The 121,896-nt window shown below is 43.2% G+C and overlaps 1 protein-coding gene across 20 annotated transcripts; it reads left to right on the forward strand.

Moving 5' to 3' along the window:
• The first annotated feature begins 8,697 nt into the window (after nucleotides 1–8,697).
• Nucleotides 8,698–121,633, forward strand: PRICKLE1 (prickle planar cell polarity protein 1). Of its 20 annotated transcripts, none has more exons than XM_072765520.1 (10): nucleotides 9,605–9,675; nucleotides 60,353–60,413; nucleotides 107,204–107,295; nucleotides 110,533–110,719; nucleotides 112,407–112,520; nucleotides 113,413–113,550; nucleotides 114,169–114,372; nucleotides 115,978–116,164; nucleotides 117,080–117,943; nucleotides 119,791–121,633. In XM_072765520.1, the coding sequence occupies exons 4-10, from the start codon at nucleotides 110,588–110,590 to the stop codon at nucleotides 120,648–120,650; spliced, it is 2,499 nt and encodes an 832-aa protein (XP_072621621.1). In that variant the 5' UTR covers nucleotides 9,605–9,675; nucleotides 60,353–60,413; nucleotides 107,204–107,295; nucleotides 110,533–110,587; the 3' UTR covers nucleotides 120,651–121,633. The 20 variants fall into 20 exon arrangements, with proteins under 20 accessions (XP_072621623.1, XP_072621612.1, XP_072621626.1 ...); XM_072765516.1 differs by lacking the exon at nucleotides 9,605–9,675 and adding an exon at nucleotides 46,377–46,724; XM_072765519.1 differs by lacking the exon at nucleotides 9,605–9,675 and adding an exon at nucleotides 46,381–46,724 and having other exon boundaries at nucleotides 110,536–110,719.
• Nucleotides 121,634–121,896: the final 263 nt, after the last annotated feature.

A 121,896-nucleotide genomic window follows, 5' to 3' on the forward strand; every position in this document is an offset into this window, starting at 1 on the left:
ATGCCTCTAATTCATTTTACCGACCAGCCCCTCATCTCTTAATTTTACGGAATGACACCAGTTTCTCCAACTGGGAACAAAGGGAAAAAGAAGTCTGACAGCTGAGTTCTAACCCCCACTGTGCCATGTGAGGGTGAGCACATTGTTTTTTTTTCTCTTTCGTCTCAGTTTCTTCCTCTATTAAATGAGCCGTTTGGACTAACAGCCTGTCCTAGGTCTAAAAACTATGATTGTGCATCAGGGTATATTGAGGATGTGGAACTTCATAGTTAATAAATATGAGTAACTGACCCATATTTTTTGAATTTAGAGAGCACAGGCCCAGTCTCAAGCACATAGGCATATCTGAAGGATGCAAAGTGATATCGGGAATGACCCCTGCCCTCAAAGGGCCAACAATCTAATCAGAATTTTAAAACACACAGGGCAAAAAATAAATAAATAAATAAAACACACAGGGCATGCCAAATATTATAAAAGCAGACGTGCAGAGTACCAGATAAGGGGGAGAGATGATAAAAACCTTGACACCACGTAGTCCATATGTTAGCAAACCTCACTCATAGCAGACACGGGAGAGGATGAACCACAGAAATACTGACAATAATACAGCTAGCTTCCCCGGCTTATGATGCTCATAAATCAGTGAGTCATCTGTGGTTTTCTGTTGGACATTTTAAATCCATTTCAGCATCAAATTTTAAGAGGGAAAAGAAAAAAAAATGCAGTCCTCCACTATGAACCCTCAAGACCTTAGTCAAAATGATGTCAACAGCAGTGACAATAGCAACAGGTTGCCAAACGCCAGTCGCAGAGTCTGCGGATGGGCACCTGCACTGTGAAAAGTCAGGTGACTTAGCTCCATCGCCAATGACTTTGCTCCCACGAAGAGCCTTTCCCTGACACTCCTCCACCTCAATTGCTGGGAGGAAACAGTGTCAACGTGTTCCTGCCATGACTGGGACAAGATCTTCTTTTCCTTTGGCTGTGTTTTCAGAGGTAGCCCTCCATGCTCCTCTTTAAACGTGTCACCACACACTTGTCCTGACTCTAGCGGTGAATGGATGAACAAAGCAGGAAACACCGTCCTGTGGTCACACCTGTCTCGGGCTCCAGTGACTGGATTGCCTGCCTATCCTAACCCATGTACAGGCACTTACAGGCCGACTCTAACTTCAGATTAGACAAGATTGCATCCGACTTACAAATGCAGAAGTTCAAGTGCCACTCAGAAGCCTGGGCTGGGATCTCACCATCCTCGGTCGTTCACGCCTGATTCTTTGACTTCATTTTCAGCTCCTTTCTCTGTGGAGCATTTCTTCTTCTTCTTCTTCTTTTTTTTTTTTCCTTTTCCCCATATTGAATTATTCTGCTTCGGTGGCTGAAATAGTACTTTTTAGCAAGAGTGGGTTGTAACTCTGAAACTCTATAAAAAGGATTAAGTGCGTTGATTTGCTTGGCACCCTGATTTCCTCCGTTTCTCTATAAGCCTCCTTAAACTTCATTATTACACAATGCAGAAAGCTAAATTAAAAGAGAAACTCCCTGTCAGTTAACTAACCCTGAACATTAAAATATTACCCTTTGATTATTGGTTTAGTCTCCCACTTGCCTTTTAACCTAATGGAGTTAGTAAACTAATTTCCTTTATACATTTCACTCAATCTCATCATGAGTGACACATTATTCTGCTAATGCTTTAGGACAGTAATGTAGAGGAGAGTGTGCTCCAGTCACAAGGTAAGCACGCTAACATAAAAAGCTAATTTCTAGGCCCATCAGTGGGTCTCACTCACCAGAAAACCACATCCTGGTGCAGGGCGCTGGTGGGGGAGTCAGTTCCCAGGAGATCAGGAATGCTGCTCCAGGCTGCTCCCAACACCTTCCCACCATGTGACTCCCTATCTGGATGTTCAGAGTGGGTGAGCACAGGGCAGTAGTTTCGCTTTGTTTTTGTTTTTTCTGCTCATGAAATGACACGTAGGCACAGTTACACAATTGCCCATCTTATTAATCCCCAGAAGACGATGGACTGTAAGTTTAGCAATCTCTATTTGAAAGTTGTTCCTTTTTTTATACTTACAGCCCATAACCACACTATCGAGCATGTAATTTTTTTTTCTTATGCTTGCTTGAGTTTTGTTTTATTTTTAATGCCCCCACAAATCCTGGGCTCAGGGTGGGAGCCGGGGGTTGGGTTGGGGGTTGTGGAATTATTTAAACTCTGACATCTGGAAACTCCTGCCCCAGACAAAGCATGAGGGAGGGGGAAAGCTAATTCAGACACCGCAGGTCATTCTGGAAGATATTTATGGAACGCCATGTGCTATCTATAGGAAATCTTCAAGCCTACTGCCAAGAGAATAGGCAACATTCTGAAGCAGGAATTGCTACTTTTTATAAAAAAGGAGAGAATATGTAGTGAAGCCTGAGATCTAGAGTCTGAGAAGCCGAGGACTGATTTTAATCCTCCTTCAGTGATTCAAGTGAAAGCTCCAAAGTTCTTTTTAGATGAAAAAAAGAGAAAATAAGTCACCATTGAACTCAAGATATTTCCAGAAAGGTCATTAGAAGCCATCATGTCACTCTCTTTAGTTTTCATAAGCTGTCCAAGTGAAGACATGAGTTGGGAGTGTCTCTATCTTGCACAAAGAAGATTTGAAAGAAACTAGGGTTAAAAGCCATGAGCAAGAAGCACATTTATCTTTCTTCTTTTTCCCTCTCGAACTCACAGGTATGTAAAATTGATAATGTCTGGTTCGAAGTATAAACAAGGAAGACAGAATCAGAGAGCCGAAACACGCAAATCCCAATCTCTTCTCCAGTCCCAGCCTCTCCATTTTGGCGGTGGAGGTCCAATTAATCTTGTTCCCCAAAGCTGGGGATTTGCTATGGGGCTCCCCCAAGCAGCAGCTATGCTCCCGACCATGTGTAGACACCACTGGATTTCACCCTGCCTTCTAATCTGGCCACTGGGACTCTGGTCCACACTTGAACTCCAGCTCCCTCTTCCTGGAAGGTTAGGCCTTGCCCCCAAATCCTAACTGCCACTTCAACATGGCCCGCTGCCTTCCCATTACCATTGTCTCTACGGCCTAGATATCTGTTCCTCAGTTCCTTCAGACTGTGGGCCACACTAGCTTGGGGGATGTGCTGACCAGCCCTATCCACCCCCACCTCATTCCTTCCTTCACCCCCTCTCCTGAGGTCCACGTAATCGCTTGTCATTTCATGTATACTGCACCTATTCTGTTCCAGTCACTGTGCAAGGCGCTGCAGTCACAACATTAGATTAGGCAGGACTCTGCCCTCAAGGAGCAGACTAGTAGAAGAGACAACAGGGTGCCTGGGTGGCTCAGTCAGTTGGGCGTCTGACACTTAATTTCAGCTCAGGTGATGATCTCGGGGTCATGGGATAGAGCCCCTGCATCGGGCTCTGTCCTGGGTACGGAGCCTGCTTGGGATTCTCTCTCTCTCTCTCCCTCTGACCCCCCCCCCCCCGCTCTCTCCCTCTCGAAGAAGAAGAAGAAGAAGAAGAAGAAGAAGAAGAAGAAGAAGAAGAAGAAGAAGAAGAAGAAAATCAGGGGATCCCTGGGTGGCGTGATCCTGGAGACCGGGGATCGAGTCCCACATCGGGCTCCCTGCATGGAGCCTGCTTCTCCCTCTGCCTGTGTCTCTGCCTCTCTCTCTCTCTCTCTCTCTCTCTCTCTCTCTCTCTCTCTGTCTTTCATGAATAAATAAATAAAATCTTAAAAAAAAAAAAAAGAAACAAATCAAAGATTACCAGGATTGCTGTGATAAGGAAGTGGACCCTAGTAACCCCACATTCTCCTCCTCTCGCTGACCTTTGAAGTGGTCTTCAATTCTTGCACAGGTTCTGGGCCAGTTTTCACAAGAGATGACCCGTTGGGCTCAGTGGACTGTTAAAACATATAATTCCTTTTTAAATGAGCAACATAGAATGGTCAAGTATTATCAAGGAATAATAATTTCAAGATCACTACTGGCCAAACTCCCAAAAGCCTCGTGCATATTTACGGAGGATTGTTGGAGGGACAAGCAGATTAGCACTTCATAGAACTACTATGAACCGTGGAACCTTCTTGAGGTCCCTGAGGCCTATCCCTCAGGACATCTGAGGAACTCCAGCAAACCTATAATTTAGGTGTTTGATAGAACTTTGAGGGGTCCATGGAACACAGTTTGTTCTGGGCAGGCTAAAATTTAGCAGAATTTAGCAGAAGAGGGTAGATAGATGCTACTCTGTTCTTGAAATGCCCTCTTCTTTTGAATTCGTCCAAACTGTTCTCTCCTGAGCTCCTTTCTGTATCCTTGACTGCTTCTTAGTCACTTCTGAAAGTACTTTCTCTTGGCACCCAAAACTGAACCCACCAACGTCCCCCACCAAAGCTTAGTCACGCCCCAGCCTCTGCCCATCTCTCCAGGCTCATCCAGGCCTCCACCCTCGCTCTCCCCTGGCACCCCGAACTGCAGCCAGCCTGGACGTCTTTCGGTTTCTTAGATTCACCATACCTGCACTCACATCCTCACCTTTACACACCATGTCCCCTCTCCCTAAATTGCTTGAACATGGACGGGGGTGCATACACACGCGTGCGCACGTGCGCACACACACACACCTTTCCTTAGGTGTGTTCATGTTTCAGGTGCCTCTTGTCCCAGGAGGACTTCACTGACCCTACATCTGCTTGTGGCTTGCCCCTGTTGTGCACTACCAGGACGCCCTGGACGACTAATTTTGCTGTAATGTTCATACAACTCTGGGAAGTGCCCGCCACCAAGTAAAATGAATTAAATCTCCCTTTCTGAAAAGTGAGTGTGTTCTCAAAGTGAATTGAGGGATGCGCTCAGAAACAGCGCCAAGAAACGCACTGCTGTGTACTCTGTGAGGATGCTGGTGAGGATGTTGCGCATCATTGGTCTAGAACCTTCTTCCTGATGACCTCGGGTGGGTGTTTCATTCCACCGATTCAGCAATCGTTGTGCTTCTCCTGGAAGGGGTGTTTTATCTTAGAGATGTTTTCAATTGTGTAAAGAATCATGTTACCCCTGTTCTCTTGGCTGCTAGAAACCTAAAAGCTAAATTGGGTCCCACTCTTTATGGAATTAATTTGACGACTCTGTCTCCTTTCTGTTTCTCGTTTCACACTTTCAAATTAAAATTTCAAGTTAACTTGGTATATGTTTTTGTTGCTGGATTTTAAGTGGCCTTAAATGTTTTTGGAATAGGGTCAGGAATAATTAATCAAATAAACAAACGATGTGATAAAATGGTAGACAGTTGAACAAAGAAAAGTAGCATCTAAATGGTGAAGGGATGTACACTTAATATTCTTTAATTTGCAAGTCACTTAAACCCCAAACTGGCTAAAAAGACAACAGCAAAATATCAATTTAATCTGAAACATTCACTGGAAGTTTGTCTTCAGGCATGGTTTGATCCAGGGGCTCAAAGAAGATCCATAGGGATAGAGACTTTGGTTTACTGTTGAATTTCCAGCAAAGAGGACATTGGTATATAAATGTTTAATAGACATTTGTTTGAATTTCTTGTTGCGAAATTCCTAAAAGTTCCTCCTGCAAAATCCCAGGATCTGACCTGGATCACATGCCCATCCCCGGACCAATCATTTAATCAGGAGCAACCAGACCTCTAATTTTCCAGGTCTGCGTCATCTGGTCCAGGAGTAAGTCTCCAAGGAAACCAACGGGCACTGACAATGAGGGAAAGTGGTTCCCCAAAGAAAATCTGGGGCATTGCGAAGGAGAAATGGATGCTAGGAAGACAAAACAACCATATGCATATCAATGGACCATCAAAAAGGTGATGCCTAAATTGAATTGTAAAGGATAAACAGGAATTAGCTAAGAAAGAGGGCAGTTATCAGAGGGTAACATTCTAGGTCTTTTCAAAGCACAGAGGCAACAAATAGCTCGATGCTTTCCAAGAACTGTAGACAGTTTAACGTGGTTAGAGCAAACAAGGGTGGGGACTGGTAGGAAAATAAGCTAGAAAATAAGCTAGATAGAGTGCAAATATGAGGGACCTTTTAGGTTAATCCACGGAGGATGTGCTCAACCTAGAAGGCCCTGGGGAACCTCTGTAGGATTTCTAGCAGGGGAACATGCCTTACAGTTAAGCCTATGACCCTCATTATAGGGTCAAAACTGAATTTCCCTGGGTGCCTTAAACAACAGAAATTTATCGTAGCACAGTACTGGGGGCTAGAAGTTTGAGATCCCAGTGTTCTGCACACCTAGCATTCAATCCTCCCCATATCTATCTTTCTGAGGTAGATATTACTCTTCCCATTTCTAAATGAAGAATCTAAGGATCACAAGATTAGCTGCATTATCCTGAGCTGCATTTGGTGAGCAGTGGGGCTGAGATTTGAATTCAGAATTCTCTGACTGCAAATCATCACATGCACCACCCAAAGTGATGTTATGAGGGTCCTGGTTGAAGACCAAGCATTCACACTCACATTGGATCCAAAAGACGCTGCCCAGCGCACTTTTTTCCCTCCTTGGTGAACACATTTACTTAATATGGGGGGGGGGGGATGTTGCTGTCTCTGTCAGTGTGTATAGGGTGGTAGGGAGACAACCAGAGGGACTTCTGCCCTGGAGTAAGAGACTGTTCTAGCCCCAGGATGGGGGGTGGGGAGCAGACTGAGGGGACTGGGCAGGTGTGTAAGGGATGGAGGATAGGGTGAATCTCTGCACACATCCTTGGGACCACAGTCCAGGCCCACCCAGTCCAGAGAGGAAATAAGTCTCTGGAGGGAACAACTGGATGTGTCCTACCATGCCCAACGTGTTTGATGCTTAGTAAACAAAACCTTTGTGACGTCACCATAAGTCCTCTGATAACAGATTCATTTCTTATCATAAGAAAGTATCATTTTCCCCAATTATCAGGGAGGTCCAACTGCAGGCACTGTAAATATTCTCTCCACCAATCCGGCCTGCTACAAATGCCTGCTGGTCCACTGAAGAGGACTCTCTCATGAAGACGCTGCTCTATGGGTGATGCCATTCTCTGCTCCACCCTCCTCGGAGTCTCTCCCACTACATCATTCAGTTTGTTGGGAGACTGCTTCCATTGGAAGGTCTTGATTGAGACAACAGACAGATGGACACCCACCTATACTAACGGAGAGAGTGGACTCTCTGCCCCCTTAAAAGTACTAATCTTACCCTCTCCATGGGTGGAAATAAGTCACCGTTGTCCACCTTCTTGGGCCCTTCTGGAGGTTAGATGGGAGCTAAAGGCTCACAGCTTCACAGAAACATTTGTAACCATGGCAAGATAAACAGACACAACCTAAAGGGCTAACTCCAATAAAATGCTGAGGAGCAAGACAGCCGAGGTTGCTTCCCCTCAGATTGCCATCGGTTCCAAACACCACCAGCCAGGGGAGTTATTTCAGAAGCAACAGCCTTGTTTCCTGAGTGATCTCGTGCTCAGAGAATGAGAAACTCAGCCTGTGTGTCTAGAAGGGAGAGAGTTTCTGTTAGCGCCGGGGATGTGAGTCAGACTTGGAATCACGCAGCACCGCGCCAAGGCGAAACATTTCCCTAGATTTGTTCTGTTTCCTCTTCGCTTTGCCTTGAGATGTTATTTCCTTACATCCTCTCTTTCGTCCACCCTGTGTTTTGCTGGGGGCTCCCTTGCTTTTACTTCCAGCGAAAATCGAGGAGACTCGGTGCTCTGAAAAATCCTGAGATTGGAAATTCTGATTTGTCTTAAAGGAATAAAAATGGTCCTTACAACTCCCCCACACACCACACACACACACACACACACACACACACACACACACACATCCTCATCTTCCTGGGGGGATGATACAGTATCCTAGAGGGTTGTTGAAATCGGTGGACACATGGGGGGATGATACAGTATCCAAGAGGGTTGTTGAAATCGGTGGACACATGGGGGGATGATACAGTATCCTAGAGGGTTGTTGAAATCGGTGGACACATGGGGGGATGATACAGTATCCTAGAGGGTTGCTGAAAGCGCTGGACACACCGACAGGCTCCAGCTTTGCAGAGACACCTGTCGCTTTGGGGTTAGCAGCTGCCGCCGGGCCTGCCCTCTGCAACCTCGGAGGAAATCGTACCCCCACACAAAGAAATCGAACTCCACTGATCTGGAACTGGACGCGGTGAGGGGTTCTAAGGCAACACAAATGTCTGGGGGAGAACTAACTCCCCAGTCCATCCTGGGAGAACGTGCCCGAGAGCCCGGCCCTGGGAATCGGGCAGAGAGAAAACCTGGAGAGGGTTCGCTGGCCGATGGGGGAAAAAAAAAAAAAAAAAGGATCATCGCGACCAAATTCATACCCATGAACACGACTTTAAGTAGTCTCCTAACTCTGGGAAACGAATTAGGGGGAGGGGGGTGGAAGGGGAGGTGGGCGGGGGGTGGGGGTGACTGGGTGGCGGGCACTGAGGGGGGCACTTGACGGGATGAGCACTGGGTGTTATTCTGTATGTTGGCAAATTGAACACCGATAAAAAATAAATTTGTATATAAAAAATAAACAAATAAAATACTTAAGATTAAAAAAAAAGAAGTGAGCCCTGCTAGCTTGGGTCGGGCTCCGGACACCGGCGTGGGCTGAGGTCCTTGCACGCACCCCCCACCCTGGGGCCGCTAGGGCCGTCGGGGAGAGGAAGGGAGGGGAGGGGAAGGCACTGGACCCTGAACCTTCAGCTCCCTCTCGCTCGCGGGCGCAGGCAGCCGGGCCTGTAGGTCTACCCGAGATAGGATCGAGTCCAGGTGGGTCCCTAACGAGGCGAGGCGCGCCGGAAGGAATCTAAGAGTTTCATTAACTCCCCCTTCCCCCTGCACACACACACACACACACACACACACACACACACACGCACACACACACCGAGGGCAAAGACGCCCAAAGAGGCAATCCCCCAACCGTTTGATCGAAGGAAATTGGGTTTGTCTTTCCTCCCCCATCACCCCCATCATCACCCCCATCACCACCCTTCACCTTTCCTGCCTTTCCATCCACCAGGATCGCTGCTTTCAAAAAGGGGGAGGGAGCATAACATCGGGGGCGGGGCGGCGGGGCCGAGCCAGCCGCACTCGGGGACCCGCGCGGCGCCGGGGCGAGCTCCGTGCCGCAGACCCCGCGCCCCCGCAGCGCCCCAGCCCGGCCGCGACCTCGCCGATCGGGACCCCCGCCCGGGTGCGCGCGCGCGCGGAGAGCGTCCCGGAGAGCGTCCCGGAGAGCGTCCGGGAGAGCGTCCGGGAGAGCGTCCCGGATCCCGTCCCGGATCCCGTCCCGGATCCCGCGGCGGCTCCGCGCTCCGCGTTTTGGCTGCCGCCGGGCGGCCGCGGCCGAGGGCGGGGTGCGCGGCGGCGCGGGCGCGGGGCGCGGGGCGCGGGGAGCCGGAGCGCACTCCGCCTGCAGCCCGCTGTGCGCGCCGCCTCCCGCGGCCGCCGCCGCCGCCGCCGCCGCCCGACAGCGCGCCCCGGAGCGAGCCCACCTCCGCGAGGGGCGCCCCGCGGGCTGCCCCTGCGGCGCTCGCCGCCCGCCCCCGGCCGCCGCTGAGCCGCAGCCCGCAGCCCGCAGCCCGCCGCGGTGCGGAGCGCCGTCCAGCCGCCTCGGTCCCCGTCGCGCGGTGAGTGGCAGCCGGGCTCCGGCCGGCTCTGCAGGGGGGCTGCGGCGCGGAGGGGGGCGAGCGCCGCAGGGCAGGGCGGGCGCCCGGGGTGCCCCTGCAGGTGGGGGGGGGGGCTGTGACACCCAGACGGGGTCTGCGGAGCAGAGGACGGGGAGGAAGGGCGCAGCCGGGCTTTGGGGGGCTGCGTAGACGGGGAAAGCGGGTCCTGGGCTGCAGCACCCAGAGGGCTCCAGATCGGCCGCCCGCATGGCTCCCGTGTGCTGCATCACTACCAAGTCTGCCCTGATTCTCTCCTGCGTGGAACCCGGTTCAGCGGCCCCGGAGTCGGGGCGATGGGAAGGGGGGCGCGGGGAGGCGACGGTGCGCTGGCATGTGTCGGCCGCTTAGGATCGCCTGTCACCTACTGGCGTCTGGAGGGAGGGTGCTGATGCTCGCCCCAAGCGCTCTGCGCAAAGGGCCCATTGCTTTTTTTGGCAGGGGTGCTGCAGCAGCTCCCCCCACCACCACCACCCCCCGCCCCGACAAAGGTGTTTTTCTGAATGTAGCACGTATGTGGGAGAGAATGGGAGCATCTTCGTCCCTTCAGGCAGAAAAAGTTGGAGAAGCTGGGCATGTTCATAATTAGCAGGACCCGGGGCTCAGGGCTGCAGCAGAAAGCTGTTAAATTTTCATTGCCCTCTAAGAAAAGCCAAACGGCATCGCCTGTGAGGATCCGCAGGGCCGTATTATTTGGGGGACTTTGGGGGAAATTGTCCACCGATTGTCTTCGGGAGGCTGAAGAATGAAATGGGGGGCAGGGGTGGGGGGTGGAGGGAGGGAGCCGGGCTGGCACCGCGCTGAGGTCCAGCTTGCCTAAGGAGGATTCGGGATCACAACCCAAACGCATTTGGTGGCTGATGTTAAACAGAGAAAGGGAGGCCGGGCTGCGGCCGTGAACAAGGTGAAGAGCACACCCTGGGAACCTGCCTAAAGGAGAGGAAAAAAAAAAAAAAAAAAAAGCATGTAAAGCTGTTGCCTCTCCGGAGGGGTTCAGATGCATTTGTGCTATAAAAAAGCAGGCGTGTGTATGCGACTTTCCGATGGATTTTATGAAGGACCAGTGGATACTTAATGAAATTGTAGCTGAGCGTGCCTTACAGTTCTGGGTACCTCTTCGTTTTAATCCACGCTTCCGAAGGCTGTGTGTGCAGCTGGCGTTACATAATTGAGGGGGTTCACACCAGCAGATTGGCTTTTTTTTTTTTTTTTAAGGTACTTTCGGAGGAAAAGGAACTTCTATCTATCCTTTCAGACAGGCCCAAGGTGTAGACGGGCAAGGGTTGCTGAGTGTTTGCCCTGGTCTGGCTCCAGATGTGTGAGCTCAGCTGTTGCCTGTCACTTAGGTGACAACTGGCCTTTTCCCACTAAGCCTTTGCTGTCTCCATTCTCCTCAGTGAAGTGTCACTGTTCAGCCGCCTTCTATTATCAGGAGTGGACTTCCAGCCCCTCGGGAGGCGGCAGTCTTGTTTGACCATCCTCAACAATATGTGTTTTCAGACTCTAGGAGGGGTGGGGGGGGAGAATCCCACGACAGCAAGATAGATACATTTGGAATTGAGCACCAACTTAATCCAAAGATTCTGCTTTAATCAAGACAGCTCTGGAAGGATGACGCAATATTTGTCAAGCCTTTTTCCCTGGAACAATATTTACTCCCACCAAGGGATTTTAAACTTAAACAGCAGCCATTTATCTTGCTGTCTGGTGGGGCCCGGTTCAGTTTGCCTCCAATGTGGTCCTAGCCTAGGTGGTGGGGTTTGGCCTGGGACAGGAATCTGTCATTGTAGCCCAGCTGGAGCCTGAAGAAAGCAAAATACAGCACCTGCTGGTACCAGAGGGTTTCTAAATGCCATCAACTGGCGAGTCAGGAAACACAGAAGGAGATATTTTACAAGCCCTACCAGAAATGTTTATACAAAGGATTTAAAGGTTAACAATGCATGTGCTCCACACATTAAAACTAAAGATTCTGGAAATAAATGGACGTTACCCACAGTCAGGAGTTAGCACACTTGCTGATGAACTCAAAAATCTGTTTTAATAAGTCATGGCTAATGATAGTGACTCAGTCTTGTGGATAGACCTAGAAGGAAGGAGGGGTGGAAGGAAAGAAGGAAGGGAGGGGGGAGGAGAGGGAGAGGGAAGGAAGGAAGAAGAAAGGGGAAAAAACTGGATGGTACACAGAGGGTAGCCATGTTGATGTGAGCAAATAGGTTTGGTAAGTTAATCTTTCCATCTTTTTTTTTTTTTTTTCCTTTCCATCTTTAATTTGGTACTTACTGTTGATTTATCACTGAGTGGCCCTGTTGGTTTACAGGTTTTCTCAAAAGAAAAGTGATATGTTTTACTAAAATGACAGATTCAATCAGTTCTGCTAGCAATGCCAATGAAAATTTAAAAGTTTATCATGTTTTTATAATCAAGTTCCATGGAACCACCATTTGTCTCTGCAGTGAGACAGCTTTGGTCATGCAAATAAAATCTAATATCATCTGGGAAGGAAAAAAAAAACCCCTTAGAGGGTTAATAGCTAAACTATTAAGTTCAGAGTCAGATGTGGATAAAAGTCTGCTTGTTACTAATATCTTCTCCTTTGATAATAATGAGAAGACACAAAAGAAAAGAAAAAAGGTTAAAAGTTGAGGTTTCTCTAATGAAGGACTTTCCAAAGTAAGCTGTTTTAAAAAGTGGTATTGCAAGAGAATTTTTCCAAAAACCTTTATAATTTCTTGAAAGCAAAACACAGAAGTTGAATATTAGGAGCAACTGTTCATAGTACTCATGAAATGGACTAAAAATCCTTAAAAAATATTTGCCGGTAATTAAGTAATTCTTTTAATGGCCTCTACCTATAGTGTGTGTGTGTGTTTTCCAATAATACGAGAAATGATTTTCAGAAAACATTGTCATTATCAGTGTTCTAGTTAATTGCAGTTACTTTCCTGGCTAAAGTAGTTCATAAAAGTAAATTTTTCCTTTGGAAAAAAAGGGAAGTAATTTTAAAAGTCAAAGTGATTCTTGTCTGTGCATAGAAATGTGAAAGATGCCACTTGCCCAGGAGGGACTCCCTCCTCTTACCAAACTAGCTCTCTTTTCTCCTCGTTTTATGTAAAAACAATACCAGTTGTTTAACTCCTATGAGTGTGAGAATATTCAGTTTGCTTAAATCCATGTGCAATCATTCCATAATAGGAGTTAGGGACGAGAGGGGATTGCATTTCTTGGGTGGCTGGTTGGTTGGTTGGTGTTGTAGGGGGACCATGACTGCTTTTTCTTCTGGTCACAGAATAAAAGCATTTCCATACCGTGTGCTAGTATCTTTGGAAGGCTGGTGTGAGAGCAGACACGTTGGGAGAAGAAAGTGCAGTCCTCTGGGTGCCAAGTCGTGTATTGTTGCAGTTCCTCGAAACCTCAGGCGGCCTATGGAGCCAGCGCTCCAGGAGAGGTGCCAGGGACGGAGGTGGCACCGGGAGCCGCAGCAGCACCCCCCCACTTCCCCATCTCAGATGCACACAGGTGTACCCCTGCAGCCCCCCCCCCCCAGCAATGGTCAGGATGCCCCTTGACGGCTGTGCCCAATGGAAACCAAGGAGGGTAACTGCACACGGGTTGGGGATGGGACATTTGCAGCGGTGGAAGACATCTGGCCTGAAATTGCTTGGGGGGTCCATCTGAGCCTGGGCTCCCCTCATTCCCTCGCTCCTGAAGGAGGGATGGTGGGAAGAGACATGCTTTACAAGGTGCAGCAGGCTGATGTCATGACACTTCTGGCGCGGAGGTACGACAGGCTAATGGGATCCCTTTCCCGTGTGCCAGAATGACACGATTTTTCCAAGAACCAGTCCCGCGCCAGTGGTGCAGGGGCTCTACTTCCAGTTACTAAGTTGGGGGGTGGGGGGGGATCAGACGTCTCAGAGCAAATGTAATAATGCCTCTTGTGTCTCCGTTTCGTTCGCTTGTTTAGGCTAAACCCTCAATGCATCTTGGTCACTTTTGGAGGGACCTCTCCAAGAGCAAGAATGATTGCCCAGCCTGAACTGATTAGGCCTTTCCAGCTTCATTTCCCTGTAAAGAGAGATTTTAAATTTAAAATACAAATAAAAATGTCAGCAAAGCAGATGCCAGAGTAAACATTGGAAAACTTAAAGCTGTAAACTAGCAAGCAGCTGTCGTTTACCTTTACTTAACACTCCCCCCAACCACCACCACCCCAGTCCATAAGTTGGGCCCTAAGTGAGCCTAGTGACCAGTGAAATTGCGGTTGCATTTTTCTCCCTGGTTGATTTGGGGGTAAACTCTTGGAGGAGGTGCCTTTTATATCTAGCGGATTGCACTTTCAGGGGGGAAAAAAAAAAAAAGTCAAGGCTGTGTTATTTCAGTTGTTCCAGTCCTGAAGTCATATACTCCTAAGAGTTTTGTCCCAGTTGCTGATTTATAGCATCCACCAGCTTTTGGTCTGTGTATGCTTCTCTGTTTACTTCTTTTCTCATTGGGTCTCTGGAAGCAAAGATTTGTCAATAATACAGTGGAAATATTGCAGTCAGATGCAGACCCATAAGTAGACTCCTCGGTGCAGTGCGCTCTCACTCAGCTGCCCTTCTTTTATCTGAGACACAGATCCCACCGCTAGCAATTATGGTCTTTGACTTTGGTAACAATTCTGTTTGAAATGTTTCCAATTACACACAATATTGGCGGCATGTAGCAGCTGCATGCCAAAAAGCATTTCGAAGCATGTTCCAAGAATCAGGCTGTGATTGCTTTTAATTTAAATAAAGGCTATTTGGTTTCCTGTGAAGTTTTTTATAACCACCTCTTCCCCCCACCCCATTTTTGTTGCCTTAAAAAAAAAGTCTGATATAAAGTAGCCCCACTTAACGTGATACAATATTGACGGTGGTTTTCTAGGATGGCCCTTTGCTTTGAGCAAACATAACTGAGCTGTTCATTAAAGGAAATTTTAAAGAAACATTGTACAGTAGTTTGGATTTCCCCAAAGAGTAAGAGGGGAAAAGGTTATCTGATCCCATATTGTAAGCAGCTAACGTTTTCAAGTCCCCCCCCCCCTTCTTTAGCAATCTATCATTATCATTATGTTTTTCGGTCACTGGAGACTATGTGATACACCGTCTTTTCTTCAGATTCTTCTATTTTACTTTGTGAGCCCATGATCATGTGTTAAAAACACATTAGAAGAGTAGAGAGCGATCAATAAGAATATTCTCTAAAGGGGGGTAGGGGAGACCAGCTAATAATTCCACCATTCTGCAGCAACCAAACCCTCCAGCTCCGTCCCCTCTGTGGGCTTGAAATTTCTGAACACTGAAACCTTTTAAAACGGTAGTGGTTTAAATCTTTTAATAGCTACCAGATATACTTGACTTATTAAATCTGAAAATAAGAAAATATACACTCTCAGGATTTGGAGCGAAGGGATTGGTTACAGGACTGGGGGGTAGGGGGTTCTGTTTCCAGGATGGTTTGTTGGCCCATTTGAAACATAACACCTAGAGCTAGAGGGTATCCAATGACTGAGGTGCTAAGATGGTCCTAATTAAGGTGTTTTTACATAGGCTCTTTCAGTACTGGGCAAAAAACATCCTATAGAATATAGTGCTTCTTTGGGTTGAACAGTAGTTGACTTGCATAAATGCCAACATCTCTTCTGGCATTTTTGGAAATCTTCCATAGTGTAATAAATAGTGCTGTATAATCCAAATTTGTAAATGCCATGTTTCATGTAGCCCCTGTAGAGACAGCTGAAATTAGCCCAGGCTGCTAGGGATCATTGAGATCCTGGAGGTTAGGTTACTGGCTAAATCCAAGGTGCTACCATTAATGGGTGAAGGACTTTGATCCGGTGTAGGGGGTATGAGGTGGGCCTTGGGATAGCAGTATACTGGAAGAAGTGCCCACCAACTGATGCTCAGACTTCTCCTTTATCCTTGAAAACCGCCTTTCAGTTAAGGAAACCTTCTTAGAGAAATTTGCTCAGGTTGAGGTAAAATGAGGTTGATGTTGCTCTACCAGCTGAGCACCCCAGCCTGCCAGATATGCACCCCACCCAGCCCCATTGCTATAGTGACAAAACCCACAGTAACTACGGTTGAAATAGAAAGGCTATTAAAACCCTTTTCTATATTGGCCAGCTCCTCTGCCCTAGTTAAAATGCTGTCTTCTGGATGCGCAAGCACACACACGCACACACGCACACACACACACACGCAGGCACTCACAGTACAAATGTGTACACACCCCTCTTTCAGGCTAAAAATAGCAAACTGCTTTAAATCATGTTACAGTTTCACCAAAAGCATTTGCACTTCTTTTTTTCCCCTTTTATCTCACTGATAAGCAAATAATATGGTAATCTTCTGAAGACACTCATGACTTGTTAACCATAATTGATATTTCCAACTATGTTATTTACATGCTTGAATAATCTAAGCTCTTTAGTTAGGATGTGAAAAAGAGCTAGATAGTGTGGCATTTTGTTTTGTTTTAAAACATCACTTCCAAACAATTTAGGGAACTGTTAGATTTTTATGTGAGAAGACTGCTTAGTGCTCCAGTGTTGAGATACTTGTTATAGTGTGTGTCAAAAAAAAAAAAAAAGACGGCGTTTTAAATTCCTCTGTGACTATGTAATTAATAAGTATGTTTGGTGCTGGAAGTGTATGCATGTTACATAATTTTTAGAAAGAGATAAAGTTAGGTCTGAAGTACATTAGAGGATCACAGATGTTTCTTGTAAGAAAATACATATGCTTCAGAGGAATTTTGAACTGCTTTCTGACGCTTAGCTTTGTTCATTGCAAGGATCATCTGAATAATTTCATTGAGTTCCTTAGTTCTTATTTACACAGGCCTTGAGAAAAGAGCTGAAGTGATAAATAACTTGCTTTCCCTCACCTAGCTCTAAAACGTTTAGCCTTTTATGTTTTTGTGAATGTGAAGGGAGGGAATAAAATATACAGAGAAGATGTTTGTGTTTAACTAACTTAATCATATAAGTTCCCTTTGTGGGCCTTCTATAAGCTTAAACAGCTTGCCAGGCTAATAGCCAAAAACATGTCCTTAAGTACTGCCAAACGTGTTCAAAGCAGACCAGGCTTTCTTCATAGTGAGGTATTAGGGATGGTTGGGTTTGTTTGTGTTCCTTTTTAACTTTCTGAATTTTAAGGAATAAACCAGAAAAGTCCCTCTCTTCTTCACCTCCTTGCCCATGAAGACCACAATTATGATTCAGTGCAGTGCTGAAATGAGGAACCGACGGGAATAATGATATTTATTTGAGGGTGTTTTAAACTAGCTTGACTTGGCTGTTTAAGGAGGAAGCAACCAAGGTTACTATGGTGTATGATGGGTCTTTTGTTGTTTATATGTATGTGTTGTCCATAGACCCAGGCTTTTTACTTTGGTTCAGTAACTTTTAGCAAGTACTGGTCAGTTTATCCTGTTTCTTCTCAAGCAGAGCTTCCAGAATGGACAGTGGCATAATACTGCAGAAAAAGTTTATTCTACAGTCTTTTCCTGAAAAATCAGAAAAATTGGACTGTAATAGAGCTGTGTGATTTTGGGTCAGCCTCTTAACCTCTCTGAGCCTCAAATTCCACATATGTAAATGAGGGAATTAGGTTAGATCAGTATATATGAACTGAAGGTTTGAATCCTAAACACTCATGGAGCCTTTTCAGAATACAAATACACAGAGATTTTAAGGCAGTAGGTTTTAGGTGGGGTCTTGCACATTTAGCTTGAGAAAGCTTCACAGGTAATTCGATGCACAGTTGTGGTTAAGAGCCACCAAATTAGATGATCTCTAAGATTGCCTTCTAGTTCTAAAATGTTATGTTTCTAATCCTAGGAGGCTGAACTACTTTCCTTCCTTCTTCCTTTCTCCTTCCATCTTTCCCCTTCCTTCCTGTACCTCTCTGTTTATTCCTAATGTTGCTGTCAAAAATTTATAGATGTCATTCTCACCCACTTCCAGGAATATCTCTTTTGGGTAGATGGTAATTAATGTGAAGGAGAGCCATGTTTGTTCACCATTGTGAACCCAGTGCCCAATACAGTGCCTGGCACACGGTAGATTCTTGACAAATACAGAGAGCCCAAGAAGTCAGGAGACTTCTTGAAATTGTAGTATTATATATTTTATTAAGAGTGTATTTATTTATTCATGAGAGACAGAGAGAGAGGCAGTGACACAGGCAGATGGAGAAGCAGGCTTCTCACAGCCCGATGTGGGACTTGATCCTGGAACCCCAGGCTCACGCCCTGAGCTGAAGACAGACACTCAACCACTGAACCACTCAGGCATCCCTAGTATTATATTTTCAAATAACACGGTCAATATGTTTTTTGTCAGCTTTCAGATACCTTTCCAAATTTAAAACAATGGATATAATTGTTCATCCGGGAAACAACATAATACATTATTCTCCTTATGTTTCCAGACATTTGGGATACTCCACAGTGATTGATTGGTTTTTCTGGGTCCAGATTAACAGCTGATTTCATTGCTTTAAATTCAGAAGTATGGAAATAACAAGTCTTGGTAAAAATGTAGAGAAGAAGGAACTTTTGTGCACTGTTGGTGGTAAGTTGGTACAGCCACTGTGCAAACAGTAGGAGGGTCTTAAAAAAAATTAAAAATAGAAATAACATATAATCTAGTAACTATTTATTTACCCAAAGAAAATGAAAACACAAATTCAGAAAGATGGATGTGTGTACTTCTATGTTTATTGCAGCATTATTTACGATAGGCAAGATATGGAAGCAACCTAAGTGTCCATTGATCTATGAATGGATAAGCTTACTTATATGTGATGTGTGTGTGCATAATGTATTTAGATATATACACACATATATATATACACGTATGAATATTACTCAGCCATAATGGATCAGGAAGATGTGGTGTGTGTATATAATGTATAATATAAATAATGGAATAGTACTGAGCCATGAAAAAGGACAAGATCATGCCATTTCTGACAACATGGTTGGACCTACAGGGTATTATGCTAAGCAAAATAAATTAGACTGAGAAAGACAAATACCGTATGATTTTATTCCTATGTGGAATTTTAAAAAACAAAAAGCAGAATCAGAGCAATAAATAGAACAAACTAATGATTACAAAAATGGATAAGGGGGAGCACAGACTTACAATTTTGGAATGAATAAGTGACAGAAATAAAAGGCACAGCATAGGAAAAATACAGCCAGTGGTATGATAATAGCCTTGTATGGTGACAGATGGCAGCTACACTTGTGATGAGCACAGCACGACAAATATAGAATTTGAGTGACTAAGTTATACACCTGAAACTAATGTAACGTTGTGTGTCAGATATACCAGATTCAAAGAACAATTTAATAATAAACAACAAGGGGAAAATGAATAAATAAAAATTAATACAGAGGTACTAGTGAAAAAGGTACTGGAGGTTGGGAAAAAAAAAGAGTATATTATTTGAAAGTGTAATTAACATTCTGTTAAAAGAACAGTTTATCTTACAAAAAACATAGTTTTTCCTGTGTGTCCTTCCCTTTTGGCGCTTATGTGTATCGAAAGAATGAATGACTGTCCAGTTTTCTGTGATCATCTTAGTGTGTGTTAGTTTAAGAAATCTAACCCGGCCATTATCACCATAAAGATTTCAGAGCTTATCTAACAGATTTACAACTGCATTACAATTTTAAGTCTTATTTTTAAAATATTTTTAATTACAAAGGCTAAGCATTTTAGAAAGATTTTTATCAATACAAATTTCCTAATAAAAGCTGTGCCTGATTAAGCCTTTTGTCCTTTCCAACAACAAAAATGCCAATTCCTTTTTTTTTTTCAGTGAAGTAAGCCAGCTAATTATAACTATTATATTTTTGTGGCCAACAGTTATTTTGATCCTTTTATAGACATGATTCCATATCAGATACTTCATAACATTTGAAGTGCTTTAAAAGTGTCCAGATACATACTATACAGAGGTTTGTGACCAAAATGTATATATATATTTCATTCTAAGTAAGATAAATTAGAGACTCTCAATAAAATATGAGTATATATGTATACTCATAAAGTATATATATATTTCTAAGTAAGATAAATTAGAGACTCTTAATAAAATATGATAAGAATCAAATAACTGATGCATCTGAAAGTTTTATTACGAAGCATTGAAAAATTCTTAGTTGCATAGTTTTATAGAAGTTGATTAAAGGAATTTATTGTCCATTTTGTTTCTTTCCTTTTCTTCTTTGGTCTTTGAAAAGTTGGAGTATTTCCTATCATTATCTGTTAGTAGCATAGAGTAAATTTTTAAAAATTAATCCGTAGAGCATAGAGTAAATTAAAAAAATTTAAATCAGTCAGTATCTGTGGCTACGTCTATATAGTATAAACAAAATCAGAAATTTATACTTACCTAGCTTAGTTGATTTTTTTATTGTTACATGTTGCCATTCTTTATGGGTGGGGTTTTATTTTTAGTTAAAAGGAGGACTTTAAAAACTCACCATTCTAAAACCTGGATAACTAAAAAAAAATAAAAATAAAAATAAAAATAATAAAACCTGGATAACTGTCCAATTTGTTTTTGAACTTCCGCTGCACAGGCATGACCAGTGGCAAAATCAGCTAACCTCAGCTCACTTTTTTCTACTGTATGCCCATTGCCAAATCAAATAATCAGGACCTCAGAGTGGAAATTTCTACCTGCATTATCTACTTGGGGTGTTTGCACAATTTAACTGGAAAACTCTTTCTCTTAGTCATTATGTGAAGAGATACCATGATGCATTTTAGGAAAAAGATTAAGCTGTAGCTAAACAGGGTTTAAGGATCATTGGAGATAAATTGAGAGCTGGGTCAAAGTATTGTATAAAGCTTTATTATTTGTAGTTTTCACTTTCCTGACGCTTCACAGCTAATCTTGTTTGACTAGACTTGACAAGCTAATATAAAAGGACAAGTGCAGGTTTTTCCAGGTGGGATCACAGCTCACCCTATCCTTCAGGTCTCTGCTCAACAGGCATCTGGTATCAGGGAAGCCTTCCCTAATCACCCTGTATAAAATAGCGGCACCCTTGCCTGCCCCAGCCATCACCCAGCACTCCTGAGACCCCTCATCCTGCTTCCCTTTTCTCCGTAGCACTTAGCACTATCAGACAAACTTACTTATTATAGCCGTCTGTTCCATGAACAAATCTACGCTGGCTACTGCTTTACCATCAGTCTTAGAGGCACACAGAAGGTGCTTAATAAATTCCTGCAGAATGAATGACTGCAAAAGTATAAGGAGCTAGCTGTGCTTCAAATTAGGGCCCTCCCTCTCCAATCTGATAGTATGTATGGCTGAGCAAATTAGAGAGCTTTATGCTTATATTCTCATTTTTATAATAAAGTTAGGGAATGGCCACCCTTGTTTTACAGGATAGGCATGGGTGGATCGTGTTTTGATGGGGTTTTTTTGTTTGTTTTTTTGTGGACTGTTTTAATGTTATATATAAAATAAAGACAAGGGACGCCTGGGTGGCTCAGCAGTTGAGCGCCTGCCTTCGGCCCAGGGAGTGATCCTGGAGACCCAGGATCAAGTCCCACATTGGGCTCCCTGCATGGGGCCTGCTTCTCCCTCTGCCTGTGTCTTTGCCTCTTTGTGTGTGTGTGTCTCATGAATAAATAAATAAATAAGTAAGTAAGTAAATAAATAAATAAATAAAAGCTTTAAAAAAAATAAAGACAAATAGAACCCAGTATTTGGTTTTTGTCTGAGTGAAAAATTTCAGAACAAAGATTCTTCTGTGTGTTGTTTGAGTCTGTGTGGATTTTTTGTTTTGTTTTCTTTTTGCAGTTAAAGTAAAGTTTCCGAGCTGTTTCCTTCCTTATCTGAATAAAGCCAGGGGAATATGATAAGAGTGTGAGGAAAAAGACAGATAGATCGAATGCCCCCTCCTCCCCTCCCCTTCTCCCACAAAGTGATCAGTGAAATGTAACCAAATAGCAGGCAGATTCCATATTAATGGAAGATTGAATATTTGAAGCAGGGATGTTATGTGTCGTCCCTCTTCATAATGTATCCATGCTACTTGATAATCTTTACCAAAAATAGAGGCCATATCTTCGGACAGACTTGTGGTGTTGCCTTGTATGTTAAATTAAAACAAGGATAATGGGCCATCTTTCACTCAAGAAATCCTCTGACTTAAATTCCAGAGGTGCAAAGCTAATCCTCTAAGTGATTTCAACTGGCTTACTAGGAAACCTGGTTGCTTAAAATGATTATTTTAATGTCTTAGGTTCCAGGGCTAAATGGGCAGTGGGTCAACCCTCCAATTAATGAGCTAAACCCACTTATTTGTCCAGAAATTACATGTTTTAACTGAGGGGGGGGCGTCTTTACTAATAAAAAGACTAATACCTCCAACATACACAAAGCACTTGCAAATTCATCTTGTTTGCCTTTGCTGCATCTTTGGAGGTTTCACCAAGTTTTCCCAGAACCGTTGAAGAAGCTGCCTGTTAGGACAAGATACACCTTCCTAAGGAGTTCTGCTTGGCGGTTCCTGTATGAATGGACATCTGTAGTTGAATTTTTCAGAAAAAAAGAAAAGAGGGAAAATAAGCACTTGTGACTTATACAGAATTGTTTGACAATGTTTCATTGTTTTGTCGATATAGCTGTTTTCATATTCATTCTTTTTAAATTTTTTTTAGAGAAAGAGAGTACGTGAGCGAGTGTGTGCATGGCAGCGGGAGGGGCAGACGGCTCCACACTCAGTGTGAAGCCCAATGAGGGGGCTTGATCTCACAACCCTGAGATCACAACCTGAGCCCAAATTAAGAGTCAGTCCCTTAGCCAGCTGAGCCACCCGGTCGCCCATGTGTTCATTCTATATTAAGTGTTTTTAGATAATTATAGCCTCTCCTACTACTAACTTGCATATGATTTTGGATAAGTCACTTAATTACCTGGACTTCTTATCAACTCTCTGCCTTGGTTTCCTCAATCATAAAAGGGTCCTGATGACTTTTAGGCTCAAAATTTCCTAGTTCTAAAATACTGGACTTGGAAGCTGTAACTTCAAGGAGGATTGATAATAAATTGGAGCTGATTTTTTAAAAATCCTTAATTATCCCTACCTAAGTCCCCGGTTAGAGTTAGTTAACAGTCAACTCAAAAGTATTCATATTAGCCAGGTGACCCTTTAAAAAATGGTTTCCTTATTCATGATTCAGTGTGGCCAGTTCAAAATTCAACAATAGCCATATTTTAAAGACCTAAGAGAATATATACTTCCCCTTACCAAAAGTCTGGTTTACTAGGTTATATTACAGTTTAATATGAGGAACTTAAAAAATATAGTAATGTTAAGGGCAAATTATTAATCTAATATAGTTACAACAATGGCATACTTATATTCATACCAGGAATTAGAAATGTGAGCACTGTGTTGATGCATGGGAAATGTGGAAAACTTATAAAGTAGAACTCCAAGCAGTATGTTCACTTGCTTATGTAATCACATTATGATTGTAACTCTTTTAACATGTGTGTGTCCACTGACCAAATTGGAATTAATTTAGGGAGGTTTAGAGAGGGCTTATTAAAAATAGCCTAATACCCATTTTAGTTGCATTCCTACTCTTTTCTGAAACCGTAATACTATTTTTTTTTCTCCCCTCACTCCCCAAATAAAAGCTGGTGAAAATATGCAGCAAGTGGTGAAACCCTTTCTGTATTACTCTTAAACTCTACATGTTGGCATATGTCACCTCACCTACTGGCCTGGGTGTTCCATTTTTATAGCACTGTGATTAATTAACTCGGTAACTTTTAAGCAAATTCTTAGGGCCTTGGATCTCATTCACATTCTAATTAGGCTGAGCCTGAAGTTACAAATGGCCCACTGGGAAGCAGTGTACCATCTGTATTATATCTAAGAAGATGGAGTTTATGAATTGTTCAGATGAACATAGCAATGAGCCGTGGCACATCTCCTGGCAGGTTCATAAGTGACTATGAAGTGCTGTTCCAATAGGAAGGACTATCTATATAAATGTGACATTAATAATCACCAGTTTGAATCTGGGTCACTTCAGCCATGACTCCCAGATCAAACGCTATCAACTGGTAATGAGTGTGTGAAAGAGCTGCAGGAAGGCATTCCACTGCTTAATGACACCTTTGTGGGCCTTCTCAGCAGACTGTTAGAGGGCGGGCCAGGAATAAAGTCGCAGATGTCCTTGGTTGGGAGGCTGGCCCTCCAGGTCACAGTTGGCACACTTTTGCAGAGGTGTTTTGGGGATAGTTCACAGGGGTTTCTGTTGTTCTGGCTCCTGAAGGGGATACACAGAACCTTTCATCTTCTGCCTCTTCTGCTGACCATTTATTTGCTTTTAAGTGATGGTAGCTCTTTTGCATTTTCTGTGCCTTTTTTTTTTCATTTCTCAGCAAGTCAAGACACATGGCATTTACAAATACGCATTAACCGTTTAATGGTAAACTTTCCCATCTTTATTTCAATCTAGAGGCATCATTTTCATTTCAGCACACCTCCGTTGAGCCCTGTGGTCAAGCTGGGCGCCGTGTTGGGCTGCGGAAATACAGACCTTAGATAGGAGTGGCCCTTGTCTTACAGAGCTCATGGCTGTGTAGGGAAGGAAGACGTCAAAGCAACTCCTTGGGAAATATGGTAGAGGCAGGAAGAGTGAAATGTCACAGCAGCACAGAGGCAAAAGCAGAAGAAGTCACTTGTTCTGTGCAGATGATTAAGGAAGGCCTCGGAGAAGGGGAGGTGACCGAGCTGGATGTTAATGACCGCGCAGGAGTGGGCTGTGCCATCCCAATTGGAGAATGACTCATTCTGGGCAGGAGGAAATGTGGGGGGCAAAGGCAGGAAAGGTGAGACAACCAGGGTACTCAGAGAATTGCTAGGCTTTTTATGTGGCCTCACATTAATGATTGCTCCTGGTCATGCACTCATTTCCACCTTTATCAAACCTCCAGCAGAAGATAGGAATTTTGACAACTTGAATTGTGATCCTGTCTTTCTTCCCTGTGGTTGACTTTGAGCCTCTTTGAATGAAAGCTCTCCATTCTCCTCCTTAAATGGTGCATTTACCTGCCCAGGCTACCAGGTATTTACACTGTGCCGTGTCATTGTTATGTTGCCACAGTCTAAATTTATTTACTCTTCATTTTCACTGCGAGGCTTCAACTTCAGCCTCAAGTGTTTAGACAACATTATATAATGAGTGTTATACTCTTAGGACATTTGCTTTCAGTAACTGTAAGAGCTTTCCGTGAAAGCTAATGGTTGGGGGGAAAGAAAAGAACCCTGAATGCCACCAAGTGGCCTCCAGATGTGTTTTATTGTGTTGGTATCTCTGCTTTGTTTTCATAAGAACTTTTTTCAAGCTTAAAAAAACCTTACCAAGCAGAAATAGCAGACAATAGACTCATAGGAGGTGAACTATTTTCTTCATTTCCTGATTGTTTTCTTGAACTCCTATTTTAAAAACTGTGATTCAGCTGAAAAAAAAATCCATAACAATACACTGTAATTTTAAAAGCAAATCGTGTACGTTTGTTTTTCAAAGATAAACTCGCATCTTAGGTTAGAAGGTTCCACTGCGTTTCAATATGCGCGTCTTCAATATGGTGATATTAAAATTGTGATTTTACATCTTTTAGAATTTTGCCATCTTATTGTTAATCAGGATGTTTTCAGGCAGTCTGGCATGTGATAAATATTTTGTAGCATATGCAGCTGAACATGCCAATTTCAAAGGGCTTTACAAGCTTTAATTAATTTTCACAACAACCAGACGCACTCTGCTTTATTGATGGGAAATCCACAGACAGTGGAGTTCAGAGTGTTGCCTGGATTCCTCTAGCAAAATGGTTTTCAAACTTTTTTTTTGATAGGTGAACCCTTTTCTCAAGCACAAGATTATCTGGAACTCCAGCATGTAAAGTAGGATTGCTCTTGTTGGGAGGTAGGAAAAGGACTCATGATAGGACCGCCAGATTTTATCAAAATAAGAAAACACTTAAGATGCCCAGTTAATTTGAATTTCAGATAAATAATTAATAATTTTTAGTATAAGTGTGTCCCAAATATTGCATGTCCCTAAAGCAATTATTGGTGGTTTATCTGAAATGTAGATTTAACTGGGCATCGTGTATTTTACCTGGCAACTCACAGCTCCATACTCCCAGCGCCCCTGTCTCCTCCCCAGCCAGGTGGAGGGGACCCAGTTCCTGGACACAGTTTGAAAAAAATCTATACCAATGCTAAGAGAGAATTAATAATATGTTTTCCTTCTCAGCTGAAATTTAGAGGATAGTATCACCTTGAAGGCTATTTTAGGGGCACCTGGGTGACTCAGTCCGTTAAGCATCTGACTCTTAATCTCAGCTCAGGTCTTGATCTCAGAGTCAAGCCCCACGTTGGGCTTCACACTGGGTGTGGAACCTACTTAAAAATAAATAAATAAAATAAAATGAAGGCTGTCTTAAATTTTTTAGAGAGAGCACAAGCTTGAGCCAGGAGGGAGTGGTACAGAGGGATGGAGGGAGAGAGAGAGAATTTTAAGCAGGCTCCACATCCAGCAAGCTGTTGGTGGGGCTCCATCTCAGGACCCTGAGATCATGACCTGAGTCAAAATCAAGAGTCAGTCACTTAACAGGCTTAGCCACCCAGGCTCCCCAAATGAAGGCTATCTTAGAGAATCTCTGTGATCGTGCCTCTCCTGCTACACATGATAACTGTAAAGATCATTGCTTTTGCTTTGCTTTTCTTATTTTTTAGGATAAAATAATCACAATCTTTGACAGCAATGTTGGTTAAGTCACCAATTTGTAGAAGTCAAGAATTTGACTCCTGCGAGTACAGAGAGCTAATGATGTAATCAGAATCTCAGGGGCAGCCCGGGTGGCTCAGCGGTTTAGCGCCTGCCTTCAGCCCAGGGCCTGATCCTGGAGACCCAGGATCGAGTCCCACGTCGGGCTCCCTGCATGGAGCCTGCTTCTCCCTCTACCTGTGTCTCTGCCTCTCTCTCTCTCTCTCTCATGAATAAATAAATAAAATCTTAAAAAAAAAATCTCAGGTGGGCCAGATAGAATCCATAAAGAGAAAAATGGGTAGGAGTGTGATTCTAAAACAGCCCAGGGGAGAAGTATCTCGAATGGGCTTATCCTTGTCTTTTGACTGGTGTGGATGTTTTGGTGGTCCTGGATTGATGAAAGTACCCATGGAAGTAATTCAGTCATTTTGTTCAAATAGCAAATTACTCTTAAATAGTAACATTTAAGCAGTCCTTGGATATTGCTTTTATTTCTCAAGCTGACCACCCCACAGAATTTTCTTATTTTTTCAACTGTTATATTTCTCAGTGTAACTGGGTACAGTCTGATTAGTGATCAGAAACCATTAACTTTCTTTAGGGTGAAACAATCCTCTAATGGCCAAAGACTCCCTGGATGCCCCTCTCCTAGGTCTGTGGAACTTGGATGTTTTGGATTTGATGCAAAATATGGGTGTCCTCTTGACTCTATGTATGTGTTTTGTATTTGCAAAATGTTACTAGTGGTTAGATTAGGAATGGGTGTAATTTTTTTCTTTGTCCCACTTTGAATTTTTCTAAAATTTATGCTGTGTGCCTTTTAAAAATAAGAAAAACAAGTGTTAGTGATATAGTTTAACATTTCTCAAAGGAAAAAAAAAAAGCCCATAAACAGTGTTTCTGTGTCTAAACGTTCCAAAGTATAGATAACGATCATCTGGATTATGGATAATTTTTTTTTCAAGATTTATTTACTTAATTAAGAGTGAGAGCATGCATGCGAGCATGTGGTGGGGAGGAGCAAAGGGAGAGGGAAACTCAAGCACACTCCACATTGAGAGGGGAGCCCAACTCTGGGCTCGATTTCACAACTCTGAGATCACGACCTGAGAGTCAGACAAAGCAAGGGTCAGACGACACTCAGCTGACTGCACAACCCAGATGCCCCAGTATTTTAAGTTGCAAATGTTTACCTATTTTGAAAGTTAATTGTGACATAAAATCTACCCAGATTGTTTACACTTAAAATTTATCTCTTATCCATTAATTCAATCAATATTTACTAAAAAAACATGGTAATAGACATAATTCCTAAAAATCACAAGAAAGGGGGTGGTGGAAGGAAGGAAAAAGGGGTTTGAGGGATCCCAAGATAGGACCCCATGCTCTACGTCCTTTATTATGTAACTGAGCCGGCCTGGGGACCACACTCTTACAGGTATAGCTGAAATAGGGAGAAAAGACTTTCACCCTCAATTATCAAATGCGCCCTCTGATGCTCAGTGAAGGTGAGTGTGACACTCATGAAGCTCCGTGTCACCATCAGAGCCCAAAGGCCCAGGTCACCCAAGTGACTGTAAGGTGTTCATATTCTTGTTTTTTTTTTTTAATTTTTTAAAAGATTTTATTTATCTATTCATGAGAGACACAGAGACAGAGGCAGAGACACAGGCAGAAGGAGAAGCAGGCTCCCTACAGGGAACCCGATGTGGGATTCGATCTCAGGACCCCGGGATCACCACCTGAGCCAAAGGCAGGTGCTCAGTCACTGAGCCACCCAGGCAACCCTAGGTGTTCTTATTCTTGTACCGTAAACAAGAATAGGGATCTGGATCTGAGATCAGAAATCTGGGATTTGGATCAGAAAAGCCATCAGAATCCCTGCTTGTGGGACGCCTGGGTGGCTCAGTGGTTGAGCCTCTCCTTTGGTTCCGGGCGTGATTTGGGTCTGGGGATTGACTCCCTGCGAGGAGCCTGCTTCTCTCTGTCTCTGCCTCTTTCTCTCTGTATTTCTCATGAATAAATAAATAAAATCTTAAAAAAAAAAAAAAAAGGAATCCCTGCTTGTTTCCTAACACAAGGCCTGGGCCTAGGAAGTTCACCTGCTTCTCCCTACCAGTCTCAGACACAGCCTGGATTTGTGCTGCATGGCTCACTGTCCCATAGGCAGGGGATTTGTTTTTAAGTAGCTATATATCATGAGGTACAGGGGCATTTTCTTTTTTCTATTAGTTTCTTTTTTAATTCTCTTGGAGGAGGAAATGGCCTGTGTTTGTTTGTTTTGTTTTTCTCAGAATACCACTTCATAACATCTCTTTTGCTGGCCTTTCTTATTTTATTCATTTATTTTTTTACTTTCAAACTTACACTGAATCTATAATATGGAAAAGCCCCAAATATTCGTATTTTTTCTTTTATATTAACGCCTGCAAAAATGAAGCAATTCATTTTATTTACCCCCTATCGTGGTCAAATAGGCTACCGTTTTTCTCTACATTTCCTCAGGGCCAGATAAAGGTGGAATTTAAGAGGCTGTGTGACATGATTTGCATGATAAAGGCTAGGAAATGAAAAGATTTTGTGTTTGCTAAAACAACCTTGGGGGTCAAGGTTAAAATTCACACCAACTATTGCATATTAAATTAAGTTATTATTGATAATAGTGTGTAAATGCTTGTGAAAATAATCTCCCAACATACAAGATAGTTTAAAGTTAAATATTTTTCTTTATTTTGATCTATCTATATATTAAAGTTTCTATAATAATTTTCAAGACCTTACTGAACATGGAATTTTTTATTTAAGATGCACATTTGGATAAACATAAAACCCCTTTCTTAAATTTTCATTTTTCTTTTTTTTTTTTAATTTTCACTTTTCTTATGCATCAACTAGATGTCTTCTAGAAGAGATACATCAGGTGCCATTCAGAATTGCTTAATCAGAAGTCGGTGACTGGTTGAAATCGAATAAATATCTTGATCAGTTGAGCTGCCAGATGGAATTTTATCTAAAAGTAATCCAGCTTCTTTCATACGTTAGGACTCCTGTGAATTTTATCACAAAGTCATTTCATACCCCATTTGGAAGGCAGCCACTTATGCATGGAACATGACAATTGTTTAACAGTGCATAGTAAAAGTTAAATAATTTATGACTCATGGAAGGGGACTGAATCCAATTGAAACTTGCGTGGTAATTCAGGTAGGTGGACATAACCACCCAGGTGCCTTGGACCTGTTCCAAGGCTAATGAGCTCCTAGGGCTGAAGCCTCCTTTGCTGTGCCTCCCTGGTTACTTTCCTTGTCCATTAGCTCGGTGCCACCTAACATCTCGCTGGGACATTGATTTTACATGGATTCAGAGGAACGCCTTGGGTCACCCCGGGAGTAGCTAGTGTATCTGGCAGGTGGCTCTGCGGGACTCTGATTTCGGAATCTGTGCCGCTCAGCTGATGACACATCAGCCGTGCCAGCCAGAGCCGCATGTCCAGTGCCACACTGCTCATCTTAAACGTGATGAACCTTGGCGGACTGCTATGTCCCCATTATCCATCCATCTGTTCCAGGGATTACATCAGTACAAAGGGTTAATCTGTCTTGTTGGGGGGGGGGGGGTCAAGTTTAATTGCACAGGTCGGCAAAAGCATGATAAATGACTGCTTTTTAATTTCCAGTCTGTGCCTCCCTTCTTCTCGAAGACGGCTGCACAGTGCAGTCCATTTCCTTCATCGGCACAGCTGGTACCGCAGAATGACCTGGAGGCTGAAAAAGATCACCGCTGTTGAAAACCCAATTTAACCAGTTCCCAAAAGTTAACTGTAGAGTATCCTTAAACTGAAAGGCTCCCGCATCCAACAGGAAGGAAGGAGGCACTAGATGGCAGTCTTAAACTTGAAATGACCTTTCCTCTCTTCAAACCAATGCATTCCCTGAAAGCAGTTATTTCACCCTCAAAGGAACTTAGATTTGAACTCTGCTTTATAAAACTTGCAAATCTTGGGACGCCTGGGTGGCTCAGCGGTTGAGCATCTGCCTTTGGCTCAGGGTGTGATCCTGGAGTCCTGGGATCAAGTCCCACATCAGGCTCCCTGCATGGAACCTGCTTCTCCCTCTGTGTCTCTAATGAATAAATAAATAAAGTCTTTAAAAAATAAATAAAATAAAACTTGCAAATCTAAGGGCATTATGGAGTTTCGTGTCACATTACAGAATTTTGTTTTTGAAATTAGAAACGGTATATTAAAGGCTCTTTGCTGAACTGATTTACTGACTGAGTTATCTTAATGCCTGTTTCAACCTCACATTTTAAAACATGGCCAGAAAAGCTTTTTTAGACATTAAAGGCTAGGGGGAAAATGATCACATGTTCAGAGGGTGGAAAATTATGCAGCTGTTAAAAATGAAGGTACAAAGGTAAAGTTGTGTGAACAGATACTCAGGGTATTTTTAAGAGGAAGAGGCAGATGATAAAATTGTAGAGTAGGGTGTGCTCAGTCTTTGGGGGAGAAAAGTGAATATTCATCTGTGTTAGTGTTTGTATGTCTGGTTGGTCTCTGGAAGAAGTTGGTAGATTTTTTTTTTCCTTCTGCTTACTATTTTTCTGCTGAAAACTCTATTTTTTTTTTTCTGGAGTACAACACAGTTGTGAAAATGCACACAATAGAGCAAAATTGCCTTCCTGATCTAAGATGAACTTCTTGAGGATGCTTAGTTGTCACTTCATTTTTTCCATCAAGTATATTTGCCACCTTACTTTGGGTGCTTTTCCATGTTATACCATAGTATTTGCCTGTAGGATTTTTGTCATTTAAAACAATGCAAAAAATGTCCCTCATGTGCCATATAGTGAACATGATACTATATGTAGTAGCAAATTATATACAGATCTCGAGGATGATTTGTATGTTTATTTTTCTTTAGTTTCATCTCTAGGTGGTTGCTTACTAGACCAGATTCCATCCACAGTGAACATTTATTACACAGCAAAGATGTATAAATCACATATTATTAGAAGTTGTAAATAATGGGTTGTAAGGATGGGAAAGATGAAGGTTTGCAGAGGTTATAATGAATTTCTCTCTGTGCTATTCCTCATTAATGCGTGTCTATTTTTTTAAAAGATTTTATTTATTTATTCATGAGAGACACACAGAGAGGCAGAGACACAGGCAGAGGGAAAAGCAGGCTCCCTGTGGGGAGCCCGATGCGGGACTCGATCCCAGGACCCCAGGATCATGACCTAAACCAAAGGCAGACACTCAACTGCTGCGCCACCCAGGTGTCCCCCCTTTCTTAAAAGATCTTATTTGTTCCCTAATAACTTTTATAATGAAAGCTCAAGAAGTGTAGTTTCATTGGGAAGGGGTCAGTGTAGACTTCGGGGGGATATTGGAGATTGTGAAAGACTGCATCCTGCCCTTAATAGAATTCCTGGCACAGAATATAGGTATTCAGTACATATTTGTCCGTCAGTTGATTGCGTCCCTCAGGAGCATTTTTAGCGTGCAGTACATCATTTGGACTGATGATCTGTATATACTAAATGTAAAAGGCTTTAGAGAAGAGTGTTAGCAAGGTCTAAATCTACCAAGCACTTTGTTAAGGTATGTTGATCCCCCATGAGACCAGTTAGTTCCATTGCAAATAATGAGCACTGGGTGTTAGGGGCAACTGATAAATCGCTGAACTCTACCTCCGAAACTAGTAATACACTCTTTGTTAATAAAATGAACTTAAATAACATACCATTTTTTAAAGTAATATTTTGAGCAGCACGGTGGCCAGCAGTTTGGCGCTGCCTTCAGCCCGGGGCATGATCCTGGGGACCCGGGATCGAGTCCCACGTCGGGCTCCATACGTGGGGCCTGCTTCTCCCTCTGCCTGTGTCTCTGTCTCTCTCAAGAATAAATAAATAAAATCTAAATAAATAAATAAATAAATAAATAAATAAATAAATGTAATATTTTAAATGGTAATAATAATCTCTTTGCCCCTTACATACAGAACTGGACTAGGATGGAGATTAGCTAACCCTTTGGCAGAGAAGGCACGTGAGTCCATCCAGTCTGCTCAACCTCACTTCTCCATTACAGTGCTGAACACATAACTCCTCTCTTTATATTTTATGTTCTGCATCCTGAAATTTGAAGTCCTTAAAGAAAACAATTGTGTGTCACTCGTGTGTCTGCTTTTATTCTTTTTAAAATTTTTTAATATTTTATTTTATTTATTCATGAGAGACAGAGAGAGAGGCAGAGACACAGGCAGAGGGAGAAGCAGGCTCCATGCAGGGAGCCCGACGTGGGACTCGATCCCGAGTCTCCAGGATCACACCCTGGGCTGAAGGCAGGCGCTAAACCTCTGCGCCACCCAGGGATCCCCCAGTGTGTCTGCTTTTAAAATCAAGCATGTCATAGGGCTCAAAACTTTTTTTTACTTAATGAGTAAATAAGTGTTTTTCAAGTGAAAAGCCAAGTTTGGGACACCAGATGCTAATGGCTATAACAACCCCAGGGAGAGGCCCTGTCTGCTTCCTTCTTTTTTTTTTTTTTTTTTAAGATTTTATTTATCTATTTATGAGAGACAGAGAGAGAGAGAGGCAGAGACACAGGCAGAGGGAGAAGCAGGCTCCATGCGGGGAGCCCCATGTGGGACTCGATCCTGGGACTCCAGGATCACGCCCTGGGCTGCAGGTAGTGCTAAACCGCTGAGCCACCCAGGGATCCCTCCCTGTCTGCTTCTGTATCTTGGTGTCTGGCTGAAAACAATACAAAATGTTTGATGAATGGAGAGACAGGAGCAGAGAGGGAAGTTCTTAAGCCTCCATAACACTTCAGAGTTGAGGACTGCCTCTACACACATTCTCAGCTGAGCCTTGGTCACAAGCTGTGGGTTAGCTATCTAATTTCATGAAGAAGCAAATTCCAAATGGTTGAGAGACTCACCCACAGTCATACACATTAGCACCAGACTAGGATCCAGGTCATCCTACACAGGTCTGTACACTCAGTCCCAGTTTGCTTGAGATCAACACTTAGAGTACTCGGGCTGAGAAGCCTACTCTTGTAGGGCCACCTCCCCTTCCGGCTCTCTGTTGGCCACTGTCCACCCTCAAATCCTCTCTACCCTCTGGGTCTATCCTTCTAGGTTAATAGCTTAAAAACCACCTAGTCAATCAAACTGGAAACCTGGAAGTTACCCAGACTGCTTGTTTCTTTCACATTCATTCAGCTACAAGACCCATCTGATTTGCCTCCTGGACATTTCTGGGACCAGCCATCCTCTTGTCTCAAACGCTCTGTGTTTTGTCGTAGTCTACTAATCCACCATCCAGGCTTCTGGCCTCCAGTCTTGGCCCCCTTCACACTGCAGAGTGACCTGTCTAAAATGAAAATCTGATTATGCGACGCTTTGTTCAAACTGTGCTCCCCGCTGAACCTGTGGCCTGGTGGTCTCACGTCCTCTCCCGCATCTCCTCTGCTCTCTCTCCCTGCTCTCTCCCTTGCCTTCAACCATCCAGTAAGGGGGGCTGGGTTAGAGTGTCCCCATATCTTGCTTTAGTTGTCTCTTTCCAGAGTAGAGCTACATTTTTGCTTCCCCTCCCCCGATGCCCTGTTCCTTATTCTGGCCCATTTTTGGTGAACACAATCTTGGAATCAGCCTTCAGAGCCCAAGACTTGAGGGAAAAAGCTACCCAGAGCTTAGTTATAGCTCATCCATGAGTTCCCATAGCTCAGTCTTTCTCCAGCACCCTCCCCTAAACAGCTTCTGGGATCCTGAAGTCAGCACTGGTGTAAAAAGAAGAAAACAGCTAGAGAAACTGGCCATGGGTGAAAAGCACTTAGCAGAAGAAGCAGATGCAAACAGATGCACACAACAAATGGATAAAACCACAGGATTGGCCGGGCCCAGAGGATTTGCTGCTTTGGTTGCTGGGGGCAGCAAACCCCTAACAAAGGCTCCCTTTTGGTTTACCTCCTCTCTGCCCCTGTGATGCCATCATCCCATGCCCATCGTATATTCCATGCTGCTTTCTGTAGTCTCCCTTCACCATTGTCTTTATGACCTTTGGAAAAGCACCACTTTGGGATGGCAGAGGGTTGAGGTGGGACAGTTACTTCCCATGTCCTTGCTCTGTTCCCCAAAACATACCCTCTTCTAGATAGAAGTGACACTTCCTGAAGTGTCTTGGTTCTCAAGGTGACCCCAAACTTTTCCTTCCACCCACTGCTCTCCCCTCTCTTCAACTTGCCTGCCTGATAAGTTTGGAAGAACCCATTTTATTTTTCTTAAAGATTTTTGTTTATTTATTTGAGAGAGAAAGAGAGCACAGCAAGGAGGGGCAGATGGAGAGGCAGGCTCCCCGATGAGCAGGAACCCCGATCTCAGGACCCCCGGATCATGATTTGAGCTGAAGGCAGATGCTTAACCCACTGAGCCACCCATGTGCCCTGGAGGAACCCATTTTAAAACTTGCGTTGTTGATGGCCATCCCTCAGACGTCACCCATAGTCCTGGAGTGCTGGCCGAATGTTCTCTCCCCACAGCTGGAGCTGCTGATCCCAGAAATCTGGTGATAGCCACTGGCAATTCCCATTTCGGTGAATCTGGGAACCCCAATTAAGATATTAACCTTTGTATTTGCCCTTGACTGTACTGAGGCAGATGCTTGTGAATATTTTTAAGCATACGGATACCTATGTTAACTCCATTTTGGATTCTTTGTTCTCTTTCATTTGCTGGAGCTGGTGTTCTTGCCCCAAATAAAATGCATCTAAATAAATGCAAATTAAATTTAAGTTAATCCCCTTTGCAATAATCAAATTATTGTGCTTTATTACAGGTGACATTGAGCTCTACATCTGGATACATTACAGTAAATACAACCTTTTGCTTTTGTTCACATTCCAGTAGGACTTTGGACTCCCAATGTTTCTGAAATTGACCGCCCCACCCCCAAAATTTAAATCCTCTTCCAAGAACCCTTCCAAGGATATTTCTCTGAATACTGCAGTGAAGTTGGGGAACTATTGGTATTCCTAGGTTTAAAGTATGACCTCAAGAAAGATTTATTTCAATGGTGCTTTGGAAAAGGACATTTTTCATAGTGGGAGAGAGTTGACGCAATGAGTCCAATTTCCTTGATGTTATTTCACTTAAGATATTACTCTATATTTAGATTACATTCTGGTTTACGCCCATTGTCCCAACATAATTATTAATTGCATTCTAAAAGTGCCCTGGTTTGCACGATAAATTATGTGACTTCCTGTCTGTATTCGATTTATCAAACAATTGATTTGGGGAGGGGTCTGTAATTAAGTTTCATAAAGAAATACCAAAAAAAAAAAGAAATTACTGCACTTTTAAAAGCTCCAATATTTCTGTAGTGTGAGAAGGAAGCAGTTAGTATTCTTACTCATCCTGCTTGAACTTGGCTTGCCACAGGCAAGTTTCTATTTGTGGCAGTAAGTTAGCTCTATCTTCCAGAACCATGAAATTGTCCTGATCGCAATTTAAAATTTTTAATTAAATCTACTAAAATTTGGATGCGAGCTATGTCTTTGTTGGTGATCCAGTATTTCTGAGCAATAATCTCCAACCGTCTTGGCAGTAAAGTTTCTTCCACCTTTCTATGAGGCTTTTTTTTTTTTTTCCTCTTTTCCTTCTGCAACTTAGGGTATTGAAGCCACTTAGGAGGATGTTCACATCTCTTCTGCACATTATACAGTTGATATTTTGATTTTATCTCTGTGTATCTGCCTGCAGGTCTTTTGCCTTGCTTTGCTTCTTGTCTCTTTGTTATTGAACCCTTACATCTTTTGTTTTTCTTACATGTATTCGTTCATTTATTCATTTCTCATTTTTTCTTATTGATTTTTAAGATCTCTTCCAGAGGTTCTTTATTTCACAGCTCACTGCCATTAGTACTGTATCAAGCCGATTTCAAGTACAGTAGCAACTTCTCTTAACTTTCCTTAGTGTTAATATGTAAATAATATAATTTTGATCTGCCTTGTAAAAAAGGTTATCAGTATATTTTACATCCCTGGGGCACCTCTCTGGCTCAGTCGGTGGAGCATGCGGCTCTTGATCTTGGGGTTGTGAGTTCGAGCCCCACATGGGGTATACACATTACTTTAAAAAATGAAATATTTAAAAATAAAGTTAAAAATAGGTGTTTTTTTTTTTAAATTTATGATAGTCACACAGAGAGAGTGAGAGAGAGAGAGAGAGAGAGAGAGAGAGAGAGAGAGGCAGAGACACAGGGCAGAGGGAGAAGCAGGCTCCACGCACCAGGAGCCTGACATGGGATTCGATCCCGGGTCTCCAGGATCGAGCCCTGGGCCAAAGGCAGGCGCTAAACCACTGCGCCACCCAGGGATCCCCTGGTTTTTTTTTTTTTAACCTCCTCAAATTCTGCCGTCTTTCACATAATCTCTAGCGAGGTTTCCATCCCCTCTCTAAACTTTCCCTTTGTAATACTACCATGACAGCATATATTTGAATTTCCCAATACAACAAATGAGATAGCTTTGCCTGTGGTTGATTTGAAAATGAGTGAGACATTACATTTTCACCTTTTTGCCTTGCAGCAGCCACGGAGAGTGGTTCGATGACGGTGACAAATTCCCAGAATGATTTTGAATTAGCCATATATCTTGGCCATTCTTAGGGACGACTTTTCATACTTGCTGTACACAGTGAGTCCTTATCATTAAAAACAAACCTCTGAAATGGAAAATAAGATAAATTTCATCTTATGTCATGATAAAGCCCCTAGGGAGGATTTATAACATGGGTGTTAGCCTGCCATTGAAAACTACTGGGGGGCTTCTAAAAATATGACTTGTAAATCTAAACCAAATGAGCTCATTAATTCTTGGACAGAGTAGAGTTAACTTTCTACAGAAGATAATACTTTTGAGAACACATTCCCAGAAGGTAGATGCCATCAGGAAGCTATTCTATGACTGAGTGTTACAAAATCTGTAAGTTGAATGGAGGAGGAAAAAATACAACTCCGGAAAAACTTGGGTGGGGGTGATGGGAAAGTCCAGTAGAAGAAAGAAGGTCAGAGAAGTGACCGGGAGTGGTGAGAAAGGACCTTGTTAATGAAAAATGCCTTTGTCTGCCTAAGACTTTCCTATTGTGTTATAAATTTTTTAAATGGGTCTTTCCCTCACAAACACAAAAGGAAAACAGAATAAAGGTTATTACTAAATATATAGTCCCATTGTTGGCTCAGTGTCCACCACTTTGCTCTAGCAAGATGACAGTTTATTATCAGTGGTAGGCATTTGAAGGATGTTGGTTTGATAAAGTGTAACCCCTAAGCCACTTCCCTAACATGATCTTTCTAATATCTTCAAAAAAGTTTCTGAGGCTTATCTAGTTCTAATCTTGTCTGGCAATGTGACAAATGCCTCAGGGAAGTGGGAAGGATATAACCTGTCTTCAGAGATTTATAGCATTGCAGGCATCACAGATCCTGTAAGACATTTTTGTTCTTTTGGGGGATAGGATTCTATTAATAGGTTTTATATTATTAATTCAAGTTAGCAGTATTATTACTGGTTATCAGGACAGCCGATAGCACATGTGGTTTTTTTTTTAACATGAAGATGGTGCTTTTGACCTGCCCCGGTTAGGGGGTATATTTTCCAGAATCACATGCACATTCACTCACTGTAACCTAACCTTCCTTGTGAACGGTGGTGGCCTTATATAAGCTGCCTGGCCGGGGCTGGGGAACCTGGCTTCAGCCATGGTAAAGTACGAATGTAACTAAATAGCTGCCTCGTCCAGAATAAAATATAGAAATAAGAAATGCCTGCCTTCCATGGAAAATTGGATCGCATATTCTTTCTTTCGCACTCTGATGTTTTATTATCTACAACTTAAATAGTCCTGGACAATAAAAATGGTTAAAATAAGTTGGAATACTGAGTTTGAAGATTAGGAATATATAAATGTCAAAAGACTTCCCATATTATCTGTGGCATCCAAAAATTTAATTCTCCACCTTGATTTTGAGGAATTTATTCCTATTCATTCCTTTTCCAGTGTGTATAGAATGGTCGGTTTGCACATTAATTTTGTGAAGTACTGTTCAGGGAACAGGGATAAAATTGTTTTACTTGCCTGCCATTTGTGGATTGCATAAAGGCCTTGAGCACGGGCCCCAAATTTCACCCCTGGAATGGAGCTGCTGCCCCCTCTGTGGGCACATGATAAAGACTCATTACGGCCAGTCCATCAGTCCAATCAGGTAGGATCGGTACCAGAACCAAGGGCAGGGGGGTTGCCTATAGCCAAGGAAAGAGAGCCCAGGATGCTTCCATTCACGTGAAAAGTCGTAGGTAGGTTTTATTTTGGTACATTTTAATTAAGAGGGTGTGTTTAAGCATCTTGATATCGAAATAACTTTTCTGAGTATAAGATCTCAGACAGCAGGGGCCTGGCTGGCTCAGCCGGCAGCCAGTGTGTGGCTCTTGATCTTGGGGTGTGAGTTCGAGCCCCACCTTGGGTATTTACTTAAAAAAAAATCTTAAAAAAGAAAAAAGATCTCTTGCAGCTCAAATAGATTATGTAGGTTAACGTGGCTTTCTAGAAGCCACTAGATAACAGTTTGAAATGAGATATGATCCAATGACAAGGAAGAAAAAATGATTTCTTTGTAGGAGTTTCCGTGCTTGTCTCACACCTCGCGGAGGCCTGAACTCATTGTCCATTCATTGTTGCCTGGGCGGGGAGCGATGCTCCTTTTTCAAACTCCTTACTGTTCCCAACTTCTTAATTTTCTATGGAAATTGACCCTCTCCTATGGTAGCCCAGAAGCTAGGATTGCTTACAAGTGAGAAGTGTATACCGCCAATCATGCAATTTAGAAAACCTGGTTGAATGTCAGATTTAAAAAAAAAAAAGAAAAGAAAAAAATGTCCTGCCTGCTTGCTAGCTCTTTCACTAAGAAAATTAACTAATTCATATACTTGCACTTCCAGCAGTCTCCTGACTCCTCCGCACAGCTTCCCTTGGCTGCAGTTTATACCGTATCAACCGGGTATATCAGCTCTGGCTCTTGCATGAGAAAACGAAGTTCTTTAAAAGAAGATAAGGTCAGAAAGCCCAAGAAATAGCACTTTATTCCTTTCTGTAAGACGACTTCTAAAACAGAGAGTGTCTTTGTAGCTTTAGTGACCCAAAGGCAAAGGGGGTGCTGGTCCCCGCAAGCTTGTGATCCAGCGCCCACTCCTGGCTGGCATCTGCTGGCCCCGGGTGGAGACTCGGGGGGCCCAGACAAGCAGCGTCCTGTTGGAGAACTTCACTGCATTTTCCACAACAGCATCGGAATTGTCCTAAGGCAGTTTCACATCTGGAATTTTAAAGAAAGTTTTCCCTTCAATAAAATGGCAGTAAATCTTAGGAAACATTGTGCCTTTTTTTGTTTTAATTAACCTGGCATTTCTCTACTAAACTATTAACAAATTATGGGTTGTTCCCTCCCTTTTTTTCACCCTTAAGTAATAATGGACCAAGAGAAGACTAATGAAATGCTCTTTTGTGTGTTACTTTTGAATTAAGGTGGTATTAATATTTCACAGCGTATCTCCTACACTTCCATAAGAATGTGCATATACTAATCTAAGGCATAAATATTACATTTTATTTGTGCAAAAATAGGATTACTTTATTATGGAAATGTGGAGTTTGTAGGATTAAACAATATTGAAGCACATTTCTACTGAGTGGCTTGTGTGTGACATGCCTTTATCCAGTCTTTATGAAAACCTGACTGGGAGGCTGTCATCAGTACAATATGCCAATTACTAAGCATGTGAACTGTCTCTCTAACAGCCAATTTTAATGACTTCAGCCTGCTATTAGAGTAGTCTAATCAAATTCTGAAAGCGACAGTTTCTTATTTTAAAATGTCAAAGCTGTTCACTTTTTGATTGAAAAAAACTGTGATGATTTTGGAATGAGTAGCTTAGTGAGTATTTGAGGAACCTTTTTTTATACATAGAAAAACTTTGCATGGTTACATAAAACAGTCATAAAACCTAGAATTTGGATTTGCCAATTTGGTAAAAACACGATGCCTCCTACAGAAACCTCAGGATTGTAATAACTCAAGTGTTCTACGAATTGTGCGTGACATAACATAAGGATAGATCCAGTCCTTCCAATGCCTAAGGCAACTTTTAAACAAACACGAACCTCTTTAAAAATAGAGCATTTCGGGGATCCCTGGGTGGCGCAGCGGTTTAGCGCCTGCCTTTGGCCCAGGGCGCGATCCTGGAGACCCGGGATCGAATCCCACGTCGGGCTCCTGGTGCATGGAGCCTGCTTCTCCCTCTGCCTGTGTCTCTGCCTCTCTCTCTCTCTCTCTCTCTCTCTGTGTGACTATCATAGATGAATAAATAAACAAAAATTTTTAAAAAATAGAGCATTTCAGAAAGGAAGAGAGTATTGTGTGTGAACAGGTGCTATAAAATCTGGAGTTGTGTTTGCTATTTTGATTATTGACTTGTCCCCCAATTTTGAGGGAAGCATCTCGGGGGAGAGTTGCAAACTAGAGCTCATCCCCTGCTCTAGTTTGAATTACTTGAGCTTGAAAGCTATTTAGAATTTGAAATGCATTTTTCCTAAACAGTGTGACCAGGTCCAGTTTGCTTGCCTCCTTCATCTGTCCCTTCTTTTATCTATCTGTCCACTTACTGGGTTGTTCCTCATTCCAGACACTGTTCCCAGCTCAGTCCACAAAAGGTTAAAGTAGAATGCATATGTCTGAAATAAACTGATTTTATTTAAAAAGCAGTCAACCAGGGCACCTGGGTGGCTCAGTCGGTTAAGCCTCTGCCTTTGGCTCAGGTCATGACCTCAGGGTCTTGGGATGGAGCCCTGCATTGAGCTCTCTGGTGGCTGGAGAGCCTGCTCCTCCCTCTCCGGAGCTCTGTCCCTCCTCCCACCCATCCTCCCCCTAACTCGTTTGTGATTTCTCTCTCTTGCTCTCACTCTTGCTCTATCTCAAATAAATAAATAACATCTTAAAAAAATAAAAAGGATTCAATCATTATCTTAAAGGCTTAACTCAATGCAGCTAGGGCAAGGCTTCTGGTCCCTAGGCCTAGAAATTAATGGCCTGTTTTGGGAGTGTAAGCTCTTTGAAGTCAGGGCAGTATTACCTTCTAGCCTGGCTCCCTGGCACATTGTAGTTGCTTAGAAATATTTGTTTTAAAAACAAAATTGTTAAACAAATTTCTGTATCATCATTTTGAATCTTTCTTTGAAGGCCATAATGTGGTTATATGCAGTAGAAAATTAAGAAGTCAAGTTTAACTGTATAGATTTCTTGACTAATTAGAGAACTTATTTATCCAGTCATTTAATAAGATCGATTGAGGTGCTATTTTGTGCCAGACCCTATCTCGGAAGGGTCTGGCTCTGATGCAAGAGCATAGACCTGGAGCCAGACTGTGTGTTTGAATCCTGGCTATTACACTTGCTAGCTGGATGATCTCAGGCAGTTGACTTAACCTCTTCCATCAAGTGGAGGTAATTATAGTCACTCCCTTAAAAGGTGGTTGTAAGGATTAAATTCCTTACTTACTATATAACGCTCGGGCCTTGTAGAAGTTTTAGTTATCACTGTCGTTGTGTCTATGGTAGTGGTGGTTATTAGGAAGAGCAAAGACAAGCATGTTGGGGGATGAAGCTGGAAAGTTCAGAGGACCCCCATTTCCCATTTGGGGACTTCTTCATCTGCCCCCAGAAGCCACTGAAACCTTTTAAGCTGGGATACCATGGAGATGAAGTCATTGGCTTTTTGCCTGTGCCAAGGCCAGAGAACTTCATTTAGGGACTTCAAGAAGCAATTGCCCAGGGCACCCTTGTAAGTGACCACTTAAACATAATCAATAGGATTTTATATTTGAATCACAGAAAAGGATATTGATTGTATTCATGAACTGAGTGGGGTGGTAAATGTTTGCTTACTTGCAAAGTAGAATTAAGAGATAGATAGTATCTCAGACTTACCTTCAGGCTCTTTGAAAAGGAAATCAAATTTGGTGATTAAATACTGAAAGGTGTAATTCTCTTTACTTCCAGGGCCCCTTAGAATAATGGAAGGCTTCAATGCACTGGGAATAGGGGTAAGGTCATTGCTAATTATGAGTAAACAGGTAGGATTTGAAGACGATGCATGTAATAAATTGAATAAAATAAATCATTCTAGGATTCTAGAATGCTTTAAAAAGCCATTCTTTAATAAGTAAACTTCATTTCTTATTGCTAAAATATTTGGAATGTTTTATAAGTCACAGATATCCATTCGTTTTATTTCATAATTATGTGTTAAACCATAAAGAAACATAATGAGAAAAATTTCAACCCTGGGCCTATCATTTGAAACTTGACGAAACATTGGAGATTATTATTTTTGTGCCTCCTTATTTAAAAAATTAGTTATGTAAATGTAGCACTCAGGTAGATATATGTTGTGAAAGATATTAAATTTAGAGGTAGGAATAAGGAAAGCAAAGGAAAGAAACCTTGCTAAACCAATTTTATACTCCCACATGAAGATTTTTGGTTTCTACATATTTAAACACAATAATACTATTTAAATCCCCCCCAAAAAGTATTTGAGCTAAGTTTATTCTATTTTCCTCTATATTCTACTGGAATATGTGCATTCTACCGGAATTTGGAGATTTTTTTAAAACCATCCACCAAAAGTGGTACTTTTAAATGGACCATTCAGTCTAAGTCTCTGAATTGCACTACTAGTAAGGTACTCCGAGTTTATTATTTTTATTTACTTATTTTTATTAAAAGATTTTATTTATTTATTCATGAGAGACAGACAGAAGACAGAGGCATAGGCAGAGGAAGAAGCAGGCTCCATATAAGGATTCTGATGTGGGACTCAATCCTGAGACTCCAGGATCATGTCCTGAGCCCGATGCTCAACCGTTGAGCCACCCAGGGGTCTCGGTACTTCGAGTTTAAAAAGAAAAAAAAAGTTCTAGATCCATTCTGTTTTCATCACACTAGAGGAATTTTCATATTCATACCCATTATTGCCAAGTGCCTTAGGAAAAGAGTTGCTGAAGGAAACTTGCTTCTAGGTTTTAGGGGGGGAAAGTCTATGTTTTAAAACCTCCACTATGAACTTTGAATTGTCGGCATTAACAATTAATTCCCTTTATTCTCTTGGTTTTGGCTGAACACCTTGTTTAAACTTGACATTTCCTCTTATTTTTTTTAATTTTTTTTTTTTTTTTTTTTTTTTTTATTTATGATAGTCACAGAGAGAGAGAGAGAGGCAGAGACACAGGCGGAGGGAGAAGCAGGCTCCATGCACCGGGAGCCTGATGTGGGATTCGATCCCGGGTCTCCAGGATCGCGCCCTGGGCCAAAGGCAGGCGCCAAACCGCTGCGCCACCCAGGGATCCCTCCTCTTATTTTTTTTAAATATTTATTTATTTATTTGAAAGAGAGAGGGGAACATGAGTAGAGGAAGGGGCAGAGGGAGAGGGAGAGAGAGATGGAGAAGCAGACTGGGCCCCGACTGGGCTCTGTGCTTGACGGGACTTGATCTGATGACCCCGAGATCATGACCTGAGCTGAAACCAAGAGTCAGACATCTAACTGAGACACCCATACACCCCAGAATTTTCGTCTTTTTAATATGAGTTTGGCTGGCCTCGTGGGATGCTCGTGCTGTCATAGAGCCTGGTCACTCCTCCATGGTGTAACTTGTGCACTGTTAACGAGTCTAAAGGGAAATAGAGGTCACCTTTCACCTTTGGAACACATCTGTGTCGTCTTCCAGGTTCTTTTTTATTTTTTTAAAGATTTTATTTATTTATTCATGACAGACACAGAGAGAGAAAGAGAGGCAGAGACACAGGCAGAGGGAGAAGCAGGCTCCCTGCAGGGAACCTAATGCGGGATTTGATCCTGGGTCTCCAGGATCACACCCTGGGCCAAAGGCAGGCGCTAAACCGCTGAGCCACCCAGGGATCCCCAAGGCTCCTTTTTAAAAGATAATTAGGGAAATATGTTTCCATCGTTTTCTTGGAAATAGCACCTTTCTTTAAGTACAATTTTTGGCCATTTTTTATAGTGTTCCACTTACTTCTACAAGTTTCCATTGAAAGATTATTATTTTACTTTTTTTCTCATTGGTATTTTCTAGTTTCTTTACAGTAAGCATGATGGGTGCTATGTAATGAGCGCTCAATACATGCAAGGCTTATGAGCATCATCTCTTTTAATGTTCACAATAATAAGCAAAATGGATCCACTTCTAAGAGCCTTTATAACATCAGCTTACTTATGCTTACCACAACTTGATGGGGAATGGGGGACTTGTATTATCCCCATTCTTCAAGGAGGGAAACTGAGGCAAAGGTTCAGTGACTTGGGCCACCCTCATCACTCAGGGTAAGTGGCAGAACCAGGCTTGAACCCAGGTAGTCCAGCTATCCAAGCCACTCTTCTCTTCTCACATCTGGGCCGTGGCACATTTCACGCGCATCACATCCAGGTTGCCTGATATTGCCTGTATTTTATAGATGATGGAACTGGACCCAGGGTAACTAACAGGCTGGCGATGACAGAGCTGGACAGACACCCCAACAAGAGCCCAGATACCTTGCAATAACGTATTACAATGGACATATTTGTTTAGAGAAAGAAAAAAGAGGAAAAAAAAAAAGAAACTGAGGGTGGCATACAAATATTCATCTTCTAAGACATCACTTGCCTGTTTGCCATAAAATTGTTGTGTTTACTCGGCTTTAGAACAGGGTCATTTTTTTTTTAAGGTTTTATTCATTTATTCCTGAGACACACAGAGAGAGAGGCAGAGACACAGGCAGAGGGAGAAGCAGGCTCCCTGCGGGGAGCCCGATGTGGGACTCGATCCCGGGACCTTGGGATCATGACCTGAGCCAAAGGCAGATGCTCCACCGCTGAGCCACGCAGGCGTCCCTAGAATGGGGTCTTTACAGACATCCTGATGGAGCTGCTGCTGGCTGCCACTGCTGGCAGCTGCCTGGGCCCAGCTCTCCTAAAGTCCTCCACCCCTTTTCCAAAGAGGAGAAAGGCTGCCTCCTTCCTGGCACTGATGCCCCTGGGGCTGGTGGTCCCTCGGGAACCTTGATGACTTCTGTGACTCTCCTGCTAGTGCCTGCACTGAGGCTGGCCGTACCCTAACTCACATTTGCGGGGCTAAGGGAGATTTCAGTTGGTATCTGTCATACTTGACAAAATCCATCTTTTTTAACTCGCATGCCATTCAGTGGGTTAAGGACCATCAGAATGTCTAGCTAAAATATTACGGCACCGGAGTGGGAGTTTTGGGGGTTGGGATGGTGTGGATCAGCAGCTTCTTACCAACTAGCTTTAAAAATTCAAAATCCGGGACGCCTGGGTGGCTCAGTGGTTGAGCACCTGTCTTTGACTCAGGGTGTGACCCCGGGGTCGTGGGATCGAGTCCCGCATCGGGCTCCCTGCAAGGAGCCTGCTTCTCCCTCGGTGTCTCTGCCTCTCTCTCTGTGTCTCATGAATAAATAAATAAGATCTTTATTTTTTTTTATTTAATTTTTTTTAATAAATAAGATCTTTAAAAAAATAAAAATAAAAATTCAAAATCCTTCACTATGTTGGTTAAAAATGGTATGGTCTCGGCCTGTGAAATTAACTGCATTGGATCCATCCCAAAGCAGTCAACTGGCTGCTTTTCCAAAGGGAGGATGTTCAAATAAACATCTCCGCCCTCGGGCCACACACAGAGAGAAGAAAGCCACTGGGGCCATTGGCCCTGTTGTGTTTCTCTTTCCTCTGCTCTCCTCCTCCTCTATTTATTTGCCACCACACAGAGGTGGCGCCCTCATTCCTCCCAGGGGGATCAATATTTACAGCCACCGAGGGGAGATGTTGGTTCTTCTTGTCCCCTAGGCTGCTGTGTAACAAAAGCTGCCTGTTTTTCTGGGGGCTCTTCCCAGCTGCTAGCAGAGCTGCAGTTAGAATTACCAGGAGCTTTGAGAGATGGCCAGTTCAAAGGAATCCTGTTTGGAGCACTCCCAGCCGTCTTCCTGTTTGCTAGAAAAGGAAAATCATCCTGCTACACACAGGTATGAGACCCAGAAGGCGGATGTGTGGTTGACGGTAGACGTTTATTTCCCCATCTTTATTTTTTTCTCATGATCGCCTCGACATTCTGATGTGTGATCGCAACCATCTGTACAATTATAGTTATTTAACCTCTCTGTAAGTTCAAAATTGAAGGTTGCATAGGTGCATATTAACAAGGGTGGTGCTGATAAATAAGAAATAGGGGCAGCTGATCACAACAGCGTTTCTAAATTAATGAATGCGATTGGCTTTAATTATAAAAAAAAAATACATATGTCTAGCAGGCTTCCTCAATAAGCCTCTTTTATGCTGACTGTGGCACATTTTTCCTCAAATAATTGCAGAGCTCAGCTTTATCATTAAGCAGATGGTTTCTATTAATTCCCAAAGAAAGTAAATGATTGCAATTAACTAAATAGTCAAAACTCGAAGATTTTAGAGTTCAGTCCTACGACTTCAGGCATGAACCTGTGTGTCATCCTATTTTTCAAAAGGATGCAGAGAAGAGGAGCCCTTCTGACAATTTCATAATATCTCCCACTTTATATAGAGGCTTTTGAAAGTCATTCTGATAGTCTTCAAAGCTGGATTAGAGCTTTGTTCCTGGCTGGTTCTGTTGCCTGGCTGGTTCTAAATTTTTGTAGTGTTTTTCATCTATTTTTGTTGTCTTGGTAGTGGAGAAGGGGTTGAAAATATTCTAGATAAATTTGAATGCCAGCTGAAAAGAGTTCAAAAACTCCCTAAATTCAGGTAGTACCACAGAGGTTAATTCTCTTAAACAAATGCTACTTTGATTCTTCGCCCTATTGGATGGCACGTTGGATGAGATTATTTCATTGGCAGTTTCCAAGAGAAGATAAACTTGTGGAGAATATCCCCATGCAAGCCCACTCTCTCCCCCACCCTTCCAATAAGTAAACTAACGTTTGCAGAGGATTTCTTCAAACTTGATTTTAACGAAATAATATTGATTCCTCTCTTCATTTTAAAGTTCAGTCATCCACTCAATGAATTTTGGCTTGGGTGGGCTGCTGTGTTGTGACGGGCCAGGGCTGGGAGGAGAAAGGATTGTGTTCCTGATTTCAAGGCCTTACAAAGTAGGTAAACCAAGGAAGGTCCATGAGATACCCAGACAGGCATCACCTCAGTACATGGGCAGGTGTCAGGAAAGCATCAGAGCAGAAATAGTGCTCCAGCCAAGGCTAGAAGGATGAGTAGAAGTTCTCCCAGTTGGAGGCATGGTGGTGAGGGAAGAGTGTGTCAGGGAGGCTCCGAGGCTGGGTAGGCTCAGAGACCTCTCAGGTAATTAGATGTTGCCAGAACGCAAATTTTAAGGAAAGAGTGTTAGAAGCTCAGGTCCGACTGGTCGGCTGAGGCCGGATAATGATGCCCTTTATGTCTTGCTAAGAGGAGTTAAGATTTTATCCTGTGGGTGACACTCTTTGAGGCAGCAGTCCAGAGAGATGATAGAGGAGGTGAGACCAGACCAGACTGGGGAGATGAGTGAACAGTCTATGACCAAACCTAGGGAAGACAGAGGAAGGAGTCTGTGGTGACTCTTAGGTTTCTGGTTTGGACAACTGTTGGAGGGGGCATGTGCGCTCTATGAGAAAGGGACCGTGGGAGGAGAAAGCAGAGGGTGCCTTTGAGGCATCAGGAGTGGATGGTCAGTAGCAGGGGCGGGGGTGGAGGGGGAGGGTGGTACATGGTCCCAGAGCGTAGAGGAGACCCGTGGCTTCTACACACAGTAGGGCCCTAACTGGAGAGCTCCACCTGTGGCTCTGGACGTATAGCAAGACGGGCTTGACAGCGATGGATGTTTTAACCTTGGGCTTTTATTTTATTTTATTTTATATTTTATTTATTTATTCATGAGAAACACACACACACAGAGAGAGAGAGAGAGAGAGAGAGAGAGAGAGAAAGGCAGAGACACAGGCAGAGGAAGAAGCAGGGAGCCCGATGGACTTGATCCCGGGTCTCCAGGATCAGGCCCTGGGCTGAAGGCAGTGCTAAACCGCTGAGCCACCCGGGCTGCCCAACCTTGGGCTTTTAAAGTGTTGTGTTTTTGCGTTTGCAGAAACCCCTTTGGTGTGGATGCTGCTCTAGCTTGTGTGGCGTCTGCTCTCACCCGTGACCAGGCTTGAGCAGCACACGTGGTGCCACCACACCTGCCTGGGAACACCAGGAAACGAGGGCCACTGGGGTGGGTGCCAGCTGTTGGGTTATGGTATCTCTAGTCTAGCTTTCCCTGGGGAGAGGTGACCCTTACCTAGAAAGCCAGAAGCCTCACAATTCTCTCCCTTCTTCTTATGCCAAATCCCAGAACCTTCTTAGACTCAGGTTTGCAGCCTTATCATTAGTGTAAACTGGAGATGGAGGTTGGACAGGACAACACATTCTAACATAATGACCTGCGTCTTCCTCGCCTCCTCTGCAAATACCAGCCTTTGGGGGCCAGCTCAAACCCCACCCCCTCCTGCTTTGACCACTCACCCTGCAAGTGAGGGTGCCCTTGCTCCTTGGACCTCAGTACACCCCTTTTGTGTCACTTAACCAACACTGCCTTATGCAGTTATCCTGGCAACTATCCAATCCAGTCTTTAAAAATAACATGGTGGGTTAGGTGTATTATTTCCTCCATTCTACAGATGGGGAACGTGGGCCTTAGAGAGGGTAAGCAACCTGCCCAGAGACACACAGCTGTAAAGAGGTAGAGCTGGACATGTGCCCAGCTGGGTTCAGCTCCAACTCCAAACCCCGGGGTTTTATCTGTTGCATTGTGCTACAGGCTCTTGTGCATCTATTGCATTATATTATCTGCCCAAGGACCTTCTGGAAACCTGTTGCTAGCCTTGTTTATAGATGATTAAGTCTTTCTGGCTCCCAAGCCCTTGCTTTGTCAACTGCACATCATTTCCTCTTTTTTTTTTTTTTATTTATGATAGTCACACAGAGAGAGAGAGAGAGAGAGAGGCAGAGACACAGGCAGAGGGAGAAGCAGGCTCCATGCACTGGGAGCCCGATGTGGGACCCGATCCCGGATCTCCAGGATCGTGCCCTGGGCCAAAGGCAGGTGCCAAACCGCTGCGCCACCCAGGGATCCCCACATCATTTCCTCTTAACAGCACTTGCTGGGAAGATGCCTTGGCTGTGGGTTTGAAGTAGCTCATCTCTAAGAACCTTCCCATTCTAGGATTCTGTGCAATGAAAGCTAGGTATATCCAGGAAATACTATTACAGGGATAGAAATTATTCCAGCGACACAAAGGAACCTGCTCTAGATTGCTTTCAGTAGTGAGACTGCATGACTACTTGGAACCGGCAGCTAATTATAAGGAACAAAACCAAAAATGTAGGTTTTATTTTATCAGGCTGTTAACAAGAAACTAAAATGGCTAGTTTGAATTTCTTTCTTTCCCCTTCTTGCAAAAGAGCTGAAATGCAGTGAAAGTGAAGGGCCCAAAGACAGACAACAACCAAAGAAAGAAATGAGTTCTTGGAAAATTCATAAAACTACATACTTTAGCCAGGAAATTTAGGACTTTTATTGCCTTGCTAGAAAACTCGATGCTCACTGAAGTTGGCTTTAGAAATTCTTGAGTACCAGGTGGGAGATTCACTACTTGAAAGGGTCTCAAGTGAAGAAGAATATGTAGTTCTTTCATCAACTTGCCTCGAATATTCCCGAAAGCTGGATGGTACAGAGAGTCCACAGTGAGTCAGGTGAAAAGTTCCTTCCGTGGTATGAATCTGTTTTTATTTAACTTGTATTAATGTCCCCTACTCCCCATTTTGTGTCTGTGTAACATAGTTTTGTCTGTGATTGATTACCAGGCCATTTCAAAGTTATGTACACTGTGATTTAATTAACTTTACCCTTAAGCAATGTATTTTGAGACATATTAATGAGGTGGGAGTCTTTTCAGAGTTTTCATAATTTATACTTTTTTTTTTTTGGCTTGGTATCAAACTTTGAAATTCTACAAGGCGAAAGGCTGAATTCCTAAGCCTACAGGACTCCGGGGAAGATCTCCCATGTATTTTCAGGCCTGTTTGCTCATCGATGTTTAGAAAAGACTGCTTTCTTACACCTAAATTCTTCTTTTCTCTACTGCTGATTAAGAATTTACTTGAGAAATATTTTCTGGCTGTAGATATTTTTTTTTTACCAAGTCATTCAAATTAGTTTCATGACAGTCCTTTAAAAAAATCTTTTAATCTATTGAACTTTAATGTTTAAAGAACATAGCGAAACAAGATACAAATAACCATTTTAACATATGTGACTTTGAGAGATGATGTATTTCTCCTCTTTTCTGCTTGGTGCACACTTGCTATGAGAAACAGCGGAATGAATCCTGGCTTTGTGCATTTGGGTATCTGTGTCATCCACCCAGTGACATTTGACTCATTTGACTAGTGTTTTTAAGGCTTCGTAACTGTGCTGGTTGCTGTCAGAATTCAATGTAGTAGCCCTAGGAATTTCTACCTATTTCTCCTCCAAAGCAAGACACAGGAAAAGCAGCTCATCCTCATCTTCTGTAACAGGAAGTCTGAGATAATGAGTAAAAATTTTAAATTATTTAAAATTTAAGTATGGAGATAAGTATCAAAAGGAATAACTACAAAGATTAAAAGTGGTTGACTCGGGGATCCCTGGGTGGCTCAGCGGTTTGGTGCCTGCCTTGGGCCCAGGGCATGATCCTGGAGACCTGGATCGAGTCCCCACGTCGGGCTCCCGGCATGGAGCCTGCTTCTCCCTCTGCCTATGTCTCTGCCTCTCTCTTTCTCTCTCTGTCTCATGAATAAATAAATAAAATTCTTTTAAAAAGTGGTTGACTCTGTTAACCAAGCCACTATGGTTTCTGTTGTAAGCCTTTTACCACCATTTTACTCTTAAAAACAATTGCATATATATTACTTTTTTAAAATTAAAAAAATGTTAATGCATAACTCATTTTATCAGATGGTTAGCCTTGTTCTTAGAGTTCTGAGGAGAGATCACATCTACTCCTTAGGCCTTCTGCAATCTCCCATCCTGCCAAGGGCCCACCATCTTACTTAGTAGAGTAATAACTCTGTCTTTACCTGGAGTTCAGCCCATGAATGTAACATTGGGGAATGAGAGTGGGGAGATTTGGCCTCACCGGATTCCCAACCCAAATAATGAATGTTGTGGAAGGATTGCAGTTGGTGAAACACGACAGACTACAAACACTGCATAAGAATTAGCTACAAAAATAGAAAAGATTGTGGAGGAACATAGGATATCAACAGGATACCAAAAATATTACATCTACTAACCGTCAGCAAAGAAGAAAAAAACGTGTAATGGAGAAATCTGGTACTCACCAATTTAACCAAATGATTTCTCCTGAATTCAGTGATAGCGGGATATGTTCTTTGGTGTGAAGCAGTGAAATCTTTCCAAGACCGTGTAGCCTGGTCCAGCCAACAGGAAATAGAGGGGCTAGCAGAACATGAAGAAAGACAATCTAAGGAAACCATCAAATCCAGAACATGGGCCCTTCTACAAGGCAACTGTTCTGACTGTTCTAAAAGTCATCGTCATTTGAAGAAAAAAAAAAAAAAGGAGGCACTATTCTAGACTGAAAAATGACCACCTAGAATATACAGCCTTTAATGGATTCTGGCTTGGATGGGAAAACACTGCTATTAAACCATTTTTAAAACAAATCTTAACATTTAGAACAGAGGCTTTGAGAACCCTAGTTTTGTAAGCTTACTTGCTTTGACAGTATAGAAAAATGAAAACAAGGGCCCCAGGAACCATACCTTGTAGCAGCGTCACAGCCAGGTTCTCGGTGCTTCCCTCTCTAGAACTTTCCTCACACTCTGCCCATAGGGGCGTAGCTTCAAGATCTGCCACTTACTAGGTGGCTGATATTTCCTGAATACGCCGTCTTCCCCTCAGAGCTTCATCTTCTTGGTAGTGTGAAGTAACTGCACCAACCTCCTGAAGATGTGTCCAGCTGAGTTCTGGGGTGACCAGATGAGAAAGCGCTCTGTGCATGGGAAGTTTCAAGCCTTTCTCTTCCTGATTCCAGACTCCCTACACCCTGTGACTGGAGAAGGATATGGATTCTCCGTTATTGACTAGTGCTGCTAAACATCTTAAACATGAACATGTCCATTGCTCTCCCTCCAGAGAAAGGTCAACCTCAAATGGGAAGTGTGCGCATCTGATCCCTTCTCGCCTGACTGTGCTGATGCACAGGCTCTTTGGCTGATGACAGGAATTTGACCAGCCTTTGTGACTGTTGCTGGGACCATGTCCCTTCTCCCCAGTGAAGGAAATCCTTCTTGCTCTACCTTAGTCAGTTCTACCCTCAGTAGAAGAGAGAAGAGTTAGCACAATTCTTGTGTAGGCAACAACCAAACTAGATAATGAAAGACAAACACAATCCTCTTTTGACCTGAATGAATTAAAAAATTTCCTCTGTACCATATAAATTATACATTTAGCTGCCAACTTCTACTTTGTTCCGGGTTGTCCAGACCTTACTTCACCAACTCCATGACTTTTGTTATCTTCTAGAAGAGTGAATCTTATGTTATTGGCTGTATCTGGATATTAATATATTTCTTGTAATTGTACTGAATCTTCGAATTTTTTTTTTTGCTTATTTTATAAGTTTGTACCTCTTAGTCCTCTTCACCTATTTTACTCATCCTCCCACTCCCTCCCCTCTGAGGACCATCAGTTTGTTCTCTGTATTTATGAGAGTGTTTCTGTTTTGTTTTGTTTTGTTTTGTTTTAGTTTAGATACCACTTATCAGTGAAATGTATGGTATATGTCTTTGACTTTTTTCACACAGCATAGGTCCATCCATATTATCACAAATGATAATATTTCATTTATGGCTGAGTAATAGTCTATTGTGTGTATATATATATATATACCACATCTTCTTTATCCATTCATCTATTGATGGACCCTTGGGTTGCTTCCATATCTTGACTTTTGTAAATAATGCTGCAATAAACATAGGGCACGTGTGTTTTCAAATTAAAGTGTTCATCGTCTTTGGGTAGGTATTCAGGAGTGGAATTACTGGGTCATCTGGTATTTACACTTTTCATTTTTTGAAGAACTTTCTTACTGTTGCTGTAGTGGTTTCACCAATTTACACATGGTTTCCTTTTCTCCATATCCTTGCCAGTACTTGTTACCTCTTATCTTTTTAATTCCAGCCATTCTGACAAGCACTAGGGTGATATCTCATTTTCGTTTTGAATTGCATTTCTCTGATGATTAATGATGTTGAACACCTTTTCATGTGTCTGTTAGCCATCTGTATTTTTTCTTTGGAAACAGGTCTTTTCAAGCCCTCCGCCTATTTTAATATCAGACTATTTGTTATTTTGGTGCTGAATTGTATGAATTCCTTATATATTTTGGATGTTAACCTCTTATTAAATATATCATTTGCAGATATCTTCTTCCATTCAGTAGGGTGCCTTTGCATTTTGTTGGTTTTCTTTGCCTGAGGAGATATATCCAGAAAAATTTTTACTAAAGCCTATGTCTAAGAGATCACCTACATTTTCTTTTGGGAGTTTTATGGTTTCAGGTCTTACATTTAGGTTTTTAATCCATTTTGAGTTAGTTTTGTGTATGGTGTAAGAAAATGGTCCAGTTTCATTCGTTTGCATGTAGCTGGCCGGCTTCCCCACCACCATTGAAGTGACTGTCTTTTCTCCTGTAGTATATTCTTGCCTCCTTTGTCATAGATCAACTGACCATCTGAGCATGGGTTTATTTCTGGGTTCTTTATCCTGTTCCATTAACCTATGTGTCTGTTTTTGTGCCAGTACCGTACTGTTTTGATTACTGTAGCTTTGTCATATATCTTGAAATCCAGGATTGTGATACCTCTAGTTTTGTTCTTTTTCTCAAGATTCCTTTGGCTGCTGTGGTTCCATACAGATTTTAGGATTATTCTTTCTAGTTCTGTGAAAAATACTATTGGTATTTTGATAGGGATTACATTAAATCTATAGATTGCTTGGGATATTTTGACAGTATTAATTCTTCCTGTCTATGAGCATGGAATATCTTTCCATTTCTTTGCTCTTATCAATTTGGCTGGCTTTTATTTCTCTTTCTTGTCTGATTGCTGTGGGTAGGACCTCTGAAACTGTTGAATAAAAGTGATGAGAGTGGGCAATCTTTTCTTGTTCCGGATTTTTGAGTAAAAGCTTTTTAATTTTTCACCTTTGAGTATCTGTGTACTTGCCATCTATGGCCTTTATTATGTTGAGATATGTTCCCTCTACACTCCATTTGTTAAGAGACTTTGAACCGTTTTATCTCTGAATGGGGGCTATAGAACGATTCTGGGCAAGCAGATAATACACTGTTTTTAAAAAATCCCCAAACACCTCTTTCATTTCTTAAACAGGTATTTTGTGTATCTTAAAGGAAGTTTTCTAAATACAAACACAAAGTAAAGGGTCTTAAAGGGGCACGATAGAGGTGAAGGAAGATATTTCACGGCTACTAAGTTATGATAAATCCCTCTCAGATCTAATATAAGTAATTAATGTTCATTTGAAGCTTACTAGCTAAGCATTTGCTTCTTGTGGTTAAGTGTCCTGCGGTCAGTGTTGTATTGAGTGCTCCCGGCAACCTTATTCTCATTCCCATTTTATAGATGAAGAAACTGAGTCTTAAAGGCTAATGTTCCTCAGGCCTGCCTGACCAGGTGACTGAGTGGAGAATTATTCATGCAGGCAGCAACTCCAGACCCAAGCTCTCCACCATCATCCTGCCATCTTCCTGTCGGAGCTGCTTATTCTCCTCTTGGCTGAAAAAAATGCTGTCATTTAGTTACCCTCCTAAAGTGAAGTGGGAGTTTGAGGAATCTTAGCACAAACTTGTACTGGCTTAGGCTATGTAACAAAAAAAAAGTACTGATGTAACTCTTAAAACATTTACATCTTATAATTTGTCAAACAAGGTCTTGAACACAACCAGGGAGGTTCGTGATACACACACAGGATAATCCTGATTAACTTGACTAGGTGGAATGATTTCATGTTGTATTCGTCATAGTTGATTTTCTTCTCATATCAGCTAGAACACCAACTGGAAGATATATCAAATATTCTTCTCCAGGACATTGGATTGTAATTAAAGAGCTCTGCTCCACTGCTTCTTTAACTTTCTCTGAAGGCCAAAATCAAAACCAGAACTCTAGCATACTTGACATTTCTTTCAGTCTTGTGCATTAATAAAACTCTTTTTCTTGCTGCTTTGTAAGGAATACATTTAGGAAGGCACAAAGGGTTCTTATTTCCTTAAGAACTTAATGCATCAGGACGTGACTTTTCAATACGAAAATGACTGATCTTTTAAACTTAACTATGAACTTCTTAACTAATAACTGATTAAAAATAGTGATTCTTGAAATTTCTAGAAAAATGGAAATAACTGATAGAAAGCTATGAAAAGAATTTATAGAGGTGACTGCTCATACCACAACCACTGTCAGCTGTCCCATTAAGAAGGGTTTTGCTCACTATTTTCAGGGTAGGATGTGGGGTCTCCGTAATATAATGACACACTTAAAATTACTGATTGTATTGTTTTGTAAGTATTTTAATCATTTTCTAATTTTATGATAAAGTTTGGTTATTCGGTTGCTTGTAATTATAGATTATTTAGCATCCCTTCAGCTATCAAATATACATCTTAGATTTTTCTCAACTATTTCTCAAGTTATCTCAAGTGTGTAGGCTCTAGTAAAATTTAAGATTCATTTTAAGGCCATTAAAAAGGATTAATTCCCATGTGTTTTCTTGAAGTTGACATTGTATAGCTACCAGTGTCTTCCTTTTAAGAAATTGAAGCATTCAAATGGCTAGATTCAGGACCTAATGTCTTTCAAGAAGAAAAAGTGTATTTGTATGTAACACTAAAGCAATTTACCAAATGTAATGTACCTATAGACAGGAAAACTGACTACCCATGCACCCCTGCATCTCTGATGAGAGATGTGAAGAAGAAGGAGTGGTGCTCTCTCCTAAGGAGACTAAAACATAATTGGGAAGACAAAAAAAATCATTTAACCATTAAAGTATCAGGGCACTAAACCAGTATTAACTGCAGTACAGAGCTGGCACCTTAATACTCCACACTCCAAGTGTGGTCTTCAAGCCGGAAGCAGGTCTCCTGCTTGGAGCTTATTAGGACTATAGAATCTCAGGCCCCACCCCTGAACTACTCTATCAGAATCCGCATGTTAGCAAGATCCCCAGGTGAATACTCTGCATATTAAAGTTGGAGGAACCCTGAGCTAGAATAATACAAGCAGAGGGGTTTAGACCCCACAGCACTGTCCAACAGAACTTTCTACAGTGATGGAAATAGCTTTTTTTTTTCTTTCCAACATGATAGCCACTAGCTTATGTGGCATCTGAGCACTTGAAATGTAGGTAGGGCAGCTGATGCACTGAGTTTTTAATTCCAAATCTAAATTTAAGTAGCTACGTGGGGCTAGTGGCTACCATTTTGGACAGTGCAGGAGAAGAGCATTGGATTAAGAATCAAAAGGTATCACAGTGTTTCAACACACACTATCTATATGGACCACCTTTTCATCTGTAGATGATGGGTTGGATTAGATTATCTCAGTTTTTATTTTAGTAATGACTGTCACAGACTGTTTCTGTGGAAAGAACGTTTCTTTGAACAACCAAGTCTTGACATGCCATTTTTAGAATACATTGTGGGCCAAGTCATCAAGGCAGGAAGGAATGAAAGATGGATTTACTAACTAGTGGCTCCCCAAGGAGGAGAGCAAGGTTTGATAATCAGCCCGTATGAAATATTCAGAAAATGTCTTGTTCCCACTGTATCCCTAAGGCCTAGATCACTGTCTGGTACATTGTAGACACTCACTAAATACTTGCTGCATGAATGAATCTGATGCTTAAATGAATACTGGAATAACCAAACAGAGCTGTTATTCAAGTCCATTAGATTTGGTGTGTATCACTGGGTTTTTGTTTTATTCTCTTTTCTTCTTTGTTCCTTGGTAAATTTGTTCAAGAATAGTCCCCTCTCAGGCCCCAGCTAGAGCAAAACTGAAATAATTCAGTAGGCATATTTGTATTGAGTGAAGAGCTTTATTTACTTTTATTTTTTTTAAAAGATTTTTATTTATTAGTTCATCAGAGACGCATAGAGAGAGGCAGAGACATAGGCAGAGGGAGAAGCAGGCTCCCCGTGGGGAGCCTGATGTGAGACTCCATCCCAGGAGCCTGGGATCACGCCCTGAGCCAGAGGCAGACACTCAACCACTGAGCTACCCAGGTGCCCCGAGTGAGGTGTTTTAATTTAACAGCATCCTAAATAAGATCTTTGTGTTGAGATTTTGTAAATATAACTGACAAGAGGGGTGCCTGGCTGGCTCTGTCATTGGAGCACACAACTCTTGATTTTGGGATTGTGAGTTTGAGCTCTGCACTGGGCATAGAGAGTACTTTAAAATAAAATCTTAAAAAAAAAAAAAAAGAAGAAGAAAGAAAAAGAACTGAGAAGAACCAAAACAACTCCATAGGTAAATACTTACAATTTTACCAGTTGATTAAAGAGCATTGCTAATCATATATATACTTAGAGTACCCCCATCCCGACTAAAAATGGATTAAGTTTTCCATGGTTTGGGCGTGAAGCTTAGAGTCTTCCTACTAGACAGGGGAAGAGACGTACCTAGGTGCGTACCACCTGAGGAAGGGGTTTGAGAGGCGAAAGGGGCGGGGGGTTGCGGTGGGCAAAAAACAGGAAGAGGTAGGAGACAATGACGAGCTCAGGGGCAGTTGAGGCAACTGTGCATCAGATGGCCCCATCAGTGGCACCTCGACCAGGTGTACAGAGTTCAGGAACTCAGGAGCCAGGGCCTTCTACACATGCTTTTAGGGATTCAGGAGAGAGGGTGCAAAGAACTCCCATTGCTGAGGACTGGACCCCACAGGAATGGAGGGAATCCAGAACTCCAGAGCTCTTGCTTTCATTCCTGGGCCCCAGAGCCTGAGCTTGGGAGGACGGTCAAGGTCCAACCTCAGTAAGGAGATTGCTTGATGTACAATCAACCTGGGGAAAATACAGTCACTGGTCAGGAGGAGACATTAGCCACAGGGAGCCCAGGCTGGTAGAGGCCAAGAAAGTTCCCAGAGCTGAGGTGATTTTGTAGCAGCTAGAGGCATTGTTAATGCTGGCCCTCTTTTGTGGTGTCCCCCCTTCCATTCTGTCCTCAGTTTCCTGCTTTGATTTCTTTCTTTAGCAACTTCCTTTCTGGCAGTAGGCCAGCGTGCCCTTCGATTCCCTCGGTGCCAGTTCTGAGTCTTGCTGCTCCTGGTACAGCTCCTCGGGCTGAGTGTTCATCTTTCAGACCTCCTTATCTTTCGACCTCTGCGCAGCCAGGCCTTGCGTTATGCAGTTCAGTGGAAGATACTTACGTCTAGACCAGAGAACCAGGAGATTTCTTTTTAATCAAGTGCTGATTTTACTGCACTGGGTTCAGTGTGTAGGTAAATTATGATGCAGGCATGCTAACCTGTGCCTCCTGCCTTTGCCCTCTAAGTAGCTGATGAGCTCCCTGGGGCCGGGGGGGGGGGGGGGGGGGGTGTGGAACGGGGTCATGTTTGTTATCCCTCCAGGTGGCACACCTTGAGCAGCCGGTAAGCAGTAAGGGGATGTTGATGGCTGGTGGTCTGCACCTGCACTTCCCACATTGTCAGCTGCCTCCCTCCCAGGAGGAGGAGGAGGAGGAGGAGGAGGAGGAGGAACAGTTTCACTCCAACCACTGGAGTGCTCAGACAGTTTTTCCAAAGGCCATAGAATTTAGGATGTTCCTGACCACCTATCTGCCATGTTTCCTAACACTGGCCTGCCTTTGACCCCAGTTTCTATCCAGTCTGCTCTGCCTCTGATCCATGACAGAAAATCCATGGAGAATTGAGAAAGGATTGGTGGGTTCATTCAGCTGAAGAGTTTAGGAGTAAATCTTGCTGCTGGCGTGTTGGAATCCCTGTGCTCAGGGATCCGTAAAGACTCGAGGCCCATTTGCCTCGTGTGCTGGATGCGTGCTCAGGCAGCGTTGTCCAACATGGAGGCAGGTGTGCATACCAGCAGCTGTACCTGTCTGTCTTTCTCCGTAGTTCAGGAAAGTCCCAGACTGAGCCCATATGCCATCAGTCACACCAGCTACTGGCTGAGGGGGTGGAATGTTCCGGTTGCCTGGCTTTGAAGGGTCATGGGCTCTGTTCTAAAGCCAACAGGAGGCTTTGCCCCATTAAAACCACCACAGAGTGAGAGTGGGGTGGGGGCATCTGTTCCCACAGAAGACCTTTTTTAGTAGGAAAAAGGAAAGTGGATGTCAGGAAGACAAAACCCACAGATGTCTACCACAGTGTGCTGTACACATTTCTTTGGCCTTGTTCTGTGGTTTAGAGTCAGTGAATTTGGTCTTTCCCGTCCATGAGGTAGGTTTATCCTCCAGGGACTAGAAACCTCAGTTCCTTTGTTTTTGTTTTGTTTTGTTTTGTTTTGTTTTTCCAGCATCCTCTTTCAAAACACTGCTCCTTTCCCCACAGCTCCGGTGGCAGCAGACATCAGGGTGTAAAATTTGGAAGGAGAGACAGTCCAGCAAAGCCGGTAAGAGCTCTGACGAGTGTCAGTGGCTCCCAGCCCTGCCCTTTATAAGTCCTGTCACCCCCCAGACAAGTTACTAACCTAACCTCTCAGGCACTTAGTAATCGTTACCTCAAAGGGCTGCTTGAGGAGCTGATCCATTATTATGTCTGAAGCTTTCAGCCTGGCTCTGGCTTCTCGAAAATGCTTACTACACCTTCTCTGTCGCTACTGTTGTTAATAATCATAATAAAAACCAGGGCCAGGCCAGGGTTGCTGGCCCCTCTGCGGGCACCCCGCAGGCTGAGTGGCTCCAGCATTCCTCCCTCACAGGGCTGGCCAACACCCGACTTCCTGAATTCGCACCCCCCCCCCCCCACCCGCCACCCTGGGCCAGGAAGGTGTTTCTTCCGGCCTACTGCCTCCCCTCAGTCGGGTCTCACGGGCGGGTGCGTCCTCTTTTTTTAAACTGTTTTTCTTTTTAAGATTTTATTTATTTATTCATGAGAGACCCAGAGAGAGAGAGAGAGGCAGAGACACAGGCAGAGGGAGAAGCAGACTCCCTGATGCAGGACTCGATCCCAGGACCCGGGCTCACACCCTGAGCCAAAGGCAGGCACCCAACCACTGAGCCACCCAGGCCATCCCTTAGCTCCTTTTCAAAGGGGATTTTGTCTGTTATTTATTTTAGGTATTTTCTCCTTTTTAGTACAATTTTAGGTATTTTCTCCTTTTTAGTACAATTTAGGAATATAAGGAGGTGTAGGTCACATTGCCTATTTTTTATACAATCCCCCAAGTACTTTGAATGGAAACTTTATAAATAATGGCTATTTATAATTGTTGTCTAGACTTAACAAACGGTTATTTAACAGGCAACGAAATAATTTACTCACAGTTCTTATGCTATAATTACACACACCACACTTATGGGGCAAATGTTAGGGCCTGTGCTGAAAATATAAGTCTTGTTCATAGTGGCAAATTATTCTCTTTGGACAATGAAATTTGTATTCACTAGTCTGAAATAACAGAACAAATTCACTTTTCAGGGATCACATTCTTAGAGTGGAATGTCTAAAGTCATAAACTTGATCTAATCAATGCTGATGGAAGGGTGTCAACAGAGTTATTTATTAGCTTCGAAATAATACAGTCAAACATTTTAAAAATACAGAAAAGAAAATAAGAGAACAACCATAATCCTGCTTCCCAGAAAACACTGTGAACATTTTGGTGTATACTCTTTTATGCTTTTTTTTCTCCTGTTCATGAATTTTTCAGGCATACAATTCAAATCGTACTGTACATATGTCATATGATGTTTTCAAATGTTAATACATTATTTATGACTTTCTAGGTCTAAACATTGTCTGTAGCTGCACTGTTCAATACTAAAACCACTAGAAACTTGGGCTGTTTAAAAAAAAAAAAACAAAACGAAACTTGGGCTGTTAAGCAGTAGAATGGTGGCTAGTTAGAATTAAGATGTGCTAGAAGTGTACAACCACACCAGATTCCAAAGGCAGTACAGAAAGGAGTACAGAAAGGAGGATATCTTAATTTATTAAAATTATTTTTTTAAAGATTTTATTTATTTATTCATGAGAGACACAGAGAGAGAGGCACAGACACAAGGCAGAGGGAGAAACAGAGCCTGAGATTACGACCTGAGCCAGAGGCAGATGCTCAACCACTGAGCCACCCAGGTGCCCCTAAAACTATTAACTTTTATATTGATTACACATTGCAATATTGAGTTAGATAAAAATGTGTTAATAAGTTAAAAAAATATGTTAATAAGTTAATCTTACTTTTTTTTTTTTTACTTTTTTAATGTGTCTACTGGAAAATTTTAAGTTACAAATATTCACATGCTATTTCTGTTGGATAGCACAGGTTCTGTGGTGTCATTTTTAGCTGCATAAATTTATATTTCATGAATATAATTATTGAACCAATTCAGTTCCATTATGTTGAATCTTCAGGTTACTTCTTATTTTTCAGTATTAAAATTACTTTCTGAACACCCTCTATACAAATCCTTTTACGCATTTCTGATTATTACCTTAGGATTTACTGCTAGAAGTAGAATTACTGGGAGAGCAGAAATTTTTAGATGAGAGATAATGTTACAAATAAATGAAGAAATAAGTAATCTTTTTGCTTCTCATTATTTAGTTCTCATTTTCCTTATAGAGAAAGATATGATTTCTGGTCACTAGCAATTGCTTATGTTACACTGAATCAAAAACACCTATAACAACTATATTCAAATTAATTTAACTTAGCTATGATTAAGTTTCTGAAAAGTCTGCTCTAAAATTACCTGTTATATGTGAATTGCTAAGTATAAGGGCTGGAATTCAGCATTATACTCCCTCCTAAATTAAAACACATAGACTCTGGGCAGCCCGGGTGGCTCAGCGGCTTAGCGCCACCTTCATCCCAGGGCCTGATCCTAGAGACCCTGGATTGAGTCCCACGTCAGGCTCCCTGCATGGAGCCTGCTTCTCCCTCTGCCTGTGTCTCTGCCTCTCTCTCTCTCTCTCTCTCTCTCTCTCTCTGTGTGTGTGTGTCTCATGAATAAATAAATAAAAATCTTAAAAAAAAATAACACATAGACTTGAGGTTGTTGTTTGTAGACAAGATACAGAGTCTGAAACCTTTCAGATTTGTCTCTATCATACTATGATGCAATGGCGAGGAGCTTAACAGACCATTTATCTGAGGCCCAACATATTTGATCTATTATTTGCATAAAGGCATAACCTAACACTATTTAACACTATTTTTCATTGCATATTAAAAACAAAACCTTAGGATATTTAGCAATAGGGCATATATTTTTTTTTTAATTTTTATTTATTTATGATAGTCACAGAGAGAGAGAGACAGAGACAGAGACATAGGCAGAGGGAGAAGCAGGCTCCATGCACCAGGACCCCGACGTGGGATTCGATTAGGGCATATATTTGATGAACAAAGTTGTACTTTTCTTGTAATATTGGATAAAATATACTGAAGTTTTTGCATCACCTGGCCAGTAGAGCCTCTGTAAAATCTTCCCTCCTTCCTTCCTTAGGATTTTTGCATTTTGCATTTTTCTCAGGTGTCTCAGGGATTCTCAGGGAAAATGTCAGGAAACCTCAGGAGTTGCTGAACCCTCTTCCTCATCCTCTGGGTATTATTGAAGAAAATGCCAGTTCAAGAAATAGAGCTTATGTTTGACTCAATAATTTAGCGTTGTTGAGGATTTATTGAACTAAATAGTGACTTGAATATAATTTAGGGGGAATGATTCATGGCATTCTAAAGTATAAAAAGAAGTGTTTCTGGTTCTCTGTCAGTGTTTGATTTAAAATAATACATTTCAGGGGCGCCTGAGTGGCTCAGTTGGTTAAGCATCTGGCTTTGACTCAGGTCAGGATCCCAGGGTTCTGGGATCGAGCCCCACATTGGGCTCCCTGTACCTTGGGGATCCTGCTTCTCCCTCTCCCTCTGCCCCCCTACTTGTGCTCTCTCTCACTCTCAAATAAATAAATAAAGTCTTCTTTAAAATTAATAAATTACATTGTCCACCAATGGAAGAAGAAGAAAGAAAAATCCATAAGGTAATCCCACTTGGCACATTCTTCCTTTTTCCTAACTTTGAGTCTAAAGAATTTGAAGAATCAACCTCCCCAACCTCTAAGCAGATATTCCAAGCTGGATTTTTCTCCTTATGAGTGAGAATAAAAGACTAATTTTCAATAGAAGAGTATTCAAAACCACACACACACAAAAAGAACTATTGCTTTTGATAATGTTGTCTGAGAGCCTGCCATCTATACATTTTGGATCATTAGTTGCTTTATCTTCCCTCTGGAATAGGTAATCATCCAAAAAAATGTTTACAGAGCTCTTTTATTTCTAATTTGCAGTAAACTTTTCCCACTTTGCCATGTGATTGAGAAAGTCTTTCTTTCCATTTATTAATTTTAAAATGTGTCTTCATTGAACACAATCTATACTCTTCATGGTCGGCCTTTCAGTGAATGTACATGAAAGTACAGTAGGTTGTAGCATGGGATAGTTTTCAATCTCAGATCAAATATAGTAGCAGCAGATCTGAGATGACCTGGCTTCTGTAAGAATCACACTTTATGTGATATTCAATGGTGACATTTTAAATAAACGAGTAACATTTTATTTCAAGTAAACAAGTAGCAAAGCACAAAAGCTTCATCCTTACTCTTATTCTAGCTTGACTCTGGGTAAGCAGACACGCAGCTGCCATTTTGCCTATTAGAAGCATGAAAAAAAAATTTAAAAGGTCGTTCATTTAGGTTTCTTTTAACTTGTGTATATAATTAATAGCTTAGTTTAATTCGGTATTAAACCTTTGCCATCTGCAGGATTATCGTGCCCTAGTGACATAAAAGTTCCATAGGAACATGTTTAATTGAGTAATTAAGACTACAGAAAATGCTTCCAGAGAAATATTTTGATTACAAATAAAATCAAAGTAAAATATCTAGTTTTGAAGGACTAGGTATTTTTCCTAATTTAAAAAAAAAAAAAAACCCTGCCATTTATTTTAGTGTAATTTTGTAAATGTTTCCATGTGTATTGCCACAGAGCAAAAAGTCTAAATCTAACACGTTCGTCCACTACAAAAAAAAAAAGGGAGCAGAGGAAAAGAGGCTATTTTCAAGATAGGCTTCTCTTTGTAGTGGGACTCTAGGGGCAGAGAATCATCTCTCAGCTTCTTCGTGGAGATTTATTTGAGATGTTACAAGACCTGTCTTCTAACCATGATGATGAAGAAGCCGTGCAGTCCTTTTTATAGCACAGCCCATCCACACGCTTATCGTATAGCTCACACATACATATTAGGTATGTGATTATTATTTCTTGATTTCATTCACACATTCGATAGATTTTTTTTTTATAAAAAGGACTTTTTTTTTTCATAGCAGTTTGAGGATCACAGCAGAATTTAGAGAAAGGTACAAGCATTTCCCATATACTTCCTGCCCCCACACACGCAAATGAACCACCACCACCCCCAGCATCTCCTGCTAGGGTGGGACATTTGTTACAGCTGATGAGCCTACAGTGACACTTTGCCATGCCCCAAAGTCCATAGTTTACATTAGGGTTCACTCTTGGTGTTGTACATTCTATGGGTTTAGACAAGTGTGTAATGACATGTATCCATCCATTTGTATCATATGGAATTTTTTCACTGTCCCCAAAATCCTCTGTGCTCTGCCAATTTGTCCCTCCCCACAAGCCCCTGGCAATCACTGATCTTACTTGCTGTCTCTGTACTTTTGCCTTTTCTGGAATGTCGTGTAGTTGGCATCATAGAGTATGTAGCCTTTCCAGATTGGCTCCTTTCACTTAGTAATAATCATTTTAGTTTCCTCCATGTCTTCTCATAGCTTCATAGCTCCTTTCTTTGAGCTCTGAATAATATTCCATTGCCTGGATGGACTACAATTAATTTATCCATTCATTTACTGAAGGACATCTTGGTTGCTTCCAAGTTTGGGCAGTTATGAATAAAGCTGCTATAAATATCCATGTGCAGGTTTTTATGTAGACATAAATTTTTAATCCCTTTGGGTAGATACCAAGAAACACTAGTGCTGGATCATATGGTAAGAATATGTTTAGTTTTGTAAGAAACCACCAAACTGTCTTCCAGAGTGTACCATTTTTCATTCCCATCAGCAATGAATGACAGCTCCTGCTCCACATTCTTACTAGCATTTGATGCTGTCAGTGTCCTGGATTTGGGCCATTCTAATAGGTCAAGGGATATTTTCTGAGCATGGACTATAGGATATCAAATGGAGTTTAGCTGTTGGGGTGCTTGGGTGGCTCATTAGGTCCAACCCAACTTTTGATTTTGGCTCGGGTCATGATCTCAGAATCGTGGGATTGAGCCCCACATCAGGCTCCACACTCAGCCTGGAGTCTGCTTGAGAGTCCCTCTCCTTTTCCCTCTGCCCTTTTCCCTACTCTTGCTTTCTATAAATAAATAAACAAAATCTTTTAAAAATTTATTTTTATTTTTTTTAATTTTAAAAAAACTAAATATAAAAAAAAGGACAAATGGAGTTTAGCTGTTATACAGTTAAATCCAGCCTTCTCGGGATCCCTGGGTGGCGCAGCGGTTTGGCGCCTGCCTTTGGCCCAGGGCGCGATCCTGGAGACCCAGGATCGAATCCCACATTGGGCTCCCAGCGCATGGAGCCTGCTTCTCCCTCTGCCTGTGTCTCTGCCTCTCTCTCTCTCTCTCTCTCTCTGTGTGTGACTATAATAAATAAGTAAAAATTAAAAAAAAAAAAAAAAAAAGAAGAACAGCATACTGTCATGACTGCAGAATGATACTTTAAAAAAAAAAAAAAATCCAGCCTTCTCCATGGGGGATACATTCCAAGACCCTAATAGATGGCTGAAACCGTGGAGAGTATGAAACCCTGTATATATTATTTTTTCTATACATACCTATGATAAAGTTTAATTTATAAATTGGGCACAGTACGAGATTAACAACAACAACTAATAATAAAGCAGACCAATGATAACAACATAGCATAATAAGAGTGTGAATGTGGTCTCTCTCAAAATATCTCACTGTCCTGTCCTCACCCTTCTTGTGATGATATGAGATGATAAAGTGTGTACATGACGAGGTGAAGTGAGGTGTAGGATGTGGGCAGTGTGAAGCAGCATGAGGCGACTGTTGACCCTCTGGCAGTGTGTCAGAAGGAGGATCATCTGCTTCTGGACCCAGCTGACTGGGTAACTGAAACCACAGATGACAGATAAAGGGGGACTGCTGTATTTCAGACGTTTCTGAATACATCAAATTCTACCTTATTGATAGAATATAAAAATTTCTGGCAAATCAAAAACAAAATTTTTAAGATTTTATTTATTTATTCATGAGACAGAGAGAGAGGCAGAGACACAGGCAGAGGGAGAAGCAGGCTCCATGCAGGGAGCCCGACGTGGGACTCGATCCTGGGTCTCCAAGATCATACCCCAGGCCAAAGGCAGCACTAAACCACTGAGCCACTGGGGTTGCCCTTCATCTCTTTTCTTAATTGTTTTAATCTCCTAAATGTGTAGAGATGATGCTTGTCCACAGTTTCACATTGGACACATCATCTTTGACTGTCACCCCTGTGTCACCTCAAGCACCATAGACTATGTTTTATAATGAAATGACATTTAAAGGCAGATACAAAGCCAGGCTGTCAGTATTACGTTCTTTTCTTTTGAAGTATGAAGACTTCTTGCAAATGCTGTTTTTCTCAAAATTTAGGAGCCCTCTCGAAACAAGTATTTTTCCTTGCCACAGCTAAGACTTATGTACAAATGTAGCCTTCCCATATAAATTTGAGAAAACTTGCACTTTTTTCTTTTTAATTGCTTTATGGCAAAAAAAAGATAGTAAAAGTTTAGATAGACATGAAATAGTACAGAGTATATATAAAATATTTCACAGATTATGTATCATTAGATACAGAATTAGTTAACTTTTTTCCCAACATACTTTTTTTAAAAGATTTTATTAATTTATTCATGAGAGACAGAGAAAGAGAGAGAGAGGCAGAGACACAGGCAGAGGGAGAAGCAGGCTCCATGCAAGGAGCCCGACGTGGGACTCGATCCCAGGTCTCCAGGATTAGGCCCTGGGCTGAAGGCAGCGCTAAACCACTGAGCCACTGGGGCTCCCTTCATCTCTTTTCTTAATTGTTTTAGTCTCCTGAATGTGTAGAGATGATGCTTGTCCACAGTTTCACATTGGACACACGATCTTTGACTGTCACTCCTGTGTCACCTCAAGCACCATAGACTATTGGTTCTATCTGGGAACTGCCCTTCCAATCATCCTGTCATCCTCCTTGCCATGCTTAAGGCATCATCATCATTATTTCACAGCCTCCTACATGGTCTTTCTGACTCTCCTGAACCATTTTCCACACTGTGGCCATGGTCATCATTCTGAGAGGCAATTCTGATCATGGCCTGGCCCTGTCAGAACATGCCAGTGGGTCACTACTCAGGAGAGTTCACAGGCAAGTCTCTAGCAGAGTGGTCCCAGTCCACTCCTGCATGTGTCTCTATACACCATTTTTGCACTTGTGCTCCATGGAACCTCCTCACTACTCTCCAGGTAGGAAAATGCCCAGATTTGTCCTCCTTATTCCTAAAGGACATTTCCATCACTCTTTTGCCCTCTACATTACTATTCCCATTCCAGTGTCCAGAACCCATGTCCTTAACCACTGTGTCTCACTATCTTTCAAACAAATATCTATTTAAAAAGGATCACAACTGATACAGAAGAATTTTAATATAAATATTCTAAAAATGTAATAGTGGTTAGCACTGACAATTTTTATTCAGTGGTTTAACTTCAGTTCATCTTTCAGTATTTCAGGAACACTTTAAATCTATTGGATTAGTAGAAAAATTACGGGAAAAAACCCTCAAGATTACATAGCTAAAATTCAGGTGCTTGCACTTACCAGTCCTTTGTTTCTCTATAACATGCAGTGCCCTAGAGTAGCCTTGATTTTCATAATCAAATACTCTATACAAAACAACATTTTATAGAGCTTCTGTATTTCAGATGTAGTTGCTGTTTCAAATTACACGTATTGCATAGGTCATTTTAGTGGAAATAAAATTAGCTTAAAGATAGGAAGTGCCTTTGATTAGCTCAGTGAAGCCATGGTCAATTCAATTAAAGTGTTAAAATATATTTCAGGGGAAAGAATGTTTAGGGTCGTAAATTAATTCAACACAGTTGTTCCTAACCACGTTCTATTTGCCTGGGAATGGGTACTGTGTTTGGTACTTTGAAGATAAATGTTGTTTACAAAATGCCTAGTTAATAAAAACTTGCTTCAGAATGCTATGTTTGACATCAAAGATCTTTATTCTGAACTTTGTGGTTGACAAGGTTTAATTTTGTTTAAGTATGGGATGGGAGAGTCTTGCTGGATAAGTTTGCATATAGATAAAAGTTACAGGCTTATCCAAATCACCTGTTCGGTGTTTATAGCTGTATTTCCACCTGTACTACATAATGTGACCCTAGATTTTTACCCTTTAATACACCTTGAGGGCTTATATTTATAATTGGGCATTTCTTGAGCCATCTGAAGCACTGAGTATGTGAACGAAATGTGTGAAAATCCACTGCCTCCATCAGAGTGTCCTTCCTTTTCTTTCTTGGTTGTTGGAAGACTCAAGAGACGTGGTTAATATCAACTTATGTTTCAAATGGAGCTGAGAACTAATGCAGTAGCATGAAAAATAGTCCGTTGGAATATTTACCAGGTGACCTCGCTATGATGTAGCACAAAAAAGACCTGGTTCCCCCCATCTTGTCCAAAATTTAAGAGTTGCCCTGCACTTGAAGAAAATTCAGAAAATGGGCATCTTGGGTAACCTTTAAATGGCTATTCTAAGTTTGAAGGGGACTTTCAGAATAAATCAACTTTTTTTTTTTATTCTAAGAAGTTTTTGTTTTTGTTTTTGTTTTTTAAACTCCTATGAACTGCTCTGGGACTTGGGTAGCCTTTCTGTTAAAGTGGCTGCGGATAAAATGGACAGAGGAGCACAAAGCTTGCTTTCTTCAGGAGAGTTCACTGAAAATTGTTAGATCCCTTAAGATCAAATTTATGTAACGTATCCACTTTAAAAATAAATTTGCCAATTTCTTGCTTTAAAGAAAGATTCTATGTGCTAATGAAAAAAAAAAACTAAAACTTTGTCCAGCCACCAAAATAATAAAACTCACTTGAGGCAGTGGTGGGTTTCCCATGGCAAAATGCCACATGCGGTGCTATTAACATGACCGAGGCCATCTTAGCTTCAGATGTACACAGCTCTTATTTTAAAGTTTTTAGAATCTTTTTTGGCTGTGTGTTACATTTATTAAAACAAGATACGTTTTCAGATAAATAGCCTTTCTGTTGGCACATCTAGATGGTAATTTTGTGGATCATGCTGTGATATAATTTAGAAACCAGATTGACAGTACCTAATTTGCAAATTTCAAGGCTAAGATACAGCCTAGATTATTGGAGAAAAAAAAATCAGTCAAATTTGTGCCACTTTGTTCTGATTCTATTACAGATGGACTATAGTCTTATAATTCCACATTATTCTAGTTGTATAAGTGAAGTAGAAAGTGGCCGTCCTAAAAACCACTGATTTCACTTGCAGTATTTATATAACTAAAACCAAATTAGCTTGTTTTGAGGGTAATTATCTTACTCTTCACTGTTGGTTTGTAGATATGGTCTTCATAGGAGACATTCTCAGTTCTAGAAGAAATGGGATAGGTTTCAAGAAAAGCATTTCTTCTGAATTTTGCCTGGCTGGTTAATTTCTCCTGTTACCTCTTTCAACTAGATTCTGTTTACAACCATTTTGAGATTGAATTAGATCCTAATTGAAAGGTATTTTCCTTCATCCATTAAATATATAATTAGTAAAGAAATACAATTTTTCTCAAAATAAGGCTTTAAAGTTTTTCGCCATCATTCTTTTGACTTTCAATTATATAATTAATATTTACACTAATGTAATAGAAATTGCCTAGATGGATTGTAAGATATATCTTTAACTCATTTATCCTTCTCCCAGTAAATGTCAGCACACATCATGATATTATATCTGATTCAGATTGTGCACATACTGAAATTTCTTTGAAGCTCTCATTCAGGTTTGCAATACCTCAGATACCTCACTGTATTATTAACCAGCCAAATTTGATCAATAGTTTGATGTTCTGCCTAAATTAAAGAACTTTAAGTTAAAAATGTTTCAAATTGAAAATGTATTGTTAGATTAATGTAGACAGCACATGAATTAAAGAGAGGCCTAAATTAAATTAAAACAATATGAAGAGCCCTTTGCCATTGGCCTTGTTCACATCATCTCCCCACTGTGCTAAGCACTTTCCATGCATCATCTCATTCAATCCCCATCACAACTTGGTGAAGGAAATTTTACAGTTCCATTGCATAGTTGAGGAAGAAGAGGCTAAGAGAGAATGGAATGACATGTTCCACATCATAAAGTTGGTAAATGGGAGAATCCGCATTCTAATTGTCCTACTGCAAAGTCCACTATCTGTTAATTTTCTCATGGACATTGTCCGCCAAGGCTCTATCTGTTTCTTTGCCATATTTTAGATTATGTTGGAAGAGTGTGGTGAGAGACTCAGTGCCCAATGTGTAGTAGGAGACCCATCTGTGTTCCTGTGGAGATTCCATATAACCTTCTTACTTCAATGACAGCAGATCCATCATAAATCTGGTAACCCATAGATTTGGGTGACCTTCTAGTTTATCATCCAGACCTGGCCACTTGAGAGGGTAAAAGAAGGTGCTGTCAATAATTGTGCCTAGAAAAGAGGCACAAACTAAAATTTTTCTGGGGTGAAATGGGACATATGGTTACCCTATAAGACAGCGGTGGCAGGAAGGGGCACCACAGCAGCAGTAGGGGCAGGCAGTGTTGCAGGTAGAAATACACCATGCTGCACTACTGCTACTGGTAGGGACAAGGAAGATTGATAAATTATGGTTTAGATCAGTATTTCTCAACTTTTTAAAAAAGATTTATTTATTCATGTGAGATAGAGAGAGAGGCAGAGACATAGGTAGAGGGAGAAGCAGCCTCCCCACAGGGAGCCGGATGCGGGACTAGATCCTGGATCCGAGGATCACTCCCTGAACCGAAGGCAGATACTCAATCACTGAGCCACCCAGGCGTCCCTCTCAACTCTTTTTTAAATCATATGCCTGTGTTGCTAAACACATGGGTCTTCCTTTAATGTAATTTGAATTGCTAAATAAAGTAAATGTTGGGTTAAAACAGTCACAGCCATGGTTCAGAGTTCAGCTTTGTTTTTAAGGTCTCCAACTTTGCCCCACCCCTTTTAGCTTGGCTACTCCTGGAGGTGCTTCCTCACCTACCGTATCCCTGGTTTAGAATTATGGAGACTGGGGCAGCCCCACTGGCTCAGTGGTTTAGTGCCGCCTGCAGCCCAGGGTGTGATCCTGGAGACCCAGGATCGAGTCCCACGTCAGGCTCCCTCCCTGCATGGAGCCTGCTTCTCCCTCTGCCTGTGTCTCTGCCTCTCTCTCTGTCTCTCTCATGAATAAATAAATAAAAAATCTTTAAAAAAATAAAAATAAACTTTAAAAAAAAAGAATTATGGAGACTAGTTTTGTGTAAATGTTCGTCCAGCTGAGGATTAGTCAAAGAATAGGCCATTTTACTAAGTGTAGGAATGCTGTTTTGTTACCTTCACCACGATTGGTCAATATTTGCTCACCCAGATCAGAGGAGGGGGTGGAGTTGATCAAGGACATTGAGCCACAAAGGTCTGAAGAATCTCTTCTAGTTGATAAAAGTCTACAGCTAGTTCTGAAAATTCAGTAAATACCTATTAACCACATAATGGAGGCAACAGTTTAGTTCCCTGGAAAGTGCTATGAGAAAAGTGGTACTAGGAACTTGTCATATTGGGAGGCCTGGGGGGCTCAGTCAGTTAAGTGTCCAACTTTTGATTTTGGCTCAGAGCCATGAGATCGAGCCCCAAGTCAGACTCTACACTGAGCATGGAGCCTGTTTGGGATTTTTTTTCTTCCTCTCCCTCTGTCCCATCCCCCTCCCGACAAAAAAAAGAATTTGTCATGTTGAAGAGAGTTTTCAGTATTATAGATGATAATGATTACTAATTGAGGGTCATGTACCACAAGAGAGAAATGATGTAACCCTTCTTGCAACATTTTGGATCTGACTTTCCTAAATAAAGCAGGAAATTATCAATTATGAAGCCACAGTGCACTGCAGGCCTGGTGCTTTGTACGTGTTAATCACCTTATTGCCCACAGCAACAACATCATGATGTAGGTGCTATTATTGCTGCCATTTTAGAGAATGGGAAACGGAGGTACTGGGAGCTAGCACAGCTGGTGAGCAGCATTGCTGTTAAATGAACCAAGATTATCCTGTGAATAAGTGCAACTTCTAGTTTATCAGAGCCTACAGGGATATTATTGCGAGCTTTTTGAAAAGTCTAAGATGTATTATTCCTGCCTCAGTGAGAAGATGATTGCCAAATAAATTTCAAGATCATTTAACTGGATGGTAATAGTAAGTATAGTTAAGTTTTAAATAAAAATAGGATTAAAATTCATCTTATAACTTTTATATTGGTGAATTTGACAGTATTTTAGTTTTAAAATTGGAAGACAGATGCAAGGACAAATATAGGAAAATTAAGGATGACTGAGCTATTTTTAACACTTTCAAATTAAGACGGCAGCTGTTGTTAGTGTCAGAACTTAAATAACTTCGCTTCGTTAAAAAATCCATAACATATGGATTTCAGCATGTTGTATACTTATTGTTTGTACTTATTAGGGAGAGACACTTCAGTTGAAAAAAAAAAAATGAGAAATTCTCCAGGGTCCAAAAAATCATTCTAGTTAGCAGGCAAGCAATCATAGTGTTATCAAGATATCTATCCTCAAAAATGTTTGATGCTTTTAATTTAACCAATATTTACAGTAAAGCCAGTTTTCATGCTAATTAAATGAAAGCATGGTATCAGGCTGGGTTTTTAAATCTCTTATTTTTAGAATTACAAGCTCAAGTCTAGAAGAGCCGTCCTGAGACTTCTCAACTCCTGCATTGAAATCCAGAAATTCATGTCTATCTGGTGGGCAGAAAGAAATGCATCTATTATGTAGAGGAAAACCATCTTTCAGACTACCAAAGAAAATAACCCACTTTTCTTCTCAAGTGCCCGGTTGGTTAAGTATCAAAGGATACATTTGCCTTTTATCAACTGAAATTCCTCTCCTCTCCCTTCAAACTCAGACCTCAGGGACTGCAAGGTGTCCTTGAGTTAGGAGGAGGCAGTGAGGCTGGTAGTTGGCCTTAAAAACCAGCCCATGGAAGAAATGAAATAAGGACCCCTGGTTAAAGATGGCAAATTGGGTACACATATTTGGCTCTGTCTTCTTTCAAAATTTCACCAAAATAATAGTAAATAAATTATCTTTTTTAAAAAAGAGATGACCCACACAACTGAGGAGAATGGGAAAGAAGACAATAACTAATTTGGAGGCTGAAAACAGGATAATTAGTAACTGACTTAGAAGACCCAAGGTGGGGGCATCTGGGTGGCTCAGTCGGTTAAACATCTGCCTTGACCATGGTCATGGTCACGGGGTCCTGAGATCGAGCCCTGTGTTGGGCTCCCTGTTCACTGGGAGTCCGCTTCTCCCTCTCCCTCTGCCCCTCCCGCAGCTTATGTGCACACACACACTCTCTCTCTTTCTCTCTTACTCTCTCAAATAAATAAAAATCTTTTAAAAAGGGTACGGCGGGGTGCGGGGTGGGGGACCCAAGGAGGCAGATATCCTAATATAGAAATGGAGAAAGTTGAGAAGCAGTCTGAGTTATACCATAGAACTCCCCAAAGGCTCAAAAAACTATACTTAGGTGAGGGTGGAACAGAGTCTGTCTCGCCTCTGAGGCAGTTGAGGGAGAGGTACCTAACCAAAACCAGAGGAATCAGATAAGACGCCTCAACTTGGCTTCCATGTTTTCCATCCAGGTTTCACCCTGTAGACAGGAATCTGGTTAGCTGAACGGTGGGTTAAGATGACACAAAACTAAAGATACTGGGATCCCTGGGTGGCTCAGCGGTTTAATGCCTGCCTTCCTCCCAGGGTGTGCTCCTGGAGACCCGGGATTGAGTCCTGCAACGAGCTCCCTGCATGGAGCCTGCTTCTCCCTCTGCCTGTGTCTCTGCCTCTCTCTCTCAGTCTGTGTCTCTCATGAATAAATAAATAAATAAAATCTTTTTAAAAACCCCCAAAACTAAAGATACTGACTTTGGGGGTTCCCCAAGGAAACACCCCAACCTATAGTATCTTAGTTTAGAGTGAAAACAGAATGAAAAAAGCTCCCTTTCCTTGGCCCCAACCTCCTAAATACAGATAGCTTACAATCAGCTTTTTAGTGAAATATGAACAGATAGTGAAGGATCATCAGATACTGGAAGAAATATCTAATATGAAATGAGCAGAGAGAGAGAGAGAGAGAGAGAGAGAGAGAGAGAACAGGTAGGACAGATACTACCTAGGGTGAAAAACACTTAAATATAAATGTAATATCATGTGGGAAAGGAGAACATATTGTACCCAGCAGGCAGGAACCGAATGCTGCAAATAAGGAACCTTCATGGGCGAATGAAGGTGCTCTTAGAAATTAAAAATAAGAGAAGAAATTGAAACCATTCACTGGAAGTCTTGGAAGCTACAATGTAGGAAATTTCCTAGAAAGTAAAAAACACTAAGAAATGCAAAACAGAAGAGAAAAGGTGAGAAAGTTGGGAGTCTGGTTCAGGGGATCCAGCATCTAAAAAAGGAGGAGAAAATGAAGGGAAGGATGTCACCAAAGAAATAATTCTATAAATTTTCCTGAACTGTAGGACATGAATTTCTGGATTGAAAGGCCCACCAAATAGCCAGTGCAGTGTTTGGAAAGAGGCACAGGCCAAGGTGCTGACGCAGGTAATTTCAGAACGTGGGGAACGTAAAGGGTTTTCTGTTTCCTCCCAAAGGAGGAACAAGCAAACAGGTTTCATGTAAAGGATGAAAAATCAGAATGACAACACTAAAAGCTAGAAGATAGCAGAGCAGTGCCTCCAGAATTCTCGGGAGAAATCAGTTCAGGCTTAGAATTCAGTAATCCACCAACTTCCATCATTTGAAGTTAAGGGTGGATAAAATGGAATCGCAGGTGTGCAAGGTTTCAACAAGTTTACCTCCCATGAAAGGGGCATGGAATAGAGTGAGGGTAGAAGTTAATAAATAATGTGTTTTATTTTTATTTTTAATTTTTTTTTATTGAAGTTCGATAATGTGTTTTAAAAAGAAAGAAAGAAATGCGTTGCCTGGGTGGCTCAGTCGGTTAAGGGTCTGACTCTTGATTGCGGCTCAGGTCACGATCTCAGGGTCAAGAGACGGAGCCCAGCATCAGGCTCCAGGCTGGATGTGGAGCCTGCCTGGGGTTCTCTCTCTTCCTCTCCCATCTGCCTCTCCCCTTCTGTCGTGTGTGCACATGCGCGTGCTCTCTCTCAAATAAATTTATAAGTAAATGAAATCTAAAAAGAAATCAAAATAGTAATATCTCTGTGCTACCCAGAGTAAGTGGAGATAGATAGTAAAAGAATACAAAGAGATGAACGTGGTTGCTTTGGGGAAGCAAAGCAGGAGAGAAACAGGGGGACTGATGTTTTTCGAAACAAGCCTTTTTAGAATTGTTTAAATTTTAGACTATGTGCTTGCGTAATTTCAATGAAACTAAATTTCAAAAATGGAATCGGCCAGGATGGGCAAAGAAACTTTGTTCTCATTTTATTTTGGAAATGGGGGTCTTAAAAAAAAAAGAAATGGGGGTCTTTCAACTTGATAAGTCCTTTGGTAGTATGTAACAGATAAATTGTTCAGGTTTCATTTTATCTCATCAGCCCTTGAATTTCCCAAGGTGTTTCTGTTGGTCTGCGTGCGTTAGGAAAAGCATTCATTGTGGCAACAATTAAGCTGTATTTGGATAACCATTTCTTATGGGAAGCCTGACAGGAGATTCAGGGGTATAAAAAAAAAAAAAAAGATGAAGGTTTCTTCTTCTGTTGAAGAGCCATGAGATAGAACTATCTGGTGGGGGATCTAATAGTTTCTTGGAATCCACAGAGGAAAATATGAAATGCAGAAAAGAAAAGAAAAGAAAAGGTTCTTAAATCCCAGAATAGAAGATGTAGTTTCGGTTGCTGCAACCTGAAACTAATTGCTTTTATTAGATCATTAATGTTTCATGATTTGGGGATATATTTGTATACCATACAACTGTTCGGCTATTTTATTGCAACGATGACGCCCCAAAGGATTTTGAAAAGCAACAAATGTATTTTGGAATGGTTATAGTCTGGGGGCTACTGCATACACTAAATTGAATAGCTTCCTAATATACAATGAGATTGTAGCTGTGTTTTATTGTGTAATAATTTTTTTTAAAAGAGACCCAGTAAAGATTTGAGAGAGAGAGAGAGAGAGAGAGAGAGAGGCATAACAAATGAGGAAACCATTGAAGATGCAGAAAAATCTACAGGGAATATAGATCGTGAGTCACTTCAGGGCAAAGAGCAGCTCTTACCCTCCTTGGCACCAGTGCCCAGTGTAGCTTCTTATAGGCATTTACGTAACAAATACTGATCGAGTACCTACCATGTTCCAGGTTCTGGAGCTACATCAGTGAGCAAAAGGGACAGAAACCCTTTTGTTTGTGGAGTTTATATACCTAGGGGTGCAGAGGGCGATGCGAGGAGCCAGGGCCAAATGGAATGATGGTGTGAAATAATAATCCGTCAGATGGGGCGAGGTGCTATGAAGATAAATGACTCCAGAGAAAGAGCTGAGGAGCATGCAGCAGAGAGAGGGCGGGGGATGCACTGTACATGGGGTGGACGTGTAATACGTACACTGAAATGTTGACATTATTTCTTGGCAAGGAGAGACCCATCTATCTCTCTGGGAACTTTGAACCTTTTGTTTGGTTTATAGTAGGACCATCTTGTTGGGCATTTAGCACATCATTAGGGGTGAAGCAGAGACAGGAACCTAAAAAGAACCAAGGCACTGGTGCTGGAAAAGCATAACCTTGGTGAGGGTCGAGTGATCCTATGGAGAAGAAACAGATTCCAGTTTCATAGACCTCACAGTCTTTTTGGTCCCTAGCAAGGCCACCGGGCCCTTTGCAATGTACAAAGGATTCCCTATAATCATGGGAAGTTGTTTGCTTGTTTTTGAAACACCCCTGGCATCCTAGAGTGTACAAAGCCAAGGCACTAGCTTTGAAAAAGAAAGAAAACCTTACAACTTAACCTTTGATCCAGAAGAGATCCCCATGTAGCCTCCTTTCCCCCAGTTAGCGTCCTATTTCCAGCATGGAGGTGCCTGAGTTTCTTTGATATACTGCTATTTATAGATGTCTCTACTACATATCTCCCCAAAAAGGCTGGGGAATCTCAAAGGTCAGCTTTTAAATCATTTTTACAGATACTGGATTTCCATACCCTTACCCCCATGGACCCTGATTTGGGAATATAGGCATTTGTTTTTGATTTTCAGGGAAGTGAGACAAACGAAGCCAACAGGTCAGAGCCTCCCCCAATAAGGCCAGACCCTTGTAGAGAATTCAATAAATTCTTCTTTCCGTTAACCTCATACCTGCAGGCTTTCCCTTTGCATCTTGCAAGCCAGTATAGTCTTGTAATCTGATTTTTATCCCCATCCGCAAAATCCGTGTGGACCACCTGTAGGTTATTCTGGGTTATTTGTGGACATAGTTCTCTTTCTCTTTCTCTCTCTCTCTCTTTCTCTCTCCCTCTCTCCCATTCTAATTATGGACTAAGCATGCAACCCCTGAAGTGGAACTGCATCCCCCCATCCTCCCACCCCACCCCCACCACCTAACCCCAGCAAGCTTCCTCACCCTAGTAGAGTAATGAGACCCTGTCTTTTGAGAACACAGTGTATGGAGTCAATGGTGTTTAAATTGAAGCTTTCCCCTGACTTTATTGGTAAAGCCAGAGAGTCCTTGACTACTCTGCAGGCACAGTGCCCTTGACTATCCTGCCTGGCCTTTGTTGTGGGATGAGCTGTTGGACCCTGTGTGTAAACAGCACAGTGAGGGGCAAACTCAGGGCATCCCCTGTGCAGGGCCTGCTTCTTTTGAAGTGTCTGGTGATTGAACCATTGTCATGCCAGTCGGAGGAATCCTTTGTTTTACAATGGCAAGGCTCTGAAGAGCCAGCTGATAAGACTTTGGGACCCTGGTGTGAAACTGACCCTTTGAACCAGGGAGGATCTTTTCAGATAAGCAGGCCTTGGCATTTTTATCACACAACTTTTTATTAGAGCTCTTAACGGAGCAGGTTAGTGTCATTGCTAGACGTGTAGATAAAGGTTTTATAGGCTCTTGTGTAATAACACAGAGACGTAGGACACAGACCCTTTTCTTACAAAAATGCAAACCTTGCAAGTGCCCATCTCAATAAAGATTTTGGGGAAAATAGCATCGATTCAGGGAATTCATTTGTTTTCCCATTTTATTTTATTTTTTTAAGATTTTATTTATTTATTCATGACAGACACAGAGAGAGAGAGAGAGAGAGAGAGAGAGAGGCAGAGACACAGGCAGAGGGAGAAGCAGGCTCCATGCAGGGAGCCTGATGTGGGACTCGATCCCAGGTCTCCAGGATCAGGCCCTGGGCTGAAGGCGGCGCTAAACCGCAGAGCCACTGGGGCTGCCCTGTTTACCCACATTTTAAAAAATTAATTATACCAAGGATAAAATACAGATGAAAGCCAATTAAAGATTTTTTCAAGAAAATGTTATGCTGGGGCAGCCTGGGAGCCTGCATGGAGCCTGCTTCTCCCTCTGCCTGTGTCTCTGCCTCTCTCTCTTTCTCTCTCTCTCTCTCTCTATCATGAATAAATAAATAAAATCTTTAAAAAAAAAGAAAAGAAAATGTTATGCTTTCCAACTGGAAAATGATTTTGATTATCTTTCAGACCAAAAAGCATGAATTATTTCTTAGGAAAGGCCATTGGTAGAACGGGAAGCAGAAAAAAAAATGGGATAAATGGTGGTCATTTTTTAATTGACATTCTAATATCCTGAGTGTTCCACATCTTGGATAGTCTCCTAAAATTACTTGTATTCATCATTCAGCCATTCAGTCACTCAACAAACCTCTGTCCTCCTCTCCCTGGAGGGTGTTAGGCTAATTCTTGGATATAGGACTGAGCAAAGCAGCCATATTTGCCATGCTCAGAAGTCTTCCAGCCCAAAAGAGACCACAGACATCACACAAATAATTAAGGGGTGAACAGAATATAGTAGGGAAGTGACAGGTGCTGTGGGAACATGCTTTTTGAGTCCCTTAGAACTTTATTCTGGTGTGTGCTTTAAAGAAAGAATTTCATTTTCCTTTTTCATCAGTTCTGTGAGAGTTCCCATGTTTTATGTTCAAGTTTGCTTTCCATCTTTTCCTTCACGTTAGCCTAAATGCATCTCTAGACAGTTTCCCAAAATAGAATTTTCCATTTCAGACTAAGGAGTTGCAGATGAGTTAGAGGATTTAGGGTCCATGCCTGGGAACTTTCATTTGAAGTTTTAAACTGTCTAAACCAAAAAGAGACAAAAAGGGTTGGTGTGTCTGCTCAGACTTCCAGGCACATCCCTGTCTGTGGTCTTCTCTGCAAGAGCAGTGCTCACCGCCAGCAGGCTGCTGCTTTCAAAGGGAATAAGTGCAGTTGTTTTTACTTCACCCCTCTGGGGTATAGCAATGAATTTTAAAACAGCCTGTTGGTTTAAAATGGCCCCCTATGTATACAGCTGACCTCCAGTCTTAGGTTTTCTAAACTGGAGAAATCAGAGAATTACAGGATATCACAGTCAAAAGACCTCAGAGATCATCTACCACTTTGAGGATGAGAAACTGAGGCCCAGAGGGTAAAGATCTTCCAGGCAATTGTCGGCGGAAGCAGAAGTACAATGACAAGCCCTGTGTCCTCCTCTCCATCCCACACTCCAGACTGGAGCACCACAGCCTCCCTGGGGCCCTGAAAGTGTACCCACTCCCCCCTCTGAATTAATCCTTTTCCTTTTTTCAATGCTTTTTTTTTTTTTTTAATGCTTTTGATACTTTTCTGCCCAACTGTGTTTCAAGCCAGGCAACTCTGAGATAATTCCCAGTTGTTTAACTTAGAGCATATTTCTCTCCCTATTGTTTTTCCTTTAAACAAACAACAAGCAAATAAACAATAAAGCCATTTTATAATAGCTCCCTAAATAATAAGTACACAGCGCTCTGAAGAATAAAGCTATTTATGCCACAGTTCTGTATCAATGAGATCCGTTGATGGATTTTACATTTCTAATTTGGTAGATGTTATATACCTTCGTATTAAACTGTTGAGCCCAGACCAATAAAGGTTATCCTGAAAACCGTAGTAGGGATTTACAGATTTATTACCACTTGCCTTTTTTTCCCCCCTCAAACAGTAGCTCATTTGTGGGAATTACATTACACATAATGTTCAGACATACTTCAGTTTTAAGCCAAAAAAAGTTCAAGGTAATGGTACAGGATATTCTAACAGGAAAATATGTTGTGCTAAGATTATTGCCATATAATAAACTTCATAGTGCCCTTAAGCAGTATGAGTATGGAGGATCCTTTATAAAAATACTTAGTCCAGGGCCAACATTCCACCCCTTCCCCTTTTCCTGTTGCCTCTGTCGGAGCCACATTCTCCATACTTTTCATTTTCCACCGTAACCAGTACAAAAGAAGGACTATTACCATGTGATGATCCTTTTTAAAAATGTAAAAAGTGTTCTCAATCATCATCAAAATATACTTGCACTCTCATTTGTTTATACAGTTAACTTTTGTAAAACCCCCAAGTGACAAATTGATGGATTAATTCAATGAGATTGACATAATTGCATTTCATACCCTGATAAAAATCACACGGGAACAGGACTGGTAATCTAATCCTACTGTGTATCCTCAGATATATTTTTACCTTGTTCTCTGGCTAATGAGGAAAAATTAATACTGTCAATATTGCGATTCAGCCTGGTGATAAGCTTACATATCATCTATCACATGACTAGCCTATAGTCATCTTCTCTTTCTCCGCATTAAATCAACACAGATGTGCTGGCTTTCGAAATATCTGTCAACATCATTCATGTTCTGCTTCCTGCTCAGTGCGGTGCAACCTTCATCGATGGTGTGATGGGGAAGGGATGTTAGTCCCTCCAGAAGTTTTCCTTACAGTAATCTACTGCTCGCTGCAGAAAATTCTCCCGTGCAATAAAACAGTTAACTGGGGGACAGTAATTAATTTACATCAATGGGAATAGCACTTGCCTCAAAAGCTTCAGGAAAGTGCAGTTTATGCATAGGAAATGTGCTGAAACTACAAAAAAACATGCATAATTAAAATTAAGCATTGCATGTCCCCAAAATAATGTGTTTAAATATTAGATGTGCAATGGCTTTATATTTCTCATTTCATGGGGTTTTTTTTTTAACAACAACAACAAAAAAAAACTCTACAAAATTTTGTTCATGAGAAACCATGGTTTTTCAAAGGTTTTGTGGATTAAAACCAGCAGCACAGCCACACCAAAAGACCAGTTTAATATATATATACACTTAATATAATAAAAGAGGAGTTATGTTTCATTTAAGAAAGGCTTGTTAACTGAAGTAGGTCACATCCCCAAAATGGCATTTATCCTTTCAGAACTTTTCATGAAAGAGATCTGAGGGTTCACTCATCAGCATGACTGCTTCATGAGCAGGATCAAAGACCTTGTTGTGTCCAAGTAGAATTTCCCATTGACTACTCAATAAAAACTTAATATAGCTCCTCATTCTCCTTCCACAAATTTAGCGTTGTCTTAGGAGAGCTAGTTGACCAAAGTGGTGTCCTACAGATCGGTGGTTCCTAAACCTAGTTACAGAGAGGCAGTATGAAATGCAGATTTCTGGGTCCTAACTCACACTTACGGAATCAAAATCTATAGGTATATAATCCAGGCATCTGTAGATCTTTTTTTTTTTTTTTTAAGAGTGACTGAAAGCCCAAGCAGGGGTAAGGAGGGGTAGAGAGAGAATCTTAAGCAGGCTCCATACCCAGTGCAGAGCCCCACATGGACTTGATCTCACAATCTTAGGTCATGACCTGAGCCAAAATCAAGAGTCAGCCGCTTAGCCAACTGAGCCCCCCAGGTGTCCCACACGTGTACATCTTAAGGCTTTCCAGAAGATTGCCAGCCAGCACAGCATCAGTTGCTCTTTGATCACCAGTGGTATGGATAACCTAATTCCCATCCATAATATGTAATGGCAAGCCCTCCTGCCCCATTCTACAAGTAGAATTTAAAACCCATGGAATAGACATTTTTGGAGTATCTGTGTAGGACAAAACGGTTCCACCTTCACTGGGAATTACTGGCCTGCAGCCTAAAACACACACACACCCAAATTCAAACCCATCTATCCCCGTGGATCCATGGTCCAGGATGGATCCTTGGCAGTCACGTTGGATTCTCAGCCCAAAAGTTGGGATGTGGCCATTTTTTAACCTCATAGACTGAGGAGCCACAGAGTCCTGTTTTGCAAGGACTGAAGTGTTCCCTAGAAAGAAGCAGAGACAGGAAACGGAGGGAAAGTGTTGTTGGGACATTGGAGGGACTCCCATTTCTGCACTGCAGCCGTTTTCTGAGCTTGAGCCACATTCCTACCATGTGGCTTTCTGAGACACTCCTGTACCCTTCCAGTGGATTATCACTCCCCACCCTGGTCCTCCTTACATTCGTTTGGTTTCTGTCACTTGCAGCCCTAGCGTCCTACCAAATACAAACCTTATTCAGTAGTTTCAACACAGTCCAGGTCATATTAGCATAGCTTCCTCACGTACCTGCCCAGCTCCGATGCCCCCCAAAGGGACAAGTAACCCATCTGTGGAATCAGTTCCAGGGTGACCATATTTTCTGCCCATTAAGTGTGCTTTTCTGGAGGCAGGTACCCTTTTGTTCCTCATCAGGACTTTCTCCTTAAAGACACTTGAATTCTAACAGAGCAGCTTTCCCACTCTGCCCACCAAATTTCCCTGAACAAGAGGTTTGCTTTCCTGGCACCATGCCCAGGACTCCTGTCCAGGAGACAAGCCTCTGAGCTGATCCTGGCTCTGTTTTCAGAAATCTGCGTTCAAGTGTTCCCATCCCTTGCTTTTTAAGTGCCCTCATCTTGTATGATGTAGACTTTTCCTAAGACCCCACTTTTCTTTGCATCTCATTTCCCTCTTTAGAAAACCATCAGCAGATCCCACTTCAGTGGGATTAGTATTTGGAACTTCTCAAATCCACGTATGATTTGTCTGAGGAAGTGGGGTTTTGTTTCTGGTCTTTGCTGTGGACTTGGAATTTAAACTAGATATTTTTCTCAAACCTCTTTTCCCCAAGAATTCCCTTTCTCACATAATTAAATAACCAGAACCGCCCCACCCACCCACCCACTCCTGCTTTTGAATTATAAGCAAAGAGACAATGGGAGGACTATGGAGAGGGATTTGTGGACGTGGCAGGAACCTCAAATGTGACCTTGCCTTCATCCCTCTCTCTATTAAGTGAGTTGAGTTAAGGTATAAAGAAGGTGTTGGGGGATGCCTGGATGGCTCAGTGGTTGAGCACCTGTCTTTGGCTCAGGGTGTGATCTTGGGGTCCTGGGATCAAGTACCCCATTGGGCTCCCCGCAGAGAGCCTGCTTCTCCCTCTGCCTATGTCTCTGCCTCTTTTTCTGTGTCTGTCAAGAATAAATAAATAAAATCTTAAAAAAAAAAATAAAGAAGGTGTTGGGCTTAATCAGAGATGCCCACAGTGAGAATTAGCCAGCAGCTGGGAATATTCTGATGCATTCTGATTTTAGGCATTCACATTTCCTATAAGACCCAGAAGAAAAGTTAGCTTGCATAATTTCTGTTATTTTCTATTTATTTTTGGTTGTCTAGTCCTTTCCTCAGAACAGATAATGAAGTCAGTGGCTCTTAATTTTTTTTTTGTGTGTGTGTGTATGTGTTGCATGGGAGAGCTGTAAACAGACCATCTCTTGTGATGGAATTGTAAGGCTTGTGCTTCTTTTTCAGCAGTTACTTTAGTTAAGATCTGCGTTGTGATCATCTATTTGGGGAAAATAACAGGGATTTTAGTGTGTCTTAATTTTTTTTACTACCCGGCACTCCAAAAGAATCTGTCCCCTGTGTAAAATGAGTGTGAGGGAAGTCTGGACATGCTCATCCCAGGTGGGAGTAACTCAGCCCAGGACTTTACTAGATAAGTAACAGGTGTGAAGTGTTGTCAAAAGGCTCTTCTCTTTGACAGCTGAATTGAGCCATAAAATTTTTGAATAATTTATGCAAGTCTGTGGAAGCCCAGATATGGATTGTTAATCTGGGGTCTAGAATGTTGTACTAGTGTCAATTTCACAGTGAAATCCTGAAAGTCAATTTTTTATTGCGTCTCTTACCTTTGGTGTAGGTGAAAATACTCAGAGTGCCTCATAAGTCAAAAATAATTTTGTAAACTCTCACCCATAGTCTTAACATCTTCTGCTTCCTTCAGAGTTTATCATAATCATATGTTTCAGTTTATATTTTAAAATATTACAAGATGGCCAAGACTAGGGTTAAGAAATCTTTAAAACATCTTTAATTTCAGTTAACTGCTAAGTTGCATACTCTTCTTGTAAACTGGATTTTTTTCTCCTCCAAAAAAAAAAAAAAAAAAAAAAAAGAAAAGAAAAGCAAGCAAGCAAGCAAAGCAACATGTGGTTTGTTACATTCATTGCTCTTTTTAACCTGTTTTGCATTAGGAGGCTATGAAAACGGAAGACTGAAAGGTCCATAAAGAAAACCTTACAGCGAAGGAAAGAAATAGAGAAAAGAGACATCTGAAACTTGGCCTCTTTCCCCCATCTGCCCTAAAAATACATTCCAGTGAGCAATGTGGGTCCCTGATAGTTGGAAATAGAAAGGAGCAGAGAAGCAAATACTTAAAAAAAAAAAAAATCGTACTTTTGAAGCACCGTGGTGAAGTAGTCCCTATATTTTGCCTTTAAGAACTGAGATGTAAAACCATTTGGGAAAAAAACTTATGAAACTGTAAATGTCCACTCATGTCCACTCATTCCCAGGCCATTCTGTTAATTAATTGTTGGTTCCTCCCCTACTCAAAACAAAACCTGCCACCAGGAATCTACCCAGCGATGGTCATGATGGCCATACCCGTTGGCAGGCTCCCAGGACTAACGTTGGCAGAGGCCCCAGCCCACCCTCTCCTGATGTCTCCTGGCGGTGTTGATGATGACAGTGAATAGCATCCTTATAATGCCCAGAAAGATATGCAGTCTAGCTGACACGCTGGTGGTCATCTGGAATTCTCTTCCCCTTATAATTCTACTGTAAAATAAATTCATTATTACACAGCATCAGCATCATAATGCCAAGATATTCCTATTATAGGCTTTCAAGAATTCCAAATATTTATGTGTGCCATCATCATATTTATTCTCCCTAAGAACTCTCTTAATTAAGCATGAGAAACAGTGATGAGGGCAGCCTGGGTGGCTCAGGGGTTTAAGTGCCGGCCTTCAGCCCAGGGCGTGATCCTACAGTCCCAGGATCCCCACGTCAGGCTCCCTGCATGGAGCCTGCTCCTCCCTCTGCCTGTGTCTCTGCCTCTCTCTCTCTCTCTCTCTCTCTCTCTCTCTCTATCATGAATAAATAAAATCTTAAAAAAAAAAAAAAAGAAACAGTGATGAATATTTTAGATTTTACTAGATTTTAGATACTGTAGATTTTAATATGTGCAAAAAAAAAAAGCTGCACTTCACAAAAGGTCGTCTTAGGCATCAGACAGTTCCACGTTTGAGAAAGTCATTTTAAAGGTTCTTGGAAAGACAAGAAAGAGGTCATAAGTGTTGGTTGCACAGGAATTTGCCTTCCTCTTTTATCTTTTGAGTGGTGGCCCCATTTGAAGAGGTTGTCTCACCATAGCATTGTGTTCTTTCAAAAAAAACCTTTGACTCTTCCGATCCCGAAAACATGATTATTTCATAAAGCTATTTTCTGATGATACTTTCAGTTTTCACTAAATTGCACCCCCAAAATGTGCTTTGCCAGAGGGAAGAGAGAAGCATTTCAAAGATTCCTAGAGTCTCGTTTGAATCTATAGAAAGAGGGGCGCCTGGGCAGCTCAGATGGGTAAGTGTCTGCCTTTGGCTCAGGTCATGATCTCCAGGTCCTGGGATCAAGTTCCATGTCAGGCTCCCTGCCCAGCAGGGAGTCGGCTTCTCTCTTTTCCTCTGCCTTTCCGACTGCTTGTGCTCTCTCTCTCTCTCTCTCTCTCTCATAATAATAATAATAATAATAATAATAATAATAATAATAAAAAGAATCTATTGGGGATCCCTGGGTGGCGCAGCAGTTTAGCGCCTGCCTTTGGCCCAGGGCATGATCCTGGAGACCCGGGATCGAATCCCACATCGGGCTCCCGGTGCATGGAGCCTGCTTCTCCATCTGCCTATGTCTCTGCCTCTCTCTCTCTCTCTCTGTGACTATCATAAATAAATAAAAATTAAAAAAAAAATTAAAAAAATAAAAAAAAATCTATTGGAAGAGAAGCTAAAAATTCAGAAACAGTCAATAATGGAAATGTGATTTGGTCCATTACATGAGCAACAATGCAGCCAGCAGCCTTAAATTGGAACTCCCATTGAGTTATGTCAACATTAGGAAGCAGATTGTCCTTCCAAACCTCTGTGATGTAATATGAGTCCTCTATTATTTGGGCCCACCTGCAAGAAAGTTTTGTTGGGGGGCCATACTGGCAATTAGAATCACCCAGAAATGCTGCCAGAGTAGCAGTTCTTTTGTCTTCGTTTTTCATTTGCTGCACCTGAACTGAAGGACCTTGGTAAAAAAAAAAATTATATATATATATGAAAAATATATATATAAATGTCTTATGGTTCTAGGAATTGAAGTGTGATCAGTTTTGTCTGATAAGTTTATTAATGGCCACATTGCTTCTGTGCCTTTGCCTTGAGGATGCTGCGTCAGATGCATTCAGTAGGATGCGTTACCCCCAGACTTAGAAGCTGAACCATTCTCATGGTTTGCCCTTTGTTGAGCATAATCTGCCATTATGTTGAGGAGGTGATGGTTGGGCTACTGAACCCATCTAAGAATGAACCCGTTTGAGTAAGAGCTTAGTACACCCCGGTACGGGTGATGACTAACAGGCAATAGAGCAACTCTTATATATATGATCTGCAGGAACAGGCCCGTTTTGTTGTATTTGAACAATAAAATGATTTTGTATCTGTAGAAATTAAAATGGTGCCATGAACTGCTTCAGAGAACTCATTAGTCTGGTGATCCTCCAGGGTTGGGGGCTGGGGCTCCAACGCCTTTGAGGTACGTAAGGCTTTGGTCCTTGAGACCAGCATAGCTAATACGCTCATTGAGCACCCCTTTGACTGACAATTACTGCTTCATTTCCATCCCAAATAGCATGGGATTTGAAACTTCTAGAATTATATTTCCTCACTTTCTGATGATGTTGCTGAGGGACAAGGTGGGGAAAGCGAAGCATTTTATTTTGCTATTTATAAGAAGCTCTAATTTTATTTAATTTTTAAAAGATTTTATTTATTTCAGACATATGGAGAGAGGTTAAGAGAGCACACACAGGAGGAGGGGGAACGAGGAGGGAGAAGCAGGCTCCCCACTGAGCAAGGGAGCCTGACCCAGGGCTCCTTCCGAGGACCCTAGGATCATGACCTGAGCCGAAGGCAGATGCTTAACCCACCGAGCCACCCAGGTGCTCCAAGAAGCTCAGTGCTTTGAAAACAAATAATATAGTGGTTTAAGACTCTAGGTTTTGATATCAGACCAGATTTGGATTCCAGGCTCTTGCACTAACTTGCTGATGGTTTAGATGGAGCAAGTCGCCTTTCTTTTCTCACCTGTAAAATGAGGAAGATAGGATCCACCTGCTGCTGTCACAAGGATGCCTTCAGCCCAGGGCATGATCCTGGGGACCCGGGATCAAGTCCCACGTCGGGCTCCCTGCATGGAGCCCGTTTCTCCCTCTGCCTGTGTCTCTCTGTGTGTCTCTCATGAGTAAATAAATAAAATCTTAAAAAAAAAAGATATTTGTATAGGATTTAGCACAGTGCCCAGCAACCAAGTGGTCCTAATGTTATAGGTGCTATAATAATAAGGAGGTTCATGTGGCGTTAATGATGATCTTCCACTATTTTCTTCACCACAGAAAATAGAGTGACGTCACACTATCAAATGACACACAATTCTCACACCTGACTCCTCATTCTATACTGAATATTCATTGAAAGGCAGGCCCTATGGCAGGTCCTGGGTGAAATGCTCTAAGGCCGCATCCCCCTCCCCTCAAGGGGGCTATGGACGTTTGCAGCCTCCAGATCCATTCAGACCTCACTTCTATCCCTTACAAACAGCTTCTTCACCCTGATTATCTTCAGAGAGAGCATACCCAGCTTTTCCTTGGAAAGTCCTGGTTTTCTTCTCTATTTCAGCCATTTCCACCCTTAGCCCGGCGATTGTGTTTGGTCTCTGACTCACCTCACTTCCAATTTCACTACCCGGCACACTCCCAAGTTGTAGATCTCCTATCACTTTACATTTGTTTCTGGGTCTTAAACGTGTTTCTTCAGTGTGGCCCACAGCAGGGTCTTCATGATTTGGTTGTGTCTTCAAGGGTTGGGTTTGAAGCAGGGTGAATGGATGTGGGATCAGGCGCTTTTGCTTCTGGAACCATGGAACCACAGAGCGCGCCACTCCCAGGGGTGGTACTGACTGGGGGGGGGGGGGGTCCCACCCCCTGCAGCCCTGGTCTCCACACCTGGCCAAAGTTAACTGTACTTAACCGACATGGCCTCCAGCAAATCATCCTTGTTATGCTGTGTCCTGTGCCATAATGGAAGGGGGCAGATGCTGCTCTCAAGAAGCATCTAATCTAGTGATGAGATTAATGCACTCAAAATTCTGACAACTTGGGCGATGGCACCATGTTTGTTGTGGTCTCTGTTAATCCAGCAATGGCACATGACCGTTTTCATGGAACTATTTGGCATGGGCTTGGCAGAAGGAGAATGGAAGCATCTGGGAAAGCTCTTGAAGGAGCTAAGAACACCAGAAGGTCTATTCCTCAAAAATAGAGCTTTTCCATACACTAATATTGACCAAAGTAGTGGCTGTAGCCCGTCCTTATTGGTGTAGCCGCTGGGTGGAAAGGAAAGCCTCTGGGTTATCTCAAGGCTGTGTGCACATAAGAAGAGAGTCATGTCGTTGTAGTGAATAAAATTTTTTTTCGAAAAAGGATTTTATTTATTTATTCATGAGAGACAGAGAGAGAGAGAGAGAGAGAATGAGGCAGACACACAGGCAGAGGGAGAAGCAGGCTCCCTGTAGGGAGCCCGATGTGGGACTTGATCCCAGGACCCTGGGATCACACCCTGAGCCAAAGGCAGATGCTCAACTGCTGAACCACCCAGAGGCCTGGGAATAAAAGTTTTGATTGAGAAAGAAAATAAGCTGTAATTTGGGTGGGGGGGATTAGCCTGAATAAGATGGGAGCCTTGGGACTAATGGAGGGTCCTGGGGCAGAAGAAGGACAGCGTAGATGCCCTGGCACATGGCCACAGCCCACCTCAAATTCAATCGGGAAGCCAGTGAGTCGGGCAGATCAAAGCGAGTGGCTAGCCAACTAGAGGGACCAGCTGGATTAGTCAGAGGTCACGAAACAGCCTAGTATGGTTGGAAACCACCAGTGATAGAGCCCAAGGTGAGTTAGGCCAGGTGGTGGTGAGAGAGCTAGAAGATTCCACAGGGGCTGGAACTGCAAAGAACCCATGGAGAAGGGATTTTGAAGTAGCAGAATGAACCCAGTCCCATTGGTGATGGTCAAGTGGAGGAGAAGCTGCGGAGGTGAGAGGGTGTGAAAAGGTGAGTCAGGCTGCTGTGGTGACCCTGGGGCGGGGAGGCCCCAGCCACACAGACACGACGGAGACAGGCCACTAGGAAAGCTTACGAGACACAGACCTGAGAAGTAACCGAATGAGGATAGACAGCCCCTTGAGGGAGGCTCTGGGATGATGGGTTGGAGTATTGGCCACTTGAAGTACTGGTGGGACCATCGTGAGACTGGGAGGAGCTAGAGGAGGAGGTAGGATGTTGCTTTGGAGGTGGGTGGAGCACAGGAGTTGGAAATTGGAGCTTTTTTAAAAAAGATTTATTTATTTATTTATTCATTCATGATAAAGAGAGAGAGAGAGAGAGAGAGAGAGAGAGAGGCAGAGAGAGAAGCAGGCTCCATGCAGGGAGCCCGTAGCGGGACTCGATCCCGGGACTCCAGGACTGTGCCCTGGGCCAAAGGCAGGCGCCAAACCGCTGAGCCACCCAGGGATCCCCCAGAAATTGGAGCTTTCTAAAGAGACTTCAAATTAACCAGTTAGTCCCTATCAGATCTCAGAAGCCAGAGAGAATAAATGACTTAAGCGATAAATTTCATGAGATTACTTTAAACAGTAAAACTGGAAAATCTGGGACGCCTGGGTAGCTCAGGGGTTTAGCGTCTGCCTTCGGCCCAGGGCGTGATCCTGGGGTCCCGGGATCGAGTCCCGCGTAGGGCTTCCTGCATGGAGCCTGCTTCTCTGTCTGCCCGTGTCGCTGCCTCCTCTCTCTGTGTGTGTCTCTCATGAAGAAATAGATAAAATCCCTAAAAAAAAAAAAAAAAAAACCTGGAAAATTTAACCTCAAATTAGTTGGCACACTTAGAAAAAAATCTAAATAAAAAATAAAAACAATCAACGGACTGGTCGTTGAGGTCTAAGAAGGAGTATTTAGTTTAGTCTGTGCAAGGCCTGTGTCAGGTTCCGTGGAGAATCAAATGTGAGCAAGACACTCAGCAAATATTTCCTGAGAATCCCGTGCGTGCCAGGCGAAGTGCCCGATATTCCAGGCCTGTGTGTCGATCCCTAAACAAAAGAGGGGAGCTCCGTGGCCTTCACCCCTCTATGATTCAGCAGCAACTCCAGGCTGAAGAGACCACAGCTGCAAGCATAAAGGAGAAAGGAAATACTGCAGGTAACTCGTCTCAAAAGACGGTCACTCATCTAGAACTGCGTGATTCAGGACCAAGAGAACAATTTGAATTCCAGATCCTGTCCCTGGCACAATCTAATTAAGGCTTGCAAGCCAGTCTCCACTACAAAGATCGCCTCGTTTAAATTCCCACGGTTGCAGAGAGGACCTCGGGATCGCAGATAAGATAAAGAAAGGGTCTGGAGAGCTTTGCTGACCTTTTTCTTTCTTGGCAAGAGGCTTCTGGCTGCTCGAAACCATTCTTTGCTGACACCTCTCTAAGAACACCTCGATTAGTTATAGCACAGAGTAACAGTGTTAAAAGCTGCCCTGCCTCTTGTTGGGTCCACATTCTCCCTCGTGGAGAATCAACCGTTTTAGGTGGTGGAGAGTTTGAGTAGCGTAGGAAGGTACGCAGGTGAGCAAAATAGCTTTGCATGTGTAGTTCATGAAATACAGCAGCGAATACTCCATAATTTTATTTTTTTGTAAAGATTTTATTTATTCACGAGAGACACAGAGACAGAGAGAGGCAGAGACACAGGCAGAGGAAGGAGCAGGCTCCACGCAGGGAGCCCAACGTGGGACTCGATCCCGGGTCTCCAGGATCACACCCTGGGCCGAAGGCGGCGCTAAACCGCTGAGCCACAAGGGCTGCCCAAATACTCCATAATTTTAAAGTTTAAGACAAAGGAATGAATACCTAGTACTTAGATGTTTGGGGTAAAACACGAACTGCCAGTCTGTAGACGGGGCCCCCTTGACATTGCAGCTGCATTTTCAATACCATCTTGACGTCTGTGGTCGCAGTTGGGGAGTTCTAGATAGTTTAGCTTCCCACCTGAAAATCCTGGGCCTGTGTCTTTCCCAGTGATGACCCCGAGCTCTTTAACACTAGAGGATGTAAATACTGTGTTTTATTTTTAAAGATTTTATTTTTATTTATTCATGAGAGACACACAGAGAGAGGGAGGGAGGCAGAGACACAGGCAGAGGGAGAAGCAGGCTCCATGCAGGGAGCCTGACGTGGGACTCGATCCTGGGACTCGATCCTGGGACTCCAGGATCACACCCTGGGCTGAAGGCGGCGCTAAACCGCTGAGCCACCCGGGCTGCCCAAATACTGTGTTTTAAAGGTGACTTTCAACAGGAAGATAAAGGTTGAGCCTAGAAATGTAAATCCTGGGGCGCCTGGGTGGCTCAGTCTGTTGAGCGTCCATCTCTTGATTTCGGTTCAGGTCACGATCTTGGAGTTGCGGGATCGGGCTCAGCGAGGAGCCTGCTTCTCTCTCTCTGCGCACCCCCTGCCCCCCCCCCCCTTTCTCAAATAAATAAATCTGAAGGAAGGAAGAGAGAGGAAAGGATCAATGAAAGCAAGCAAGCAAGCAAACAACGCAACTCCTGGGCGCCTGACTGGCTCAATTGGTAGAGGCTGGGACTCTTGATCTCTGGGTCATGAGTTCAAGTTCCACTTTGGATGTGGAGATTAGAAAGAAAAATGTAAAGCCTTTATTTCCCTTGGGCAGTGGAAGGTATTTGCAGATTCAAGGTAGAGCCCACATCAGGGCTAAACTTTTGGCTGTCTTTCAAGGACTATGGGAATGCTGATTGATTAAGGAAGGTCTGCACCCCGTCTGCCACCCCACCCCCAGCATACACACCGGGCCGCCACAAGTCCAGTTCTTTCACCCTCAGACACACGCTCTTATATTCTCTGCCCTCGACTGGGACAGTTTCTAAGCCCTTCCCACCTAGTCCCTCTGTGCTGCTCTCTCTGCCCTCCCTCTAATTAGGGCATAGATACAATCACGTCACCCTTCTCTGCTTGAACTTCTGTGGCTCCCGTAGCTCTCAGAGTAGCTTCGCGATCCTGCCTGCCTTTGGGCACAGTCTCCGGCCCTCCCTCCTATCTTCCTGTCCTCCTGTCGCATTTATCATGGGTTTACTAAGAGCTGCTCACTCTTCTCAAGCTTTGATTGGCTCAGTCTGACCTGGGCCCTATTCCCTGCCCCAGCTCCACTCTAAGAATTACCATGATCAACTGCTTCTATTCCTTAAAGACCTACAAGCTTACCCTACCCTTCCCACTTCCTTCCTTAATCTTCACCTTCTAGCCAGAACTGATTGATCAACATTTCCTCTTATTCCTGGATTATGGATTATTATTATTATTTTTAAATATTTTATTTATTTATGAGACACACAGAGAGAGAGGCAGAGACACAGGCAGAGGGAGAAGCAGGCTCCATGCAGGGAGCCTGACATGGGACTCGATCCCAGGTCTCTAGGATCACACCATGGGCTGAAGGCGGTGCTAAACTGCTAAGCCATCAGGGCTGCCCTGGATTTTCCTTTTTTTTAAGATTTTATTTATTTGACAGAGAGAATGAGAGAGCACAAGCAAGGAGAGCGGGGACCCCTAGGATCATGACCTGAGCTGAAGGCAGATGCTTACCCACCTGGGCCACCCAGGCTCCCCTTATTCCTGGATTATAATTTTAACCACCCCTCTAGTGTAGTATTATCAAAGTATATCATGGCTTGTTGTGTATTTTGAGAAAAGAAATTATTTTCCCCACTCACCTTGTACATTTTTCTGTGCCTTTTTGAAATAAATCAAGACATAAGTAGAATATGAAATCCTTAACTTAAGGGGAGGATTTAGGTCTGACAAGGCTGCCCTTCAAGAGATCTTTTTTAAGTCAACCAAGGAACATATCAGTGAATCGATGGATGGATGTAGGAGGCATCAACTGGAGTGGTTCCTGAGCCAGTACATCTGACTTCTCGCAAATGTGGGGCTGCTGCATTCCCTTCCCAAAGTATTATAAATAAATACAGCGGAGATCCACTATTAAAGTTTGCGACTGAGAGGAAGATACAGGGAGAGGACTTGTGTGTTCTTGTGTTTTCCCGTATCAACCAGTAATTAAATCACGAGCATCACTTTCTGCTTCTGAGAGTTCTTCCTTATATTAATATTGTGGTATATTTTCTCTGTTGTCTCTTAAATTGTAAACGTTTTATCTGATCACTATAAATAGAAAAGGGTTATAAACATGAAGTTATGAAAAGACATTTATTTTACAGATATAAATTAAGGAGTGAGAGTTTCTTATTGTCTGTCTTCCTCTAGAAAACACATTAATGGTTTGGTATTTATATTCTTCTAAATAGTTTTGCTAGGTATATAGTAGCCTACATATTTTTAGTTATAACAATGTGATCAGACTATATATTGGGGTTTGAATCTTACTATATCTTGGATATCCTTCATGCATAGAGAGAGATCTCTCGATAGTTATTGCAAGATTTATTCTTCATTCCTTTATATTTTGGTAGCTTTGCAGTAGTGAAGTCTGTATTTAAACCACACGTCATGGGATGCCTGGGTGGCTCAGTGGTTGAGCGTCTGCCTTTGGCTCAGGTCATGATCCTAGAGTCTTGGGATTGAGTCCCACATCGGGCTCCCCGCGTGGCGCCTGCTTCTGCCTCTGCCTCTATCTCTACCTCTCTCTCTGTGTCTCTCATGAATAAATAAAATCTTTAAAAAAAAAAAACAAAAAAACACCACACGTCTATAGAAGCAGAGAGAGGTGAAGAGCTTAAGGTCAAGGTGCTTGAATATTAGTTTAATTATCTGTCCATGGGGGATCCCTGGGTGGCTCAGCGGTTTAGTGCCTGACATTGGCTCAGGGCATGATCCTGGAGTCCCGGGATCGGGTCCCACGTCGGGCTTCCTGCATGGAGCCTGCTTCTCCCTCTGCCTGCCTGTCTCTCTCTCTCTCTGTCTGTCTGTCTCTCATGAATAAATAAATAAAATCTTTTAAAAAAATAATAATAATTATCTGTCCATGAAAACAACGAACATTTCCTGGGGTGGGGAAGGAGTATTCCAGAAAAGTTGGGAAAGGAAGTGGGATGGGCAAAGACAGCGGCCAGTTTTTACCAGAAGTTAGAATCCTGAGCAGGAGTGAAAGGAAGGACCTGGCCCCCCACCCCATTTTCCCACCCAGCTTGGGCTGTGGACTCAACCCAGCACAGCTGCAAACACCTATCTGTGAGTGTCCTAACCAGCTGTTGAGTTTTAAGAGACTCAGAAAATACTGGAACTGGTGGAGTCTCCAGAAGCATCTAGTTTGAGGTGAGGGAGCCTGAGCGCCCATCTGAAAGAATGAGAGGGGGTGAGGGTGGGGAAGGTACTGCTGGAGGGATTTGGGAAGAGACCAACCCAGAGCTCCAACAGAGCAGCTTCCCCTTCCTCTGTTTCTTTTTTCGTTCTAGCTTTTTAATTTTTTTTTAAAGATTTTTATTTATTCATGAGAGACACAGAGAGGGAGAAGCAGGCTCCCTACAGGACCCCAGGATCAAGCCCTGAGCCAAAGGCAGCTGCTCAGCCACGGAGCCACCCAGGCGCCCCTCCTTCCTCCGTTTCTATACTGAGATTCTTATTTTAGTTGAAACAAGCATTGTGTTCCCTCCTCAGAAGTTCTAAGTCGTTGACCTCGCCTGAACACTAGAATTTTTAGACATGAAGACAACTAACACGGTAGAGAAGTGACCTCTCCCAAAGTCACAGTGAGTGATGGGCAGAGAAGAGTCTTGGAGCCCGGGGCTGCAGGCCCAGCGCCCCTGGGGACTGGGACAGGAGCAGTGACAGTGCTCCCGGAGGTGGGGGGGGGGGGCAGACAGCTGGGAGGATGGGAGTAGGAAACCTAGAGAGCAGTTGGGTGCAGAAAATGTTAAAGAGCCCGTGCTCTCTAATCACATTGCTTTAAATATAATCAGAGGGCGAGGAAAGTAATTGGAGGCCTAGAGAAACCCTAACCTATGATAAAACAGCGGAATGCCTGGTAAGGCAGGGAAGAGCTGGTGTCTGCCTGGGGGTGGGGGTGGGGTCCTCCCCTGGGGGGGGCTACAGACTCAGAATTTGCAAATGTTCAGTAACCCACCAGGGTAGCTGGCCCAATCTGAGGCACAACAGAAATGCTGAAAATGAACAAGAAAAAGAAAACATAAAGTTTCAGTGCTAACATTTGGTAACAAGCATGATGAATTATGATGATTATTCCTCTGGATCTTTCTCTCTCTTTTTTTTTTAATCTAGACAAGATGTGGGATCCCACAGGTTGTCAACTGTACTGTCTGTCTGCTTGTATGACTTTGTGGGTTTTTTTTTTTTTTTTTTTTTTTTTTTTTTTTTTTTGGTTTTAAAAGCCATTTGAATTAGAAATTACATCCTGCATACAGGTGTTACTTGAGACTCTGGCTACCTGTCTGTATACAGTCAGAACAGCCAAACTGCTGTCCTAGACTTAAGTGTCACTGAAGACCAAAGCCGTCACCCTACTTAACGTTACATATGCCAGCTGACCCTCGAATTTGTTGAGATGTCACCTGATGAATATTAGCGCCCTGGATCTCTTTTTTTCTCGTAAGAAACTCTGAGACATGCAATCATTTAAATGGACTCTTCCCAGATTTCTGGTATTTAGCTACAAATTCTTCCAAATGTCTGAGACCAAGAGCAACTCTCCCTCTTAAAACTAAAAAAGCAGGTCTGTTCTACAAATGAAAAAAACAGAGGCAAGGAGAAGATCTCAAGGTCACTATATACAAATCGCAGGAGAACCAAGAAATAGCACCAAGCTTTGCTTTCTGTTTTGTATTTTATCTCTTTCTTCCAGATCCAGTGGAGCTGGCAGGCGGTTGACAAAATGCTGCCTTTTTATTTCTTTGCCCTTGGCAGTTTTCTGACTTTCTATCATAGTCTCTTCCACTAGGACCTCTTGGCTCAGTAAGGTCTTAGGTTAGAAACAGACTTACTTGTGCAAGTAAGGTGTGTGAGGGCCTGAGAAGACTGTCCACAACTCCCTTGTTCACGTAGCTCATGTTCATTGAGCTTGTCTGCTGCGCGCCAGGGATGGTTCCAGGTGCTGAGAATAGAGCAGCGAATCCCCAACGTCCCTGCCTGGAGGAGGGGTGGGGGGGGGGGAGGAGAAAGAGCAAAACGTGAACAGACACATCATGTCAAGCAAAGCTAAGAGCCATGAAGATAAGGAGGGCCAACCAGAGGGAGAGGCGATCCTGGGGGACCAGGAGGGTTGGGGAGGCCCCTCTGCGGAGGTTACTGTGGAGCAGAGACCCGGATGGGGCGAGGAAGCCAAGGCCTGTGAATTTCTGGGCTGCCTTTCTCAGCCTCCCCTAAGTGTGATCTGCAAGCAATGAATATTCCACCGGGCTGAAACAAAAGGATGCTAGTGGGGGGCCTTGCTCCCCATCCTGCCCGAGTTCACCCTTGACAATAGCAATGCCTTTCAGGCCAGAGGAGAAGTCTGTTGCATTTAGATTGAACGTTAGTGGGGAGCTTTTAACTCTCTCCAAAGCGCTTCATCACTAAAAACACCGACAATAGGCCATAAAGCTGACAGTACCTGTTGAAATTGTAAAAAAAAAAAAAAAAAAAAAAAAAAAACGTATTTACAAGGAACCGCCTTAGAGGAAGCACAGTCACAATGGCTGACATTTAATACTGATAAGTGTCGCTAGGGTTTGTAGTTTGGGAGGCTTCTGTGGCCCTGGCTAATGTGTAGCTCTCCTTTAAAAGCTGTTTCTAGAAGGATCCACCTGGCTCAAAGCACCGGTCCACTGATCCTCCCTTTATCATAATGATACAGTAGTTTAGGGGTTTGATTGAAGCCACTAAGTGCACCTTTGTCCTCTAGGTACCGTCGCCTGATGACTCCCCCCCGGGGAAGCCCAGAGTGAAAGAGGCAAAAGGAAACCTGCCCTAGGCCCTCATGGTTCATTTCACTGGTCCCCTTGCGAGCACCCCCCCCCCGCCCGCCCACCCTCCCGTGAGTCCCCCCACAATCGGGAGGTCGGAGGGGGCTCTAGCGTTGGAACTGGGCAGGATCAGTCTTCCAAACTGGAAATCCGTGTCGGCCAACAGAGAGTCCATTTGAATTACAAATCCTGTTGTTTGGATCAGTGTTTCCAAATTAGTCTACCAGCAGAGCCACAAATTTTTGTCTCCAATACTGGAAAACAATAGGTTTAAAAAAAAAAAAAGAAAAAGAAAAAGGACAAAAAGGAGCTTCTCTTCGGCTGCCGTGCTTTAAGGCAGAGATAACCGGGACTGGCCACAGTTAAACACCCGACTGCTCCATTTATGGCGACCTGTCTGCGCATTTTCAAGTCGCAGTGACAGGGAGCTATTGGGTTCTATGTGTAGAAACATATTGCAAGGAATCCTGATGGTTGGAGGATTTTTTGTGTTTTTTTTACCTTAAAGAAAAGGTAGGATCCCTAAGGAGCCGGTGATCATTTCAAGTTGTGTTTGTGTAATAATAGCACCTTGTAAACTGAGCAAAGTCTGAAATACTTAAATATGGCATCTTTTTCTCCCCCCTCCCTTGGCTCCTGTAGGAATTGAACCCTGGTTCAGAAGTGACGCATCCACACCCCAGGTGCTGAGGCTCCCCATCCCTCACCTCTCTTGGCTTGCTGTGAGGCCTTGGTTTTGCCTGTTTTTTGCCCCTTTCTGTAAGACAACGAACGCCAAACTTCCCTTTTTTCTGGGCGTCCTCTAGAAATTAGCTCCAAGACGGGGTTAGAGTAAGTCTCAGGCACGTTCTGGCGTCTGGATAACGATACTCACTTAACCCGTTTCCAGAAATCTCTTCTTCACGGGGTCGATTAAGCATAGCCCATGACCCCGGCCCCTTCTCTTTTCGCTGTTATTTACCGATAAAAATAAATGCCCTGCGCTGAGCGGCCGGGCTCCCTGCGAAGTGCAAGAGGAGGCCCTAAGAGGGGGATTCATATGTTGATGAGCCCTCGGGAGTGAGAACTGGGCTCAACGTGCCATTTGCTGACCTCGTGTTTGTGGGGCTCAGTGGGGAGGGTTTCCTCGGGGGGTGGCCTTGCACGAGTCTCCGCGCGTTTCGTGGCCGAGCTGCACCTGCGGGGGGGGGGGGGGCACATAAGCGTCCCGGGGTCCCCGCCGCGGCCCTCGCGGCTCCCGGGTGGAGCGGGGCCGAGGTAAGGCTGCGGGCTGGGGCTGGGGCTGGGGCTGGGGCTGCGGGCGACCCCTCCGGGGACCGTGCCTGGGCGGCGAGGGCGCCGGCAGGAGGCGAAACGGTTACTTTTCTGTTTTTTATTTATTTATTTTAAATTAGAGGCAGAGAGGCAGAGGGAGACGCAGGCTGCACGCGGGGAGCCCGACGCGGGCCTCGATCCCGGGTCCCCAGGGTCACGCCCCGGGCTGCAGGCGGCGCTGAGCCGCGGAGCCCCCGGGCCGCCCCAGATGGTCACTTTTTTGAGCTCGGGCTCCGGTTACTTTTGAAGATCGCGGAGGCGGACGCGGGTTTGCTGGTGGTGGTTTTTTTTTATTTTTTTATTATTTTTTTATTTTTTTATTTTTTTATTTTTTCTCCCCTCCCCCGGTGGAGGATTCCGGAGAAACGCGGAGCCGGGGCGCGGGGGTGCGGTGGCCCCGAGGCGGGGGCGGCCGGAGCCCAGGGACGCGGCGCCGGGCCCCCCGCGGCCGGTTAGGGAGCTGCAGCCGGGAGGGTCGCCGCGGGCGCCGAAAGGGGGCGGGGGGCGGGGGGCGGGGCTGCCGGGGGCGGGGCGGGGCGGGGCGGGGACCCACGGGGGCCTGCGCCCGCCGCCCCCGCCCCTCCGCCCCGCCGGTCGGCTCCGGAAGCGGGTGGGTGACGGCGACCCGCGGGGCACCCGGTCCTGCCTGTCTGGGAGGCCCCGCGGCCGCGGGGGGGGGGAGCCGCGGGCCGGCCCCGGGCTGGACGCCCAGGGCTGCGGGGCTGCTCGGCGCCGTCCGGCCGCGGGGCCGGGGCTGCTCCGCGCGGCGTCGGCTGCAGGTGGGTGCGGGGTCCGGGCGCCCCTGGGGACGGGGGGGGGGGTGTCCGGGCGCCCCTGGGGACGGGACTGCTCCGCTGGGGTGTCGGCTGCAGGTGGGTGCGGGGTCCAGGCGCCCCTGGGGATGGGGGGGGGTGTCCGGGCGCCCCTGGGGACGGGGCTGCTCCGCGCGGTGTTCACTGCAGGTGGGTGCGGGGTCCGGGCGCCCCCTTGGGACGGGGAGGGGTGTCCGGGCGCCCCTGGGGACGGGGCTGGGTGCTCTGCGGGGGCGTCGGCTGCAGGTGGGTGCGGGGTCCGGGCGCCCCTGGGGACGAGGGGGCTGCTCCGCGCGGCGTTGGCTACAGGTGAGTGCGGGGGTCGGGGTGCCCCCTGGGGCGGGGGGGTCCGGGCGCCCCTGGGGACGGGGCTGGGTGCTCCGCGCGGCGTTCGCTGCAGGTGGGTGCGGGGTCCGGGCGCCCTTGGGGACGGGGGGGTCCGGGCGCCCCTGGGGACGGGGCTGGGTGCTCCGCGCGGCGTTCGCTGCAGGTGGGTGCGGGGTCCGGGCGCCCTTGGGGACGGGGGGGTCCGGGCGCCCCTGGGGACGGGGCTGGGTGCTCCGCGCGGCGTTCGCTGTAGGTGGGTGCGGGGGTCCGGGCGCCCCCCGGGGACCGGGAGGGGTCCGGACGCCCCTGGGGACGGGGTGATGCTCCGCGAGCCTCGCGTCTGCGCCCAGGGGTCGCCCCAGCTGCGGGTGTGGGGGGCCGGGGGTCGGGGCGCCCCCTCGCGGCCGGGCTGCCCCCGGGCGTCGCGGTCCCGGCTGCACCTGCCGCGCCCCCGCAGGAGGGTGACCTGGTTCCGCCCCGCGCCCCCTTCGCTGAGCGCCCGGGGTCCGCACGTCGGCCCGGCCCGGAGCAGCAGGCCGGGTGTGCAGTTTGCTTTTACAACACGAGCCTCGGGACTTCTCAGAGCGTCTCTTGAAGTGTTTTCTCTGGAAACGAGTCTGCAGTGAGCGCGAGTCACAAAGAGCAGTGCTGTTGGGGAGCCAGCAGGTGACGGGGTGAAACCTGAGGCCGCGCGTGCCCGAGTCGTTCAGGGACCAGCGGGAGGCCGCCTGGAGCGCGGGGTGCGGCAGTATCTGCGCCCCCCCCCCCCCCCGTTATGGAAAATAACGGGTTCATTAGCGCGGTGCCCAGGGTGCGGTTCGGGTTTTGTCCGTGTAGACCGGTTTGCAGCCAGAACTCCCGACCCCAGAAGCGCCGCTCCTGGCAGAGGACCATGCTTTGTCATCACGTTTCCTCCTTTTGTTAAGCGCTCTGTCTCACTGTCGTGGGACGTTTTTGTGCATGAAATCGGAATGCTTGGAAGCCCCCCACCCCACCCCCCCAGAGTCCCACATTTCCTCCTGGAAAAAAACCAAGAGCTTCTTGGCACTTGGATGGTACCCGACAGGCCACTCAGCTGTTGGAAAGTGGACAGGCTGGATGGAGGTTTACCTGCAAAATAGAGAAAATGCCTCATGCCACTAACTGCTGGTAAATGTTAGTAAAGGGATGTCTGGCCAGGCAAGGTGTTTGGGTACCTTCAGGATGCTCTTAGTTCCCCGCTGCCTCCGCGGTTCATCTCAATGTAAATAAAATCGAGTTGGGCCCTGAGCCTCTGTCTTCAGCAGAGGTAGGCCCTGAGCGCTCTCTGAGTGGCTGTGAGAACTTTTAACAGACAACAGTTTAGGGGCTCTGCTGTGAAACCCAAACCTTGGTTATCATAGTTTTGATACCCACGGCGATTACTGGTCTCTGGCATTTGGAAACCATCTCCATGAACAAGAGAATACCCGTATCCATAGGCTCGTACATCCCGTGGGTTGCGGAGAATGGCCGTGTTCCAGGTTTTTGCACGGCCACGTAAGTTTGCTGTTAAACCTCCTTCACCTGCATATTTAGCCTGACCGAGAGTAGCTCCTGAATGGGAATGTGCGATCTGCATCCTCTGTGTGCTAAGGCCTTGTTAACAAGCAGTTTAACAAAGAAGCTGTTAAGCAGTTGGTGGCCTGTAGGATGACACTTAGCAGCAGGGGACACCTAGGGAATGTTAGCCCAAGTGACTTCACAAATCAGTATCTGCTCTGGGTTTTGGTGATCAAAGGATTTCTAACTTCCCTGGGCATGTTCACACAAGAAATACCTTCTCCTAGGGATCCTGCAGTGCCGTGGTAATCTTCACATAGGAACTAGAGTGGAATTTGGGGAAAAAGTATTTGTTGTAATTAGGGGTATGACCTTAGACTTCATATTCAATGGCAGACGCTGAAAATTATCCTGTTTTCTGTTTGCCAGATTTTGATTTGACTTGGTGACTGGGTCCAAGAAAATGATTAATAATAGGAACCATACCAGAACTGATGCAGTTTTATAACCTCTGCATGTATGTCTCTGATTGAACTCCTTCTCCTCAACCCCCTCAAATCCCCACTCTCCTCTGACCCGCCCATGTAGTATTTCCATTTTATTTTATTTTTTTTAAAGATTTTATTTATATATTCATGGGAGACACGGAGAGAGAGAGGCAGAGACACAGGCAGAGGGAGAAGCAGGCTCCTCGCAGGAAGCCTGATGTGGGACTTGATCCCACATCCCAGGATCACGTCCTGAGCCAAAGGCAGATGCTCAACCGCTGAGCCACTCAGGCATCCCAGTATTTCCATTTTAGTACATCGTCTTGCAGTCACCTATCTTTGACCCCATTTCTTGTGGGTTCCTTTTACTTTATCTCCCCAAGCCACCGTGTTTAAGCTCTCTTAGTGACGGTGGGCTAATAGGCCTCTCCCAGGTTCCTGTGCTCTTTCCTGACCATCACTGTATATTAATTTTAAGACTGATGGTGGCACTCTGCTCACATGCCTTTTTTCTTTTCCTGTTGCCTTGAGAGTTAAGCACGAAGTCTTCTGCTTGATTCGTCTTAATTCTTAAAAATGTCATTTGGTGTTACCATTGCCATCTACTGTTGCTTCTGTCTTCCAGCGAAACTCTTGACTCTTCACTGCCTCTGGACCTTCACATACTGTGCTGACTTATTAAGCTTTTGGGGGAAAAATAATAAAGGCTCATTTATGTACATGTCAAGGTCAATCAAAATAGTAATCCTTAGCTGTCCTGGATGCAGCATATAGCACAATAGAAAATAAATGATTCTCAAATGACTAAAATAGCACAGCAGAATAATAAAGCTCCTTTGAGTTTGCATAACACCTTCACATATTGTGTTATCTTATTTCGCCAGTGATTACTGTGCTCACAGAAGGAATGTGTAAGCCCTTGTTCATAGCATAATGACTCTGTATACTTTTAGGCGAATTTTTTTCAAATTGTAGTTGTCTAATTTATGGAAGGTTGAAAGCAACAAATTAAAGAAAAAAAAAGATTTGGAGGTTGTTGGTTGTGGGCAAAGAAAAAAGGCTACTTCCTTAATAAGAGACTTAAAGCAGCAGGAATTCAAAATTCTATCATGACAGCAGGGAGGGAAAAACTATAAAAGGTTTGTCAACCATCTTAAAACTAGGAGTCTGGGGCCACGTGATTCTAGACATCGGCTCTACGCTGTGAGAGAGCCCTAAAACTTACTTTCTAGTTGGGGAACTGGGTTCCCAGGTATCGCCCAGCTGGGTGGCTGGATTAGATTCCTGACGCCAGTGTTCTTTCTACTGTTCATTTTCTGCTAAGAATGCAAGGCTAAACCACGTATAGTAGACACACACACCACCAGGCAAGAAAGCAAGGAACTGTATAATGGAATTTGGAAGCCCTCTTATCATGGTGTATACGTTTTTATTTTTTAAGTTCTAGCTTTTAACGGGATCAAATCAGTTGCCTCTTTTTGGTATTTCCTAGAACCACTCAGTAATGGCCTTTAAATATAGGGATGAGTGAATGGATGGAGTAAATGAATCCGGAGAGTAAATTCCATGAGGGACCCCTCTTTACATCACTGTGTTGGATGAATGGCGCCGTACTCTGATTTGGGGGACAAAGGCCAACTTAGAGCCAGTCATAGATTGGGGTCTCTCAATTGTTCCTCTACTGAAGACACCTGGAAATGCCCTGCCCTGCTCTGTATGCATGCTGTGCGTCTGTGGGTGGGTGGATGCATGCGTGGTATTGGAGATTTTAAGTAGGGACTGGTTAGAAGCTGATTCTAAGGGAGCCTAGGAATGGAGGCTAATAGTTTGCCCTTCAGGAGGCTGGAGAACCTCCTGAACTCAAGATAAAATTCACATGCCAACCTTCAGTTTTGTTATTAACAATAGTTCTTGTTCTGGATGTTGCTGGTCAGCTTCAAGAAAATCTCAGTAATTAACGGTGGAAATAATGATGCCAAATGACATGTGTCAATGGTAACTTTCTTTATATTCATGTAATTCCTTTTTTCAAAAGTTTTGCATATTTAGACCACCTTTTGAAGGAAAATAGTTGCAGTCAAGAGTAAGGCCTCGTGATGTTTGGGGACTTGTGAAAGGTATGAGGCCTTCCGGGCTGAGTTTACTGAATGCCGAAGCCCCCAATCCTCTTGCCTAAGTATTGCTCTATCCCTTGGGTCAGATGTTCTCCTGACAATTATATGATGATTGAGAAGTCCTACATCTGTGAGCTGTTTGTCTTTGACTCTTTTTTAAATGGTGAGAAGTAGCTATTTAACTATTTGGAAGGAAAAAGGGAGAAAGGGGAGAAAGGAGGGAAATGAAACCCTTCCACCTTCTGTCGCATGGCTTGCGTGGAGCACCGCCTGGCAATCGTTGTCTTTATAAGAAAAAGGTATATCCTGTCTCTCTACCCAACCTCGGGCTGCTTCCTCCCCTCCCTCACATCCATGCTCTTTTCATCTGTCATTCGCTTCTCTCCTTGATTCTTCTAATAGGCTTTTAGTCTCCTCTTCAAAATGGTATCTGCAAGTAACCCCTCGCCTGCTCTAGTTTAATTCACATACCTGTTCGCTGTGCTGACCTCGATGACCCCTTTGGCAGTGCTCTTAGCTCTTAAGGTGTTGCTTCCTTAAGAGTCAGACTCTGAAACCTGAACAAACCCATTCTTGAAAACTGTTTTTCCTCTTTTTTCCGCACGATGAGACTGACTTACCTGTAGAATTATAGAGAGACCTTGGAGAAGTGTCTGCTGATATATTCCCCCCAACAGGGGAAACCTAGCACAGGATTGGTTAATGCATACTTGCCATTCACTTATGATAAAGTTCATTCAGTTAATTACAGCATTTCGACATCAGGACAATAGGCCTGCCTCACAATAATCCCAGAATACTAGCTATTTTGGCTTTTTATTCTGTTTGTCTCAAGCATCTAACATGATGTCTTGCCCAAAGTTGTTTTTTTTTTTTTTAAGTAAACATTTAAAAAAATATATCATGTTTAATTTAGCTGTGGTTGGGTAAGAGAATGTAAAAAATACACACTCCCAGATGGTTCCCACAAAAGTGTGTATAGAGTTTGTGATAATGACGATGATGATGATAAACCAGATGAGGCAAGATGTAAACAACTGATGAATCTGGGTAAAGGCTAGATAGGAGTTCCTTTCTCTTTCACCTCTTCTGAAGTTTGAAACTACATCAACATAAAAATTTACAAAAATAAATACAAAATTAATGAAGGACAGGGCACAGGACAAGTGTGGTTCTGCCAAAAAAAAAAAAAAGAAAAGAAAATCTTGAGAAACTATCATAATCCCAGCTTCCAATAGTTCTATTCCCATTAAAATGCAACTCATTTGTCGACCTGATTTGTGTCCCTGTTTCACACGATCTACCTAAAGTGACAACACTTGGAAATGAAATTCATGAAATTTTTCTATTAGATCCAATCACACGTGGTTTCATGTTTTGTCTAAAAGGTGGTATTTTGGCAGATGAGACATAACAGCATTTACATGTCATCAGAAAGACCCTGCATCATGACTCAGAGCATAAGTCATGGCCAGGCTCCCCTCTTTCTTTGTCAAACCCCATCGAGTGATGTAAATGCCTACAGGAACATATCTATGTGAGATCGTATTTATCATTTTTATGACTTTAATGTTTTAGAAATGCAAGAACCATGCTCAGCAGTCAACTGCTTTCATATGACGCAGTATGAGACAGTGATCTACTTCAGAATATAAGGGTCTACTAACAAGGTAATTTTTTAAAAAAGAAAAGAAAAATCCATATTCAAATTTGTGTGTTATCAAGTAAAAAAAAAGTAGCTGGTGGTGATGTGGTGTCTCTTACCACACCTGGTTAGTGGAGGTCATGCTATGGGACTTTCATTTTTTTAATGTTTTTTTTTTTGTCATCTCTGAGACCTTGCTAAGGAATGTGATGTTTTGTCATTTGAAGTTATCTTTTTTTTTTTTTTTTTTTTTTTAGAGTTTATTTATTTGTGAGAGAGAGGCAGAGGGAGAAGCAGGACTCGATCCCCAGGAGTCCGCAGTCACACCCTGAGCCAAAGGCGGACACTCAACCACTGAGCCATCCAGGCATCTCTCATCTTCTGCTAAAAAGCAAAAAAGAGGCTTTGTCCAGAGAAAAACTCTGAATCAACAGTTCATGAGGCTGTTGAATTTTTATAATCCTTTTTGTGCGCTCTCCTTGCAGCACCTGCTCTGGGCAGAGTGGCCTGTCTCCCTGCAGTGTGTCACTTGTCACTTGTTGGGGCTGTGGTGCAGTAGCCTGACTGGCTGGCCAGAGAAAAGGAACTGGCTCAGTCAGATTCCACCTCTAGGAGGCAGTGGGAGGTTAGGGGCTTAGGCTCACAGGCCCAGTTCCGAGGCCCCTGCTCGCTAACTAACTGACCTTTGGGCAGTTGTCCTGTGGCAGGTGGTTCGGAGGCTCAGTTTCCCCCTCTGTGAGCGGGGATACACCCTTTTGGGGGTGCTTGATGGGGGGATTAAGTGTCATAACCCTAATCATCCCAGGCGAGGCACAGAGAAATGTTAGCTGTCAGAATGCCAGCAGATAAAACCATAAGCCTTGCCTGGGATAAAAGGACTTTGTCACTTAGGTTCCTGCAGTGGGGACCCTTCACATTGTTGATGGAGAGCAGTCCCCCGTGTAGAGCGTGCAAAGGCTGGGATGAGCACGTGGGAGTTGTCGGCTCAAGGCACGGCCAGCGGGTCTAGATGAGTGGGAGGAGGGGGACAGTGTCATTTAGTGCTCATGATGCACCATGATTAGGATCGTAATTCACTGTACATTTCATCTGCAAAAGGCTAATCAAGGAAAACAGCTGTAGAAGTCATCAGGTCTTTGGTAGTCTGCATCTTTGTGCTAGTTTGGGAAATCCACGGTTTGTCTTAATTTGTGGTGTTTTCTCGTGTTGTATAGTACACTGACATTTAATTTTTAGGTTCTATTTAATATTTGTGTTCCGTTTCTGCAGAGACAGCACCGTACTGTCTCCTCCCTCAGCTGGGTTTGGCAAGGGCCAAATATACATATTTCATGATTCGGGTTAAAATCGCTTTGAAGCCCCCCCCCCCCACTTCTCCTGGAGGGGGTTTTTGAGTTACTAATTAAATTCTTAACCTCTCCTTCTCTTCCTTTGACATGTGGGAGTTGCTTTTTCCAAAACAAAAGGGAAAGACTAGATCCAAGAAATTTTCTGACTTTCATTAACACATCCTTTTTCTTTTTTTTTTTTTTTACGGAGGACTAAGGAATGTGCCTGTTTGGAGAGCCTTTCTTAAGTCAAGATGGGAATGAATTGCACCTGGGTGAAATGACGACCTGCCTTGTTTAAAAGGTCGTAACCTCCCAATGATGGTGGAGGAAGTGAGGTCATCACTTTTTTGTTCTGGGTGAAAGATAGTTAAGTCTCTTAGTTGGAATAATACCTACTGTGTGGCATCGCTCCTTCTAGTACAGATTGTAGGCACTGGGTGCTTGGCCTTCCATTTGTTGACTGTTACAATTTTAATTTCTTGTCCTTTGATTTATAAAAAAAAAAACCATACGTTTTAATAATCAGGTTGTGATAGGTAACACTTTGTGATACTGGAAGTATTTAGAGTTTTGTTGACCTAGTTGCTGGAGTAAGACTTCGTCGCAGGCTGAAGCATGTTTAGGTTCCACTGTCTTTCCTACTTGTTTTATAGCAAGTGAGAGAATTTTTTAGTGTATGTGCTGCCGAAGCGAGCACAAGTGAGAGAATTTTTTAAGGCAGAACAACTTGTGGAAGTCTGAGTCAGGCATGTAGTGTGACCGCACCCTGGCTTTGGGCTTTGCGACCGTGGGCAAGTCACCTAACTTTCGGGAGCCTTGTTTTCTTTAAATTGGGGTCAAGCTAATCATGGTATATTTTCTCTCTTTTGTTCTTAAAGAGAAAGGGGCAGGTATAAAAAGCTGCATCTGGTTCTGAAAGTCTTGAATTTTAGTTTTCTTGGGGCTTTGGGATGAGGGATGATGTTTAAGAATCAGAAGCAACTTAACAAGGAACTCCAGGGCTGATCAGGTCCCTGGGCTGTAGGACGGGGACTGTCACGTTGACACTTCTCACAGACCTTCCATGCGAGGAAGAGTTTTCATCCAGAACTGGATTTGCTTTGCCCAGTAGCTGGCTCAGAACATGTCACGCCTAGTAGGTACCGTGTTGACCTCTCAATGAGTGCCTGCCACTATTGCGATTCAGCACTAACAGCCACCCACCTGCCTTTTACTCTAGCCTCGTGCTTGGGTTCAATTACTTTTTGTTGGAGGAACTGCTTAATGAACTGTCTGGCTGACGTTAGCCCATCGATAGGGAAGGCTTTGGACTGACTGTGCTGTGTAAGGGTTTAACTGCCGCCCGCACTCAGTGAGTAGGCTAAGTTTACTGTCTCCCAGAGCTGGATTAGAAACCGGAAGCCTAAATGGTTTGGCCCAGTGGACCTACTCTGCCTGTTGGGAAAACTCATGAGCAACATGGCGAGCTGGGGTGGGGTGGGGGGGCTCTGGAGCCATTATTCATGGCACAGAGCTGTGGTGGGCAAGGCAGGAGGAGGTGCAGCCCCTCACACTTCTTGCTTCAGCTCTTGGGACGTCACAGGATGGCATTTGGGGGAAGGTTAGAAGGTCAACAGCAGTCTTCTTGAGAACTTTCCTAATGAATAGTATGTTAGGAGGCACTTTTTAAAGGCTACTGGGGCTAAGCTAGTTGGGGTAGCATTTTCTGAAATGCTGAGTCATGAGGGGGGCGGTTTCCCAATGGTGTAGCTCTAGATTTTAAGTCTCAGTGGGCCTGGGGGTTGGGGGGGCGGTGACACCAGTAATTCGGTTACTTTCTCTGGGCCCCAGCTGTGTGTAAGCAACATTCAATAAAAGTTCCTGGAGGGTAAGAATAGTGCCTTCGTGTATTAATTTCTTTTTTGTTTTTGTTTTTCCTATATTGTCCACAGCAGCCACTGTTTGATGTCCTGTGACTGAGAAACCCGGCCTTTTCACTTTATTATTATGCCTTTGGAGATGGAGCCCAAAATGAGCAAACTCGCCTTTGGGTGCCAGAGGAGTTCCACGTCCGATGATGATTCTGGCTGTGCGTTGGAGGAGTATGCCTGGGTGCCCCCAGGCCTTAGACCAGAGCAGGTGAGAACCTAATCATCCTATGTGTTCTGTTTTTCAAGGGGATTGAAGATTTTTTAAGACTTGCTAAAAAAAAAAAAAAGAAAGAAAAAACCACATAGACATTCCTGCCACACTGACATGCTGCCCTCGGTCCTCGCTCCTTGGATCGTCAGCATTTTTGCTTTTTGGGGTCATACCTCATTTCTTGATGAACGTTTTCAGTCCTTTTGTTCTCATGGATCCAGAAGTCCTACAGTGATGCTATGTGTGCTCTCATGAATGACATCCAGGGTGCTGTTTATGCATTTGTTCTGTGGATATCCATCTGACAGGTCTCTTTGGAGGGTGAGAGGAATTTACCCTTTGAAAAAACAGTAACAACAAAAAAGGTAATAAAAGAGGACTGTTTCCATGCTGGTTCTCAGCAACGCTTTTGCCTTGGAAAAGAGGAAATACAGAGCTATAAGAGACCATCTGAAGTGTTACTGCTTAGACATTTGACCTTTGATAACCTTACACATAAAAGAACCTGTCACCACAGTGTGGCTTGGGCGGAGGAGCTAATTTTGTGCATTGTGTTGTTATTTTAAGTAAGATGAGAACATTGTATCTGCGTATTTTTATTTTCCCAATATCCTTGTAATGATGAACTTAGCAAAAATTGCTAGTGACAGATACTAGTATAAGGGTAAAGCCATAGTTTGAAATAAAAGGTGCCATTTGGGTGTGCAGTTGCTCCTGAGTTGTGGTGGGGAACCCGCTGAGAGTAGGGGCTCCTGGTTCACCTGGGGCCTACCCGCCACACGTGTAGCTGGTGCTCAGCAAGCACTTCTAGCTGGAAAGGCTTCTGTGGCTGATACATTGGGGGGAGGGGGCGGGGTGCGGGTCCAAGGGTTAGGAAAGCAGAATTTTGACAAAGCCCTAAGAGAAAACCACTTCTCTCAGCTTTGGGTTGGGTAGGTTTTGTGTGATACTAAGGTAAGAAGCAGACAGGCCCCCACTTCCCTGATCTCCTTTTCAAACCGCGAATCACTTTTTCATTCTTTCTCGGGACTCTGCAGCCCTCTTTAAGGGGTATTCCTTTAAATACAACAGCAGGAAACCCCAAACAAAAATTGAGTTCTCCTTTCGGAGTAAGCACAGCTCCCTTCCGGGTTCCTTGGGTTGGGGGCGGGGAGATGGACTCCAGGTATTTAGAAAATAACACCCATGGAAACAGAGAAAGCTGATGCTTGAGAGAACCTGATAAGGGAGAGTTTACAGAGTTTAACAAAACAGCCTTTGTCTTTGTAAGGTGTAAAATTCAGAAAGCAAATTCAGTGTGCTTGTGTAGTGGCTGGATTGTGGCCAGTGTCACGCAGCCTGTGTGGTCATTTGTAGCATTGCCCCCCCCCCCCCGCGCTCTTTCTTGGCTGACCCTAGGGAGACTGGCTGAGGAATAGTAGCATTAAATGTGCACATTTTATGGTGCGTAATTTATGATGCTCCTAATTGTCACTACAAATTACATTCCTGAAGAGCAATTTAGCAGCTGGATGCTAGCTGTCTGAAGGTTTGCCGTTCTGCTGAGTTGGCTCAGCTGGTGTCCTCATTAGCTACAAGAGGCCAAACCCTGTACCTAAAGGGAAAGGTAACTTTGTAAGATGGACTAGAAGGTAAGATGTTCACTTCCTGTTCGCTGATGCCCTTCTTTCCATCTCTTACTCAGATCCAGCTCTATTTTGCTTGCTTACCAGAGGAAAAGGTTCCTTATGTTAACAGCCCCGGAGAGAAACATCGAATTAAACAGCTTTTGTACCAGTTGCCACCACATGATAATGAGGTAAGATCACAGGAAGAAGGCTAATTAAAAAAAAAAAAAAAAAAACCCCACCCACACTCTAAACATTGAGATGCCTCTCATAAACCCTACCTCCTCATTGGTTAGGGCTCTTTTGCCTTTTTCAGTTAAAATTTGGCTTGAGGAGACAGCTTTCCATTCTTTGAGAGAGAAAAGGGTGTCCGTGCAATAAACTTAACAACGAGTTGGTTTTTATAGTGTTTGCAGCCACCCACCACTTGCCAGGAGCCTCCAAATTCTTGAGATTTCCCTGCCCCTTCGTCCAGAGTTCATGCTTTCTGGTAGTTCAGGCCTGCAGTCGAGTGCCGGTAAAATGTAGAGCGAATGTGGCAATGAACAAGTTTAAACCTTTTGTAGAAAGGTTCATGTCTTACAGTTTTTTAGGTGTCCCTGATAAAAGTTTAAACATTCCCAAATTAAAAAAAAAGAAAATCCTTCAAATTGCATTTCCCTTGTGCCAGAGGGGCTGCAAGATTCGGTGTCATTTTAAAGGTAGGGTGCCATTTTTATTTTTTAATTTATTTTTAATTTATTTTTTTAAAAAGATTTTTTTCATTTATTCATGAGAGACACACACACACAGAGAGAGAGAGAGAGAGAGAGGCAAAGACACAGGCAGAGAGAGAAGCAGGCTCCATGCAGGGAGCCCGATGTAGGACTCGATCCCGGGTCTCCAGGATCATGCCCTGGGCCAAAGGCAGGCACCAAACCACTGAGCCACCCAGGGATCCCCTAGGGTGCCATTTTTAAAGCAGGGATTCAGGGGGGCAGGCCAGTCAAACTTGCTCTTTCCTGAAACTCTAACCTTGGAAGTGAAGAATTGGTGAGGGAGACCGCGCGCTCCAGTGTGGTGCTTGTTTCCCTGTCTCTGAAGGTGCGCTATTGCCAGTCTTTGAGCGAAGAGGAGAAAAAAGAACTGCAAGTGTTCAGTGCTCAACGGAAGAAAGAAGCCCTTGGAAGAGGAACGATCAAACTCTTGTCCAGAGCAGTAATGCATGCTGTGTGCGAACAGGTAGCCCTTTCCCCGGAGGAGCAGCTCGGGGCAGGGATGGGGACGGAGTGAGCACAGGCCTAGTCGCCTCCAAACACTGAAAGGCAGCCTAGCTTTTTACTAAATGGATATTCATGTTTATAACTGGCTACACTGCTGTGTGTGTGTGTGGGGGGGGGGGGTGATAGGGCGGGGGGGGGGGGGTGGGTGGCAGTCAGTCTGCCCTTATGCAAACATCGGGTGAAATCCTGCCTTTCCCAGGATCTTGGCGGGGGAGAGGGGCACAGGGTACATCTAGTGTTCAAAACTGCAGAGACATAATGAAGACATTCAGCTGCTTGCTGGCTCAGAGTAGGAAATGTATCCAATAGGAGGCTGGCTCAGGAAGACGATTCTTGATGCGAGTTGGAAGGAACCATTCTTAGAGACCATCTAGTGTGGCAGTGTGTCTGAGGCATGTTCATTCCAGTTGAGCATCACCCATAATCCAGCCTTAAAGAGCTATTTAATCGCTAACGGGAGGGGGGAGGCAAAAATAGAAGCTTGCTTGACAAAATGGGATTTAGTGTAAAGTGGGAAAGGCTGGGAATCCAGTCATCAAAGAAGGATCATCCGAATTTCAAATCCTTTTGTTTTTAGTGTGGGTTGAAGATAAATGGAGGTGAAATTGCAGTGTTTGCCTCTCGCGCGGGCCCTGGAGTGTGCTGGCACCCTTCCTGTTTTGTCTGCTTCACGTGTAACGAGCTGCTGGTCGACCTCATCTATTTTTATCAGGATGGAAAAATTCACTGTGGCAGGCACCATGCTGAACTGCTCAAACCGCGGTGTTCTGCATGTGATGAGGTAAAAAAGTTTATCCCTTAACACTGGAAACAATAAGCTTCTGGTAAGCCAATATTCCACTGTTCACGTCTAAGGAAAATATCTCCTGCTTTTGCTGTTTATTTTAAAGATAACTCCATACATTCACATAATGGAATAATACGTAGCTTAATAAAGAGAAGACAGCAGGTGTCTTTGTTGCATTGGTAAGTAGGGCGTCCTTAACGGATCGAGAGAGGGAAAAAAACAGATTGCAAGAAAAGTATGTAGTAGATCATCTTTTTGTTAAATAAAGGGAGAATAAGTCAAGACTCCATGCGTATCTATTTACACTCAGAAATCGTAGGGAAAGACCTACACTGAGTTGACCCTGGTTACTACCAGGGCTTGTGGGAAGGGATGGTGGTATGAAAGGAATTTATTTCGTTCAGCTTTTTATTTTTATTTTTGTTTTTGTTTTCAGCTTTTTATTTTAAAGTAATTTTAGATTTATGGAAGGGTTGGAGAGATAAGAGTTCTTTACACCCTTCCCTCGGCTTTCCCTACTGTTAATATCTTACATCACCTTGGTGTGTGCATCACTGGTCTAATACGATTAGTGCAACTACAGACTTTATTTAGATTTCTACTTTTTCTGCTAATGTCTCTTTTCTGTTCCAAGATCTAATCTCAAGGGTACCTCATTGCATTTATTCTATATATCTCCTCAGTTTCCTTTAGTCAGTGACCGTATACATTTTTTTACGGTTTTTTTCAGTAATGTGCATTTGAATATTTTTTTTAGGGTTTCAGCCCAGGTCATAATGGTCAGGGTCATGAGATTGAGCCCTGTGTCGGGCTCCATGGAGAGTCTGCTTAAGACGCTCTTCCTCTCCCTCTACTTCCCTCCCCCATACGCTTGCTGTCTCGTGCTCTCTCTTAGGTCTTTAAAAAAAGGTTTTTTTGAAGCCAAGAATATAAAAAAATAGTCTTTAATCTGGTGATGACCACCAGGTCAAATGAAGTGCTGTTCACACAGTGCAGCATTTGGATAACTCTGTTGATTCTGCAGACATTTTTATGAGTTTTCTATTAAAACACAGACCATTAAATTGTTTCAATGCGAATGTATTCTTTGCCAGATTATGCCAACAAAATGTGATTGGGGAGCAAAAATACGACCAATGAATTGTAGAATGTAGAAATCTGTGGTGGTGGTTTTTTTTTTTTTTTTGCTTAAGCACACACTAAGTTTCTCTTTTTCGACATTTTTTTTTTGAAGATTTTATTTATTCATTCATGAGAGACACACAGGGAGAGGCAGAGACGCAGGCAGAGGGAGAAGCAGGCTCCCTGCAAGGAACCCGATGTGGGACTCGATCCCAGATCCCAGGATCACGGCCTGAGCCAAAGGCAGAAGCTTAACTGCTGAGCCACCCAGGCGCCTCTTTTTCAACATTTTCAATTGTGGCTCTTATTTTATATGTAAATCGAGTTAGATGTAAGCTTGAGGCTGTAAGAAACAAGGTTAGCTAAGTGGCTTTCTGAAGAGCCAGTGGCTGTCAGTTGTCCAGAAAATATGCAGTTACTTATTTGGCTTTTAGAATAGCTCACTAAGACTTTCCTTCATCCTGTTTGTCTTTAAAGATAATTTTTGCTGATGAGTGCACAGAGGCTGAGGGTCGCCATTGGCACATGAAACACTTCTGCTGCCTTGAGTGTGAAACCGTCCTAGGAGGACAGAGGTACATTATGAAGGATGGCCGCCCATTCTGCTGTGGCTGTTTTGAGTCTCTGTACGCGGAGTACTGTGAAGCCTGTGGGGAGCATATCGGTGAGTCCACAGCCAGCCTGTCCGCTCTGTCACATGCCCAACAGTCTGTCTGCAAATGTCTTTTTTTTTTTCTGTAACTTATATACAGTGAAATGTACATATCTTATATGTTTTGTTTGCTGTGTTTTGACAGATGGATATATGGTCAGTTCTCATTATTTGCAATAGTCCTGTTCTATAAAGTTGGCTGAATTATTGAGTACTGAACACTAGAAGAAGTATAGGGTTGGGTTCCTGCAAGCCTCTGGTCACATTATCATCAGCTGATTAATACATGATCTCGTTTCATGTATGTTTTAGATTATAGATGGGTTACTTAATATACATTGATTCATTCATATTGAACTCCTAGCCAACAGCACTGTAGTCATGCCTGAATGAAGCTTATCTAACACACACAGTTTTTCTACAAGGCACATCCTAGCCTTCTTGGGCTTAGGAACACCATATAGCCCCTCAACACTACGCTTAATGGCCATTTTAAACACAGTTAACAAAAAAAACACAATAATATGAAGAAAACATAATAGAAAGCAGAAGAAAGCGAAAACAGACCAAGGCTATGTCAGTTGTTTAAAGAGCTGAGAGAAAAGACAAGGCATCACTTTGACCTCAACTGAGAACATGCACATCAGCTGACTCAAATTTTTCATCCTTTTGCACATGCCTGCAAATTCCTTAGAAGCTCTGCAAGTGAGGATTTGGGGTTACAAATAAATTTTAGCAAGTAGGCACATTTCAAAATATGGAATTTGCAAATAATGAGAATTAACTGTACCTGTGTGACCCACAGCCCTTTCAAGACACAGAACGTTTCCATCACCCCATAGAGTTCCCATATACAAACAGTCTTGTTTCTTCTTCCTTTATTTCAGGATTGAATTATAATTCCCTCCTCTGTCCTTTTCAAAATAGGTGTTGACCATGCCCAGATGACCTACGACGGGCAGCACTGGCATGCCACAGAAGCCTGCTTTTCTTGTGCCCAATGTAAAGCTTCTTTGTTGGGGTGTCCCTTCCTTCCCAAACAAGGCCAGATTTATTGCTCAAAAACATGCAGCCTTGGTGAAGACGTCCATGCCTCTGATTCTTCTGACTCTGCGTTTCAGTCAGCTCGATCCAGAGACTCCAGAAGAAGTGTCCGGATGGGCAAAAGCAGTCGGTCAGCTGATCAGTGTAGACAGTCTCTTCTCTTGTCCCCCGCTCTGAACTACAAGTTTCCTGGCCTGTCAGGCAATGCCGATGATACCCTTTCTCGGAAGTTGGATGATCTGAGTCTCTCCAGGCAGGGGGCAAGTTTTGTCAATGAAGAATTTTGGAAAGGCAGAGTGGAGCACGAAACCCCAGAAGACCCTGAAGAATGGGCCGAGCATGAAGATTATATGACACAGCTCCTCCTCAAGTTTGGTGATAAAAGCCTCTTTCAGCAGCAGCCCAATGAGATAGATATTCGAGCCAGTGAGCATTGGATATCTGATAACATGGTTAAAAATAAGACTGAGTTAAAGCAAAATAACCAGAGCCTTGCAAGTAAAAAATACCAATCTGATATGTATTGGGCACAGTCACAAGATGGACTGGGGGATTCTGCTTATGGCAGCCACCCAGGCCCTGCAAGCAGTAGGCGGCTCCAGGAATTAGATCTGGACCATGGGGCTTCAGGATATAATCATGATCAAACACAGTGGTATGAAGATTCCCTGGAGTGTTTGTCAGACTTGAAACCAGAGCAAAGTGTTCGAGATTCTATGGATTCCTTGGCTTTATCTAATATCACGGGTAGGTAATCTGGGGATTATGGAGTATTTGGATAAAAGAGCCACTAAAAAATTTATTCGAAAACTATGGTTCAACAGTAGGGGCTAGGTTATTTAAAACTGCAGACCAAGGGAAGGAAGAAGGAGTTTATGTTAAATGCCGAACATTAACAAATGTGTGCATCTATATACATTTTAATATAAGCTTTTCGAGTAGGTATTATGCGAATTTTAAGCGGGGAGATTGATTTATTTGGATAATGGATTTCGCATCTGGTCTGAAAGATCTTGTACTCTTTGGATTATGCTGTCTGAATTTCAAGATACTAAAATCAGCCTGCATACTTTAGAAGCTCCTAGCATCTTTTTATATTTTCCTGAATTGCCCTGTGGTAATAGCTCAAAAATAGCTGAAAGTTTTTTTACGCAGATTATAATTTCACTGTTTTCAAAGCCTATTCCTATCAGTTATCTACATTTTATCCTTAAAATGATCCTGAGCGGTATGCAGTGGGATATTACTTATTGTGTTTTACAAGTGAAGAAACTTGATTTACCAAGAGGCTAAATGCTTAACTTGACATACATTTTTGAAAGGCAAGGCTGAGCCTAGGACCCACCCCTCGTGAATCTCACATTTGCGTTAAGTCTTTGGATATAGAAATGTTACTGGCCCACGGCTAGCAAAGGCTATGGCTAGTTTTATAGTCAAACTAATGATATTTAGTCCTCTCAAAGAAGTGATGTTTCTGTGATACAGGAAAGGCTTTAGTGGCTGCCCTGTGCCAGGAGGGAGAAGACAGCTACCCTCCTGGTTTCTGTTGCACTTGTTAAAGATGAGGCCTACATAAAGTGGGGGGTTGAGGAATGTGAGTGGGACTAAATTGAGCATATCTTGTTTGTTGGCCCTGTGGTAGGTGCTTCAACATTTAGTATCAAGACTAGACACATAAGGTGTCAGGCCTAAACATTCCTTGACAATAGCAGGCTGAGAAACAGACTCCCTGTAGGAAGTAGAAGTTATGTAGTCTCCAGCTGACAATTGTCTGTACCATGCCCTAGTCACCTACTGTTGGCTGGGCTATGTTCAATTCATTCATTTATTTTAACTTGTCTGAGCCCTGTTTAAAAAAAAAAAAAAAAAAAAAAAAAAAAAAAAGCAGTGGCAGTGTCTATTTTGAGAAAAGCTTTATTAAAGTAAGATTAATCTGAAAATGGTATAGTTCATGTAGCTGAAGGGGGAAGAAGACTGGATGATGTAGGTTTCGGGTTGGCAAACTTCTCTAAAGGGCTAGATGGTACCTTTTGGACCACAGTCTCTGCTGCAGCTACCAGGAAGCAGCGATAGGTGATGTATATGTGAATGGGGTGGCTGTGTTCCAGTGAGACCTGACCCACAAATAGGCATCGGCTGGATGTGGCCCTTGCTGTGGTTTGCTGGCCACTAATCTGGGTTTAAAGGACCATAATGGTGGGGTGGCCATGTGGAGGCAAAGGAAGGGATTGATTTGAGAGATGTTCAAGTGAAGTAGTCTGGCTTTAAGGTGTTGAGAGGCAGAAGCTTCTACGTGTCATGTGCTACACAAACTAATGAGGTTTTTTATGAAGAGCTCAAAGTTCTGCTGCTCATGACCTGTGCTATAACTAATGTTCGGCTCCCAAGGAGCTGGCCTTGTAAGAGGCTGTGCCCTCTTGTATCATTAACAAAAGTCAAACCTTCTCAGTTAAATGTGTATGCATGTTGCTCTTACCTAGTGCGTGTTAATCAGATATTGAAATTTGGGAGAATTTTCTTTGAAGTTCTTCCTTTCGGTAGCTTGTTTGCAGTAATTGTGAGACAATCACATCTCGTCTTGGCTTTTCTTCTAGGGGCTTCAGTGGATGGCGAAAGCAAGCCGAGACCCTCATTATATTCCCTGCAAAACTTTGAGGAGATGGAGGCAGAAGATTGTGAGAAAATGAGCAACATGGGGACTTTGAACTCTTCCATGCTGCACAGGAGTGCAGAGTCCTTAAAGAGTCTAAGTTCAGAGTTGTGTCCAGAAAAAATTATGCCTGAGGAAAAACCAGTCCACCTGCCAGTGCTTAGAAGATCGAAGTCTCAATCCAGACCACAGCAGGTCAAGTTTTCGGATGATGTCATTGACAACGGAAACTATGACAACCTCGAAATTCGGCAGCCTCCCATGAGTGAGAGGACTCGAAGACGGGTCTACCATTTCGAAGAGAGGGGATCCAGGTCTCATCACCATCGCCGCAGGAGAAGTAGGAAGTCCCGCTCTGACAATGCTCTGAATCTTGTTACGGAAAGAAAGTACTCTCCCAAGGACAGACTGCGGCTTTACACCCCTGATAACTACGAGAAATTTATACAGAATAAAAGTGCCCGGGAAATCCAAGCATACATCCAGAATGCTGATCTGTATGGACAGTATGCCCATGCCACCTCTGATTACGCACTGCAGAACCCGGGCATGCCCAGGTTTCTGGGACTCTACGGTGAGGATGATGATTCCTGGTGTTCCTCTACCTCCTCTTCCTCCGACTCAGAAGAAGAAGGATATTTTCTTGGACAACCAATTCCTCAACCCCGGCCCCAGAGATACGCCTACTATACAGACGACCTTTCGAGTCCAACTTCTGCACTCCCCACTCCTCAGTTTGGTCAGAGGACAACTAAATCCAAGAAGAAAAAGGGACACAAGGGCAAAAACTGTATTATTTCTTAACCTAGTAGCTGTGGACATCCTGTTTAAACTTTGCCATTAACCATCTTGAATCATATCTTTTTTCTTCCATAGGAAAGTTGCTAAAATTAGTTAAAGTGCTTTGCCCATGTAAATGAGACCCCTGCTGCTGTTTACAGTGTCAGATTAACATTTGGAAGGTGTGATTTCTCCAGTTTGCCCTCCTTGGATGGTGCCAGGTTGATGTGACCTCTTGTGCCCGTCAGGTGCGCATTACAGTTCCATGTAGCGGCTTTGGTCTCCAGTCAAGAGAAGCCTCAAGAAACTGTCATGAGGTGATTGGACGGGGGTGTTGATTTTCGACAACGGAGAACTTCCACCACCTTTGTAAAGCGATAGTGTTTGTCGTTTGTCTACACCGGGTTGGCCCAGGTCCTGATCACTCTGTCTTGTGCGGCATGCACGTAGTCACAACTGACCCAGCCAATACTGTGCGTTCCATCGTGCGAGACCACCTCGTCCCCTTTCAATTAGCCAGGTAAACATTGCATTGTATTAGCTCCAGCTACAGATTGAAAAAGACATTGCTATTTATAATGTAGTATTTCATAGACTTAAGTGTATTCCTAATTTAACGGTGCAAATATTAATGTACATATGTACAGTTCAGATTTTAAAGCTGATATTTTTATATCCCTGAATTGCAAGATGTTTGTTACACTGCAGTGCTAGATTTGTTGGGGAACCAGAAACAGCATTTATGGATGAAATGATTGCTTGTATTTTAGTCAGGGTTTATAAGCTTAGATGGTCAAATTTATATTGCCTAGTGATGGAAAGTTCAAATTTTTTGATTTTTCAATATTAAAAAGGCTCTGTATGCATGGTGGGGCTATGTAAATACTCTTTAAAAACTATGGCCCTATTAATCTTACGAGTGCTATTTATGGGTCAAGCAATGTAAACTGTATAAATGTAAAAACAAACAAACCCATACATATCCCTGGAATATATGGTAAAAACAAGTAGAAGTTGTTTGGGTGAATGTTTTTTTTTCCCCTTTGGGGATAGAAGGGGGTGCCTTTCCCATTTTCAACAGAGTGGTGATTATTTCCTGGGAAGAGACCAGAACTACAAGGATCTGCTTTATAGGGCAGAGGACTTTGTAGATTTATTATCTGAAGAGAGGCTGTTCCTTTTTACCCCATCTCTTTCAGCTAATTTGTTGCCCTTTAACAGCGATTATGTTTTTCTTTTAAAATCCTCCGAGGATGCTCTGCCACTAACT

This window comes from Vulpes vulpes, chromosome 8 (assembly GCF_048418805.1).
Source record: "Vulpes vulpes isolate BD-2025 chromosome 8, VulVul3, whole genome shotgun sequence".
Lineage (NCBI taxonomy): Eukaryota > Metazoa > Chordata > Mammalia > Carnivora > Canidae > Vulpes > Vulpes vulpes.

Bases quoted from the DNA above. Each gene is read 5' to 3' on its own strand.
- PRICKLE1 (XM_072765522.1), top strand. From the start codon at position 110,588: ATGCCTTTGGAGATGGAGCCCAAAATGAGCAAACTCGCCTTTGGGTGC. The intron at 112,521-113,412 runs GTAAGATCACAG...CTGTCTCTGAAG, and splicing joins TGCCACCACATGATAATGAG to GTGCGCTATTGCCAGTCTTT. The intron at 116,165-117,079 runs GTGAGTCCACAG...TTTTCAAAATAG, and splicing joins AGCCTGTGGGGAGCATATCG to GTGTTGACCATGCCCAGATG.